Source organism: Arvicanthis niloticus, chromosome 4 (assembly GCF_011762505.2).
Source record: "Arvicanthis niloticus isolate mArvNil1 chromosome 4, mArvNil1.pat.X, whole genome shotgun sequence".
In the NCBI taxonomy this organism is placed as follows: domain Eukaryota; kingdom Metazoa; phylum Chordata; class Mammalia; order Rodentia; family Muridae; genus Arvicanthis; species Arvicanthis niloticus.
The window spans coordinates 99,072,987-99,217,165 of NC_047661.1; the positions used below are offsets into that span (position 1 = coordinate 99,072,987).

At 44.6% G+C, this 144,179-nt stretch overlaps 2 protein-coding genes and 1 long non-coding RNA gene across 4 annotated transcripts; 2 read left to right on the top strand and 1 right to left on the bottom strand.

Moving 5' to 3' along the window:
- The first annotated feature begins 1,088 nt into the window (after window positions 1-1,088).
- Cnn3 (calponin 3) lies at window positions 1,089-32,732 on the top strand. The gene is made up of 7 exons (XM_034500162.3): window positions 1,089-1,245; window positions 24,379-24,500; window positions 24,706-24,772; window positions 26,408-26,545; window positions 26,898-27,014; window positions 29,252-29,398; window positions 31,867-32,732. Exons 1-7 carry the CDS (start codon window positions 1,189-1,191, stop codon window positions 32,209-32,211), a joined length of 993 nt encoding a protein of 330 aa, XP_034356053.1. The 5' UTR covers window positions 1,089-1,188; the 3' UTR covers window positions 32,212-32,732.
- Window positions 32,733-34,555: 1,823 nt separating this feature from the next.
- On the bottom strand, window positions 34,556-109,042 carry Slc44a3 (solute carrier family 44 member 3). 2 transcript variants are annotated; one of them, XM_034499350.2, is made up of 15 exons: window positions 108,894-109,042; window positions 108,379-108,483; window positions 104,096-104,238; window positions 102,682-102,821; window positions 101,802-101,895; window positions 88,770-88,930; window positions 87,445-87,534; window positions 85,394-85,518; window positions 84,568-84,754; window positions 72,752-72,917; window positions 66,072-66,228; window positions 62,585-62,668; window positions 39,631-39,768; window positions 36,057-36,293; window positions 34,556-35,142 (listed from the first exon to the last, which is right to left on the bottom strand). In XM_034499350.2, exons 1-15 carry the CDS (start codon window positions 108,918-108,920, stop codon window positions 35,038-35,040), a joined length of 1,959 nt encoding a protein of 652 aa, XP_034355241.2. In that variant the 5' UTR covers window positions 108,921-109,042; the 3' UTR covers window positions 34,556-35,037. The 2 variants fall into 2 exon arrangements, with proteins under 2 accessions (XP_034355241.2, XP_034355239.2); XM_034499348.2 differs by having other exon boundaries at window positions 62,585-62,671; window positions 108,894-109,028.
- Window positions 54,859-58,688, top strand: LOC117706520 (uncharacterized). Its single transcript, XR_004606582.2, has 3 exons — window positions 54,859-55,089; window positions 57,394-57,569; window positions 58,429-58,688. It is a non-coding gene; the product is annotated as an uncharacterized LOC117706520 (long non-coding RNA).
- Window positions 109,043-144,179: the final 35,137 nt, after the last annotated feature.

Sequence of the window (144,179 nt, forward strand, 5' to 3'; positions counted from 1 at the left end):
TCCAACTAACCTTTCAAAGACATACAGTCCAGCGTAGTGCCAGGAACACCGGCAGGGGACAAGGCTCTGTTCTTACCTTTCCTCTATCAGTTTGCCTTTGAGATCAGAGGGAAAGGGACGGGCAAGAATACAAAGTGCTGATTCAAAGAGATTCCTGATTAAAAAACAAACAAAAGCAGGTAGACTTCTCAGTCAAGGCAGTCCTCTAATTAAAAACAAACGATTCACCTAGACTTTTGGGCTGGCTGAACCCCTGGTGAAGATGTTTGCAGAGGGCAACTGGTGTGAATCCAGAAAAAGACCTGAAAAGCTGCCGCCGCCCCAGGCTTTGCCACAGCACTTTCCCAATTTCTTTCGCTCGGCGTTCAAAGTTTAGACAGAACGAGCAGGATTTTTGGCAAAGAGCGGTGACCCAGGCAGAGGTCAGACCCACAGGTGCGGCAGCTGCGTGGGGAGGGAGACCTGGCAAGTGTCCATGCAGGCCTCCCCAGGCCTGGCACGTGGGCTCGGAGGCTGCTCCCGGGGTTTCTAGCGCAACATCTGGGTGCGCTGTAGCCCGGGAGGAGACGGATGGAGTGGCCGGTCAGCGGCGGGCCAGCTTGGGGAGCTTTCTGTCCCCTCCACCGTCGGAGCCCCATGGATGCCTGGGTGTTGATGAGAACCAAGACGGCTGGGAAGCCCCTAGGCGCCGGGGCGGGGCGGCCGCAGCCCTCTGACCAGCCGGGAGGAGGGGCGCCGAGGTCCTCGGTGGCGTGAGGGCGTGGCCGGGGGCCGGGACCCGCGGGAGGGAGCGCCGTGCCCGCCGCGCTGCCATTGGTCGGGAAGCCCCGGAGCAGGCGAGGGGGAGGAGGCGGCGCTTCATTGGTCGGGCTCGCCGGCCAATCCCTGGAGGCCCGGGGGTGGGGGGGAACCAGGCTGGGGGCAGAGCGTGCGGAGCGGTGGAGCGGGCAGCGAGCTGGGCAACCGGTCCCACTCCAGAGCGACCCGGAGCCTCCGCGGGACTCGAGTCCGAGCGAACCTCGGAGCATCATCCTCGTCCGTCTGCTGCGTTCCGGCTTCTCCGGCGCCGCGCAGAGGAGCGAGCTCGTGCATCACCCGCGCGGCGGTCGCTGGGACTAAGAGCAGGGACACCGAGGGTGACTGACCCCCAGAGTCTGAGCGCAACCCCTTCCCGTCGTCCGAACAGCCATGACCCACTTCAACAAGGGCCCTTCCTACGGGCTCTCCGCCGAAGTCAAGAACAAGGTACGCGCGCGGGCGGGCTGGGGGTCTGCGGCGGCGAGGGGGAGGGCTGCGAGCCGCCGCGGAGAGACGTCGAGGCTGCGGGAGAGATAGATGCTCCCTGGCTTGCGGATCCGGCTCGCATGCTCTGGTCCTGGCTTTGTTCCCGCGCCGCGGCCCCGGCGGGCGGTGGGTTCCCGGACGCCTGGAGTCCGGCAGCGCCGCGGGGCCCGCTCGAAGGCTGTAGGGTGCGCCCCTCCGGGAAGGGGGCGCTCCTGAGTGGCCTGTGGCCCTTAGGCGGGGCCCTGCCTCGCGGTCTGGTCTCCCGGAGTTGCCGCCCCCGCCATCCGCCTGGGCCGGGGTTGCCTTGGGACCCTGCGTCTCCTCTCCTCTCCTCTCCTCCCATCCCATCCTGGCCCCCTCCTCCCACAAGCGAAGTTGGGCGGTTACGTGGCCAAACCGGGCCCCTCATTGTTCCTTTCCTCCTCCATGGGAGGGGACGCTGAGTGTCCCGCCGACCCCTGGGACCCGCGGGCGGAAAGGAAGCCGGTCGGTGGTTCCTTGATGCAATCGCCGCTGGTGCGGGAAATCCAGACAAAGCCTGAACGCGCAGCCTGCGAGCCGGGTCAGCAGTAGATGGGAGATTTAGAAATGCAATCCTGAGAAGTTTGCAGCGCGTTGAATTGTCACGATACCTCGGCAGGGTCGCTTTTGTTCGGGGTTTATTTGCTGTGGCGGGTTGCAATTTTGGAGTGATTGGAGTCTGGTTACGCTGCTTTGCCGTGTGCGCATCTCAAGAATGCATCAGGGTTTATCTTTCAGAGTTTTGGCCTGGGAAAGAGATGAGAGGCGTCCCCCTCCCCAAATCCTCTCCTTCCTTCCTCCCTGCCTGCATTCCAAGTCCATGACATCAGGGGTTTCGGGGAGTGGGGGTGACCAGCCAATCGGCGTGGAACTGCGCACAGACCGCTCATTGTCTCCCTTTTGCTGTTCCGGCCAAAGCGCCACAAAGGAGGGCTGCTGTGGTTTAATTCCCATTAACTTCCCGGGAGCCGAAGCATGTCAGGATTGTCACCACGCTGTCCCACCTCCGGTAGAATACTTTGGCATCATCAGAGCAGAGAACACCCCTGGAGTTGGGGGTATCTGGGGTGTGAAGGGATTACATAGAAGTAATGAAGCGCACCGTTGTCAGACCCAAGCGAGAGTGGTTTATTCTTTCCCGCTGTTGTATCTAGCGCACCCCTTTGTAGTTCATCTAGAAGATTCTAAACAGTCTTTGAAGCAAGGGGCTAATTTTATTCTGTGTTCAAAAAATTGTAATCTTTGGGGAGTTTTAACCTTTTCAAATATTCTGTCCGTATAAAAGTTTTCCTAAAGAGGCAGAAAAGTTTGTTTGGACGACAGCACTCAACAACTGAAAACTTCGTTGAAAAATAGCGGTCCTTCCAAGTTTATAGCCCTAGCTTTAGGAAGTCGAGGGCGTTGGCGTTTGAGAACTGGGTGGTTAGTGCCCTGGTGCCGCTTGGCGCGTGATTTGCCATTCCCTCTGGGATTCTGGCGCCCACTGAGTCTCTTTACCTTTGCATTGTAGATGAGGGACTGGTGAGTTTGGCAGCCCTACAAGTGACTTGACTTTTCCTGGTTCTTGGTATCCAAGCTGGCTTCCTTTTTGCTGACTAGAGTAATAGCTTTCTCATCTTGGAGTTCTCATTGAGCCAACAACTCCAGGAAATGCAGACGCTCAGGCTGGATCATTGGTACTGTGAGAGTTGGAAACAGTAAATCCTCAGTTTTTAAAGAAACTTTGGAATGTTGTAAAGGCTGTAGGAATTAAACACCAAACCCATTTAAAAGAACAAAACACCCCCATTCATTTATGTAGGGCTGTCACCCAGGACCTTTTCATAAAAATCCTTTTGATCTCCCCAGAAGAGGTGCCCTATGAGGTGGGAGCACCACCGGGATTCCAGCACCCATTTCTGATCAGGGTGTGACTGACCCAAGGCCACAGAAGAAACTTGGAGTATTCTAAGAATTTCAACAAGTGTCTTAGTTAAGTACTTAGATATGTTCAACCCCAGGACCCGTTGTCTGCCCCTGCCCATCCTGTCATCCACCTGTTACTACTTGACATTGTAATTATTCCTGTAATGATATTTATCATCTGTTCTGGGCTCCGAAACCAAATCTGCATGCTTGAATGAGATGTTGGTTTTTGGCCAAGGGTGTTGGACAAGAAGAGCAGACATTTAGGAAACACGAGTTTAACAGTGCGTCTTTACAGTCACGCCTGCTTTTTTTCCATGTATAATTTATGACTTGACTACATCAGAATTTTGTTTTATCATTTTGTGTGTATGGGTGTTTTGTTTGCATGTGTGTATGTGTACCATGTGCTTACAGTGCATATGAAGGCCAGAAGAGGGCTTTGCATCCCCTGGAATGGGGTTGATGACTTGAGCCATCAGGTGGGTCCTGGGGGGTCTAACCCACCTTGTTGTCAATAAGATTAACCCATACTCTTAGGAATTTAACTGAAGCTCCAGTCCCCCTAATTGGAGGTAGTGTGGAGTGAAGACTTCAGCAGATGTAAATTCTAGATCCCCCTTGGCCAGTTCCTGCTTCCGATAATGTGAGCTGTCTGTTGGAGTCCGGATTAACAAAATGGAAGGAATATTATCATCCCCGAAATACTTTGTCTTGGAGGAGAGTCTGCTTGTATTGTTGGTCAGTGACTGTCTTGTGAGTGTCAGCTCTTAGTCAGAGGGGCTTGCAGGCTGTTTTCTTTCATGAGTCGTCTGTGTCTGTCCTGCCCTCTTAAGTAGTCACTTTGTATCACAAAGCCTTGAGCTTATACTTCATTGGTGAAAGCAGTCCACGGATGGGTTGAAGGAGTCCTTGATCCTAAATCCGTAAAATTCCTGGGCAACATCTTTGAAAATAACATTTATTTGGTGAGATGTCAATACATAGCAGAAACGTACAAACTTCTTTAAGGGGGGGAGGGGCAGCAAGAAAATACGGAAATCTGGATTAAAAAAAAAATCTCCAGTCTTCGTTGTGAACACACTGTTTCTGCTTTGCTTTTTTGAGACCGGGTGTCTGTGGAGTTAAGGCTGATCTTGAATTCGCTTGCCAAGAATGATCCTGAACTCCTTCCTGTTCCTGCCTCAGCCTCCCAGTTGAGAGCTGGGATTACAGACATGCGCACACCATATCTGGCCTGTCTTTAAATAACAGCAAAAGAAAGAAACAGTAAAAGGACCAGTGCCAGAAATCTACATGGAATCCAAATGGCCCCTGGAAGTAGAAGGACTCCTGAGAGAGGATGGATTCTTTCATAAGTGATACTGTCCTGGTTAAACAGGCTCTGTGGGGATTAGAAGGGAACCAAAAGAAACCGAAAACAAATAAAACCAACTGATCCTCTAAGGAAGGGCAACATTTACTGACGGTTGGGTCTAAACAAAGTGTACGAGCCAGGAAAGCTGTCCTGAGGCAGATGCCTTGGACCCTATAGCTCTCTGGGTAGTGGCTGAAACCAGCTGCTGGATTGGAAGGGCGTGGTGCCCCCAGTGGTTTTACCTCCTTGTGCTTTCTTGGTGGAGGCTGAGTGTTAAGAAAGAATGAGATTGGAACGTGAGATCGGAATGTGTGTTCTCCTCACTGCCTTCTGTTCCCACTGGAAAGCCTGGCTTCAGCAGACCAGCTACTTGAAGAATGAATCTTCATGATCACCCAGTGGTATTCCCAAACAGCTAAAAGCCACTTTGGAACACTCACTCCTAAATTTTTAAGTCACTTAAAAGTAAGCTGAACAGTCATACAGTAAAATGAGGACTGGGACCCATGACATCCTTGCTTGCAGCTGTCTGTCCTATGCCTTTTGAACAAACAACTGCTTTTCAGGGTGGTCTGGATCAGAGTAGCTCCCAGGTGTCTCTAGCATAAACTGTCACGTCTTTAATCCCAGCACCCAAGAGGCATCGAGAGGTGGGCTTCTGTGAGTTTGTGGGCAGCTATGGCTGTGTAGTTTGAGACCCTGTCTCAATAAATCAAAAACGGAAAAAAAATGATAATACAAGCCACTTACACTGGCACACCAGAATCACAGTAAAAAATGTGTAGCTGGGATTACCTTTTTTCCCTTAAAGTAATGAAATTAAAATTAATTTTTCATAAAAAAACTTGTTATCGTATGTTTCTTTCCGTCAGAGATTAAGATCTGGGTCTTATTCAGGGATGGATCTCAAGGTCTGTATTAGGTGTTTTTGAAGGATAATATTTAAAGTTGCTGTGAAACTAAATAAAAATCTCATAAATGAAAGCTGAGAGGTGGTGGCTCATGCCTTTGATCCCAGCACTCAGAAGGTAGAGACAGGAGGATCCCTGTGAGTTGGAGGCTGGTCTGTCTACCGAGCTAGTTCCAGACAGCCAAGGCTATACAGAGAAACCCTGACTTGAAAAAAACCAAACCAAACAAAAATTTAAAAAAAAATTGAAACATCTTGCAAGTTGTGGTAAATATTTATCAAATTAATGAATGTATCAGGAATAGATTTTGCTGTCCCTAACAGCTGGAAATCAGCCCCTCTGAGTCTCTCCTGTAAGAGAATGCTGTTGTGCAGGTCTGATGTTTTTGAAGGGCTTAGATGTTTTTGTTATGTTAGTTTGTTGACAGGGTCTGACTATATAGACCTAAAACTGCCTTTGTGTAGACTAGGTTGCCTGGAACTCACTGAGATCCACCTGCCTCTGCCTCTCGAGGGCTGGGACTTCATAAAGAAGTGTGTCCTCATCCTGGCCTTTCTTGTTTTGTAAAGCACATGTTCTGTGTATACACAGAAAACTTAACCATTAAAATAATTTTATCTTTGCTGCTGACTTGGGGATCATCTCCTATGGGAAACTCTTTCTTGAACTCTCACTTAGAGGGAAATGGTGGAGGGCCCCTCTGACAGGTCCCCACTGACAGGCCACCTCTAATGCTACCTCCAGTGCTACCAGAGATGGGACACACTGGCTATCCAGCCAGGGCAGGGTCTTTGCTGCTGGTTGGGGACTAATTGTTGCGGTTTGTCTGCGGTTTGTTTTTGTTTCTTCACTCCTATCCCTTTATCTTGACCAAAACATAAAGAAGATACACTTCTCAAGAAGAGGAGAGGTAGGTACCACACCTACTCTGAACACTTAATTATCATGCTTGCTATCCTGTGGCCTTTCACAGTCTGGGAAATATATTGTCAGCTGCTACCTGCAGTTTTAGGTTTCAAAAATAGGCTGAACAGTACGTGTGTGTGTGTGTGTGTGTGTGTATGTGTGTGTGTCTGTGTCTGTGTGATAATATTATTTGTAACTATATTTTTCTCTTTTAAAGCACAATTGGATGGTTTTGGGTTTTGTTTCTCCATCATTGTATCCATCTTAACTTCCTTTTCAGGGAGAGTTTGTGGCTTGTCCTCACTGCTGGGCAGGTCCCATGTTCTTGACTTTAGCCATATACTGTGTGAGTTGGTTCTCTCTGGCTCTAAGCTCAGCCATACGTGGGCTTTTAACTGTTAGTGCCTGTCTTCCTGTATCCTCAAATTTTTTGGGTAAGTATTTCTGGGAAGGGGGAGTACATCCAGGTTGTTTGTGGGGACTTACACTTATGGTAAAATATAAATATATTTTGCAAATTCAATAAATGAATTTCTGAGCACTGAAAGGCCTCCTGGTACTATCATCTCTGGTCCTGTCAGTGAGTGATGAAGCTATCAGTGAAGAAAGGGTGCCTGGGTTTGAGTCCCGTTCTTTAAGACTAGACCTGGACTTTGGGCAAGTGACTTAACCTGTTTATCTCTCACCCTTGCAGTGAAGATGTAACCCTGAGCATTACACGGTTGGTGGGAGAAATCTCTGATCAGGATCACTCATGTCAAGTGTTCAGAATAATGCCTTGGAGCCCAGAGCTCAGATGTTGGCCATTTTGCTGACTAGGCAAGCATTTTACTGGCCGCTTAGGTTCAGTTCTGGCTTCTGAGCTGTATTTGTCTCCAAAACCTGAGCTTTCATTTGTATATAAGGCTTCTGGTAGAAAGTGGGGGAGCAAACAAATATCCTCTGTTTCACCCTTTTCATCAGGAATGTGATGGGCCCTGGATCTTTGTCCAGAACTTCCTGTAGCATCCTGGTGATGCCTCACCCCACCCCACCCCCCAGGGCCAAAGACCTTTGGTCCTTTCTGGCCCAGTTTCCCTGTGAGGTAAGGGGAGAGCTTCTCTTATCTTCCTTCTGAGCAGGAACTGGGAAGCTGTAGGGAGTGGGCGTGCCTCTTGGGTGGAGCATCTACAGTGGGGAGGCCAGAGAACTGGGAGCAAGAATGCAGCAGGAAGAGACCATTTTTTTCTCTTCCTCTCAGATCTGTCTGTTTTTAATTCCCAGCCCTCCTTGCTCCTTACACCCAGGCTCAACCAGTGGGTAGCGTATGAGCCTCATTGCTGTACTTTTCTCCCTCTCTTGCTTCATGTGGGAGGAAATCCAAGAAAAAAAAAAATTAATACCATGTGTAGCAACTCTCTTACTGTTGGTTAGTTCAGACATATGATTCTACTTAAGAAGCAACAGCAAGCCAAAGGCCGAAGATCAGCTGGTAGGCTGCTTGCCTAGCTTACACAAAGCCCCGGGTTCAGTCATAGCACTGGGTAAACCCAGCATGGTCACACGAGGTGGTAATCCTAGCACTTGGGAGATGCAGGCAGGAAGATCAAGAGTTCAAAGCCACCCCTGGCTGTATGGTGAGTTTGAGGACAGCTTGAGCCACGTGAGAGACCTTGTCTTAAAAAGTGGGAATGGGGAGATAAATCAGTGCTTGCCTTGAGGACCCAAGTTTGATCCCAAAGACCCATGGGAAAAAGGAAACAACTGGGCATGTTAGCTTGTGCTTGTAATCCCAGCACTGAGGAAGCAGAGACAGGCAGACCTCTGGAGTTCACTAGCCAGGTAGCTTAGCTTACTTAGCAAGTCTCAGGGCAGTGAGAGACCCTCCTGGGGGTGGGGGTGGGGTAGATGATGCTTGATGAATGACACCCCAAGGTGTCTTTTGTCTTCCACACATATGCATGCTCCCCCCAAAGGAACAGCAACCGCAGTTACTATACGCGCCCTATCATGTATAGTTGTTTGTATACGGACCTCATAAGCTTGTTGGGGTCCATGGCTTTTAGCAGCAAAACTGCATCCCTCAGGATGTCCTGAGGTGGGCCTGGGCATTTACTGTGGGTTTTCCCTGTTTCCCTGGTGGCTGCTGTATTAGGAATGAGTCCTCATGCTGCCCGCTGGGCCAAATACATACACCCAGACAAGCATCTTGCTAGCTAGATTTTCATCTCTAGTTTTTTCTTCCTGTCCTGGCTTGATCCTGTTAGTCTTTTTCTTCTCAGTAGCCAGAGACTCTGTTTTAGACGTTTCTCTGTAGTTGATTTTCTAATACTATTCAAAACACCCATGGCAAGAGGCTACTTTACAGAGCAGCCAGTAGAATAGTTTTCAGTCTGAGATATCTTGGCGAAATATCTTTCTGTGAACTTTTGAACCGTGCTGGCACTGCCCCCTTGAGACTGCCGATTCCCCAGGCTGTTGGAAGCAGAGCTCTTAGCTGGCAGCAGGCTCTGGTGTGTCGGCGTGGTACGGTGGCACTGGGGGACAGGGAGGTGGATAGGTCTTCTGTATTCTCCAGATTAATCTCTTTAATTCCTAGGCCCAAGCAGTCTCCTTTCCTCCGATCTCCTCAGTGGCCTGGGAGTCCAGGTATACCCTACCTTCTTCTCTTGATGCTTTGAGATGAACTAGCTATGACCTGGTTAGGAAGGGAAGCAGAAAGGGCTTAGACCCTGGGGCAGACCTGTGGCTAGATTTCCTGCTTGGCACTCAGTCTTAGGATGCGTCCTCTGCGCTTTCTTCCTTGCCAATGAGAGCCTCTTTAATCTTTGTTCCATCAATGAAATAATTGTGAGGAATGGGAACGGTGCCAAGCTGTAAGCAAAGTAGTGAACGAATCCTGGATCCCTCACCCTCCTGTCCATGGCTCTTCACATCCGGTGTCACTCAGATGCTCCGGAGACTGACCTCTGGTCTGCTGCACGGAGACTGACCTCTGGTCTGCTGCACGGACTTCGTTCCCTGCTTCCATGCTGGGAAAGTTCATTTAAAGATGCTTCTGTGGGAAAGCATGTAGATCTGGACCCAGTACTCGTGTGTATATTGTATATTAACTAATACACAGTTTTCATTTTTTAAAAAAATCAGTTTATACTTCTATCCAATGGTGTGAAACCAGGAAAGGTCACTTTTTTATCAACTGAAAACCAGTATTTGGAAGGTAGAGAATGAAGGATTAGGAATTCAGGGCTATCTGTGGTACACAGATAAGTTTCAAGGCTGATCTGGGCTACATGAGATCCTGTCCTGAAAAGGCAGACAACAGAGGCTGGAGAGAGGCTCATTGGTAAAGTGCTTGCTGTACAGTCCTGAAGCCTGGAATTCTGGATCTTAGTCCCCACGTAACAATCCCTGACTACAACCCCAGCAGAAGGATCTCTGCAGCATGCTGGGGCCAGGTTCAGAGAGAGACCCTGTCTCGAAGGAATTGGTGGCAAGTGATTGGACACCAGATGCTCTTTCCTCTGGTCACTGTGTGTACACAGGTGCATACACACATACAGATATACCTACTCTTCGACCATCCATACCTAAATCTCAAAAGAAATACAGCCAGATAAGCAATAACCGACCACCCAAAGCTATGTGAGTGCCTTGCTAAGGTTCAGGGCACGTGCTTTAATTCTTCATTATCATATGGTGAGTCACCAACATCTGCAATCTCTGTTTCACTATTCATCCGTCTGGGCTTGGGGACCTAACAGTGAGCAGGGGTGAGGACACTTCTGTTACAAATTACTTGATAAGTAATAATTTCTTCTCAAAGTAATACTTAGGTGGCATCAGAATGATCCCATGTTAAATGACCATCAAATGGTATCAGCCAGTTCATTGTAATGATGTGCAGCCAGCCGTCTGTGGCTGTGAACTTCACATCCATGTTGTCAGACAACCTGGGATGGAAAGTAACCCCCAAAATGTTTGTGTCCATATTGAACATGTACACAGACTTTGCTGTCTGTTGTCTAAACAGTATAGGATAGCAACTATTTATAAAGCATTTGCATTTCTCTTAGGCAATTTAAGTGATCTAGAGATGATTTTAAATATATAGTAGGGGACTGGGAGTTTATTTAATGTGTTGGTAGAGTGCCTAATTATCAGGCAGGAGGCCCTGCGTGCCATCTCCAGTACTACACATTTTAAAAGTCACAGGAGGATGTGAGAGATTACTTGCATGTACTATTTTAAACGCCATTTTATGCATGGGGCCTGAGCATTGGTTATTTTGGTATTTGTGGTGGGGAAGGAATACCCTGTGGATACAAAGGGACAGCTGCTGAATGTGGAGAGTCTCCCAGTGGCTTGTTGCGAATGGCCAACAAAGTATAGGAGAAGAAGGGGGACGTTTAGGGAGCTTCTGCTGTGTTCATGAATGTTGTTGATTCTCAGCTGCTCTGGGATATGAGAGCCACTAAGGATCTCCTGTTTGCAGCAGAGGAAGGAAGTTTGGCAGAGAGAAGACTGCATATACCCCAGCAGTTTCCAGGCCTCTGCTTTAGTTTTAGTTAAGGGGCAAAGAAGAAAGGTGCTAGCCCGGAGAGGGCAGGCCAGGGTCCTTTGACAAGATACACAGGAGGAGAGGACCAGGAAGGCTGGTCTCGTGCAGGAGGAGGGCTGGAAACGGGCCTAGATTGGGCTGCTGAGCACTTATGCTAACCTTTGAGAGACTGAGCCAGGTGGAGCACAGAGAGGAAGCAAGAGGGCTGGCTGGACATAAAAGAGACACATCACAGTTCAGTGCTTGAGGCCGGCGGCAGGGTTGCTCAGTGGTTTGCTTGTTTCGGTTAACATGGGAGCCTGTGCTCATCCAAGGGCTTAGTGAGAGAGAGGCTGGAGACAGTGGGGTTCAGGGTTAGCAGAAGTGGGAAGAAGATGGAGGACCCTAAAACATAGAGGTGATGTGGACTCTCTTTAGCCAGTAGTGTTCTTCTTATGTGGAATGGGATGTCACCTTGGCCTGGCCTGGAGCTTCTGAACTGGCAACATTGGCCACAGAGTGAAGGTGGTCTGGCCCGTGTGTGGAATACACTGCACTCTGCTGCTTGGCTCAGCTTTGAGTCCTGCTGGGTCCCTTTGCTGTCTGGGGACATGTTCTCTCCTCCCATTCCTCTGGCCCTTGACCTGGAAGGGAGAGGAAGTCAGATTTCCTTTTTGGGTTCTGTGCCTATGTGTCTGTCACATCACCTCTGGGAGACCTTTGTCCTCGGGCAAGAACACTGACCAACACTCCGGTTCATGAGGACTGCTTTGTTCCTCTTGGGTATATTCAAACTGCGTGACAGTCACATACAATGTGAGTTGTCTTTACTGTTCATAGGGATGTTCTGGACTCTAATCAGATCCTAGCTGGAAAGGGGAGGCTGTGTTCAAGGCGTTCGTTTTGTTTTGTGAAGAAACTGCATCTTCCTTCTTTCTTTTCTGTGGTGAGTGAGAAGCTTGAACTTCGTTTAACCTGTCCACAGAAGCATTTGGGCAGGTCATGGTGGCATGCAGGTTTGTGGCCCCAACTCCCATATTTATTATTTTTTACATTATCATATTAAAGAAAAAGAGCCGGATGTGGTGGTATATGCCTTTAATCCCAGCATTTGGGAGGCAGAGGGGGCAGGTGGATGTCTGGGTTCAAGGCGAACCTGGGTCTACAAAGCAAGTCCAGGACAGCAAGGGCTTGGGGTCTCTAGCAAGTCCTTACACAGCTTGGATCTGGGAACCCATAGTCATATGACCATGACCTATGACATAGACATAGGGTCTATGTGAGAATGAAGAAAGGATAGACACACATGCAGAAAAGCTGGGATGGAGTGTACTAGGCTCTCTGAAGGAGAAACCTCAGGAGCCTGGAAGCTCAGTGTGTTTGGTATATATAGTTGAATAGAGAGGTGGGGTTATTGCATGCAGTCAAATGGGGAAACAGAGATATATGACAATAAAAAAAAAAAAAAGGCATGAGTTCTTTGTTTTGTTTTTACAATCCAGTCATTACATTATGCCCTCCCTGTCAGTGTCTGAGATCTCAGAGGTCCAGGTTAGTTGAGACTGCTGGTTTTCCTATGGGGTCACCTTCTTCCTTAGCTTCTTCCAGCGTTTCCTGAATTCAACCACAGGGGTCTCTGACTTCAGTCCATTGGTTGGGTGAAAGTATCTGCGTCTGTCTCAATCAGCTGCTTGTTAGGCCTCTCAAAGGGCAGCCATGGCTGTAAGCACAGCATAGCATCAGTAATAGTGTCAGGCCTTGGAGAGGAGGCATGGTTTTTAAAAACGGTTGAGTGGAGCCGCTCTGTTGGGAGCCTCCTCCGGCTGTAAACGTGGGGTTGGGAAGCTGTGCTGCGTATTTTCTACACACACACACACACACACACACACACACACACGGCTCATTTGCACTCCAGGAAGAGACTTTGCCTCTGACTTTCACCTGGCTATGTTCATGTCAACAGCACACTGCCACTCAGGGCTTGAGGCACTCCCTGAAGGTCACTTCCCATGCCATTTCATGAGGCACAGGGGAGCCTTTTTGACGCGCGGGGGGGGGGGGGGGGGCAGGAAATCCATCCTGTTATTTAGTGGAAACTTTATGTCCTCTAATTTTCATAGAGGAGAATGCAGTGCCTCTTGCACAAGCTTGTAACCTGCCTTTAAAGCTTAGTGGTCAAGATCTGTAGCTGGTTTTGTAATAAAGGCCCTCACAGTCTGAGATAACAGATCTGGGTCCCCAGGCGAGTCCCACAGTTAGAGCCGACTGAAGTGCTGGTATTTGCCTCCAACCTGTCCTAATCCAGCTCAGTAGCAGCTAGGGAACCATGTGACTAATGGGAACTCATGGGTGAGTTCACCTGGGAGGAGGGCTTCCGACGTCCCAGTCACCAAGGAGCACCCAGAGCTTTGCTTTTGGGGCTATGATGCAGCTTTTGCGACTTCCTCGAATCACAGTTGATCTCGAGATCCATCCTCTAAGGCACACTTGAAGTGAGTACACATCCCAATGCTGCAGAAGGTGCTGGAGCCAACACCCCTTCAGCGCTGCCCATGTGCAGGCTCAGAGGTTTGGGAGGTGACTACGGTCCTGAAGAGCTGACAGCATCAGGTGCTGTGAAGATGCAGGTGTGTTCCCACCCTGGGAACAGAGAAAGTGCAAATTTGAGAAGTAGCGTTGTTGACATCCAATGGGGCTTCAGCTGGAACCTTCTTTGAGCAAAATCTCTGTAGATCTCTCAAATTGACAAGGGAGCCCATTATCAGAGATGATCTTCTCCAGCTGGCTTTCCTGCAGGTAGACTTTCTGCTTATGCTTAATTGATACTAACAGGTGTTTTTCTGTTTGGCTTTTAGACCCATTTCCTTGGGTCTCCTGTGTATTTATCCTGAGACTAACCGCCATGTGCCTCAGAATAAACTGGCTTTCTCTCCTCTAAACTTAATGTTCAGATTATAGCTGACCTCTCATAAATTTCCAGGCCCCTCCTAGGGGGTGTATAGTCTCCTGGATGCCCAGTTTTTCACTATAGGCTGTGTATGATTGATTGAACACTCATTCATTCATTCATTGAGAAAGGCTAGGTTCCAACTTGTAATCCTCCTGCCTCTAAGTGCTGGGATATAAACATGGGCCACTGTGTTTGGCTGTATCTTATTTCTTTAATCTTTTTACCCCTCAGCTCTTTCTAGAGACTGACATCAGTTTGTTGTCCTCTGTTAGAATGCATCTGGATTACAGTATTTTGATAGATGTGGTCCAACCAGGGTACAGTGGAATGGTGACCCAATATTCTGTATTTGATTCTAAACTCTACCTCTAATTTCAGTCAGGATGATAACCTGGTGATAAGGAAAAGACATCTCTGTAGACAGGCATCTAGACCAGTGGTTCTCAGCCTGTGGGTCATGAGCTCTATGGGGGTCACATATCAGTTATTTACATTATGGTTCATAACAGTAGCAGAATTACAGTTGTGAAGTAGCAATGAGGTAATTTTATGTTTGGGGTTTTATCACACATGAGGAACTGTTAAAGGGTCACAGCATTGAGAACATTGAGAACCACTACTCTAGACAATACTTTGGCAAATGGATTTTTGGCTTCTGTTAAGTTAGCTGGTAACAGTGTAGACAGTTTAATAGTTCACGTCTACTTTCACACCTGTTACTTGTAAGTAATGCCCACCTTGGGTTTCACCTGAGGCTGTTGTGATTCAGACAAACAATAATTATATTGCTATACAAAGAGAACATTAGTTTAACTCAACTCATGGAGGAAGCACTGTTAGCACTAGACCTTTGGGGCAGGGTTTCAGATGTATCTTGAATAATTTGCTTATTGTACAAAGTGAGATCTTTCTGACTCTCCGTTTAAGTTTTATGGTTTCTGGATCACTCATTACCTGAGCAGAAGGGCACTGAGACTGTGTGACTGCTCCCGACCGACCTCCTTCCAGGCCTACCGCAGACAGCATCATGAGCCGGCCATCTAAGATTACTAGTTTGGCTGGTCAAGGAGAGGTGACGCACACCTGTGCGCACAGTAGCACTCAGGTGCAGGCGTCTCTCAGTCACAAGACAGACCTTTAAATGTGAGGCTGGAGGCTGTTGATGTGACCCAGAGATGAAGGTCGCTGTCTACATACTATTGTACCGTGTGTGTGAAGTTCTGAGCCACAAGTCAAGATGCAAGACCTTGACTTCCTTCAGTGCGTGCTACAAGGAAGGAGATCTGGGCAGCTAGCTGTTCTTGAATGTGATTCTGCCAGGTGCTTGCTCACTCTCACTGGAAGTCCCTCATCCCCTCCAGGACAGCCACCCTCTCTTACCAGTAATAGAGACTCTTGTTTTTGGAGTAGAAAGTGGGCCAACCCTGCCTCTAGGATTTCATTCATCATTATTCACTGAGTGAGATGTTTCTGTCCTTACTAACTGAAGTTTTTGAGTCTTATGTAGTGTGTTCTGGGAAGCCAGCCTCCATACTTGTGTGTGTTCTCTCTCTCTCTCTTTTTCCGGCCACACAATCAAAATCTATTTCTAAGTATGTGTGTTCTGCACCTGAGAATCTAAAGATCATTTTTTCTAGACAGAGGCTTGTGGGACCGTGAAAGAATAGCTTGGTTTCTGGTAGAGCACTGGCTAGAAGTGGCTGGAGACCCTGCGAGGGACAGCATACATTTCACCACACTCTCAGACAGACCCCAGGCTCCTGACACGCTGTCTAAGAACTTCATTGATCAGTGCCCTTTAGCCACTTAGGGCAACGCCCTACCAGCCCTTCCACAGGTGTGACTACAGGTATCCTCCACCTCAAGAGATTTCCATATTAATGAGTTACCTGAAGGCCAGAGGGCGTAGCCAATTAAGTATTCCTTCCCAGACCCTCCTCCCTTCCTATTTAATTCAGTTCTGCCCTGAGTTTTTTTTGGGGGGTGGGGTGGGGGGTGGGGGTGTAGCACAACCAGGTTCATCTATCATCTGCCATGACAATAAACCTGTTAAAACCATGGACTTCCTCATGTCTTTGGGGCCTGCCTCGGAGAACTGTGGAGGGGGCCTCTGAGTATCCAGATGCCACCTAATCTCCCGGGGAGGGTTTCTCTGTGGTCCAGCCACAGTGGCCGCAGATTCAAGCAAGCTAACCGAGCAGCCAAGCGAGTGCAGTAATCAAGAGTCTCCTTCCTTCTCGCGGAGCCCAGTCGGGGCTTCCTTCTCTCCCCTTGTTCCTCTCGAGTCTCTGTTCTTCTGCAGACCCCAGCGGCATCTGGGAGCCCAGGACAAAGACCACCGACCTCCGGGTCCACTCAGGAGCCCTGCCCCCTTGGAACTTTAGATTGAGATCTCCCCACGACTGGGCAGAGCCCTGAGCAGCTTCTTAATCAAGCCTCCACCAGGAGGGAACTCACTCAAATTTCCGCGCTTCTACTCCCCAGAGCCGTGGTTCCAGCCGCCTGGGGTGGCAGACACTCGGGAACCACAACTTGGCCCAACAGGACCCACCCCCGCACCAACTTGCAAGCTATCAGCCCCACAGAGGCTGAAGTGCTTTTCCTTCTGTCTGTTGTGCTGCTTGGATCAGGCACTGGATTGGTTCCTCTGGTATTTTTAAAGCTTTAGCTTCTTGCCATTTTCACAGTAGGTGTGCATCATCAAGTCTTAGGGTCCTTGTGTTTATCTGAATTTGAATCTGGCAAGGCTCTGTGGAGAGCTTGGTTGGCAGAATGTGGAGGAAACATTAGGAGGTGGGGCTTAGTGAAAGGAAGTGACCTCAGTGGGGGCTTCCCTTTACAGGTATTGAATTATAGCCCCTTCCTTTTGAGCAGTTTTCTCTGTCTCATGTTTCCCACCATGGTGTTCTGGTCCATCACAGGCCTAAAGGCAACGGGGCCAAGCAGCCGTGGACTGAAACTATGAACCAACATAAATTTGCCTTCAGGTATTTTCTCAACAGCAGGAAACTAACACAGTATCTATCTGGGGATACCTTGGCTTGAAGGTCTGGCTGTACCTGTGAGAGAAAGGCCTGCTTTGAGATGCCCTTAGATGTGATTGTCCTTGACTTTCAGATTTCCCCAGCAAGGCCAAACCATAGAATGACTCTTGGTTTCTGTACTACTGAAATAAGGTCTTTTAGGGCAGGGTCTGCCTTTGAACTGGGCCTCCTAGCCATTAGCACAGAACACAGAAAAGAAGACTGAAGAAGCTGAAAGAAGAATCTAGAAAGCATGTGGCAGATGCTGTTTTAGTTACTGTTCTATCATTGTGAAGAGAGACCATGTCCAAGGCGACTCATAAAATAAAGCAGTTGGGGTGGGGGGGGGGAGGTTACTCATATTTTTGAGAGCTGTTCATGATTATCATGGCAAACTGCCATGGTCCTGGAGCAGTGGGTGACTTTTATATCCTAATCCCCAGGCAGCAGGCAGAGACCAGAGAGAAGAGAGAGAGAGACAGGGTCTGACATGGGCTTTTGAAACCTCAAAGCCCACTCTCAGTGACATGCTCGCTTCTCCAGCAGCAAGGCCACACCCCCTAGTCTTTCTCTAATGGTTTCACTAACTGCAGACTAAGCATTCAAACATGAGCCTGTTGAGGGGGGGGGGGCTTCCTCATTTAAACCATCCCGATACTCACACAAGTGTGATTTTTAGGGAGATCATTTGGGATTATGCTGAGTCATCTGAGTGGCTCGAAAATAGCCCCAGGAGAATTCAAGCGTGGCTGAAAATTGGGAGACTGTTTCAGCACCAGAAACTATGACCTGGATTATTGCTTCTGGGTTTTAACAGTCTCTGTGATGATTTATTGTAAAAGGGGAAATGGTTGGTTCTCTATACTCATTGGCTAGGCACCTGCAGATTCAATCAGCCATGACAAAAATGTCAGGAGAGAAATTGTATGTTTGGCAGGCTTGTACTTTTTCATTGGCATTCCCTGAACTCTGTATACCAGCGTGTGTGTGTGTGTGTGCGCGCGCGCGCACACACACACACACACACACACACACACACGCCATTTGCATTGCACTGGGTTATGGTAGTAATCAACAGATGATTTAATAAGTGTACAGGATATGCACGGGCTGTGTGTAAATGCAGTTCCATTGTATGTAATGGTCTGTAGCAGCTAGGGAGTTTGGTGTCTTTGGGGTCCTAATGCAGTCCTATGATGGACTCAGGAATAAAGTACTCTTCACTTTTCGGTAGACTCTGTAGTGTGTCTGGAATGTGTGACCCTCAGGCAGCTCTTTTTCCATGAGGGCGAGCCCTCTTCTGCCTTTAGGTACCAGCAGCTTCTTGGTGAATGCTTGCTGCTTACCCCAAAACAACAGGGGGTTTGTTTCTAGTCCATTGCTGAGATGTCTTTTGTCTCCCTAGTTACTTTGTCTCCCTGTTGAAGACTTCCAGTGAAACTTCCCTAAACAATTCTGGGCTGCCTCTCAGCAACTAGAAGGCCTTTTATCTGATATAGTGTCTCTTTCTGCTATTAGGAAGCACAGGCCCTTAGGGCTTGTGGTTTTGATGAGAATCTTTTTCCTGTGTTTTATGTTTTATTTGACAGAGGGTAACACTTTGAGGAAGGGGGTGAGATTGGGAGGGGCGATGAAGAGAGATTTATATATTATAGTTCACCTGGCATTTCTTACCCTGTCTGTCACTGTCACTTTATCCTTGTAACCTTTCTCCGAATGTCTCCTATGTCTACCAGATTTAGCACAAAGAAATGAAGCTGTTTAGTGGGCTGAGTGAGCTTTGAAGAGTCCTCAGTTTGTCACCCACCTGACCCTCTCTCTGCCCTTTTCACCCCATGTGTGTGCTCTGCATAGCTACATAATCTAACTTTTGTGAACAGATACTGTTGTAAAGTCTGAAGTTAGGACTCACACAGGATTGGCCTCAGCTCCAAATGGACTCTCTGAGCTGCCCAGACCAGATGCTGGCCTGGGCAGATGTAGAGGCTCCACAGAGAGAGAAGAGGCACGGGCTGGTGACTCAACTTGTTGTCCTTGAGCTGGGTTCTCAGGACTGAAGGAGGGACGGACAGACAGTTGATGCTCAAGGAGAGTGAGAACAGACTGAGAATTGGTTGGTAGAGGAGGATGGTTCCCACTTAACCCCGAAGGCCTTTTCCCAGGCCTTCATCCTTAAACATGCTCGCAGGAAGATGCTGTCAGGCCTCTGTGAGGAGGCTCCATTGGCTATGCCCAGGCATGGTTCTCAGCGCTGTAGTCTTTGCTTCTTTTGTTCTGTTCTTTTGTGTTGAGACAGGGTTTTCTCTTAACTCTGGGTGTCCTAGAACTTACTCTGTAGACCAGGCTGGCCTGGAACTCAAGAGATCCACTTGCCTCTGCCTCCCTAGTGCTGGGATTAAAGGTGTGCATCGTTACGCCTGCTATTCACTCACTCTTTTCTTTTTTTCCCTTCCGTCCTTCCTCCCATCCTTTCTAATAGCTTATTTAGTATGTCTGTCTGAGGGTGTTGGATCTCCCGGAACAGGGGTTATATCAGTTGTGAGCTTCCATGTGGTTGCTGGGAACTGGACCCAGGTCTTCTGGAAGAGCAGCAGCCAGTGCTCTTAACCACTGGGTCATCTCCAGCTCTCGATTTCATTTGCTATGTGTGTTTGTACCACCTTTTTGTCCATTCATACACTAATTCCACTTTCGGGTTTTGAGGGGCCTCTATGCTGACTTTTTTCCTCTGCAGCTCCGGAGTCCACACTTCCTCACTAGTGTGTGTGAAGGTTCCTTTTCCCTATGTCTTGTCACATGTCCTCAGTTGTTTTCTGGATGGCAGCTATTCTCACTGGAGTGATGTGGAATTTCAAAGCAGTTTTAATTTGCATTTCCCAGATGCCTGAGGTTGTTGAGCCAAAAAGTACTTATTTGACTATTTGTATTTCTCTTGAGAACTGTATCCTAGACTTTTTATAGATTGGATGATGTTTGATGTTTCCTTTATATATTCTATTTATATAATCTAGATATTAATATCCTAGTGTCTCACTAGATAGCCCTGGCCTAGAACTCTCCAGTTTGGCCTTAAAATCAAAGGATCCACTTACCTCTACCTTTCAAGCTTTAGGATTAAAGGCATGTACCACCATACCTGACTTAGCAGTTTTTTTCCTCCTTTGTGTAGGCTGTATCTTTAGTTAGTTAGTTAGTTAGTATTTTGGTTTTTCAAGACAGGGTTTCTCTGTGCAGCCCTGGCTATCCTGGAACTCACTCTGTAGACCAGGCTGGCCTTGAACTCAGAAATCCGCCTGTCTCTGCCTCCCAAGTGCTGGGATTAAAGGCGTGCGCCACCACCGCCTGGCTAGCTGTATCTTTATTCTGACCATTAGGGTTATTGTTTTTTGGATTGTATTGGTTTCATTTTTTATTTTTGTTTTGTTATAAGGAAAAGAATGTCATTTAAGCCTAAGTTCAGAAGTTTATAAAGCTTTTAAGGTGAAAATAGTGAATAAATTGTATTAGCTAAAGGGTTTTTGTTTTTCTTATTTAGTTTTGAAAAATTCATAATGCATATGCTATGCTATGAGAAATCCATCACCCGTTCTGCCTACCGCTTTCCCTCCCAACCCCATGCACTTTATTTTTAAAGCCAAGAGTCCACTTGGTGCTGTCTGCATGGGCACCTGCAGGAGCATGTGTATTCTCTCCAGGATTCATCATCTGCCAGTGCCTAGGAGTGGGGCGCCATAAAGCCTTCTGTGCTGGGATTTTGGCTGCTTTGATCTTGGGCAAGTCTTGAGCATGTGGTGACATCTCTGAGTTAATGTGTGCAACAGCCCTGTGCTTTGCTGCAGGTGTCTCCTTACCTCTGCTTCTGTAAACTTATCTCTTATTCTGTGCGTGTTGACCAGTTGTGGGTCTCTGTACTAAGCGCAAAAAGAAGCATCTCTCAGGGTGGAGCTGTGCATTCATCCATGTTATTAGGAACAGAGGGTATTACCGTGTCCATTTAGCAGAATAAGAGTGGTTGGTTCTTATCTCTGGCTTAGGCAGCCGTGGGGTTTTGACCCGGTCAATAGTGCCAAGTCATGAGTAACAATGCGTGGAGTGAGCCTTAAGTCCAATCAGAGAGGGATTGGTTATTTTTACAAACCCCTGTTCTCTGTTTCACAGTGGCCATATCTTGCCAGGCCTGTTGGTTGGTAATGGCTTTCAAGGTTCACAGCTCTTGTTTGCTTTTCTCTCCCAGTAGGAGACTTGACTTCCAGTCAGTTCCAGCGCGATTCCTCCATGTTCTGTGACTCAAGTATATGTGGTGTCTTTAGGGCTTAGCATCAAATCCTGGGGGTTGCCAAGAAGACTGGCAATAATAGCCTATAATGTTTGGGGGTGGGGGTGGTTCTATACCACTAAAAAAAAAGGTATTCTATACCCGGTACTGGACTTTTTAAAATATTCTGTGGTATCTAGGTTAGACTGTCCCTCTGTTGTAGGGTGGCTCCATTTGACCTCTGTACTATCTGTAGAAACAAGAGAGACCCTGCCTCAAAGCCAAGGGGAAGGAGAGAACCAATTCTGAATTGTTCTCTGACTACCACCGCGTACATCATGCATGCACACACATAATAATAAAGGATTATTTTTAAAAGCCATCACAACCATTCTGCAAAGAACAGCCCCTGTAACAGTTTCATCTCTATATTTGAAAAAGCAAGGCAATATTTTCTACCTGCACCCCACCTTTCAGCTTTACATGGAGTAACTCTACTCGCCTCTTGTCCTCTTGTGCTGGAATCACAACTTTGCAACACTTTAACTTTTTTTTAGATTTTTTTTTTTTTAATGTGTATGGGTGTTTTACCTAAGTGTATGTCTGGGCAACCATGTATCTGCAGTTCTGTTCTCTCTCTTTTTTTTTTTTTTTAGATTTATTTACTTTATGCATGAGTACACTGTGGCTGTCTTCAGACACACCAGAAGAGGGCATCAAATCCCATTACAGATGGTTGTGAGCCACCATGTGGTTGCTGGGAATTAAACTTAAGACCTCCGGAAGAGCAGTCAGTGCTCTTAACCACTGAACCATCTCTCCAGCCCTGTGTCACCAGATCTTGATGATTCTAGTTGTGTAGACGACTAGAAGGAACTTGGTGAATGTGTTGAAGTCAGTCTTGCTGCTGTGGAGACAGGAACTGACTGGATTAGAAGCTCGGCTCCTAGTGAGGACAGCTAGAATGGAGAAGTGTCATACAAACATGGACCTGTTTGCTGTTTTGGAGGAGACAAATTATCCGTCAGTGATTATCTGGAGTAGGGGAGTAGTTGCGTCCCGCTAGTCTCTCACTGACAAGGTGAATCTCAGACAGAATCTTAACTGTCCATACTCCCTCCTTCCTGCTCCCCCCCACCCAACCCAGTGTTACTCAAGCTGGCAGGGAATCAAAGACCTTCTCAAGGACGGAGGGTACAAAGGCAAGAACCTTGCTGCACACAGGTATAACTTATACTGTGGTATGAACTAGCCTCCAGGCTGGATTTGATCCTTGAAACTCTGTAGTGCTGTCTTAACTGTGACAATAGAAACCTGTTGGGTTTCCTTTTGTAATCCTGGTTAAGCAAACACACAGTTGAAGTAAATTATCTATTATCCATTCCCGTTTCTTTAATTATGGGTAATGGAGTGTGAAGGGGACACAGCAATCCCTGAAATCTGTTTACTTCAGCGGAGCCTCCCATTGGTGATGGGGGAGGGGAGGCACCTGCCACAGCTAGCAGCTCTGACGCTGTTCCAGGCCTATCTTGAAAGCTTTCGTGAGCCTACAAGAGGAGGATGTGACTCTTTCATTTATTTGACGTGAGATATGACATCTTTGTTCACCTTGGGGGAAGAGATGAAAAGCTGCCATTGTCATGTCATGTCTGCTGAAGAGGAAGCACAGTCAGGTGTGGTCAGCTGAGCCCATTTCTTTTTAAGATTGCTGACCTTCTTTGTAAGACGTAACCCAGCCAGCGTCTTACCTGTCCACCCTGGCCCTGCTCACCCATGATTCTCTCTTAGAAAGAACACAAATGCAGCCTCAAGTCCTACATAGTTGTGCTTGTCTCCGGCCTGGCTAGTTAGGCCTGAACCCTAAGGACCTCCTCCTGAGCAGTGCAGTGATGTGCATTGCTCAGTAATTAAGCCTAATTATGTTTTATGGTCGGCAGACATCCCCGCTGTTGATTTCCATTTCTGACAGCTTGGTAATTGATGCCCAAGCTCCTATCTGGCCCCTGGGCTCTGCTGAAGTGTGTCTGCTTGGCATTTTTAGCTGTGCTGAATGAAAAGACCAGAGTATATGCTCTTGCCTTGTTTCCAGCTGTCACCACTGCACCCCCCCCCCCCCCCCCCCTTGAGACAGTCTGTTGTGTGGCCCTGGCTGTCCTAGAGCTTGTTCTGTAGACCAGATTGGACTCTGGACTCTGAGAGCTAGAATTATAAAGGTGTGCTGCATGCCTTTGCCTTTTTGTTTGTTTGTTTGTTTCACATTTTAAAAAGTTGAGAGTAGCTGGGCCAGTGGTGGCTCAGGCCTTTAATCTCAACACACATGAGATAAGTTAGAGGCAGGCAGATCTCTGTGAGTTTAAGGCCAGCCTGGTCTACAGAGTGAATTCCAGGAAAGCCAGGGCTACAGAAAGAAACTCTGTCTCAAAGACAAAACAAAATAGAATTTTGGGGTGCCACCCCCTTGATGGCCTTTATAAGTCCAATTCCAGGAAATCTGACTGATACTGTCTTCCGGTCTTCATGGGCACTGCATGGTGCACAGACACACATACAAGCAAAACATCCAGATACATACCCCCCCCAAAAAAAAAGAAAAGAAAGAAAAAGAAAAAGTTTAGGTTTATTCAAAGATAGTGGTTTTTAAGTCCTAAGAAGTGTTTTTAAAATGTATGTGTAAAAGTATACTTACTGTGTTTGTGTGCCCGCACACGTGCGTGCAGTGTAATGTGTAATTGCTTTAACAGAAGGCAGATCCCAGAACTTTGGGAAACTCCTGGAATGGTATGTTCTAGATAGTTGAGATACTGTGTTAAATAGTCCCATGTGTTGGAATTTCTCCCCGTCCTCCTTTGGAATGTGGTGATTCATGATTCAGTCTTTAAAAGTTTAAGGTCCAGCTGATGCCGTGTTGCAACACTCTGCTAAATCCTGTCCCTTGCGTCACGCATGACTGGGACTTCATCTTGTATTGTTGAATTTTCTCCTTGGTCCCAGCTTCTCATTTCATGTTCCTTAGTTAACACTGGCCTTCACTAACGTTTTGTGTGTAGTTATTGCAGCTGCAACAGCTGGTTAAGGTCGCCAGCAAACTCTCCTGCATGGGGCGAGGCGGGGCGGGGGTGGGGTGGGGGGAGGTACCCGTCAGAGCCCGGACTTAGTGAATAGTGAACAAAAGCGGATGACATTGTGAGCCGGTGGTGGGTGTCCCCCGTTACTGAGTCCCTCTGAAGTTTGGAAACTTGTATTTCAGATCGCATCCAAGTATGACCAGCAGGCCGAGGAGGACCTGCGCAACTGGATAGAGGAGGTGACAGGCATGGGCATTGGGACCAACTTCCAGCTGGGCCTGAAGGACGGCATCATCCTCTGCGAGTGAGTGGCCCGAGTGGCCTTCATCCTCTCCCGATCCTGTCTGTGGGCTTTTGCCTTGATTCTGTTCCCTGTCTAGAATGTCAGCCTTGATATTCTACCGCTGTGCGTGTAATGCTTCCCTCACTGACATCCAGGGAATCAGTTCTTGTTAATATTCCAGTCCTTGTTCTTGAGCCATAAAGCGTCATTGTAATTTTGCTTTTAGACTCATAAACAAGCTACAGCCAGGCTCTGTGAAGAAAGTCAACGAATCCTCACTAAACTGGCCACAGGTAATTGTCAAGTGGGCAACCTCCTGTCCATCCCTTTCCTCCCTCCCTCACCTCTGTTTCTTCCTTCCTCTCTCCCCTCCTCTCTGTTCCTTCTTCCCTCTTTCCCTTCTTTCTCCTCTTGCTCCCCTTCCCGCCCCCCCCCCTTATTTGAGATAAGGATTTCACGTTGTAGCCCAGGCTGCCCTCACATTCATTATACACTCCATGATGGACAGAACTTGGACTATTCCTGCCTCTCTAGGTCTAGAATTAACAAGCCGCACTATATATTATAAATTATAAGCTGCACTATTAAAAATGTTGCCATTGGGGCTGGAGAGATGGCTCAGTGGTTAAGAGCACTGACTGCTCTTCCAGAGGGCCTGAGTTCAATTCCCAGCAACCACATGGTGGTTCACAACCATCTGTAATGGGATCCGATGCCCTCTTCTGGTGTGTCTGAAGACAGTGACAGTGCACTCATACATAAAATAAAATAAAATAAAAATGTTGCCATTGTTGCTGATTGAACTAGTCCTGTGATCTCACGTTTAGTTTTAGATGATTTTACATTCAGTCAGTCTACTTTGAAAGATTTGATAAACTTACACAAATGCCATCTGGACCATAAAGATAAAGTGGGGGAGCGAGGCATTTAATGCACCGACTTAGTTATGATGCGCTAGTACATCCCAGCTTCTTTTTATCAGTGTATGAAGTACCATTGGCTAGTGATTTGTCTTAACTGTATTTGGGAGATGGTGGCCATTTAGCAATCAACCTACTTTGAAACTAAATTTAAAACCCATAGCGAACTATTAATGCATGCATGCAATTTTTGTCAAAAGAGAAGTCCGGGCCTGGATAGCTCTGACATAGAGTTCTTAAACACGTGCAAGGATGATGGGCCCAGGGAGTAGTGTACAAAGGGCTCGCCACCCACACCTGAGGACAGGAGTTAAGAACCCTGCAAAAGCCGAGTGAACTATAATCCCAGTTGCGTGGGAGGCAGACACAGGAATTGCCAGGGCAAGCCGGCTAGCTGGACTGGCTAAGTAGGTGAGTCCTGAGTGCATCAGAGTCTTTTCCTGCTTCAGTGGAGGATGATGGGGTGAAATACTAAATGTCAACCTTTAGCCTGCAAATGTACAGTATACACACTCACACACGCACACACACACTCACCCACGCACCTAAACACATTAAATGCATACTACACACAGATACACGTGGCTAGTTTTGCTCTTGTGGTCCCAGTTTGTAGAGTGCTTGGCTAACATACATGAAGTCCTGGATTTGATCCCCAGCACAGCATAAATAGAGTGGTAGTTAGTACTCATCTGTAGTTATAGCACCAGATCTGTGGGGTGGGAGTCTAGGCAAGAGGATCAGAAATCCAAGATTCTTGTTGGCTCTATGACCAGTTTTGTATAGGTTTGAGCTTCATGAGATTCTGTCTCAAAACATGAATAGCAAAAAAGAATTTTTAAAAACCCTTACTTTTAAAAGATCGTTCTGTAGGCCCTTTTAGAGAATAAGCTGTCTGTATACTATGTATCAGATAGAGAATCCTCGCCAAAAAGCCTCTGTCTGCTGTCTTGTAACCAGTCACCCAGACCGAAGAATCTCAAACCCTCTATGACTTTCTGTTTCTAGTTGGAGAATATCGGCAACTTCATTAAAGCTATCCAGGCATATGGTATGAAGCCCCACGATATATTCGAAGCAAACGACCTTTTTGAGAATGGCAACATGACCCAGGTTCAGACTACGTTGGTGGCTCTAGCAGGTCTGGTAAGTACATGTTCTTCACTCCATTAAAGAAACGTTCCTGAGCATGGGTGATGAATGACATCATTGTTCTCCCAGGGATGCAGAGACCAGGTGGGGAGGGGCCTGTGTCTTCTGTAATTGCTAGCTTTGTGAAAAGGCTGCTGACATCAGCTCGGGCTAGATAGGTTAATTAGAGCCCTCGAATTTCAGAGGGTACAGCGTTATCATTGAATAGGCCTACATGTGTTTCTACCTCTGGTATGACATGAGCTCACCGGGAAGCCTGTCTGTGGACATTCATTGTTCCCTCTTCAAAATGCTGGTGGCAGAATCTCTGTGCTCCAGCTCAGGTGGTGAATGTGTTTCTGTCTAGGCGAAGACAAAAGGATTCCACACAACCATTGACATTGGCGTTAAGTACGCAGAAAAACAAACAAGACGTTTTGATGAAGGCAAATTAAAGGCTGGCCAAAGTGTCATTGGTTTACAGGTAAGTGGTGTGATGTTCTTTCTTCATTCATCTACAGAGTGTCATTAACTATTGCCACACGAAATGTTATGCCTCTCATTAGTAAAATATGCATGAAAATTCCATAATTTATTTAGATTGCTTGGATATCTACATGGATTTCACAGGTTTTGTGTATATAAGACCTACAGGGCATGGCATAAGGCACCTGTAATCGCAGCACTTAGTAGGCTAAGGTAGGAGGATTGCTCTGAGTTTGAAGCCATCCTGGGCTACATATGAGTTCAAGGCCAGCCTGGTCTACAGAATGAGAATTTGTCTCAACAGATGAAATAAGAAAATGATGGGTTTTTTTGTTTTTTTGTTTTTTTTTTTTTTTTTATGTCACCCAGCTTGACCATTGTTTTTCTAGGAAATTAAATTGCTTATAAAGATAACCATATTATCATTAAAAAAGAAAGAAAATGCACTTTATAAATTTTTAGATGTTATCAACAAGGGATACAAAGGTATACAAAGACCAGCATGCCAAAGTCATTATACACTGGTAATGCGTGGTGCTGTATCAGCCTTGTTTACTGGGTCCTCTTAGTGCCTGGGAAACACTTGGTTATAGTGACTTTTACAGTCTCCCTGGAGGGTGTCACCAAAACACAACCATGCAGTGTTAGTGCTAAGGACCTCCTTGGTGTACTGACCTCTTGACTGAGTCTCTGCCGGTGGCTTTAATTTTTAAAAGTACACATTGTCTAAATGGTGGGAAATTGGAAAGAAGAGTCAGATACTGATCAGTTAGTAAGTTAGAACTCCTTGCAAATTTGAGCATGCAGCCTAAAAATTTACATCAGTGTTTGAAAAGATGGGTTAAGAGACAAAGTTATAAAATACTGTTAACTCCTAAAGAGGTGTGTGTGGTTTTGTAAAAGGTGGGCTTCTATGTGTGGGTGTGGTTCTAGACATTGTACACGTATGCAAACAAAACCCAAAGGTATTCACAGAGCTCTGTTGCAAACTGTGGTTGCAGCTGTACAAACCTTAATGTTGCAGTGACTTTCCCCCTCTCTTCTTTGGGGGGGGGGGGGCGGCTTATATATATTGTGTGAATCTTTTCTAGTGCCGGGGTTTTGCTTTTAGTAACAAAATTTTTCTAAGTGTCCCCTGGGCATGTACACTTGTGACCCCAGTACTCAGGAGTTTAAAATTATCCCTGGCTACCTAGGGAGTGCAAGGCCAGCCAGTGTTTATGTGAGATTGCCTCAAAAAATTGAAGGCAAAGACTATTTTTAAGGAGAAAGCCATCCATGGTGGGAAGAGCCCTCCTCCTTCCACAGGCTGCTCTGAGTACTCCTGGGTCCTGTAGTCCTCAGCAGGGGAGAGACGTTAATTACTCCTGGAATAAGTCTGCATTCTGCACTTCATACTCCTCTTACTGCCCTGTTCTGGTTCTGGCCGGAGAGTTGAGGAAATAAATGTATTTTCTCCCCCATGAAAATGTTGATGGTCCAAAGTGCCTGGCATTTGCTTTCCTGTTTTAACCCTGAGTCCACAGGCTGTACTTGCAGTTGAAGATAGCTATGGGTTCAGCCCAGCACAAAGTTGTAAACTTACTTGAAACAGTACAAGACTTTTTTGTAAACTGCTGCTGCTCCTCTTTCTACCACCCTCCCCTCCCCCAAGTATGCAGTTCTGGAGGATGAGCAAGAGCAAGGTTGGATGCAGCTGTAGCTGTAGTCGGAAGCCTTGTTGTCTGGTCTCCTCCACTTGCTGTGGTTTCTCTGAAGAGGATTCACTTTAATCTGATACCCATGCTGCAGAGAGCAAGAGAGTGTTAGGGAGGTTTAGTTCTCCATAGTTCTGCCAACACAGTGACTTCTTGTTCAACAATACATCTCCTTCTGCAAGTTTACACGCAGCTAACGGTGCTGAAGTGTTTGGAATTTCTCTTTTAAAGTCAGCCTTCACACAATTTCTCTTCCAAAGCACAGAGGAGAGTTCATACCTAGCTGCCTAAGCAAACCCCTTACCTCAGGAATTATAAGTTCCTGGCTTTCCCTTTTTTTTTTTTTTTTTTTTTGTCTTTTTTGGTGCTTGGGAGTTGAACCGAGATCTTTGTTTATTGTGTATGAGACAGGTGAGAACTCTGGCTCTGAGCTACAACCCGAGCTGTGCTTTCCCTCTCCTTTGAAACACAGAACATTTTCTTGTGCATATGTTGTTACTGACTTCTGATAATTAATGCTGACCTTTTAACTTAAAAGATGGGAACCAACAAATGTGCCAGCCAGGCGGGTATGACAGCCTATGGGACTCGGCGGCATCTTTATGATCCCAAAATGCAGACTGACAAACCCTTTGACCAGACCACGATTAGCCTGCAGATGGGCACCAACAAAGGAGCCAGCCAGGTAAGCTGTGTCTTTTTAATTCTTGAAGCAAAGGGCACAGAAGGAAGTGTATGCTAAGTCAGCACTGATCCTATAGTGAGTAGCTGGACTCTCAAATGGTATTTTTACCATACATAGTATTTTTAGTCTTCAGGAAAGTAGATTTTGCTGAGAGAGCAAAAGAATCAAAGGACCCTTTCTCCATCCTGAAAAGTGTAGCGTGACTAATGGTTTTGGTTGGCACTGAGAACAGCTGGCCTTTCTCCCTAACCAGAATTAAAAAGTGATGTGTATGTGTGTTTCGACTTCAAAAGCCAAGGAAAGAATAGTTTGTTCTCCCTGCCCCTTTTTGGTCTTGTTTTTAAAGGGGCCCATTTGAGTGGGTATATAAGATTATTTGGCATTTCTGGTAGGAGCTGTTTAGTCATAATTCTTACGAAATGTTAAGCTAACAGAAATGAATTTGTATGAAATGCTAGTTAAATAATTTTTAAAATAATGGGGAGGAAAGGGGTTATTCAAGGCTTACATTTCCATGCCATAGTTCATCATCCAGGGCAGCTGAGACAGGAACCTAGAGACCGTGGAGGAGTGTTACCTGTTGGCTTCCCTTGCTTGCTCAGCTACCTTTCTTAGACAGCCAGGCCTGCCTGCCCAGGGGCCTCCAGCATCCATTAGCTGTCACGAAAATGCCCTACGCACACGCACACGCACACGCACACACACACACACACGCCGAGCTGATAGAGCTAACTCCTTCATTGAGGTTTACAGTTCCCAGGTGTGTCTACCTGAAAGCCAAGCTTAGTCGACACAGGTTTTTAAATAGATTAGGATGTGGACAAGGTGACCCGGGGGGAGGGGGATAAAGTCGATTATATGGTGACTTGAGTTTGATCCCTGGAACCCATGAAGATGGAAGGAGAGAGCTAACCTACAGAGTTGTCTTTCAGCCTTCACATATGCAGGATGCATCCTGGCCTCAGCCGCTGGTTCCATGTCTTGTCTAGTGTCCTCTCCCCACCCCCACCCCAAATAGTAAAAACAATGAGATACCAATACCTATTTGAAAGCAGCAGGATTTTATATCTAAAAATAGTGGGACTGAGTTTTGGTAAGCCTTCCTGTTTTCACCGTGACATCTGCCCTTCCCTTTGTGGAGCACACCCTGTCACCTGCAGTTGATTCTCTTAGCTGTCACTTACGCTTGCCTTTTCACTCACTAAAAACCTAATCGTCTGAAATCAATTGTTGTTAAGCTGCAGTATGGTTTTAAAAGAAATGTCACAGTTTTTCTTCTTAAAGTCAACATGCCAGCTTTCCAAAACACGGTTTCTAAACTAGCCCATGTCCACAGCACTAAACCAGACTCTGCAATGCACTCTAGAGTTCACTAAAGGCAGGTGCATAAAATACACAGAAATGAGTGTTCTCACAAAAATAAGACCAACGTTTCTGGTGCTGCACTCTTACTACTGTGTGTGAATGAACTTCATCACCATTGAGGCAGACCTTAGAGCACATCAAACGGAAATAACCAGGGAGGTTATAAACTGAGGTAGTTACCCTGCCAGTTCTAGAAAGCTCATACCCACAGCCAATTCACAGGCCCTCTCTTTTGTGCATGTGTCTCAAAGTGTGTGCTTGACATCAGTGGACACTGAGGTGTGAGTTAGTACTGTGAAAGGGAGAAAGGACCTGGTCTGAAGGGGGTCTTTGAGACTCAGTCTCTGAGATCTGCTCAGTGTGGTTTTTGTTGAAGGCATGTATACTTTTTTAAAATTGGAGACCTGCATGGTCATTACTAGACTATGTTCATGTATAATGTTTAGGTGTGCAGGTGTGAGACATTTTCAGCAATATGTGTAAAACAAATGTAGAGTTACCTGATTTTTATCTGGATGGCTATTTTGCCTGTATGTATATGAAGCATGTATACCTGGTACCCTTGGAGGTCAGGAATGGCATGGGACACCCTGAAACTGAGTTACAGTATAGGTGCTGGGAACTGGCCCTGGGTCCTCTGCAAGAAGACAAGTGCTCTTAACCATAGAGCTGTTGTCTCCAGCCCTGGGCTTGGTTTTACTTTGTATCTGTCCTTTACTTAGGAGAATGTTGTATTGCTTCTGTATTACATATAGGAAGTTAAACTCAAGGTAAGTTAACTTGTCTGATACCATATAGTGATCTTACAGTGGGCAGAGATCTGAAGGAAGGCCTGACTCAGCTCAGCAGCTCAAGAGTCAGCCAATCCCATCATAAAAAATGAGTGGTGTAAGAATAATTTGGTAAACCCTGTCTCGAAAAAAAAACAAGAAAAAAAAAACCAAAAAAAAAAAAGAATAATTTGGTAAGTTAGGGCCACATCAGAACCAATTGAAAGTTGTTATGTCAATGCATTCTGTGTGAATTGAATAATTTAGACAATGTTAAGAAGTATAGATCTGAGCTGTTACCTTACCTTGTATGCTGTTCTGTTCTGATACCAGGCTGGGATGTTAGCACCGGGTACCAGAAGAGACATCTATGACCAGAAGCTAACATTACAGCCAGTGGACAACTCGACCATTTCTCTACAGATGGGCACCAACAAAGTTGCTTCCCAGAAAGGAATGAGTGTGTATGGGCTTGGGCGGCAAGTGTATGACCCCAAGTACTGTGCCGCGCCCACAGAGCCCGTCATTCACAATGGAAGCCAGGGCACGGGAACCAATGGGTCGGAAATCAGTGATAGCGATTATCAGGCAGAGTACCCCGATGAATACCATGGCGAGTACCCAGATGACTACCCTCGAGAATACCAATATGGCGATGACCAGGGCATTGATTATTAGTCACACACAGGAGCGCAGTATTTAGTCCATTGTTTTATCCAGTGAGACCCAAGCTAGCCTTGAATAATTCTTACCTTGTCTTCCTAAAACACTATTATGCTTATTGTACCTTTAAAGAATGCCTTACGTACATTCCTCGTCCCTTTTTCTGCCTCCTCCCTAAATAGCTGCCTTCTATAGTGCTGTAGCCAGGAAACCCTACAGCATAACCAGTAACTCTCGTCCGGACGAAGTGACAAGGAACACTTCACAAGGACAGCCAGCTCTGCCGTTGAAGATCTATGCATTTTTTTTTTTTACACTTACACGTAAACTGGTATTTTCAAACAATAGGAAACTATTTTTTCTTTTTTACATTTTAGTATGTATCTGGCTTGTACATGGAAGACTAAAAAAACGTTGATTCGCTAAATGTGGTCTTTGCCAACTAAAATCTAAGATGCAGCTTTAGAACCTGACTCATGGATGTTTTTCTGCAGCATTGTCTGCTGAGTTTTAAATAAAGTCATGATCAGTGTGCATTTGTGATGACATGTGTACTCATTCTTTTCCTAAGCTGACAAGGTCTCTCCCGAGTGGCGCTTCTAAAGGCGTGTATACAGAAATGGCCGCAGACGTGTAGGTTTGGGTGGTGTGCCAATGTATTACTGTAGAGTCGCTGTTTCCTTCAACTGTATTTATTGCTGCACTTCTCAGCATAAACTTATCCCATTGTATTTTTTATAAATAAATATTTTTTTTTGAACATTCATACGAACCGCAGGCTGGTTATTTTCTGGCTTTCTTCTACATAGGCAGAGTAAGGTCAGAAACCAGAGGCCTTGTTCCATGGGCATTAAGAGGTGTTCTAACATAATTTAATTCATACAACATGGCACTCATTGGAGACTGTGTGTGACAATTTAACACCAGTTAATCCCAGCAGTAGGGAGGTTGAAGCAGGAGGATTTCTGTGAGTTTGAGGTCAGCTTGGGCTACAGAGACCTTGTTTTTTGCTTGTTTGTTTGTTTTTAAAGATTTATTTATATGAGTACACTGTAGCTGTCTTCAGACACACCAGAAAAGTACATCAGACCCCATTACAGATGATTGTGAGCCATCCTTTGTATTGGGGCTGGGAATTGAACTCAGGACCTCTGGAAGAGCAGTCAAGTGCTCTTAATTGCTGAGCCATCTCTCCAGCCCCGAGACCTTGTTTTAAAGCTACAAAAACAAAACAATAACAACCATAAGAGGAAAAATGCCCATTGCATATTGTAAAGTGGCAACCAAGAATTACCTGTTCCTTGTTCTGTTATGACTTGGATGCCCTGGGTTTATCTGAAATTCAACTTGGAATTCTCTTAAAAGCAAGGAGCAATTATTACATATCCACTGAGTGTGTGGTGTGAATGATCCTGAAGCAGATGTGAGGTGTGCTGTTTGATTAGCTGCGGGTGGGGGAGGGGTGGGGGGTTCCTAAACCATCAGCCCCGCCTTAGTGTGGGAAAGAATAGTTCCGTCACTGAGTGAAGCCGTTGAGTCACACCCTCTGACCTTGTCTCAGCCTTGAGATTTTTTCTGATAGGGCTGACAGATGGCCTTGGGTGGTTTTTGTCAAGACAGATACGAGATGTTGAACCCAGAGACATGATGTATGCTTGCTTGTTCATCCTGTGACAGCTTGCTTCGATGCTTCTGGGAGTGCCTTGTAAATCATTGTGGGAGACTTGGGAGCTAAATGAATTCTGTGGTACTATTAAAGAAAAAAATTTGCATCTAAAGTGGTCCTGAGCTGTCAGGCTGTTTCTTGTCAAATGCAGAGGTCCCTCAGAAAGCGAAAGGAAGGAGCCTTGTATTACATCACATGCACTGGCCTGCCAAGTCAGTCATATTGCATCCTCCTGTTAGGATGCAAATACCACACAGCATCTGGGCCAATGAGGTGCCTGTTCTCATGTTCATTGTTTCGATTTGTAGGGCTTTACAAAGGAAAAGCTCTTCTGTTTGGGTGTGTTTAAAAAATAGTTTAAAAGACACTATCAGACAAGTCTCGTTTTGGGCAGGAGTTGAGCAACGCCTTTCTATGATGTTTGCTGACTTGTGAATCTCCCAACCGATTGCAGCCGGCTGCTGAGTCTCCTCTTGTTTAGCATCCTGTGTGTGCTTGCTCTGTACCTCAGTAAGTCTTAAGAGCTGTAACTGAAATGCAGATAGCCTCTCTTATGTGTCCAGGCTAGGAAGAATAAGAGAAACTCCTGTCCCGCATAAGAGCAGTGCCCTAGATTTGTTAGATTTCTGCTAACAAAATCCCCCTTAAGAAAAAAAACAAACTGATTAATGACCTCACAAACTCAGGTGAGGGTTACATTTTTTAAATATTTATTTTTGGTGCGCGCACACACACACACACACACACACACACACACACACACACACGGAGGTCTGAGGACAACTTGTAGGAATTGGTTCTTTGCTTTTACCATGTGGGTATAGGGGTATTAATTCAGTTCCTCAGATTGGCAACAGGCACCTTTATCCAGTGAGCCAACCTGATTGATTGACTGATTGATTGATTGATAAGATCTCTGTAGCATTCAGGCTAGCTTTTAACTCCTGAGTATGTAGCTCAGGCTATCCTTATTCTATGGTCTTTGTGTTTCAACCTCCTTCAGTTGTGAATTACAGATGTGTCCCCGTGCCCAGCCATAACATGCCTTCTAAAGCGATGCATATAAACATAGTTTTTACATTTTTTCTTGCTCTAGTTTATGTGAAAATAGATTTAGACTTGGTTTTGGTGTCACGGGTGGTCAAAGTTCTCCAAGTGCAAACGTCTCTTGGTCCCTATCTCACAATGGGCCGGAGTTCTGTCCCCTCTTCATTTGGTAATGAGTCCTTGGGTCCTTGAGACCTGGCATTGTTAAAGTTGTTGGTCCGTTTTATAAAGCTCTGAAAAACAAAAGAGTAAAGGACCCCAATGATGTGACTGCAGCAGAGGTGAGCTTTACTAGGAACTGTTGCCCTAGAGGTTTAGGGGATTGAATTTTAAGCTTTCCAAGTGTATTGAAAACGTTTGTGTGCATAGTAGGGTAGATTTCAAAGCAGGTTTTTAACTGGAAGTTTACAAGTCAAGGAGAGCAGACCAAGTTAGCTTTAGTGCAACCATCAGAGTACATAAGGATGTACATAAGGAAGTCATAGCTTACGTTTCTATAAATGGGGGGGGGGCACATTTATATTTATACACATTCATAGAAAGTGTTGAAATCCAGTACCTGCCCAAATGACAGTGCTTTGAATGTTTAAGGCCAAAAGAGCTTAACACTTAATTTTTATGGCAACAAAATGAAAGAAAATTACTAAAATATCACTTGACACTCCTCCCCTGCCAAGACAGCTGAAGAGGAGTGTTGAAATGTGTCCTGTCTGTGGAGAAGGCGAATGATGAGCAATTTATTGTGTGCTACAAAAAAAAGCTGTTGGAAACGACTGCCTGCTAGCTCCAGATACAAGCAGCTTTGCTGAGGGTGTGCCTGCTTAGCAAGGGGCCCACGGGCTGTAGATCTGTCAGTACTGGCACAAGAGGTGAGCTGTCAGCCCAGCAATGTGCTCTACCCAAAGCTTCGTGGATATGCTTGGAAATGGAAAATGTGTTACATAAATATCAACTGTCCCAGACGATCCAAGAGGCCAGGCTGTTGGTGTCAAAGACGTACCTGCTACTGCTGTGTCCACCCACGGTATGCTGCCACTGCAGCATAAGAGGCCACACGCCCCATTTTAATCTCACCTTTGGAGAGTGGGTTTCCGTAGGGAAGTGGGGAAGGAGGGGGATTACGACAGGAGATGAAATGTTTGCTTACCAAAAACCCTGGATCCATAAAGTACGGTTTCTCCGACGATCCATCATTTGTTCCCAGGTCCACAGCAAAGCACAGGAAAAGTGTATCCAGCACAGTTTCAAACACAGATAAGAAACTGTGAGCCACTATGTAGGCAAAAAAGGCAACCAGCAGCAGAGGGATGGCCCACACCTGGAGCGCACGGTTGTAGTTAAACGCCATCAGGCCTCCGAAAACGCTGAAGCACACCACCAGCACCTGCGGGAGGGGGATTGTTGAAAACCTTTATAAATAGGGTCCGCAGGCTCTTTTACCAAAGGGTTTGGAGTTTTTTCCCCCAGTTACAAACAATGGTTTTATGTGTGTGTGTCCTAAAGAGAATTTGACAGGATGAAATAAAAGAAAAAAAGGAAAACTGATGGAAGAAAAAAAAAATAACCCAGTTAGAGTCAGAGATAAGATAGACGAATACTTTTATCTGTAAAGTCCTAATGCCTCAAAGCTTTCATTGTGCTCCCCACCGCAGTGTGGTAAAGTCAGCGGGATCTTCACTTTAGAAGAATGTGCGCGTGCGTGCGTGCGTGCGTGCGTGCGTGCGTGCGTGCGTGCGATATACGTAATCCTGTGACTGTGTGCGCTGTGTGGAGGCTGATGTCAGATGCCATCCTTGATTGCTCTCCACCTATTTTGTGAAGCAGGGTCTCGTTGAACCTGAAACTCATCCACTGGCTGGTCAGTGACCTCCAGAGAGTCTCCCACCTCTAGCCACGCCCACCTCCCAGCACTAGAATTAGACTTGTAACATCACAGCCATCTTTTACAGCCATCTTTTAAGTGGTGCTAGTCGCCATGCACAAACACTGTACTAAGTCTCAGCGGCTTAAAAGCTCTCTCTCTCTCTCTCTCTCTCTCTCTCTCTCTCTCTCTCTCTCTCTCTCTCTCTCTCTCTCTCTCTCTCTTGCTTCTGTTTGTGTTTATTTTTGTTTTTTTGAGACAGGGTTTCTCTGTGTAGCTCTGGCTATTCTTGAACTCTGTAGACCCGGCTGGCCTCAAACTCAGACATCCATCTGCTTCTGCCTCCCGAATGTTGGATTTAAGGCGTGTGCCACTATGCTTGTCTTCTTCCTTTTTTTTAATCCCCATTTTTATACTACAAGCAATTGAATTAATTTGCTAAGTGACTAGTTTTACCCTCTGGGCACTAAAGTAGAAAGACTTCTGTGCTAGTGTGCAAGATAATTGGATTTTCCCAGGCTTTTGTGACATGTAATTACTATATTTTCAGGGACACACTTACAGGGCATGATATACCCAGTTTCTTAAAAGATGTGACAGAGTCCACCTGGGACCCCCATTACTCCCCGATGCCTGTGAAGATGAATATGGAATTTTGGATGCTATTTCCTTCAGAAGCCTAAAGTCGCTGATTATCCCAAACATTCTGAAAGGTCACTAGGCATGATATGCTTATGGGAAATCTAAGAAAATCCACATTTAAAGTGAAGTAGAAATATAAATATGTTAAGAATTATGAAACTGCATCCAAAAAATGTTTGAAATCACCTACAATTCTACTAAGGTAGAATTACCAAATTGCATACAGCCATACATTATTTGGCTGTTTTGAAAGGCATAATTATATTGTGCTTCTGTTACTGTTGTCGCATGAAGTATCTCTGGGGCCAGGTGAACCTTAAATGTACGTGTAATGAGCACACACACACCTGTGAGATCCAAGCTTGTCTTAACTTGCTTGAAGCCAACTATGACAGTCATGCACCAGACTGCGCCTGCAGAAGCACAGAATCCTCAATGGGACACAGACACCATATATGGTACTGCCCAGGTCAAAGCTGGTGACTAAGATCTCGTTCACTTGTGGGCATTACTGAAAACTGGTATTTATGTCAGAGAGGGAGGGATGGTTGAAAGAACTGAGTGAGAGTGTTTAGCTGTGAATACAGAAGACATGATGGGAAGAATCAGAGTCAAGAATCTAAACAGCAGCATCTGACTAGGAGGAGAAAAAGCCAACTCTGCAGTTCAGAATGTCTGCTGCGTTTGCAGACGACATAGGTTCTGACTCCTGCATCCAAATCACAACGGCCAGTTCCAGGGGCTTTGATACTTTCTTCTGGTATCAGTTCCATGCTCATGATGAACATAAACACAGACACGTACATAGGCTAGATAGATGATGGATACATAGATAAACAGACAGATAGATGATGAATGTTTGGATGGTTGGATGGATGGACAGATGATGGATAGATGGATGGGGGGAGAGGTTTGCTTTCCAATTCCTGAGATTTCCATCTTACTAATCTACCCATACTATAAATTATTTCTTTCTAAGGTAACACATATATGCCTCAAGGACTGGATGGTCTTAGCGTATAAGCATGGATCAGTGGAAGAAGGATCAGACAAACTAAGCCATGTAGAATAAGGTAGGCCCAGAAGATGAAAATATAGTGTGTAGTACAGCCTAGAGAATCTAATTTGAGCCATGACCAGTCAGGCCGGTGCATCACCTTCATCAACATTGTGTTTGTTAACCCTACAACCCGGGAGAGGCACAGGTTACATTCATTTTCTTTTAATTGTAGTACTGGAGTGTGACCCCAATGGCCTCACACAAGCAACACCCTGGAGGTCTCCATTGACCTACATAATAACCTAGCACATTTTTACTTTTTATTCTGGAGACAAGGTCGCACTAATTAGTCCAGGCTAGCCTTAAGCTCACTCTATAGCCGAGGCTAGCCTTGGCCTTGAGTGCTTCCTGGCTCAGCCTCAGGGTATAGCATATGACACAGCATAGAGAGGGTTACAGACCTGCATCACAAGACCCTGAAGTTCCAAGTTTCCAAGTTATGGGCTCTGTCCTTCATGCCACAAGAGACTGGAGCGTTAAGGAACCTCTTTACTGCACAAAGCATTTTAAAAAGATAGTCAAGTAGCCTCAGAAACACAACTAGCTCCATTCAGATTGCTCAAATTCCTTTTCTCTCTCTCTCTCTCTCTCTCTCTCTCCTTTCCTTTTGAGACAGGTTCTTGCTGTGTGGCTTCTGCCATCCTGGAACTCACTCTGTAAACCAGGCTGGCCTCAGACTCAGAGATCCACCTGTCTCTGCCTCCTGGGTGCTGGGATTATAGTCATATGACACCATGAGTGGCTTTCGGATTCCATTTTATAGATTCACTGCCCTTAAATAATATACAAATTAATCAAATAAATGCAACATCTATGCTTTAGGACCAAGACGCTAAGCTCCACAAAGCTTGCTCATTTCTGAGGCTAGTAGCCTTCTCATTTTAGACGAACAAAATCAGGGATTAAAATAATGGAGTTGGTCAGAAGCAAGATAGATAGACTGAGATTAAAATAGCCACTGTAGGGGCTGTGGGCCCTGGAAACATGAAACCTTAGTTTCATCTGTAAAACAGGAAGGCTGACAGGATCCGGGGACTGAATGAGGGGTGAAACATGATAGCTACTTCAGAGCAACAGGAATCTCTTTTCAAGTCAGCCTCCATATTGGCTAATTTGTTGACTTTCAGATTCCAGATTTATTTAGTCAATACATCTCACCTTTCCCAGGAAAATGACAAAGTTTCCAAAGCTGTTAGCAGACATGAGATGACTTGAATTCTTGGATATGATTGCGTGCGCGTCTTTTGCTGATGTACAAAAATCCGTCCCGTTAATGGCAACTGCGGTGTACGCATCCTAGAACAGAAGGCAGCGGTTACAAATGCGGTGGTTCATGTCCTTTTAAGGCAGTAGAATGACAGTACAGAGTCTATGACTGTAGACCTAGTGTCTCCACCCAAAACAAACAAGCTGGATCCGTTTCTGATCATAGTCAAATACATTTCCATATCGTTCGGAAAATGGAAAAGGACCTCACATCAATGCTGCACGTTAAATGTCCCACCGTGCACATGGAAAGAATGGATAGGTATGGGTTTTTTAAATTTTTTTAACACAGTAGAGTAAGAGGGCAGGAAAAAGAGTTCGGGTACCAAGAAGAGAGCAGACCCTAGTGACTTGTGAGCTGAACCCAAGGCTGCAGCCTGTATGGAGTTAGTGAGGGCTTCTGGGATGGGGATCCCCTGGGCCTGAGAGGTAGTTTTGATTGTTTCTAGAGAACTACATTTCCTGTACAAATTAGGACTCATAATTTGAGATCAGCCAACCACTTGGAAAAGCACTTAAAAAATAACCTACTATGTGCCCAAGATAGTTGAATATCTGGGGTCTGGGCAAGAACAAGACAAAAATCATTCTACCAGAGGATAGGGGATCCCCACAACAACTGTACTGACAGAAGCGGGCTCCCCAGAGCAAGACAGAGCCAGGAAGATGCATAACAACCAGAACTCTGCCCAGGACAGTGGGGAAGATGGCTAAGAGACATACTGAAGGCACTCAGAGGAAATGGGACACAGGCCAGAGGGAACAGCGGGGTGATGTGGAAAAAGAAGAGACAGATAGGGAAACTGAATAGAAATGAAAAAACAACATCAACAACAAAGCCCACACATTTTAAAGATTATATATTTGGCTTTTGCCTTTAAATAAGCATTTTATGTTGTTACATAGCTTCTAAAATTTTAATTTCTAGTAACTCAGTTTTATGGGGAATGTTTTTTACATATGCTCAAGAAGATATACTTTGTTTTTGTTTTTCGAGACAGGGTTTCTCTATGTAGCCCTGGCTGTCCTGGAACTCACTTTGTAGACCAGGCTGGCCTCGAACTTAGAAATCAGCCTGCCTCTGCCTCCCAAGTGCTGGGATTAAAGGTGCATGCCACCACCGCCCGGCTGGAACATGTACTTTGAATTTAGCCAAGAACTCAAGATGTAAAACACACCTACTGCCTATTTAAAATATTCTGATATAAATATGTATGGAATGTCTTAATCTCATGATTTTAGATACTTTTAAGATTAGATTTCCAAAAAAAATAATATTTCTAAGTCTCTCTCTCTCTCTCTCTCTCTCTCTCTCTCTCTCTCTCTCTCTCTCTGTGTATGTGTGTGTGTGTGTGTATGGTGTGTGTGTTTAGAATGACAGATTTGGTTTTTTGTTTTAGTTTGTTTAAGACAGGGGCTCACATAGTGCAGACTGGCCTCAGACTCTACGGTCAAACATGACCTGGACCTTCTGGTCCTCTTGCGTCTCCCTCTCAAATGCTCAGCTTTTAGGCCTGGGAGTCACACAGAGTTTCTGTGGTGTTGGGAACTGAATTCAGGCCTTCTAACATGCAAGGCCAGCACTCTACTGACTGGTTTCTATCCCCAGCTCAGACTCATTCTCTCAAAGACTGGAAAGTAAGATTAAGGGCACTTTCCCAAAGCCCCCTGATGAGTCAGTAAGACAAAGAATCTTTTCTGTAAACTCCAACTGTCTGGATTTCACATTTCATCGGTTTTCATTAGGCCAAAGCTCAATTTAAAAGCACAGTGGTTACGGGAAGCACAGGCCCTGGAGGCCAGCTGTCTTTGGGCTCAAATCCTGGCTCTTCCACTGAGGAGACACTGGGCATGTGTCAGTGACCAGCCTCTCAGCTCCTTTTCCTTATCCGAACGGGGACAGAGCACCTACTGATGGGAGGTTCAAGGACACGTGCCTGAGGAGCCCAGCATCTGGCAATAGTGCCTGAAGGGCTATCACTCTCACGTAGCTAGAGCTCTTCAAAGATGGCGTTATTCACCACTGGGAGCATGGGTCAGCTCCTTAAGCCTCTGGAGGCCACGGGAAAGACCTGTGTTGTCTTCATCCTCATAGGAATTCAGAAGTGGCCAGCTATGTGTCTCAGACCGGTGCCCAGTGATGGTTGCCATCTTCCTCTCTTTAATCAAGTCCTAACCCAAGCCCACAGGCCAAACTTTCCCTTTCTACTGATTTCTAGTGGACATCCTGATTCATATGGGGACAGGTAGGTTGGTTTTTGTTTTGTTTATGCTTTTTTTTTTTTTTGAGGGAGGGTTTTCTCCCTGAAACCTACTGCCTCACACTCCATCATCACTCATGAGCAACACAAATAGATTTTGTTTCTCTGCTAAGATGATTAAATGGTACGTTTTCATGCGTGTGTCAATTCCACAACTTCCCAGGATGCTCATAACCAATTTATCTTTTCTTTAACATCTCATAACCCACTGAAAGAGAACACTAAAACCACATCGACAGGGAAATTATATATGCCTTCCTGAAGTGACTACAGTAATAGCATTTTACTGTGAGATCCCACCCTCCCTGCTACATCGAGACCTAGATTAATGACTGGCTGAATGAGGGGTGGGGGCGGCATTGCCCGAGATGCAGGATACAGACTAAGCATCCTGCTGTTTCAGTATTAGTGGTCCACACTGATGCTGAGTAGAAGATGTTTCCTTGGCAGGCATCTGGAGGAAGGACTGCATCAGGCTGTCCATAGTATGCACACGTGTCTGACTGACTGCTTTGGCACCATGTGCTAAGGGAACTATAGAGGTTGACATTGTGTGGAAAGGGGTGGCTTGTGATGGAGGCCAGGGAGCAAGCACAATGTGTCACTCATTCAAACAATTAAGGGAGGAACCCTCCCTCGCCCAGCAAGGAAAAGAGGGTAGTGGTTAAACCACACTGAGTTGATGACCATGTAAAATTTACAGGGCGAAGCTGAAATAGGGTCTCATGTACCTGTTCTCAGATTTATCTACACCTACGATGACTTCGAGCTTCTGATCCTCTGTCTATATCCCGGGTGCTGGGATTACTAGCATGGTCTGGATGGGTAAGCACTCTACCAACCAAGCTACCTCTCTAGCCCAGGTCAAAGGATTTAAGATTTGACTTTCTATGCTGTGCTTTAGAAAGGAAAAGAAGAAGTGAAGCCTGTGAAATGAGAGCAGGAGAAGATCACAGAGAGAATTTGTTTTCTGGGGCCTAAAGCACCCAATTTTATTATAAGTTTTCTTTATCACTTAAGATATAACAAAGGTAGTAGTTCTCAATCTGTAGGTCGAAACCCCTTACTGTGAGGATGCGTCAAACGGCCCTTTCACAGGGGTCCTGTATCAGATATCCTGTATCAGATATCCTGCCCATCAGATATTTACATTACAATTCATAACAGTAGCATAATTACAGTTATGAAGTAGCAACAAAGATAATTTTATGGCTGGGGGGTCACCAGCACATGAAGAACTGTATTAAAAGGGTCACAGCATTAGGGAGGTTGAAAACCAGTGTTGTAGGAGGAATAAGCTAGGAATTATGGCTGAAAACCATCACATCAGAACTCTGCACGACATTCCCACACAAGCCATAATGCCCACAGGGCCCTGCTGCACTTAGGGTCAATGTGGTGTGACCACACGTCTACCCAGTGCACTGGCAAAGTGGCAGTGACAAACCAGAGTCTGGCCCAAAGTCAAGAAACTCTCCTCTGAGCACAAATGCCAGGACCAGGAACTGTAATTCTTCCCAAATGCTCTGGCTCCTGAACCCCACCCCCCCACCCCCCCACAGCAGATGTCCTGTGGTATGTCCCAAAACAGCTAGACACAAACCCAAAGGGAGCTTCCTATCTCATATCTGTGGCCTTTAAATGTTTTCTTCTGTAGGCAGGTGTGCAACTTCCAAGTGGAAGTAAATACTGACACAAATACTCACTCAGCACAGACTGTATTCCACATTCTAGACACTTCCTGAACGTGCTGATTCATTTAATCCTCTTAGTCCCCAGCCAGTAAAGTAGCTCAGAGCACCCAGGCACAAAAGCACTAGATGCCATGCAGAGTCACCCACGTGAAACTGAGGTTACATTACTCCTGGGCCTCTGACTCACCCAGATCCATTGGCAGAAAAATATTTACACTGATGTGTGTTTTGGGCATTTCCTTCAAACAGCAGTGTGGTGTGTTGTGAGATCTTTCTTTGTGACCTGGCAGGACAATTCTGTAGAACGATGCTGGGATTGCTGCTTACCTCTCAAAGCCTGCAGGATAACCTCTGCCAGGTCTTGCTCTTCACATGAACCCTGCTTTGGGTTTTGTAAAAAGACACCTGCTAGCTCTAAAGTTTTGCATTAAAGACTATCAAGTTTGCTTGGAGAGATGGTTCAGCAGCTAAGAGGGCTTGCTTGCTACAACAGCATGAGGACCTTGGTTCAAATTCTCAGAACCCACAAAAAACAGCAGAGTGAAGGGGCTGGACAGAGGGGCTCAGTGGTTAAGGAGCATTTACTGGCTGCAGTGAGAGAAGATGCACCTAACCCTCGAGAGACTTGAGGCCACAAGGAGTAGGGAGGTCTGGTGGGGTGGGGGTGGGGCTGGGGGTGGGGCCATCCTCTTGGAGACAGAGTGGGGGGGAGGGAAGGAATGGGATGAGGAACAGTCAGAGGGCAGACGGAGAGGGGGATAACAACTGTAAAAAGAAAATAATGATAATATAATAATAATAATGATGATGATAAGAATAATGATGATAATGATGATAATAATAATACTAAGGAGCATTTACTGTTCTTACAGAGGACCCGAGTGAGTTTGCTTCCTGGCACAAACATGCCATCCTACAACCCTCTGTATCTCCAGTTGCAGGGATCTGATGCTCTCTTCTGACCTCTGCAGGCCCCAGACATGCATGGGGTATATATATGCAGCCAAACATTCAGACACATAAACAAAATAAATACAGTTCTGCCACCCCACCGTGGGAGAAAGCGGCAGAGCCAGGAGGCTCACTGGATCTTGCTGGGTACCAGATTCAGTAAGTGACATTACCCTGTTGGGGGATGGTGGAGAGTGGTATAACAGGAAACCTGATGTCCTTCTCAGGCCTCTTTGAGTGTGTGTGTGTGTGTGTGTGTGTGTGTGTGTACCCATGCACACACATACCTATGTGCACACACACACATGCATGCACACATGTGCACATGGGTTTACGAAGTGATTCACAGTGGACCAGCACCTTCTTCTGATCACATAACTTGGCCTTAACCCAGTAAAATAATCACTGTAGGCACTATTATTCCCATTTAATAAAGAATTTTAATCATCATGCTATTAGGTAACAGAAAAAGTTAGATTAGCTCTTTATCTTGAGAGGGTTCTCCAAGAATATTAACACATAGAAATGTTCCCCCCACCCACCTCCTTAAGTCAAAACTGAAGCTTGCACAGCCTGGTCCTGAGTCCTCTGTCCCCTGAGAGCACCCATCTGTCCTCCCCACAAACTGAACCGGCAGCGTCTTTTGATGGCAGAGCTGTGAACTTGAGCTACTGTTGACTCTTCAAAAAAAGTAAATAGAGTTTTCCTCCATAGAGAAGGTAAGGGATTCGCTCCAAAGCCCTGCCATGAATAGCCGGCTTTATTTCTGGAATGACTTCTCTGAGCTCTGATTTTATTCATTCAAAATAAAGTAAGAACTCCTAAAACAAACTTGAGTAACTAATACACCCTCAGACCTCAGAGAAGCACAGGGGTAGCTGAGTCCACACACATCCAGAGGGCCTTTTAAGGCCCTAGAAAAACTTGCAGGAACTAGTCCAAGCCAGTTTCATCTCTGATTTTATCACAAACACATGGAGAGGAAGTTGAGGCACCCGACAAACATACCCAGGCCTTCCAGGGCCTGGCATTTACCAGCCCCTTCAAGAATTCACTGTTTACCAGGCTGCAAACCACCACCAAAGAGACTGTGAGAGGGGAAGCCTGCCAGCCCTGTCCTCCTCAGGGGTCCTGCCAGGAGGGAGGCCTCCGGTTGGGGATGGAGAGGGGAGGCTGAGCGTCACTCCTGCCAAGAAAGCCAGAAGCAGAGCAGTGCAAGTCTTGTTTGCTTTTCTGAAATTTATTTGCTCTCGGGCTTAATTTTTAGAATGGTCTGATTCTTTCCAAGCTCATCATTGGGGGGAAAAAAATAAGCATCACAGAGACAGAAGAAAGGAAACCACTGATCAGTCTCAAGTAGCCCCTGTGAAGGACACCACCTCCTTTGCCTCCCAGCATTCCTTGGCAAATCTGCACAGTTGAAAGGACAGGCAGTTACACAGAGGAGCCCAAAGGCAACGGAACTGATTTCTACAAGGTTTCTCTATGGAGGTACAAATTTGTGAAGTAAAGAAAGTGACGGTCAACCCCCACTGAAGGAATATTTGAATTTCTCACAAATACTTTCACACACAAGAATTAGCTTTCTAAAACCCCTTTTCTATTAACTTATTTAAATTTTATTTTATTTATTATTACTTTGTGTGTGTGTGTGTGCACGCACACACATGTGGGCGTGCGCATGCGTGCTCGTGCATTCACATGCATCTATACAAGTCCGTGGTACGCGTGTGGAGGTCCAAGGACAACACATGGTAGTCGGTTCTCTCTTCCCACTGTGAATTCCAGGAATGGAACTCAGGTCACCAGGCGTGTGTGTAGCAATCGGTGTTACCCAGCAAGATATCTCACTGGTCCTAAAACCCTTCTTAAATCAATCATAAAAACGGGGACTAGAAAGACTGCTCAGCTGGTCAGGTACTTGTCCTGGAGGCCTGAAGACCTAAGTCAGATCCATAGAACTCAAGTTAAAAATCAAACAAAATGAGCCTGACCTAGAAGCTCGTGCCTTGAACCCCAGCATCTAGAGGCAGAGGTAGGCAGATCTCTGTGAGTTCAAGGCTGCTTGGTCTACTGAGAGAATTCAGGGCCAGCCATGGCTACAGAATGAGACCTTGTTTCAAACAAACAAACAAACAACTTGTGGTGGCACATGAGCTTGGTAGTCCCAGCATTGGGAGGTGGAGCCACGTCGGTCCCTGTGGCTCACTGTCCAGCCAGCCTAGCCTACCCGGTGAGTTCCAGGCCACTGTGAGACCCTGTCTCAAACTAAGGTGGACAGTACCCGAGCGGTAACACAGAAGGTTGTCCTCTGGCCTCACATGCTGTGCACACATGTGTGCTCACACTTTCAACACACATGGATTAAACCGACATGAAAACTGTTGCTTTTAAGTAATATTTTTTTTTTTTAGGTGTATTAGTTTTAGGAGTTTGGGAGAGGGATCAGTTCCCTGGAACTGGAGCTACAGACTGTTGTGAACCACTGTGTGTTGGTGCTCCAACCTGGGTCCTCTGGAAGAACAGCCAGTGCTCTTAACCGCTGAGCCATCTGTCCAGCCCACGAAAACTGTTATGAGGGTTAAAAGACTTATTTTCCCTAGCATTGTGTTTTAACTTTAGGGCATGTTTATTGTGATAATTCTCTTTCTGTCTGGCCTCTCAATTTCATGGTTTTTGAAATTGTTTTGTCTCTGCCAAGGTCACGAACACCTAGAACCTCTTAGATGAGGGCCTCTACTTATGACCTGAACCAGCATGGCCCCAGGTCTGCCATCTCCAACACCCTGCTGCACCTCTCTCCCCCTTCTGTTGCACTGTTCTGCAGAACCCCACAGTTCCTCTGTCAAGATGCCTTTTCTGAGCCCCCCCCCCCTTATTCTGTCTGCAGGAATATTTGCTGAATAAATAAATAAAGATGGTTTGGGCAAAGATTACCTTCCAAATAATATTCCTTCATGCTAAACTTGAATTTGACTTTCGAATACTCCCCATGATGTCCTGCCTCACCCAGAAGGGACAGAGCCTACTTACCATGGACTGAAAATCCTGAAACCATGAGCCAAAATAAAACCTTCCTCCTCCTTAAAGTTGTTTCCCTCTGGTATTTTATCACAGTGCTGAAAAACTGACTCATTCAAATGAAATGATATGACAGTTGTCCTTTTGAAATGGATTATTTAACAGTATATATCTTCTCAAATTTATACTTTCTTTAGCAAATAACAGGATTTCTTTCCTTTTAAAGGCTTTATAATATTTCACACTATTTGTATAATTATTTACTCACCAACCTCATGGACATGAGTTTTAATTTTTATTAAAATAGTTTTAATTTTTATTTCCCTAGATGTAGAGTATGTTTTCATGTGTTTTATTGTCTATTTGTATGGATTCTTTGAACATATGTCTTTTCAAATCCTTTGCCCATTTAAAAAAAAAAATTAAGTTATATGGTTGTCGTTGAGCTGAAGATCTTCATACATTGGTGATATTAGTCTCTTATGACATGTGACTTGTGGCAATATTTTCCCAGTCCAAAAATGGGTCTTTGACTCTGTGGATCACTGCGGATTGTTTCTTAGGAGGCTTGGCCTGTAGCTGGTGATGCTTGGCCATGAAGACATACCTCATCAGGTCTTGAGTTTAAGGTGGACCCTTCCTTTCCTTTGTGTGTGTGTGTGTGTCAAATGAGCAATTGAGGCCAAATCCAATGCCTTCCATACCTTTCCTGTGTTTTCTTCCAGTTTTTTGTTTTGTTTATCACTTTTTAAAAAAATTAATCTACTTTAATTTATGGGTGCTTGGCCTGCATGTAAGAGTTCTACACATATGCACTGCCCAGTGAGGACTAAAGAGTCCAGATCTCTGGATCTGGAATGACAAGTAGTTATCAACTGCCATAAAGGTCCTGGGAATCAAACCTGAGTCCTCTGGAAGAGCAGCCAGTGCTCTTAACCTCTGAACTATCTCTTCAGCCCAGGGATTTATAGTTTTGGTTCTTACTTTCAGGTTTCAGTTCATTATGAGTTGGTGTTTGACTGCTACACAGTGTGTCTTCTACATGTAGATCCCAGATTTCTCAAGCATGTTTATTGGGAAGCCTGCCCTCTCTGTATGATATAATTTGATGTTGCTAGCCATATATGAGTCGATTTTTTTTCTAGCTTCTCTCTTCTGTTGCTAAAGTCTACATATCTAGCTAACATGTCCCTTTGTTTAGGCCAGTACTATAACATCTTAATTGTGATGCCTATTTGTTTTCTTTCTGAACTCCCAACACTTGGCTGCTGGGCTTCTCATTTCAATGTACCCTCTCCACTGGTACATCTACTCAGTAAGCTGTTCTCCTGTCATTCGGTCCTAGATAAGGGCAGCTCTTTTGAGGTAGTACTTTTTTTTTTTTTTTTGCTTGCTTTACAAATTCCCAGCCACTCTTTGTAAATGAAATTGCTGTACAAAGGCAGCATAAACTCAGAGCTGGTGTTGAGACCATATGCACTTCATGGTCATCCTTCAGGCAGAAGACATGTCTGAAGGTCTGGTTGGGTCAAGCTCCCAGATACAGACTAGAATAGGGCACTCTGCAAGACTAGCCGCCTCTTGTTCCTTGGACGTCCCCACCTTTCTTTGCTGTTCCTTTTATGGTGAAAAGCGTGGTGTGGCAAACACCCCAAGAGAACCCTTCTCCACGTTCACACTGGGATGCACCCTGATGAAGTCATTGAGTGCAGCTGTCTCATTCCTCAGCAATCTCACTAAGTCTCTCTTTACCCCACCCCTATGCCAACTGAAGCGTTCTTCTGTAAAAGGCAAAAGAAAGGAGCAGATAAAACCACAACGGCTGTCAAAGGCCGGATCCAACTGCCAAAGCCTTGAGAGACTTCCTAGCCCCACCTACTTAAGACATCTAATGGAACTAAATTTATCCACACCACTCCCTTGTCTACTTTTCAGAGAACTTGTTTCCCAATGTCTAGAGCAGAAGTTCTCAACCTGTGGCTCTCAACCGTCAAATGGGAAGTTGAGCAACCCTTTCACAGTAGGTCGCCTAAGACTCACTAAGAACACTCAGATATTTGTACTGCTACTCACAAGAGTAGCAACATTATAGTTATGAAAATAATTTTGTGGTTGGGGGTCCCCGCAACATGAACTGTATTAAAGGGTCACAGCATTGGGAAGGTTGAGATTCATTGCTCTAGAGAGATGATTCTCTGAGCGGAAGGGCTGCCTGCTGTCTCTGCCAGGTGCATGTGTGTGCCAGTCTCTTTCGCACGCACATTCTCCCTTCTCTCCTCCCTACAGGACTCAGGCTCTACCCGTCTCCCTAAGGAGCTAAGTGTGGGTGTAGAATAACCAATTCAAGATTACCCTCAGCTTGCCTACAAAGAAATGAGATTCAACTATGGTTATTTTATCTGGCTTTGACAATTACTAGGGGGTAACCCCTAATCTACTCTTCTAACTGCTGGCCTGGCTACTTCTCCTCATGGCGGCTTCCTCCTCTCACCTCTCCTTCTCCCTATCCTGTGGACCATAGCTGCAAAAGGGGAGGAAGAAGCCATCATGAGAGGAGATGGACCATGAACACGTAGCCAGGGGAAACAGCAAGTATCTGGGGTACACAGTTGGGGTGGTAGCCAGACCAGCAGTTAGAAGAGTAGATTATGGGTTACCCCTCAGTAATTGTCAAACCCAAATAAAATAACCATGGTCTGAGTCTCATTCCTTTGTAAGCTAATCGGGGACAAGTTTAAATTGGCTGTATGTATCACATGAGGGCAAAGAGAGAATCCATCTACCGCTTTTACTAGCTTTCCCCCTTCTCTCAGCTTTTAACCCTGCAATGTGGAAAGAGCAGGGAAGAGCTTCCCAACAGGGTCTGAGTGCCTTGGAGCAGAAGGTGTGTGGTCAGGTCTTTCTCCACCTGCAGAAGAAAACCCCACTGTGCTATGGGACAAAGGACCAGAGGTTGGTGGGATCTGACCAGTGGTTTAGGTTTCCTTTGTCTTAACAAAACAAACCAACCAACCAAACAAACAAGCGTAAGAGCATTTCATGACTACCTCTAGGGCTTTCATTTATCTAGGAAGGAGGAAGCTGCAGAGATGTGTTCTTTTGGAAGAGCTGGTAACCTACTGTTCACAAATCTGGGCACATCAGACCATATGCCACGGCTTTGTAAAAGAATTCCATTTCCTAGAGAGGGCCCAAGGATTCCTGAAGACAGATTTTTTTTCCCCAAGGGCAACCTGTGCTAACTGATGCCTGGGAATACCTGAAACCTTGGATAAAAACCCTCTGTTAGCGTTCTAAGCTCTGCCCCACAGTTACCTGGCAATAGCCAGGTAGGCCTGACCCACCATAAAAGGGGTTGCTTGCCCCCTCCTTGCTCTCTTACTCCTCTCTTGCTCTTGCTCCTCCCTTCCTGCTCCTGCCCTCCCCCTCCCCCCACCCCCCCCCTTGGGAGCCGACTTTAGTAGAAAGCGGCTTTCTACACAACTTTGCAGCCATCTGGAACCATATACCCTGATGAAAGACTTGGTTGTCAAAAGCCTATAACAGCTGAAGCACACCCTGATAAATATATTGTTTATCCCACATAGCTTGTTTTGCTGTTTAGTGACCTCAGCTGTATGGTGCACGTGGTAAAGTGTTTTCACCTGTGTTCTCCTGCTTGTGTATATAAATACCTCAGAATTCCCTTCAGTAGAAGAGACTTGAGAAAATAGAAGAGAGACTTGGTAGGAGAGAGAGACTCAATAAAGGAGACTTGGAAAGAGACTTGATCACACCCTGACTTGTCTCCATTCTTCGTGTCTCTTGCCCCAAGAGCCCCACTCTCTCTCTTGACCAGAGCACTTAGCCCCAAACCGTTGAGACAGAGTAAAAGCCGCAACATTTGTGGCGTCCAACGTCGGGCTCCAGTAAGCGGGATACAGTGGAAGACACCCTGCGCTGGAGAACCAGTCGACTGACGGAGCTGGCTGAATTCGGAAGTGAAACAAAGGTGATTGCATAGCAACAAAAACGGGGCAAGAAATAAGTAAGCAGAAACAGATGAAAAAGGTTTTAAAGATGCAAGGAGTAAATTGCAGGCTGCTCTGAGTCAAGAGAGCCAAACAGATAAATAGATAAAGGTTATAGTAACGAAAATGGGGCAAGAAATAAGTGAGTAAAAACAGATGAAAAAGGCTTTAAAGACGTGAGGAATAAATAGAAGGCTGCTCTAGACAGAGAGCTAAGCAGAATGATAATGTTAATTGATTTAACTTTCAAAATGGGTGTGATTTTGAGTTATATAGTTATAGTTTTCTGGATAAAAACTCAATGTAAAGGTTTTTCTGGTTACTGGCTTAAGGAAAGGCTAATTTGGAAAAAAAAGGTTTTTCTATGAGTTTTCTGATGAGGTCATTATGGTAGTAGTTATGTCTTCCAGAATTATATGGATCAGACATGACAGAGGTAGGCCTCCAGAACACTAGATTCCAGAGAATCAAACAAAATATCCTGATACTAAAATTTGTTTTGAGATTTGTATATTGCAGAATACACAGCTTTGGAGAATGAATCTTATCACCTGCATGTTCACTGATGCCCTGGACTTCCAGCTGGATGCAGTTAAGACAGACTTCAGATGCTTATCAATTTACCCTTCCCCTCATTCCTCTTCTAAAAGTCAACGCCCATGTTCAGCTTGAAAAAGTTAATGAAGAGGCGGCACCCCAATTCCCTGGACTTGGGGACTGAGGTGGTTAATATTAGGCTGTCTTTATATGTATAATTGTTACTAAGCTGATGCAAAATTCAAGGATTTCATTGGTATAAATTTGTGGGTACAAGGCTTAGACCTTCTACTTCTCCAACAGGGGAAGTTGTGTGTTGCCTTAAAGAGTGTTGCTTTTATATCAACGGTTTAGATATTAAGTCTCTTGTCTCTCGGGTTCATGCTGTTCAACAAACTGATGGCTTTGGTACGGCAACAGATAACAAATGAAACCCATACAGGTCCGCTATTACAGGCTGGAAGTAGGGGACTCTGAAACCTCTGTCATCAAGATTGACAGGGATTAACCCCTAATTTACGTGCTAAGCCGGATAGCCAATGACGGTTAAGAGAGCATATCGAGACCCTTGCCCCTAAAATAAGGGAGGCCTCACCATCTTAAGTGAGGCTGGGGTCCTTTGTTCCAACCTAGGACAGGCACGGTTTCCATAAGTTTTCCCAGCCTTCCCTTTTGAAAAAAAATTTAAAAAGGGGGACCTGTTGGGAGCCGACTTTAGTAGAAAGCGGCTAGATCAACTTTGCAGCCATCTGGAACCATATACCCTGATGAAAGACTTGGTTGTCAAAAGCCTATAACAGCTGAAGCACACTCTGATAAATATATTGTTTATCCCACAGAGCTTGTTTTGCTGTTTAGTGACCTGAGCTGTATGGTGCACGTGGTAAAGTGTTTTCACCTGTGTTCTCCTGCTTGTGTATATAAATACCTCAGAATTCCCTTCAATAGAAGAGACTTGAGAAAATAGAAGAGAGACTTGGTAGGAGAGAGAGACTCAATAAGAGAGACTTGATGAGAGAGACTTGCCCCAAAGCATTGAGGCAGAGTACGGGCTGCAACACCCCCCCATTCCCCTACCCCCCATGTGCTCATGGCTGGCCTCTACTACCCTACTCCTCTTACCCTACTCTACTTCTTCCCCCCCCGCCCCCCGCCTTTCTCTGCCTCTACTAACCTCTTAACTCTCCTCCACATGCCCTTAATAAACTCTGTTCTATACTATTATGTGTGGCTGGTCTCTGGGGGCTGGGGGGGGGGGAAGGGATGCCTCAGCATGGGCCCATGGAGGCACCCCCTCCATCCATACCTGACTATACCTCCATAGAACACATGCCTCCACTCCTTATCTTTTTATAAACACATCACCCCCAAATGGTGATTCACCTTCCTGCACAACCAGAACTCAAAGTCAGACCTGATACACCGCTGAGTTTTGGTCTTTGATTCACAGTCCTGTTCAAAGATGAAACTCAGGTGGTGGGATTCTAGCACAGATTACTGACAGCCAGATCACAACTTTTATTTCTTAATCACTATGACTCACTCCCTCTCTCATTCATTCATTCTTAGAAGTGTGTTCTCTAGCTGTGGGCAAACCACTTTTTTCTCAATGTCTAGGACAGAAATAACTGAGGAGAGAGAGTCAAGAAATGTACCCACAGTGGGTGCCTTGCTTGTAAGGACTTTGGAGGAGTCTCAAGGAGACTCTGACAGTAGCTTTTTTTTTCCCCCCCAAGAAAAAGACCCAACGTGGAGATAGTATGGAGAAATCTTCTTCCTATGAAAAAGATTAGACTTGTGGTAGGAGCTACTTAATTGTTTAATTCCGTTTCTCAAGCTAAATGGATTTGGGAGACAACAACGGTAATCTCTTCTTTGCATTTGTTTAGTATTGTTGGAATGTAGGCCATTCCTCTTGCATTCTGAGCATCTTCCCCCCCACCTATGAACACAGAGGATGCTCTGTTCACAAAGCTGCTGGGGGGGGGGGGTGCGGCAAGCATGTAGGAGATCGGTATGGTATATAGCTGTAAGATCTTCCATATCCAGCAGTGTCACAGCGTGTCCTTATTCCATGAGGAAATTGGTAACTTCAGTGGTAATCTTCACAGATCATCGATTAAACCCAAGGATTCCCATCTGCTACTCCCAGCATTTCTAAGGCATGCTCTGACGGGAAGGTAAGAACATAAGTTGTCGGCTTTGTGTTTTACATGAAGCTCAGAACTGTGAAGTGCATCTCACGATTAAGAAATGATAGGGTGATGGTTTTTAGACTTGTGTTTCTAGAAGCAATCCTAGTTACATTTGCTAGGCCATGTCACCAGCGTTCCTGATGAAAAATGGAGGACATGAAGGCTTGATGGAGAAGAGACGGGGTCAGACAAGCCTGTCTCCTAGAACTGATGGGCTGGCTGGGCTTATTTTCTCAATTGACTGATGTAGTCGTACTCTGTGTCCTGATTTCAGTCTACTTTGGGTTGTGAGAAGCAAAAGCGCTACTCTGAACAATCTGCTCTCCCTAGGAGTGAAGAATACAGGTGGTAGTGCCTGGGGCTGGGGCTGAGAAAAACAGCTTAGGTGACTCTTCCCCCCCCCCCCCCATGGGTACTGATATCCCTCAACTGAGAGGATTAGATGAATAATCTCATGAACTCAGCAGTCTTCCAAGTACCAAGAGCTCACAATCAGGAGCTCACACAGTCAGCCATGCGCTGGCGATGGATGGTAACGTTAATGTCTTCTGTTTTATCTCTATGCCAGCCATAGAGCTAAGAGGATGACAAAAGGGCTTTCATCATCCTTCATAACCCTGGGAAACAGGCACTTCAACTATCAACTTCTCTGGCACACCGACTTCCTGTATTTGGTGACTTGGTGAGTAACTAAATCCTCTCTCTCCTCCACTGAACAGCAAAACCAGGTAAATCTGGGACTTGTATTTTCACTAGTCCTCTGAGGGCATTCCTTCCACAGGCTGTGTCCTCAGACTCCTGGCCCCTTAGCCATCAGGAGATACCTTCTCTTTGTTATAGCAAAGAACATTTATGAAACATGTAAGGAGAGGCAGTTGGCACACTTAAGTATTGGTGTTATTAGCTTACTTAATCATCCTTCCTGACCATGAGGTAGTCATTGAGGCTTTTGTTTTATATTTGAGGAAACAGAAGCTAACGAGGTGAAGGGTCCCATAGTATATGACTCAGATCCAGATCCTCAAACAGAATTCTTATTCTAGTCCATTGCTGGGGAAATGGAAATGTGGATTTAGATCCCAAGAGGGTTAGGGCTCTAGGAAGAGAGAAAGCTGGTAGACAAGGACAATTGTCTTCTAGAGGGATGGAGGGGAGTGGGTAGGAGAGCCTTGGAGCAGGAAGCTGGGAGTCTCATCCTATCATTATGGGGAGATCCTGGCCCTCCGAGGGCCCAAACATTCCTACCCTTCTGCCCAGCAGCGCATGTTGTCCATGTGAAGAGTCAGTCTGCATATAGTTTGGCTCAACTCACACTGGATAATGGGACACACTTACCTTCCTCTTAGTGAAGTACAGAAAGCAGAAGACACAGGATAGAGATGATAGTACTCTGCTCACCTTGTACCTTTGGATGAGGCACCAAGCCCTCTGGCCTACAGGTTTTGCTACATTCAGGTGTTTCCTGATGTCTGAAGGGCTGGGGCTTGGAGGACCTAGCCTGTGGAAGGAATTTCCCAGGACAAGTTTAATCCTGTATTTGAATCATGAAGCCAATATCACCCAGATTCTCCTGTTGTTTTTTGTTTGTTTGTCTGTTTTTTGTTTGTTTGTTTGTTTGTTTGATGGATGGTCAAGAATCTCCTTTCAGAGAATATATCATTTCTCCTTGGGGAAGAGGCAGACTTCAAGAGTCAGTGTGTGGGGGATGGGGGGAATGGGGATATGGGGAGCAGAGCACAGGCTTGCTCAGCCCTTTCCTGACTCTCTTGGAGGTGCGTGTCCTGCTGTTACAGAAACTGCACCCTCATCTCCAGCTTCCACTCTCTGGGTAAGACCTGTGAGAGAGTGGCTTGGTCCCTCTAATGAAGGGTGAACCATTGACAAGCAGCTTATGGGATGCATTTTCCCATAAACCAACTGATCTGGTGTTTGAGTCAATATTTTCAGGCTCCACTCTTGTGTCTCTCACCAGTTTTGAACTTTGACAAGGAAGGCCTATTGTGGTTTTCCGAAGCTCAAGAGGCAACTCTCACTTTCCTTTTGTCTAAGGCCTTAGAGTTTAAATGTTATCATCTGTTCAGAAGAGAATAACAGTGCACCCCCTCAAGGGCTGACGGCTGAGGAGGCCCACTGTAGTTAATACAGGTGATGTTAAGAGTGCTCAGCCTAGCATCTGTGAGGACCCAATACACCGCAGGCAGCCTTGTCTCTGGGGGTAGCACAGTGGGGAGGAAATCAGAGTCATCTATGCTGAATACAGTCACTTCCCAGCAGAGGTACCTGCTTTACCAGGTACCCCTGTATCACCCTTCCCCACTTGATAGTGATGTAATCCTTCATTTAATAAACTCCAATTATTTTTTCCTCAAAGTAGAATCTCAAGTCAGGAAGGACCTCAGAGTCTTGTTCAAAGGGGCAGCTGCTCCCTGAGCCTTTCCCCCCAGGACTGAGGGTGAACCAAGGTCCATTTAGAGAAGAGCACCCTAGGGCCTCACCCTCTCATGCCCTGACAGTTGCAGTGTGCTCACAGCAGGTGGGAGCTGAGCCTGGGATGGGAACACAAAGTCGTCCCCGCCCCCAGCTCCTGAGGTGCACACCGGGAAAGGGCAAGGATTCAGCTCCTTTTCTTCCAGACAGTCTGGGGCCTCTGACAAAGAGGAGCCTTAATTCCTTTCTATCTAAAGCAGGAGTAATAGCATTTGCCACGAGACAGCTGCAAGCAGGGGATTATCAGTCTATCTACAAACCTTCATGTGAACTGTCAATATGGTCACACATGTGCATTCCCCTCTAGATCGAGCACACAGGAGGCTCTCACAACAGCTGGCTGCCCAGGGATAGCTCTGAGCCAGCCAGCAGGGCAAGCAGGAGGCCTGAGCCACCTCCACCTTAGAAAGAAAGGCCGCCAGGATGCTCTATGACCAGAGTTAGGGCCACATTGGTGGCTAAAAAACCTTTCTCTTAGGTGTCTTTCCATCCTTCACAGAATCTAGCTAGAGCTGTTTCCCACTGTTCATGGCATCCTTCCCCTAAGATGTGCAGGCTGCTCTGGAAAAGGGGGAGAAGTGTCAATGGAGATCTGCCACCCCTGGCTTGTGATGAACCAAAACCCGCCATGGAGAAGTCACGGAATAGTGCTGCCCTTCATGGATGGAGAGAAAGGTGGGCAATGAGGAAGAACTACTGCACGGCCGGCCGGGGACAGAGGCCTTAGAGTTTACAAAGTCAAGTTGACTACAAAAGCTTGGACATGACTGGCAGGCAGGGGGGGAGGGAGGAGTGCATAGGAGGAGGGAGGGGAGATGAACCTATTTCCCAGGAGCAGCAAGCTCTACTCTGCACTCAAATGAATGGTACTGTCTGAACCTTTCTGACAAACCTGCTTGTTGCTCAGGAAAGGCAGAGCCGCCCGGGCTTTCATGCAAATGCCGGGGAAGCAACAATCTCTGCACTGGCTTAGCTCGCATCCAGATGGCAAAGGGAAGGAGGCTGCACGCCCGTATGTCAGTGCACCTGTCCCCTCCTCAGGGAGACACACCTGTCTTCGTGTGTAAATGAGATAGGTGTAGTGCCGGGCACAATAGTACTTGTCCAATTCTAAGGCTGCCCACAATGGCCATTGTCTGTCCAGAGTCCCACTGTCCGTCACATATGCTGTTGTTCATAGCCGAGCAGCACTCCTGGCAGAAACCCTCTAAGTGGATGCAGAGAGATGGCTCTGTTTTGTTCTCAAATATGCTAGAAAGCCCAACCCCCAAGATTCCAAATGGCCAGCACAAAGATCTTCATGAATCCAGGGTCAGCCTTGCCATGGATTAAGAAGCATTTGGGGAGGTGGGGGGGGGGGGAAAGACCGTGTCGGTTTGGAACACAGGAAAACAGTTCCTAATTCTGGTTCACAGGCACATGACAGAGTCGGGTGGTATCTGCATGCCTCTGTGCTGAGCTAGGTACCCCACCAAGGGTCAGGAGGCTCTCTATGGATGTAGGAGTTACTTAAACCAACTCTTTCAACCCACAGAATCTCCTGAGGTTGCGTGGCCAGCTCAAGTTACACAAAGCAAGAAGGGGCAGAGGCAGACAGCTGCAAGACAGAGCAAGCCTAGGAGGCTGCCATTTGTTGGGAGATTCCCCCAGGAGACTGGTTGTTTCTAAATGGTTTTGGCATCACCCGGAAACTCACTTCCTACACCCACTCCCACTTCTTCGGGAAGGAAAAAAATAGAAGAGGAAAACTGCTTAAAACGACAACAAGTAAAAATAAAAAATAAGAGAACCAAACACTCAACAAAGTCTGTCCGGAATGATGTCTTTCCCAATTTGTACCATTCCCAACTCTCTGCCAACCTAGGGTCCCAGACTTAGATAGTTGCCAGGCACCACCTGGATAGTTAGATACAATACAAGACTAGAGAATACAAAGTCTAAGGAAACAAAGTAACACACTAGTTGTAGTTCATAAAAAAACAAAAACCAACAACAGAAAACTTCACATATTTTAGCAATCGTGGGATTTACTTTACTGATTGGTTGAAAAAAACCTTCCTTGTATACGAGAATAAAAATCTAATGGAATTTTGTAATTTTCCTCTAAAATTTGAAAAAAAAATTCTAACATGTTTTCAAATCAATATAGGCACATCTGTGGGGGTGCTGCCCCCCCCACAGGATATTTGTACTTAAAGGGGCACTGATCCAAATAAAGCCACCATCAGGAGGGGGGGCAGATGCTCCCCATGTGAGCGGGAAGGCGTTCTCATGACATCGGGGGAGGACAGTAAGAAACACAGAAGACAGGCTTTCTGGCTCAGTAGATAGCAGCCTGGGTCCCTGGGGAAGACTTCAGCTGGGTTCCTGAAAGGTGTTGGTAAGGAGCAGGGAGCCTCTGGGTTTTGCTGCCATCTAGACTGAGATGACCCAGCCTCTGGGATCAGAAGCCTGAACCACACTGACTTACCCGAGAAGGACAGGAGGGGAAGCGGACCACCCAGGGAAGGCTTCCCTGGCCTAAAACTGCTGGATACATAGTCGAAGTTTCTGGTGGCCCTATACACCTTTTGTCCTCTCCTAGTCTGCAACCCTACCCCAACCCCAACCCCCAGTAAGCTAGCCTGTCTGGATTGGAAAGCAGCTGGGAATCGTTCCAGTGCTGGTTCTGAGACTGTGGCTACAAAAGCCTCCCAGCAGTAAATCTTGGATGTAGAGGCCAAGTGACTCCTACTTCTGACATTGACCATGGGCCTTATTCAAGCCTCAGTCTCCTGGCCTGTAAGTTGGAGATACTACTACATCAATTACACCAATCGGGATCAGTGGGCAGTCGGTGCCAATAGCCCTCAGCCAACGTTACCGGTGATATCCACAGAATTATCAAGCCACCCTTTTCTGAGCATCTACCTTTTTTTTTTTTTTTTTTTTTTTTTAAATTTCTTACTGTTACATACATGTCTCATGCATGTGTTTTTTTCTGCTACATACACAGCTCAGATCCCCATGTCCCCTTCCCCTATTATGCCCAGGCTCAAATGGTTGCACACAACATAAATGAATAAATAATCTTTGCACAAATGAATGTGTGGGGTGACACAATTGCCTTACACATGTTTGGTATTTAGGAAACAGAGAGATGTAAATAACAAATGATGAGGCTTGGCAATTTATTCCCCAACTATGAATGAAGCACCATGCAGCCTTAGGCTGGGTGTCTACAAAAGGCAGAAGCTGCTACCTGCCCCAAGCCTGGGTCTTAATGAAGATGGATGAGGCTTTTAGGGAGCAGTGATGAGTCACAGTGGCCTCAGAGCTGCAGGGAGAGAATCTGGGTGCTGACTAGGACAGACAGACGCATTTGATCCTCTTCCAGCTTCCCCAGCCTCCTTCCCATCAAGCAGAGTAAAGAAAACTGGCTTTGGCTGTTTCTATATCTGATTTCCAGGCATAGAGAAGCTCTCCCCACCCCCGCAATAACCTAGCCCAATGGGATTAGATTATTTCACAGTCTAATGTAAATTCATTTCTTCACTTTGAACTCACTTTCCTCTGTGATGGCCAGAGGAGACTGACAGCTGTGCTGACTATCACTTTATCACCATTATCTCCTGACTCCCCGCTCCCCCTCCTCCCTCTCTTCTCACTCTTGTGTGACTCAGACTAGCCTTGAACTTTCTAAGTAGCTGAGTCTAGTCTTGAATCCCCCAATCCTCCCACCTCTGTCTCTGAAGTGCTGGGATTACGGGGGCGTACACACTACCTGGTGTACGCTGTGCTGAGACTAGGATGTGTATGCTAGGTTAGCCCTTTACCAGCTCAGCCTCATCTGTGCCCATTCTTCTTCTTGGTAGATTAAGAGCTCTGTGTCATAGTGAAGAATCCCATATATATGTGTGTGTGTGTGTATATATATATATATATATATATATATATATATATATATCTTCTTTTTACTTTTTAATAAGAAAGACTGCCCTTTCCCATTAACTATGGCAGCGTCTGTATTACTCATCCACTGTTCTGGTTTTTCCCTCTACAGCTCTCTGTCTCCCTGTGCCATGACGGCTAGTCTTTATTATCAGTCTTCCTTCTTAAGCATTTACTTCACTTTCAGAAAGTCATTTAGATCAGGTCCTTCCAAACCCTCCTCTCCCATCAACACTGGCATCCGTGTCTTTCCTTTCGGTTCCATCCCTCCCCCTTCAATCTTCTTCCCCAGCCTCCTGCTCCCAGCAGGTCTGACGCAATGAGGCCACGGACAGTCAGTGGAGGCCTTGCTTAAGCCACAGACCCCTAGGTGAGAATCCGGAGCCACTCCCACTTGTCCCACTGACTCAGAGTTGGAGTGTGACCAGCTCACTCTTATTCCCCGGGGCAATCACTCCCACTGCAGGGCTGGCGCAAGGATGTCTTATCTTATTTCAATGCGCCAACGCATCTCCAAACCTTTAAGCCATCAGCTGGTGTCCAGACTCATCCACACAGCTTGGAGGAGAAACGCCTGGCATTTTAGTCCTTGAGTGTATCCACCAGGCATGGCTTGACTTGCTATTTGCCCCACCTCTTCAAAAACGCCACATTGTCTTATTGTGTTTTATATATAGTGGCTTGTGGTATTTAGATCCAAATGCGTTCTAAAATGTACACCCAGATTCAGACTTAAAAATAGAACAAGGCTTTTATAAAAGAATGCTACACTTTCCCTGTATAATGAAAGGCGTTCTAAAGACCACTTATAAGACATCAAACATAGATGGCCTAATTAGCCCCTTTACTTCTGGTGGAGCATCTGTTTAGGAAGATGGGCCATAATAAGAATGGCTTTTCTAAGTGAGATTTCTGTGTACACGTAAATTATAAAGCAGCCCTGCTGCCTTACAAAAGACACTGCTTTGTGTAAATGTGACTAAGGGTTATTAAACATTCCTGAATGAGCTACAGGAAAATAAAAACATCTATTTAAGTCTCCATCAATTTAAAAGATTTTTTTTTTTTAAAGAGAATATCTGAAGCTTGGAAGGGAAGGGCTGGTGAATGGCAGAGGAAACTGGGAAGCTGTTCTCCTCGTTCAGAAGAAACATGGCTCCCGAGACACTGACATTTGCTCTCACGTGACAGACATTCTTTATGCTCAAATGTCAAAAGAAAAAAAAAAAGAAGAAGAAAGTAATTTGTTCAGAATTTGATCAGCTGTTGTAATAGCCTACACTTCCAAGGTAAGGGGCTCCATAAACTACGGCCCCAGGAAGGGAGTGTAATCAGTCTAACAGATCCCACCCTGCTTTCCTCAGGCTGGAGTTAAGAATGGCATCTACAACATTAAAATGAGTGGTTGGGCTGGAGCGATGGCTCAGCCATTAAAAACTAGGCTCAAAACCCAAACTATAAAATGAGTAGAAAAGACAAAAGAGAAAATATTTCTTGACATGTGAAATTACACAATGTTTGGATTTCAGAGTCTATCAATAAAGTTTTATTGAAACACAGTCATGTACACTTCTTCACATTTTGTCTGTGACTAAATGATAGCAGCATTAAGTGGACTTGCACACTGCATGACTGAAAAGTTGAAATCATTACACAACCCACCCTGAAACATTAGCTGATCTAAGCAAAAGAAGCCATCTTCAGACCCCACCCCCACCCCCACACTCTCACATCCCCCCCCCCAAAGGAAAGGCACATACCTGGTTGAGATGGTACAGATATCTGGGGGGACACCAAAGCCCACAGTAGCTGCATCTGAATTCACCGCTTGACCAAGCACTGTGCTGCTGAGATCAGAAGGTCCAAGCCACAAAGACGCATAGAGAAATAACAAAGAGAGAGTAAGCAGCTTGACTCTGATGGGAGGGCCGTTTCCATGTGTGGGTCTATGTATGGGTGAATGCATGCATGTATGTATGTATGTATGTATGTGTGTGGTATGGGTGGTAGAGTGCAGGGTGGGGAGGTATGGGTGTGGGGTACAGGGTTGGGGGAATGGGTGTTGGGATGCAGGTGAGATGGGGTGGAGTAGGGGATTCCTGGAGCATTTCTCACTCTTAGGCAAGCAATTGGACTAATTGCTATCACTGCAGGTAAGCTAACCTTTATCCGTGGCCTTGGGTGTGGTTCAATCAACCTCCCCAGAAAGGGAAACAGATTAACTGGTATTTAACAACAAAAGAAATTCTTACTTATTCTTACTTTCTCTTTTCTCTTCATCTGCCTCTAAATGTTTCAAATGGCATACACAGTGTGTGTGTGTGTGTGAAGGATGGGGTTTCTGATAGCCTAAACTGGCCTTAAATTTACTATGTAGCTCAGGCTAGTCTTGAACTCCTCCTGTGTCTCCTGCTTCTGCCTCCCAAATGCAGGTATTTTAGGTGTGGACCACAATGCCTGGCTACATTATTTTATTTCTATTTTTGAGATAAAGCTGTTATATAGCCCAGACCAGTCCTGAGCTCTCAGTTCTTCTGCTTAGCCTCCAGAGGACTGAGGCCGAAAGCACATGCCTCTCCACGCCTTGAACACTTTGATTTTTGAATTCAAACTTTGCAAATTATTTGCCACCGACAAGAAATCCAAATCATATGCAGTAGATACTAGTCATGTGCCCACACAAATAATCATGTTTAATATTGGGAAGAAAACCCATTGTGAAATTTTTAGACTGCATTACAGATTCAATCAGTCTTCTGAAATCTAATTTGAGTGTGTAACTTGAGAGTGAATTAGTTAGGGAAGGGGTGGCTCACTAAGTTCTACCTACTACCTATTGTATAAAAAAATCTTAGGCTTGAGAGCTGGCTCAGGAGACAAAGGCGCTCAACACCATGCATCAGTTGAATTCCCAGGACCCACAGCTCCTTTCCCCAGATGATGGATAGATAGATAGATAGATAGATAGATAGATAGATAGATAGATAGATAGATAGATGATTGGATTTTTGAATATGTAAAAATTAAAACTGAATGAACTAGTTAGGCAAGGGTTGGTTGCCATGTCTCACCTACCACCCAGAGTTAAAACAAAATACCTGAAACAGATAACAATTCTCAACTAGCCTACTCAGTCTTATAGACATTTTTTTTTTATCCCAGTGTTAATACAATTGGATGAAACTTGAGGTGGACAGATTTTAGCTCGACAGCAACTGTGAATGAGACTATTTGACATAGGAGAGATCACAGGTGAGGCTGTGAGTGATGCTGATAGCTGATACTGTAGACAACAGGGCAGAGCCTGAAGGATGCTATGACGTCCTATGAGTGGTCATATTTTACCTCAGTGACTTTACTGCATGGGTGTTTGACTGCCTAGCACACTTTGGAGTCTGGGAAGTGATGAATAACCCTTTAGACCCTGGTCAGTGAGACCTCTGTCTCCCACAGATTTCTCTTTGGGTTTATGGAAGTTATTTTCCCAAAGGGCTTAAGAAGCCTTGCTTAGTAAGGGACAGCAAACTCTCAGCTGTTTATTTATTTATGATTACCAATTACTAATTCACATGTTAAATAAATGAACACATGCATTATTAAATATATGTATTAGTGGTCAATATATTAGTACATATACATGTTATAAATATATATTAATAAAATCTATATTTAGCTGTGTGCTACATCTGTACAAAATACTTACCTGACAATAAGTATATTTAAGATAAAAATAAAATGTGATTCTGTTTGCTGAGGCTGGAGAGATGGCTCAGTGGTTAAGAACACTGGGTGCTCTTGCAGAGGACCCAGGTTTGATTCCCAGCACCCACATGGTGGCTCAGAACCATCTGTAACTTCAGTTTCAGAGGATCTGATGCTGTTCTGGCACATATACTCAAGCAGGCTCACACACATAAGTAAAATAAATAAACCTTAGGAAAGAAGAGGGGGAGGGAGGAAGGAAGGAAGGAAGGAAGGAAGGAAGGAAGGAAGGAAGGAAGGGAGGGAGGGAGGGAGGGAGGGAGGGAGGAAGGGAGGGAGGGAGGGGGAAAAAGGGAGGGAGGAAGGAAGGAAAGAAGGAAGGAAGGAAGGAAGGAAGGAAGGAAGGAAGGAAGGAAGGAAGGAAGGAAGGACGGACCTCTCTTTTAGGTTTGCAAAGACTGCAGTACTTAGATTTGCACTGGGCCAGGCAGAGCTGTGTCTTTAAGTCTCCAAAATGCAGCCAGGCAAGGCTTGACTAGGATCCACAGGAAAACATTTCATAGTCAGCTGCTCAACACAGTAAGGTAAGGAAGCCACTGTGCAGTTCAACTCATTGTTCCTAATTGATAAGCTAGGCTGAAATCCTGATTGTGGACTTTAAGGTATTGTCAATTTAGATTTCTGTTTTTTTTTTTTAAACCAACACAATTAATTGTGAACAAGGTGACCCAGCACACAGCTTCCCCATTTATTAAGGTCCTGTAACTAAACCCAGAGGGCTGGAAACCAGGTAGGTTGGTGAAATTCAGAGCAGGTCACAAACCCCCAAGGTGGGAACAGAGGCGGAGAAGGATTAGCATTGTGTGAGTACAGGAAAGTTGGGGAAAGTCCAAGCCTCCCTTGTGTGGCAGCTTAGAGACGCCATGAGAACAGCTGTTTTCCTGGTGTTCTGGTTTCCCCTGGCTTTCATACCTAAATGCGCATGGAAACAAAACCCGAGGAGGAGAAAACGCAGAGCACAAAAGCTCCGCAGTTTTCTGTCCTTTGAGCCGAAATGTAGGTCAGCTTGTTCATTTCTCACTCTCAAGTGTGTGTGAGCGTGGACACACGCGCACAAGTGTGCACAAGACTGTGTGCTGCACTTGTGAGAACACACACACACACACACACACACACACACACACACACACTCTTCTCTCCTGGCTCACACCAATCATGTCCCATGGCACCCACTGGAAGCACAGCAGGCGGGGTGTATGTCGGCATCAAAACAGAGCAACTATTATTCCTACTTCATAAGGCATCTTACTTAAAAACAAGCACTCGAAAGAGACACAACCATTAGCTGAAATTGCTCAAACAGGATTCAAGCATTTGCTCAGCGTTTTCATTAGAAGGACTCCAGCTAACACACAACTACCCCTTCCTCAGCCAGGACAAAAAAAGCAGAGCAAGGGAAATGGGTTCTGAGTCCCTGATTGGGGCCAGTACCGGGGGCCTTAAATTTCCAATCCTTAACTCGTTCGTTTGAGGTTGTTGGCTTACCGGCTCTTTCAGAGTGCTATAAATGTACATGAAAACGACTCTTGGGACCCTTGTCACAGTGAGTAAGAATGACCCTTTCACCGCAGTTCCTTGGTGGTAGCAGAAAAGTATGAAGAGAGACGAAAGGATTGGACGGGCAGGAGGGTCATTTTGATTCCTGGGAACAGAGAAGAAGAACATTTAAAACTCACTTGTTTAAAAATAAGACGGTTCTCTCTGGTTCAGATCCTCATTGGCCTTAACAACCTGTAAAGTAGTGACACAGTTATCACTTTTATCCTCCTTGGTAGCCAGGGTTACCTTATATCTTGGGCTAGTTTACTTTTGTTGTTGTTGTTGTGATTCATATATTTAAAAAAATACAAAACAGAAAAAAAAATCAGTGAAAAAATATACGTGTTCTTTCTTATAGTTCTTGGTCCTTCCACATGTCCTTCTGGTTGTTTGTTGGCATTATTTTCCTTTGCATAGATTAAATCTGTCTCGTGTTCGCCATTGAAATGACAGAGGGACATGTGTAATTATTGCCAGTGTTAACTTGGTGATGATAGCCATCCTCCAGGTCACATGATCAGGACCCAGGCCAGCAGAAGTAACCAACAGCTTTGGTTTGAAGGGATGAGACAACGAAGTTGGGCCATGTAGTTTCTGCACAGCTTTGGGTTCCCTTAAATCAGCTGATTTCTTCTCTGTTCCTTAAAAGTCACTTAAGTGTGAATAATTTACTGGTCTTGTAATGACAGAGCTCCTAAGAACGAGGGGCAAGTGAGCTTCACAGAGCAAGAAAGGGGAAGAGAGAACAGAATGGCAGCAGCCCTCCCTCCTCCTCAAACCTGAAAGCGAAAAGAAAGGGGAGGGAGCTGATGTCACCCTTCTGCTGACCTTCTGCATGTGACCCTGGGTTCTCAGGGATACTATTCTAGAAAAAGAGACCGCGTTTCCCAGAAGCAACTACATGGGCTCCAAATGAAGCTTGCTTTCTTTAGAAAGATTCCTCTTCTGACCTGGCCTGCTAAGTCACTAATGAATTAGGGTTTTCACAATGGCCTGGGAATCTGAGGGCGGAGAAGGCCCATAGCCAGCAAGGTCTCAAGAGTTGGCATCCACTGCAGTTTGCTCTTAAGTCATCCAGGAAGAGAAAGGGAACATGGCAGCAAGACATGCAGGGGTAGAACTGCAACCTGGCTGCCTACCCAAATGCTATGTGTTTCAAGATGGTTCACTTGGTAGAGTACTTGCCTAGCATGCATAAATCCCTAGCCACAGATGACCCCTGAGTGGTGGTGTTATCTATAATTCCAGCACTCAGGAGAAGGTAGAGGCAGAAGCATCAAAAGTTCAATGTCATTCTTCCCGCTACAGTGAATTTGAAGCCAGCCTAGGCTACAGAAGATCCTGGGGGTGTCAATGGGAGTCTGGGGGCGGGGGTGAAAATCTATTTTGTCATTTTGATTTGATACTGGAAGACTAGGCCAGGAAACTCTGACACATTTTCCCCATCTCCTCTTTCTTTTTCCTAAGGTTTACTTTTCCATTGAGATTTATAAGCTTTAGAACTTACTGGCGATGCGTAAGAGAGCGAGGTGCAGAAGAGGACACCTGCTTCCCATCTGTGTAGGAAATAAGTGATTCACAGGCCATGATAAACGGGCCTTGAGGTCTGCTCCTCCAGGTACTGAAGTCTGGGTTTAGGTATCAGTTTTCTGAGGGGGTTTCACTGCAGTGGGATAAATCATTTGGGACAGAGGAACAGGGGACCCTGACTTCCCTCCTAAGTCACAATCCTAGGCTCTTCCGGGCTTGGCTGGAGAAGGACACAGAGGTTTGGAAGCTGGGTTAACACATGATGAGAGAGGAAACTTTTAAAAAAAAGATCCTTTTAACCCAAGCCAAGAGTCACTCAATACCTGCTTTCAATCTAGAAACAGTCCTGCAAAGGAACGGCTAGGTAGAGTGTCTTTGAAGTCACCACCCTTTTCTATAATCACCAGGGATACTAGCCTGCTATTTCTCCCCACTGTACAACTGGCTAGAGCTATCAGCTCCGTCTCCCCGATAGCCAGCAAAACCTGCCTTTAGGAAGAGGATCTGATTATTTTCCCCTGAAGCTGAAAATAATACTAATCTCTGGACCTGAGCATAGTTTGAGAACTGACACTGAGGTGCTAGATATTCTGGGTAACCAGTGATTACTTTGGTAGGAGTCTGGGGAAGACTGAGAGTACCTTTGTGTCAAGGCACACACAGTGTTTTATAACCACACCAGCCCCTTCAGAGCTCTGAGAGCAATAGTTTTAGATCAAGCCTAGCACTCTCAAGAGACTCTCCAACATTAGGCAAAAACAATTCTGTGCCTAGTCCCTGAATAACATCTGGGCTGCATAATGCAGCTGGCCTCCAACAAAGCTGATAGCCAGTAGAAAACAGTGTGGCCACAGCAAAGAGCACGTCACAGCCAACACCGTGTCACAGCAAAGACCGTGTCTCTTCCTTGTATTTCTCTGGCAAACCCTGCAAGATGGAATGAGGAGGCTGTGAGGTGGCTGTTAAGGTCATCTTTCCAATGCTACAAGAAATATAAACTGTCTTTATTATAGTGTGGACATTCGTGCCTCTCTCTCCCTCTCCTTCTCCCTCCCCCCCTACCCCCCTGTGAGGTGTGTGTGCCTCGAGTTCAGAGGTCAACCTGGAATAGCAGGGGTTGGATGTTGTTTCTTAGGTGCCATTCAAACTTTGTTTTTCAACTCAGGGTCTATCGCTGCCCAAGAATCTGCCTATGGGTACCTTCCTAACGCTGGGATTACAAATCTACACCACAGGGCTAGAGAGACAGCTCATTGGGAAAGGTGCTTACAGTAAAGTCTGATGACCTGAGTTTCATCCTCCCCTCTCCCACACCCTCCCCCATGACATTTCATAATAGATGTCCTATACAGAAGATTCAGGTCTCATTCCCTATCCTCCTCCCCGACATGACCTCGCCTTCTCACTACTCCTCAATGACACTAATTTTTTAGTTCATGTTTCACGCTCGTTATCATTAGTACATAAATAAAATGTACAGTGAGGAACAACCATTCCCAGCTGATCCAAGTAGCAATCTTCAATTGTGTTGTCTTTTCGGTACAACTGTGGGATTTTCCTGGAGTTCACACTTGTAACACGTTTTGTTGTTGTTGTGTTTTGTTTTTTTTGCTCTGCTTCCCTTGGGCTTCACTCAACACCAAGCTGAGTGTATTTAAGCACATCTGTTCCTTTCTCTGTGTCTGTCTATCTGTCTCTCTCTCTCTCTCTCTGTCTCTCTCTCTCTCTCTCTCTCTCTCTCTCACACACACACACACACACACACACACACACACACACACACTGTGTATGTGTCTGTCTCTGTGTCTGTGTCTTTGTCTCTGTCTCTCTCTCTCCTTTTCTGCTTTAGGCTTGACTTTTTGTTTTAGTGCCTGAAATGCTGCCACCTTCCCCGGAACTGGAACTCCCGCCTCTTCTCTACAAGCTGCTCACTCTCTGAAACCCTTTCCCTCCCTAGCTTACTCAGGACTCAGTGGAAACATCCTTCCTGGAAAGGATGTGCCAGGGAAACCTTGGGGATTTTGTGTGAGCGTGACTGTATTGATCCTTGATCAATGGTGGATGGGAATCAGTACAGAACTGGAGGTCAGGGACCTGGGAGCATGCATGTTTGGACAGTCTTTCCCTGCTGTTTTCTGGGTTCAGAGCTCCTGCTGACTGTCAGCAGGTCAGATTTCTGATGCTTGAGCCTCTGTCTGATCTTCTCTCTTTTCCTTTGAGAAACTTCTGGAAACTTTTAACTTACGTCCTCACCTCCCAAGGTTTCTTTGACAGTCTTTCACCACCACCACCACCACCACCACCACCACCATCATCATCAAAAGCTCTATTTGGTAGTGTATGCCTGAAATCTTGGACCTTCAGTGGAGGAGGCAAGAGGATCAGAGAGGTTCAAGGTGACTCTCAGCCACATAGCAAGTTTGATGGTTGTGCTAGATGAAACCCTGTCTCAAAAACAAACAAACACCAAAACCCACCCACCCAATCACCCAACCAACCCAACAACCAAACAACAACTTTTTTGTTCAGCTTTCAGGAAGAGCTCTTCAGCTTCATAGATGAAACATTCAACAGAAGGTTCTTGCTTGTGAAATGGTTCATGATTAAGGGGTATTTCTCATTCTCCCAATGCTCATTTTTGTGTGAGGGACTTTAGGCTATTTCTTTGCTCTCTATGATGACCGTTATTGGTGCGTCCCCTGCACCGTCGCCAGCTTCCTTGGCAGCTTTCATTTCATCTCTTTGCCCTGAATTGATTTTGTCTGGTTTCTAATCTCTTTCACATTTCTTTGTATACATAATAACCATTAGTAAACAATTCAAAGCACACTTGGGTGCTGCGGTGGTTTTGTATATGCCCAGGGAGTGGTACTATTTGGAGGTGTGGCCTTGTTGGAGTAGATGTGTCACTGTGAGCATGGGCTTTAAGACCCTTCTCCTAGCTGCCTGGAAGTCAGTCTTCTCCTGTCTGCCTTTGGATGAAGATGTAGAACTCTCAGCTCCACATCTGCCTGGATGCTGCCATTCTCTTGCCTTGATAATAGTGGACTGTAAGCCGAAGTTAAATGTTGTCCTTTATAAGAGTTGCCTTGGTCACGTTATCTGTTCACAATAGTAAAACCAAACTAAGACAGATGCTCTGTGGGAGGAGCTTGCTTGCTGTCTAGGGAGTGCCACTGCTGGTGTAGGAGTCTGGAGGTTCCTTGCTATGGGGGCTTGCTCACGTGGCACCTCACTTGAGTTAGAAAGCTCCTTGGGCCTTTAGAGGACCAACTTGGCTGCCATCACCCTGGGAACTGAGCTGTGGAATGTGGGGAGGTGTGGTTATGAGGGCCTCATTATTCAGGGCTTAGACATTCCCTTGCTCTTCCAGCTCTAGTACACAGCATTGCTCAGCCTCAGCTGTGCCTGTTACCCCACGATCAGACCCTATTCTAGGTTATAGTCCTGGAGAGCAAAGGCCTCTTCTCTTTCTATGGAAGAAGGATCTAGGGGTTGAAGATTTAACATCTTTGGAAGCCCATTTTGTTTCGTATTTATTTGTATTTTTAAATCTGTATTTATAAATTTGAATTGATTATTGTTGTGTGCCTGTGTGTATGTTGTGTGTGTGGAAACATGAGGGCGTGGGATGCACTGGTGGAAGTCAGAAGACAACTTCTGGAAGTCAGTCTTTTTCTAGCATGGGTTCTGGGGATCAAACTCAGGTCATTTGGTGTGGCAAGCACTTTTACCTGGCAAGCCATCCTGCTGACCTTAAAGCACATTTTATGCTTGAATCCCGCCGCTCTGGCTTCTGTGTTCATCTTATTTGCATGACTGCACACAGCCAGCACTCACAAGCAGACCTTCTAGCTTTTCCTATATGCTTAGTCTTGTTATCAGTTTTTATCATTGGGATGAATTTTATTTTATTTTTAAATTAGCATCCAAAGTCTGATGGTTCTCAGTAGCTGTCATTGCTTGTCCATTTCTCATGGCCTGTGTAATTCTTTAATGACGGAGTGTAGAAAGAAGGTTGGGATGCAATCAACACCCAGGAACCACTGGGCCTCCACTTCCAAGACCTTGCTGGCAATGCTTTGGTCTGGTTATACTAAGAGAACACAGACAGATGTTACCTGTGGGCCAATTTGGCTGGACAGATCTTTGTTCCCTACAGGAGATCAAGCAACTCCCATCTCCTGCTGCTGGGAGCCTCTCAGTGTCAACCAAGGGCAGCAGCCCCTTTGTGAGTCCTCCAGTTCCTAATGATGTGGTTCCCAAAGGGTACCACCATATTAAAAGCCCACACAGTGCTCTTTATCATCCGGAGGCAACTGCTCAATGGACATGAATCATGGCTGCTTGGCTTTTTTTTTTTTTTTTTTTTTTCTCCAGAAAGCTCATGTTTATCTACTCATTTGGTCTGAGAGATTAGAGGAGGGTCAGCACAGCCAGGAGTAAAGTGCCTGTTCCAGTGCAACCCTGTCATTGTCTTGGGCCAGCTCTTCTGGCTACAATCCGAAGAGAGTTATACTCAAGAGATGTACACGGCCCAGGTATAGGTGAGTGGGGGTGGGGTGAGAGTGGAGGAACAATAGTCCTCAAGTAAGTAATTAATTCACTAGTACTTAGCTCTAAGGACATGAATTGTAGTCTATAGTTCCTTAAGGGTGTAACATTATTTTCCAAGTAAATATTCTTCTGATTTTTACGAAGATAAAATCATTGATCTAGCTACTGAACTGTATTTAAAATAGATGCATAACATTTAAAGTCTGGTCAATAAGAGTTGCTATACACAGGAGAATACAAGCTTTTCTTTTAGGTATTTTTAAATTCTAGGCAGTATGATTACTTTGCTGTCTAATTTCCCTCTACATTTTGTAGTTTAAGCAAAAGAGCCTAGAAATGTGTGGAGTTTAAGATAGACTATTTCCTCTGACCAATAAGTGGGCCTATAGGACAAATTTTAGCATAGTCTTTTCCCCCCCCTTTCCTAATCCTCGTTACTCTCTTTTAAAGGCATTGAGTAAAAACTGCCAAATATCTTCAGAGATGCATATACAAGCCAACGCACCCAGACAACCTCAGGGATAAAAGGATCAACTCACCTGTTGAAATAACACGTAACCATTGCTCCTGCTACCGTCATCCGCTGGCAGGCAAGAATGAATTCGCTAGTCCAGATGAGGCCAATTAAGTGGTACCACCACATATACCGAATGCCCGAAAGAGGCTTATACTCCACTTGGCCACCTTCCATCACCTGGGCAGTACCTAAAGTTTATAATACAAACATGATTTACATCAGTAGTTCCCTTATCCCGGAAGATGGCTCAGTGAACCCTGTTTTTTCACGCTTGGTCTTTGGCAGTACACAAAATGCAGACGTCAAAGTTTAAGTTCATACGCCAAACACTAAGAATTTAAATAGTACAAACAACAATATTGACAGTGACTATAGGGAATTTGAAAGACAGTTGACATACACCCTAAAACTCATTCGCCTTTGAAGGTGTGAAAATGGGTGCCAAAGAGTCTAACTTTAGTGATGTTGTCTCATGAATGATAGAAAGACACCTTGCCATGTGCATTTTCTGTTACAACATCTTGTGTGATGTGGGCCAAATATGTTACACTGACAAAAACACACAAAATATTGAGACTGTATTATAGAACTCTTCGCCAAAACAAAACAAAACAAAACAAGCCTGTAACTCTATAAAAGAGACTCTTCACTCAAACAGGTTACATTTACGGTTTGTTCCAAGAGCAAACCCTCTTGGCACATGTAAAATGACCACTTTCCTTGGTTCAGATCTCAATGTTAACCTTCTTGTAAAAGCCTGGGACACATTATATGGCTTCTTAGAATCTTAGTCTTGCCTGTGTTCTAATTCCTTCTTGGTAGTTTGAGCATAACGTGATATAATCTGGATAATAGTTTCTGAGATGAAGCCTGGCCCACAAAAGTAGGCCTCCATAGGCGATAACAATTATAATTATCACTGTTCTTATATGATCATTATCCTGTATTCCAGGAGCACAATACTGCATTAATTTAAGGTCAGTAAGGGTGTTTTAATAATGTTCACTCTTGACATGCTTTACTTTCCTTTCTCCTCTGACCTAAAGGATCTTAGATATTGGTGGATATTACAACTATCTACCAATCCTGCAGACGTTGGTAAGCCAGCTCTGTGCCTCTGCTTAATTTCTAAGTGTTCTCCTATTAGCTTTTCAAGTAAACTATTGTAAGGAAGAAACGGGTGCTTTGGTCTTTGGTGACATCTACAACCTGCCTATGATTTAACTGTGGTTTTGTATTTCTTGTCGCAGCTACACATGGATGTTCAGTTCATCCATTCACTTGCCTTTAGACATTCACGATAGTGTTCACACAGCAAGGGAAAGGCTGAAGATAATAAGTCCACAGATGTAGGCTGGCCTCCATCCCTTCCTCTTTAAGTTCTGTCAAACAAGATGGCTGCCGTGGGAAGTAGTAGGGCAGCTTGCTTTACAGAGAGAAGCCAACAGTGCTCTACTGACTGTCGAGCTCATTTGGCTTGGAAGGAGATGTACTTCAGGGGAGGCCCAGAAATATGCCTATGTTTTTCCAAAGCTGGTATGTTTCAGAAAAGTGTACTCAGAGGCAAGGAAATGGCCCTGGTGATGACAAGGCCCCTTAGATACATCAGGCCAGCAGGCTTTGAGAACCACACTCTGAACTTTCTGAAGTATACAGGGCCTGGAAACAACCACATGGTTCCTTTTTTTTGGAAGGCTACAAGTGCCAGCAGCCAATTATGCGTTGGAGGTACAGAATATTTACATAGAATGGAGTGGCGCATCGTTTTTCTCAGACAGACAGAAGGCTGGTATGGATGCTAAGAGAGGCACTCTTTCCTCTTGGCTGCCCTGCATGGCCATGGCTACACATCTAGCTTGTCACACTGGTGATAACAGTCAGCAAGTGGATCGGCTGAAGTGATAAATCACGATGCATTTGACCCTCAAAGACTTGACATCTTCCAAAGAAGCAAAACCCATAGGCTATTTTGGATAAATTTCTGTGGGTTGAAGTGTCAAATCTCCCCTACATACCTGCTGTGTGCCAGCAATTGGGTGTACTTATGTGGGTCGGTGTGGACACATATGCCACATCTTGAATGTGGCAGTCAGAAGTCATCCTTCCATGTATTGGTCTTTGACTTTCCACCTTGTTTGAGATAGTCTCTTTACGGCTGCATAAGCCAGGGTAATTGGCACATAAGCTTCGGGAGCTTCGCCCATCTCCTCCTCCCCTTTCCTATGGCATGCTGGGATTATAGACACTTGCACTACCTTGCCCAGCTTTTATGTGAGCTCTGGGGATCCAAGCACAGGTTGCTAAGTTTGCACAGCAAGTGCTGGCACCCCAGCAAGTGCCATCTCTCCATCTCCTGAGGCTGTCTATTACCTGTGCCTCTGTATCAGTTTTACTGAGCACTTTATAGATGTTCATCGAGATAAGATGTTTAGCTTCTGAAGGCACTTGTTAGCATTTCGAAGCAGATATTCTTCTGTGTAGGATATAGTGGTTGTTTAATGCCTTTGTGAGTGTTTAGGAGTATGCTTTGTCTCTCCTCCCCGTTTCTAATAATTCAAAATATCTTCATATGATGCCAAATGCCACCTGGGAGGCACTGCAAGAGAGCCACTGCTTTACCCAGACCTCTTAAAGGATCGGGGACAGTGGCTTGAATGAAGAAACTTGGGAACAGACCGACCTTCACAGTCAGTGTTTCAGAGCCTGAGGGTGGGGCAGGCATGCTTATGCATGCAGGACTGCCCTCTCCTGGATGGGCTGTGTTGGTGCAGGCAAGATCCTCTCGAGGGCGGCTGACTGACCACAAACCATGGAACCTTCTAGAAATCTGTGTTTTCACTCCTCGCTTGAGGATTGTAACAGCAATTCCTCATTCTCTTGTGACTCCATCACATCATGGCTCTGAGGCTATATACGAGAGTGTAATCAATGGATAAGGGGCTAAGAACAGTGAATGCGATGCAGGGTTGGCTACAAATGAATCATAGGTAAAATGATCCCAATGCTGACATTAAACACTTACTGAATACAGTGCCCGGGCATTTGGATGGACATTAGCTGTTAGGAGGAAAAATGGAAGATGCAAAAGAGTCCCAGATGATACCTCCTCTGAGAGCCTGAGGGACTTACAGATGACCATGTTTGTTTGTTCATCTTATCCTTTAGACAACTACTTTCTAATCTTTCCTCCAACTTCAGAGCCAACACTTCACTTCCTGTTGCTCAAGAAAATAAATGAGGCAATCGGAAGACCTCTCCTCATGCCAACTCCCAAGCGCACTTATCAATATGTCCGGAATTTAACCCCAGTCCTTAAAATGATAAGCTGCCCTTGAGCCTGAGGCCAACCCTGCCACTAGATCCCCTCTCCCCCACCAAAATACTCCCTTTCCTGGGCCATTATTAACTGTCTCCATTAAAAGAAAATCTACTCTGGACTTAGACACTGAATACTCAGATGCCCTGCAAACTCTTTCCCAGAAAACCACCGTTGTCATCCAGCTCTGGCCTTCACTTCCAACCCACCTTGGTGTCCTTTCTCATCTCCAGAGCCCATTTATTTCCTTTTTCAAGAGCAAATCTAAGCAAGTGCTCTACCACTGAGCTACACCCTGGTCTTCCAGGGGCATTAACATGGAAACGTCACCATTATCCCTCCACTTCTCCCGTACCTTCATCAGACTCCTGAACCATACAGGTAAACTTCCCTTCCCCCTCACACCTTCCCTGCTTTCTAAGTCCTCTGGGCCAAGCCAAGCAGCTCGTCCACGGAGACCTCCATTCTCGTGCCACCTTTCTGTCCACCTTCATTGGACCTGAGGTTCCTGAACCATACAGACCCAAAGATTCAGAACCATACAGCTCAAGAATACCCATCAGAGACCTGCCACACCAGGACCATTGAGGTTTACTCTCTCCCAATAACTACTACAACAAGAACATTCAGAGACCAAAGTCACTCAGATGGCTAAAGGCCCTTGAAAGAACACAATCAACAAAAGTCAGGGTAATATGACCACCTCCAAAGCACAGCTACAGGACTACAGCTCAGGATATCCTAACACTACATTGAAATGTCTCAAAGCATAATCCTTTCTCAATCTACTCCCAGATACTGTTTATTTGTTCCTTCTGAACTTCAGACTCACAGATAATTGCTTATTAGAAATATTCATATAGTTATTTAAAATAACTCCCCAAATTGATATCTAGTCCTGAAATGACCCCACTCAACTTTCTGCTTCATCTCAGTTGGTGCCCATCACATCTTCCCGCTGCTAAAGTGATAGAACACGTAAACCAAACTCAAGCCACAGCCAACTCCCTTGCCTCCTTCCCTCACTCATCTACTACATCACTTACACACTCTAAAGAACCCAGGATGACACACTGTACTACAGAGACACAGTAGCCGTTCACCACCACATCCTTCCATCCTCCATTACTGGTATTAAAATGAACATTGGGTTATGTCCTGTTCTCCAAACATTCCATCTCGTGGCCCCAGGATTTGACACCATTGATTCTCTGTATACATTCATGAATCTGTATTTCTCTTAGTGACACCTTTCTGGCTAAATCTCCTATCTTCTTCGCCCCAGAACACTGTCTTCTTTATGGTCCTCTAATTGGGACATTCTTCCTTCCCCTAAGTATGCATTGTGGCCTGTAAACAGGTCTCAAATCTTTATTCAAGTATCTTTTGTTTAACCTTAACCCAAACCCAACCCTAACTCTAACCCAATCCTAACAAGTCTAACCCTAACCCAACTTTAACAATAAAACCACCCTAACCCTAACCCAAACCCAACCCTAACCCTAACCAAACACTAACCCTAAGCCAACACTAACCCTAATCCAACCCTAAGGCCAAATTTAAAATGAAGTTCCAGTCTCCTCAGGCATTTGACGACCCTGTCCTCTGCTTTACTTTGGTAAACTATTACTGTCATTTACCTACCTTACTTAATACATGTTTTTCTCTGTTTTCCAAATAAGGAAAGCTACGTTGCCCATGTATTTGTTTGTTTTTGTATTTTTTTTTAATACAGGGTTTCTCTGTGTAGCTCTGGCTGTTCTGGAACTCACTTTGCAATTAGACTGACCTCAGTCTCAGAGATCTGCCCGGCTTGCCTCCCAAGGGCTAGGACTGAAGGTGTGCACCACCATAACCCGCTGTGTCTACCTGTTTTAATAGGATTTTAACTTATAGCAAATGTTGACTGAGTGGATAAATGTAGAGGTGGATAGACATTCTTTACACGACATTCTAACTTTCAGTTTTAATTTTATGTGCCCGAGGGTTTTGTCTGCATTTATGTCTGTGTATCACATGCATGCCTGGTGCCCATGGGGCCCATAGAAAGTATTGCAAATCTCTTGAACTGGAATTACAGATGCTTACGGGTCACCATCTGGGCGCTCAGGAAGGAGCAGAGACATCGATCCAGTTCCCAGCATATTCTACTAAAGATCTTTGAGATAACCTAAGATTGCTCTGAGTCTCTGAATAAAATTTGTCAAGCTACATAGACTTGACGTTGTTGGCCAGTTTTAAAGCCTTTTTTAGTCTACAGTGTTAAACTGATCACTGTAAATGGCAGATTTTTAAGGAAGACAGACCAGCTGGGTAGGACAATTTCTGAAAGGGAGCAGACACAATCCCAAAAGACTCCATTTTCTAGCATGTTCTGTGTATTTTCTTGGAGCTTTCCCAGAAAACTGACCCACAGGTCCTACTGACTCTAGCCTTCTGACCCTCAACCTGGCTTCTGCCTCTGCTCTGGTTGCAGAACAGTTAGGGAGAATAAGAGGAAAATTCCATTGTCTCGAATGTCCAGCAGACAGTTACCCACTCAGATATGGCATATCCAGCCAAGGGACCGAGAAATTAAAAAAAAAAAATGTCCCTTCTCTCAGGGCTAGTTTTATGTCAGCTTCACAAGAGCTAGACTTTTTTTTTTCTTTTTTGTTTTTTCCAGACAGGGTTTCTCTGTGTAGCCCTGGCTGTCCTAGAACTCACTCTGTAGACCAGGCTGGCCTCGAACTCAGGAATCTGCCTGCCTCTGCCTCCCAAGTGCTAGGATCAAAGGTGTGTGCCATCACTGCCCACCGAGTTAGACTTATTTTAAAGGGAAAATCTCAACTGAGAAAATGTGCATTTTCTTGTGATTGATATGTGAGGGTCCACCTCACCACAGGAGCTACCACCCCTGACCTGGTGGCCCTGGGTGCTATGGGAAAGCAGGCTGAGTAAATCATGGAGAGCAGTCCAGTAAGCAGCACCTCTGCATCAGCTTCTGCCTCTCAGTTCTTGCCCTATTTGAGTTCCTGTCCTTGATTCCTTTAAAAAAAAAAAAAAAAAAAAAAAAAGACTGTAGCTTGGACGCATGAGCCAAATCCTTCCCACCCCAAGTTGCTTTTGGTCATGGTGCTTTATCATAACAGACATCTTAACTAAGACAACAACACATTTTTTTTTTCAATAGAACTGAGCCCTTGGGACATATATTCACCCCTCTTGCTGAAACAGACTATTGACTTATCACAATATTTCAAGTACCCAAAGCACACAGTAGGAACACATAATACATCTCCAGAGCTGAGCACATGATTGTCAGACAATGAGTACTTGTTGGAAGAAGGGAGAATATGAAAACAATGCACAAGAAATACTTAAGTATTCGTGCCCAAGGGATTTGTAGACAACTATCCAAGAAACAAGCAGACCTACGAGAAACAAGTTCTAAGAATGCCTAGCTTCTGGTTGGGCAGTGGTGGCACACACCTTTAAATCCTAGCACTTGGGAGGCTGAGGCAGGTGGATCTCTGTGAGTTTGAGGCTGGCCACTTTACAGAGCAAGTCCTAGGACAGCCAGGGCTATAGAGAAACTCTGACTCAAAACACACAACACACACACACACACACACACACACACACACACACACACACACACACACCTAGTTTCTGAGACAGTTTGTGGTGGAGAGCTGGGGTGAGAGTCAGAAATGGTCAGGGATTCTAGGTCAGATGGCACTGGAGCAGGGCCCACAGTGATGCCTAGGGACAGCTTTTCTCTGCAGCAGTGAAATAACCTGCACTTCTGAAAGGCAAGGGCTACTGCTGTCTTCCTTACTTCTCTAAGGTTGGCCACCCACAGTAAAATAACTTCAGTTATCTTCTAGATAGTGGATACATTTCTCTGATACTATGTTCTCAAGTACACCAAGCATAGCAGAGCGGGGAAACAAATGATGCACTTGGCTGAGGCTAGCCTGAGACATTCCTACTAGATGCTAATTTCTAACATCAACAACATATGGTCCCTCATTTGCAAGGCAAAGCTCTCCTCCAGCTAGGCCTCTCATCATTTTCCATTGCATGGATGACGGCGGGCAAGGGGGAAGTACAGAGAATTAATTCCCCAGGGAATCTGAAGAAGCCTGGATCCCAGATCCTTTGATGGGAAATTCAGTCTGAGCCTTCCAAGCACACCCATGTCTATGGTTGTGACTGCCCCTTTCAGCCAAGGCGTGGACCTGGAGGTACACCTCCATAGTGGGCCTTTTCTATTGTTCTCCACTCTGGGCTTCTAGACCACCTCAGTGATCACTGGTTACCCAGACCATCAGGCTTCTTTTCTATTCACCAACAGCGCCTGCTGGATAGCTACAATGTGCACTTTTTGTTTTATTTTGAGTTTTGGTTCTTAAAGACAGGGTCTCTCTTTGTAGCCCAGACCTTGAGTTCTGGTCCTCCAGCTTCAGCCTCCTGAATGTTGGAGTGACAGATGTGCACCACAGCAGGCATCTTTATTTCACTGGATAAGAATTAATAGGCAAGTCCCAACAGACCAATAGATGTCACGGCTGCTAGAGGTGTTCATAGGCTCTGCTGAAAAGACCCTCAAAAAAAAACCACATCTTGTGAACTAGTTAACAGATGAATGAAGTCACTGAAACAGCTTATGTGACAAAGCATGACCTGCCAAAGGTCACTACATTTTTTTTCACATTAAATTATATTTTTAGAGATTTATTTACTTTTTAAAAATGTATATGAGTACACTGTAGCTGTCTTCAGACACACCAGAAGAAGGCATCAGATCCCATTACAGATGGTTGTGGACCACCAGGTGGTTGCTGGGAATTGAACTCAGGACCTCTGGAGAAGCAGCTAGTGCTCTAGACCGCTGAGCCATCTCTCCACCCCCCCCCCACATTAAATTATTAACTTATTTAACCGTTAGCCCTAAAGAAAGCTCACAAATATTTACCTGCTGAGGATACCCCACCCCACCCCACCACACAAACAACTACAGGGTAGGTCACAGAAAAACCCTGCCTTTTTATATCACTGCCCAAGAGGTATTAGATGACACAAGGAGGCACTGTGCACTGTCCACCTGCATCCTCTGGCAAGCATCCTTTCCCAAAATGTGGAAGCGGCTCACTCTTCTCAAAGGCACAACAGGGCATCTTCCTAGAGGATGCAGTTGCTGGCCTGTTTGGCTTAGAGCCAAGCCACTGACACTGGATGAAGAGGCCTTGGGGAACAATGGAGGACTCTGTGTTCTTGAGCAGCCCATGATTATGTAGAAAGGAGGGCCAGGTGGCTGGGGGGAGTCCATGATCCTGGGATCTAGCAGGAGGATAGGTGGTAGCTCTTGTGTTACCTGCTCTACTGTGAAGCCACAGACCAGCTTACCTGGAGACCTACATTCCGTTCTGGGTGCTCAGTTTTCCTTTCTTTCCCTTAGGCTCCCCTCATCCACGCCAATTGAGTTTACACTAACAGAAAACTATCATGTTCTGACACTATTCGGTGGCTCTGGGGGAAAAAGGCTGCTTTCAACGGAAGAATGCCTTCCTGCCTTCCTGCCTTCCTGCCTTCCTGCCTTCCTGCCTTCCTGCCTTCCTGCCTTCCTGCCTTCCTGCCTTCCTGCCTTCCTGCCTTCCTGCCTTCCTGCCTTCACTCTGGGGCCTGCTGGCTGAGGCTGGTAGCTCTCTTGTTTGGGCCCACGCAGGAGAACGTCACAAGGTGCCAATCTAGGAACTCAATTCCAAGTTAGGGTTGGGGCTGTAACTCCATGATGTCACCCTCAACTCTCAGGATTGGGTCTTTTCCTTTTGCTCTGAGAACCAGGTCCTCTCCTCACCTGCACAGAGTCTGGTTTTGCTCCTTCTGCATGTTCTGATATCCTGACAATTTCCAGCCTATCCCCTTGCACAGTGGGGTGGGTACTTTGTTCAGGAAGTGAAGCAGGTAGTGGCAAGGGTATGTGTGCCATTCAGAAAGCTTTGCCGTCAAGAGAGCTTGGGTCATTCTTGCTGTATGACTAGCAACAGATGACTTATTAGATCTGTAATTCTCTGGCTTGAAATCTGAGAATGGCAGACAAGTTACAAGAGGGTTGTGGTGTTGGAGGAGGAGAACACAGGAAATTACTTGCTGTGGAGTTAACTGAGGGTCTTTCAGCACAGAGTATGTGTTATACCCTTTGTGTGCCATGGCTACTGCTCTGTCTTCTGACAGCACTGAGACTGTGCTGAGCTAGAGAAAGGCTCTTGAGTGCCCCTGTGATGAAGACTTCCCACTCTTCTGGGTTATCGACTCCGTAAGTTTTTAACTATGCATGGCAGGCCAAATAGAAACTACATTTCCCATCCTCCTTAGCAGTTAGGTGTTACCATGTCCCTTGGATATGGTCTTTGGGGGTAGGTAGTAGTGCAGCTTGTGACTTCTGAAGAAGGGTGCTCATCTTCCTTCCTGTTGCTTTCCTAAAGGCTGAAGTGAGACATGGTGGTTGGAGCCCATGTGGCTCTTCCAACTACGAAGTGGTGAGAAGGAGCAGAGGTTGTAGATCTTGGGTTCGTTACCTTACTTCTTTCAGCTTTCTCTCCTTTCTAGACAAAGCTCATTCTGATTATTAGTCTGTCTGCTTGACCAAGGTTCCTCTCTGAGTAGTTATTGAACATTCACTGGAGGCCTTCAGAGAGATCCCCAGCAGAAGAGGATGCTTCTACACATCCTGGAAGCTGGACAAGTGTGTCCCCAAGGACTGCGCTTCCAAGGAACCTGTGAGCATCTTAATTCCGAAGGACCACTCAACTTCGGAGGAGAGGGAAGGAAACCAAGTTCACTAAGAATCCACTAAAGGAAGTTGTTCTGTGACATGAGCTTGCAGCCTGTATTATCGAGTTACACGAGAGCATGTATTTTGCCTCACAGAATGGAGTAAATAAGAGAGAGGACATGCTTGATAATGCATTAGGGAATTGCACCAGCTATATTGACATGACGTCTACCCTTGCTCTTAGCTGTCTGATAACAGACTCATAAACGCAATCTGTTGCTTGTATTTTGCCACAGGGTGTGAATTGGACCATCGCCAAATCAAAGAGTGGAGTCAACTCATTTTCAGGATGGTCTCACCGGAGGTGTGGTTCACAGACCGACTGCTTGTCTTCACACCGATACTATTCTGCAAGGATGGATGGGCTTCAGCTAAAGCTAAGGAAAGGTCATCAGTGAGCAAGTTGTTTCTTCCAGCTGACGTGTGTGTGTGTGTGTGTGTGTGTGTGTGTGTGTGTGTGTGTGTTTATGCCGGTCCACATGTGTGCAAGTATATGTAGAGGCCAGAGGCCAGCCTCAGGTGTTACTCTTCAGGCACCATATTGTGACAGTGCCTCTCATTGGGCTGGAACTTGACCAGTAGGACTTGACCAGTAGGTCAGGCTATCCATTAGCTAGCAAGTCTCAGGTTGGACTATCTCTGTCTCCCCAGTCAGGTTCTGGTGATCAAACTCAGGTCCTTGTAATTACAAGGCAAACCCCTTAGAGACTGCACTAACTCCCAGCCCGATACATTTTCTCTTCATGGCTGGACTTCCTCAGCAAAGGCAACAGCAGAGTAATGTGCCTGGACATAAGCTCTCTGCTTGGTTTCAGATGGCACTTGACACTGACCTAGAATGTGAATACCCTATTGGGGAGCATGACAAAATGTCTACCTCTGTATCTATGTCCAATGTGTCTACCTGTCCATCCGTCCATCCACCCACCTACTTTGTCCTACCCCACATCAGGTCAAGTCAGACTCTCTGAACCACATGGTATAGTAAAGCACTGAAGCTGATTCTGAGAAAGACCCGGAGAAGCGGCCTTGAGATATGCCAGAAAATCGAGGCCACATTGTTGCCTTCTCAAAATCAAAGCAATTGGAACTTCCTTATGTACTTGTTTTAAATGTAAATTGGCCTTGCTGAAAAATAACTCACTTAGCAGAGTCTTCTCTGGATTCTGTCATCTGTGATGCTGGAGCTGGCAAATCATCTTGGGAAAGGTTTAAACCCAGAGACTTTGTTGTTTGTTCGTTTGTTTTGAGACAAGGTTTTATGTAGCCAAGGTTGGCTCAAACTTCCTAGGTAGCCAAGGATGACCTTGAACTTCTAATTTTCCTGCCCTCGATTTGGGAATGCTAGTATTATAAGCATGTTATATTTCACTCCGCTTATAAAGCGCTGGGATTGGTCCTGGGCTTTCATGCCTGCTAGAGAAGGTCTCTACCTGCTGAATTTATTTTCTAGCCTCAGACTTGAAGACATTTAATGGAAATCTTCCTATCAGCTTTGGTTCACATTATAGCTTTATCTAAGTGCTCAAGCCTGGCTGAATTTATTGACTCATAAAACCCAGCTTCTCCAAAGCAATACAAAAGATTTCCCCCAATGACAGATGCCCTGGCTCCATCACTGTCACCACCAGACACCTCTGGTCGCACGAGAGATTTGGTGCTCACAGGAATTGGCCGACAGTCCTAAAATGGTGACACTTACCGGCAGTCCCCAGGCTCAGCAGCACAGCCACCCAGAGGACCCAGAAGAGAATGAGGATGACAAATGTCCACAGTGGCTGGAACAGCAGGAAAGGACAGCTGCTGATGGCTTTGTTTGTGATGTGGAGAACCTCAACTGTCAATTTTATCCTCTTTCTGAGGGTAAAAATCAAGGCCAGGAGAACTACCTGGTGAGAAAGAGGTCAGAGTGAACCTCTGCAAAGCAGCGAGGAATGGGGCAGGGCTGGAAAGCAACCCTGGAACCCGTGTCTCATCAACCAGCTTTTTTTTGAGGATATTCACTGTTTCTATTATAACTGAACTGATAAATCCTCATCACGACCTGAGCCCCTACTGTATGTACTGTGAGATCCCACAGTCATCATAGTGAGTGAGGCCTGATACCATCCCAAAGGAGCCAGCAAGTGTGGGAGGAGGTGAGACTGAGGCTCTTTAAGGGTCAAAGAGAATTCTTCTATTTTTCCTCCTCCATGTTACACACGCAGAGATGGGTTACAAATAGGCAGGAGAATGCAACGTAAAAGGACGATGAGTCCATCTCAAATCTATTTGCTATGCTATCTTGACGGGGTTTCCCCTCTTTGCATAGAAACAGTTATAAGTCTCCAGGTTAAAGAAATCACTGCCCTTCACCCATGCATTGCTGAGCCGTCTCTCCCATTCACTTCATGGTCAAGCTTCTTGGTTTGCCTCTGTCACCTCAACCCTCCCTCTCAACCCCCAACTGTCTCCTTATCCACCACAAATCCTTTGACCTCAGCTCTCTCTGGAAACGGTCCTCCCCAAGGCTGCTTTGGAAGGCTTACTGTCACGACTGTGGTGATGATGGCAAAGGCCAGCATGCACTTCATATTCTCCTTCTCTGTGTCCAGTTCTGTACTGAGGTCGTTGGTGTAGTCATAATACAGCCACCATAAGACACCGCAGACAACTAGAAAACAAAGAGACAGCAGGTGGTGGTACATGTTCTGAGCTCTCTTCTACACACACACACACACACACACACACACACACACACACACGGGTACACAGATATAGCCACTCAAAGTCCAGCCACTTCTAGCTGACCCAGCGTTCTAACAGTAGATTCTAAATCCCCAAAAGCTTTGTAGCCTGTCACTTATCTCCAGGTGATCTATGCAAGGCCAGGTTAGCCTGCAGAGGACCTGCCCATCTTGATAGCTACTGGTCTTTGGCAAACACAAGGACCGAGCTAACACAATGAGTCTGAGTATGATCAGGAAGGGATGGTACCAAACACAATGACAGAACAGCATTTACTCTAAAATCTAAAGTGTTCACATGATGTCTGCTGGTGACAGCTCCTGGGGTAGGGGGCTGGAGGTTGGCTTCTTACTCACAGCCCGTGAGAACCAGGTTATCAGAGTCCCGCTGTGAAGATGCTGCAAATGCTTTGTATTTATGTGAAGCCACAACCTTAAACCATCACTGTTGTATCTCTAGGTTTCTATCATTCATGAAGGGGGAGATGGATGATAGAGTCATGATGGCCACTCTCCAGTGCAGGGCTTGTTACAATTTAGAATGAAATGCCCCCTGGAAGCTCATGGTAAAGGCTAGATCCGCAGCTGGTTGGCACTACTGGGAGGCAGAAGACACTTTAGGAAGCAGGATCTACTTGAAGAAAGTGGGTTACTGGAGAAGTGCTCTTGGGAGGCATACGGGGACCCTAACTTTCTGTTTCTTGGTGGCCATGAAGCAATCAGCTTTAGGCTTTCACATGCTTCCACCATGAGAATATTATTATAGACTCAGAAACAAGGGAGCCCAGGGACTATGGATTGAAGTCTCTAAACCTGTGAACCCAAACGAATTTTTATAAGTTAGTTTGCTCTCTTGTCACAGAGATGGAAAGGTCACTAATACGGGAACTCGGGGCTCTGTGTGGCTGCCTGAAAGCAGAATTTAATATTTGAAGGGACGAAACATTGTAATCATGGTCATTTTAAATCAAAATGCCCTATATCAGTTGAAAAATAGGGCTTCTACCTCTTAGACACCCTCTCCCCAAAACTCCTGGGGATAGTCACAGTCCATTGATTGGTGAGGAAAGAGGTGTACACAAAGGGTCCCCAGGTTTTTGCTCGTTCTCTGGCTTGCCCTGAAGACTGGTCAGAGCCTTTGTGTGAACCATGGGTTCTCACAGGTCCAAGGGGTAAGTGTAGCACAGAATAAATCCTTCGAAATGAACTTTTTTTTTTTTTAAAGGAAGTGAGTTTGAATTTCTTTATTCTGTCTTCCTAAGCTTTTTTTATTTGTTTATTTATTTGTTTGTTTGTTTTTGAGACAAGGTCTCTCTATATATCCCTGGCTGATTTTGGAATTTGCTAAGCAAACCAGGCTGGCCTTGAACTCACAGATATTCATCCACTTGCCTCTGCCTCCTAAGTGGTGGGACTAAACTGCATCTCCATGGCCAGCTGGAATTCTTCCTTACACTGTACATGAGTACCAGTAAAATACATTTTTGCTTTGTTGTTTGTTTGCAGCTCTGAGGATTGAGCATAGGGTCATGCTTGGCAAGACTAGCACTGGGTTGTATCTGTAGCCCAGAGTTATGGGCTCCAGGATCACTCAGTTATCAGGCTGGTCTCAGGAGCTACACAGTGGAATAGATCAAGGATAGACTGGGCATTAACTTTCTTCATGAGGCAGAATCGACTTCCACTGTCTTTCCTGGGCCTGGTTTTCCTCGTATGTGAAAGGATGGGTCTAGACTGTGTTCTAAGACTCTAGTTAGTTAAAAAACAAAACCAACCAACCAACCAACCATCCTTTAAATTCTATACTTAACAGAAAGATATTCCATTTATTTAGAAAGACTGGAAATACTTACACAGCAATCCCAAAATGACCAAGGAGATGATAATGTGGACCAGAAGGGTCGAGATGAATCGGAAGGTGAACAACATGGCCAGAGACAAGGCTGGAAAGTAAGCATAGCCCATGAAGCCCCATGACAGCCAGGGCAGAAGGGGAGCTGGGGAGGAAGGGTACTGAACATCAAATGGGACCAAGTCCAGAGAAGTGACAGTTGACAGGTTTACTCAATATTCAAGTATCCCAGGAAATCTACCAAACACTAGACACAAATGGCAAGCTATACCCAGGGTACTCGCCTAGGCCTGTGACACAAGTTTACTGTGCCATGGTAAGTAGGCCCTGAAAAGGCTAGCATTCTTTGAAAGTTTAAATAATTAAAGATAAATAAGTAAATGAATTATATTCTATAGTACCCAGAAGTTATATTTTTTCCTACAAGTCCAAATTAACTATTTAAAATAAAGTCGTTTGTCTTTTATGCTGGGCTGTGTATGGTTCTAACACTCAATGTTCTTATGAAATCTCAAAGAAGAATGCCTCAACAATGAAAAAAATCAAACTTATAAAAATATTTACTTTTTTTCTTGAGACGGGGGTTTCCCTGTGTAGCTCTGGATGTCCTGAAACTTGCACTGAAGACCAGGCTGATCTCAGACTCAGAGATCTGCCTGCTTCTGCCTTCCAAGTCCTGGGATTAAAGGCACACACTACCATCACCCAACACAACTGAACTTATAATTATTAAATAAACTGGATATGTAAGTTATTGCATTTTATTTTCTAAAAGTTGGGATTTTAGCATTGTGGTTTTTTCTGAATATCTGTGACTATGATGCTTCTGTCCAGTGGTCACTAACACAGGATTTGGAATCAGACCTGAGTTAGAGTCTCAGCTCTGTCAGAAGGTCTCTGCGAGGGCACCCTGGGCATTGCATGTGACACTATCAGGGGCACACCCTCCTACCTTCTCCTACTTATCAACCTTCAGGTCTAAGGGACAAGCCGACAGAACCAGTGTCTGGTCCCTGGATGCTCGTAATTTACACAGCCAATGAATAAAGTGACAGTGTTTTATTTGTCTCTCTTATGCAGTTAACAAAAGACAAGAACCAGGCCAAGGTATTAACTCAGTGCAGTTTCCTGGATGAGAATCAACTGGTCTTCCATTCTTCCAGCCCCCTCTATGTCTATACTTGAACCTTAGAACAGATCTAGAAAGGAAATCGATAAGCTCTATATTTAAGTCAAAGCTGTTCAATTTCATTACACTATGTACTTGAGTGCTAGGAAATTCACCATTCCACACACAGTTACTAAATAAAATTAACTGGGAGTTACCAAATGTGAAGACACACAGACCAAGGATGGTGTCTCTTCCCGCCATTATTCCACTTAGAATCCGATGGAGAGCGTCAGCATCATTTATCAAGACTGACGCAAATAAGGAGTAGCACTCGGGCGTCTGAGGGATGCACCGGTTAAATAGGGGAAAGGGCTTGCTGAGGAGAAAAGGCAGAATCCATGGGAAAGTCATTCATTATTTCTCTTAAAAATGTTTATATTCAAAATTCCAACATCCCCAAACCATAAGCTCAGTATTTATAAAAAGGACTTTATGACCAATGACATGGCTCAGCAGGTAAAGGCACTTACTTGGCTCTAAAGATGATCAGGATGTCATTCCCTGACCTCCACCTATGCGGTATGGCATCTGCCCCACTTATGCATGCTTGACTACAAACACACAGACACACACACCCACACACACACGCGTGCACATGCACAACACACATGCACACATGGTTTAAATAGTAAAAAAAGTTTAGCAGCCTTCTTGCAAAGCACATGTTGTAAAGATAGGCAGCTAAAACTCACTGTTTTGCTACAGTGATTGCCTGATACACACGATGAGAAACCAATTAAAGGAACCCACAGAAGCCTAAACAATCTCTGTCTCTGTCTTTCTCTCCCCCTCTCTCCCCTCCCTCTTTTCCTCTCTCTTCCTCTCTCTTTGTGTGTGTTGTATGCGCATGTTTGTGTATATGTTTACACATGTGCATGTGCTTCTATGTGCACACACACACGTGTGTGTGTGTGTGTGTGTGTGTGTGTGTGTGTAGGTCAGAGGACAATCTTAGTTGTCCCCCTCTCTCATTCCACCATCTTGAGACAGGGTCTTGTCATGAGATCCAGAGCTCACCAATTGTCTCAACTGGCTGGTCAGTGAGTGCTAGATCTTTGTCTCCCAGCTCAGGGTAATACATGCACACACACATCCCCCCGCCACCCCCCACCCCCCGTGGCTAGCCTTTATGTGGGTGCTGGGGATTTGAACTCATAACCTCATGCTGGAGCAGCAAGTACTTTACTCCCTGAATGCTCTCCTAATCCCAATAATGATATTCCTTTAAAGAATAGTTTGGGCGATGGACTGGGTTAACTAGAAACCACACTAATGACAGTGAAGACTCTCCTCTGTCCTCTTCAGAAAGTGAAGCAAAGCTTGTTTGACTTGGACTTTCAGTCTGTGTAAAAGCTAATCTTTTCTGGGCTCCTCTCTAAAATGTAAACACATGCAAGAATATCCGTTCTAAAGAGTCTTCATGAGCCACAGATACCTCATAGGGTCTCCCACCGCCCTGTGGGCCCCAAACAGTGGGATAAGACTCCTAGGCTATAAAGTGTTGGGTCATCTCATGGATGGTTGAAAACCAGACAGCCGCCATTTTGTGAAATGCATAAAGAGGGAGCAGGGAGAAGAAAGGAGATGGCTTCTGATGCTCCTACTGAAGTCCAACATGGACATGAGAAAGATCCTTCCTTGGGTGGTCACAATATTATAAGAAGAGTTCTTCAGTCACCAGGTAGTGATTTAACAGAGAGTAAATGTAAGGTAACAGGGAAATTAAATTGAAGTTTTGAAGAGGTAAAGTGTCACATGATTAATTCTAGAGGCCCATTGGACTAAATCTTTCTTGTGTGTAGCCACTGATCACATCTCTCCACAGGCAACCACTGTTTTTAGTTTCATGCACCTTGTTTTAGAGACATTTGAAAGCCTATGTAAATGTGATGGGAAATCCAAATGGAAGTTTGCAATTGATCTCAAGATAACAAAAATTATACTTAAAAAAAAAAAAGGCTAAGCTGAACTATGCTGAACTTGCTAAAACAAAGGAAGGCGGGGGATGATTTAGTTTTTTCTTAATGCCAACATCCACATCAAAGGCATGAAAGGGTTGGAAGTTGATGAGAAGAGAATTTTTAAAGATAAATGTTTAATTTTGGAATAATTTTAGAGCTTCAGAAAAGCCTTAAAGATGGAACAGAGAGTCCTGCGTACCCTTCGCCTGTGTTCCCCGATGTTAATGCTTTCCGTGCCCACAGGACAGTTGTGAGGGTTCAGCCTTAGCCTTGGCAGTATGCAGTTAAGGAAACTACAGCTTTTACTTAGACTCTGTCAGATTCCACCAATGTCCTTTCTCTGTTCCAGGATCTAACTCAGGACATCAAGTCACATCTGATTGTCATGATCCTCTTTGGTCCATAACAATTTCTTGTTTCTCATAACTTTGCAGTCTCTGGAGAGTCTCAATGGGTGGTTTGCTAACTCTCTCTCCCCTTGTAGAATCCTCCTGCTGTTCTCTCGTAACTAGAGTGCCGTTCGGGGTTTAGGGGAAGGCATCTCTGTAAGATGACATGTCCTTTTTGCAAAATCCCACCAGCGAACTTAGCTGACATGGCAATATCACTGTGAACTGCCCTTGATAACTTCATTAAGGTGGTTTGTTTTTCTTTTCATCCTCTAGTCTTTAACAATAATGGGTCCCTAAGACTTGCTTACTCTCAAGCGAAGGAAACTCAAGCCCTGCCTCCTACAGAGAGAAGTATTTACATCATCTATGATTATTTACTTGCCAATCACAATATCAGCCTATCCCCTTCTCTTCTTTCTCCTCCTCCCTGTCCTCCTTGTCCTCCCCCCTCCTTCCCGAATCATTTCTTTATATTCTGGCTCTATAAAATGATACCAGAATTACATGACATTTTCCTCACCCAATCAGCTGTTTTTCCAAGAATCCACTGGAAAACGGCAATTAGAAGCCAGGAGCCATTTCTTAGATTTGCTCCCTGCTGTTGGCATGTTGCTGATTTAGACTGTCAGCATCAAGCCTAGTGCAAAGCTTCAGAAGCTTGGCCAGCCAGGGCCCAAGCACTGGGGAGGCAAAGGCAGGTAATCTCTGAATTAGAGGCCAGCCTGGTCTATGTAGCAAGTTCCAGGACCCTGTCTCAAAAACCAAGCCAAACCAACCAATCAACCAAACCAAGTAATGCAAAACAAAACAAACAAAAGCCCACAATTGTTAGTTAATTTTAGTTCAAGTGGGTTACCCACCCCTAACCCCCAAAATGGCTGTGCTGGTGACAATGCTTTCAACAGCAGGACTTTGGTGGGGTGAACAGAAGGATTGTGACCGAGTAAACAGAGGACTAAGGGTGGGTTTCTGTTTATGAAGAACTTCCCTTATTTCTCCTGCCCTCAAAGATAAACTAAAAACCTTGGGCAACTGCATCTAGTCCTGGTCAATCCAAACAGCATGTATCAGATCAAAACCACCCCCAACCCCCGACCCCTGACTGCATATAAAATTGTCTTGCTTTTCTGGGATTTTTGATCCTCTCTTTGCCCCACTCCCAGACCCAGCGACAGCCTTGGCAGTTTGATGCACAAAAAGCCTTTTCTTCTACCCGTGTAGTGGTCTAGCTCAGAGTTTTCACTGTGCCCTTGCTTACTGTCAAGACTCCTGTGGTCGACTGAGTTCCCTAGTTCTAATGTGCTCTTTAGGTCCAACCATCCCCGCCTTTAGCCTACACCACCAGGGACAAATAGCCTTTGTCACCACCAGGGACAAAGCTGTTTCCCAAAGTTACTGAGGACAGAGCCTTTTCCTTCCACCCCTTTCAGTGGGGCTGCCATACATTTATTTATTTTCTTACACATAGACCTGGTCTCACCCTATAGCCCTCAATCTCATGGAACTCACTATATAGACCAGGCTGACCAGTGCTGGGATCAAAGGTGTGTGCCACTGTGCCCTATCATACATTTGTAACATCGTCAGAATCATTTTCCACAATCTATACATCCTGCCCTGGCATCTCTGATCCCCTTGGCTGATTTTATTTTTTTCATTGGATAAACATAATTTCTGTCCAGTTTAGGTATTGATAGGATATTTTTTTCATTGGATAAACATAATTTCTGTCCAGTTCAGGTATTGATAAGATCGGTCACTGACAGATCAGTGCTAGAGTTTGTTGTTTTTGAGAACTGTCCTGAGACTTCATCCCATCTCCAAGAGGAAGAAAATGAGAAGCACTTCTAATTCTCCTAAAGTGTCTGATAAAGAGGATTTCATGGACTGTAGTTTAGAGAACCTCATGGGCTAAGCTGTGAACTATCCTGTAATATCTGGAGGGCAGTGGCTTTGATTAGGAAGTCTATGCCACCATGGCATTTGTCAGGAATGAGGGATGTATGAGGGCTTTCTGAGGTCCAGATGTGGGGGCTCACATGCTGGGTCTGGGTCTACAGAGTTGGGTTGTGTTGACCATGTCAAAGGCAGCTACATGGAAGACAGTGGGGATCTCAGCAGAATGAGGCTGCATACTGCCCCACTCAGCACTGAAGAGGACCTCCCAAATGACTAGCCGGAGGAGCAGAGAACACATAACATTTAGTACCTAAGAGTAACCAGAGAAGACTCAGGAACTGCCTGTATTTATTTAGTTCAAGAGCAAGGACTGTGGAGGTTGGACTAGTTTCACTGAATAAATTTAAATACATGGAAATGAAGGGAAAAAAAATCCAAATTCTTTCTGGCTATGTCTTGTGTTTTGTATTTTGTTTGTAGAATGCAATGGCTATGAAATGACATATACACAAGTATAGATTTGTACGTTACCTATCTGTAAACATATAAAGCATACTACATTTCCCCCTTTGAAATGAAAGGCAGTACACTCTACACTGATCTATTGTTTACTTTTAATAATGTGCCTTGTAGCTTTATACAGAACAGAAAATGAGGACTTTCTATTTTTTTTTTAAAGAACTACTTTATTTTTTAATTATGTGTATGTGTGTGCAGGTGAGTACAGGTGCCTGGGAAGACCAGACATTGGATTCCCTGGAACTGGATTATAGTTGGTTGTGAGCCACTCAGTGTGGGTGCTGGGAATTGAACCAAGGACTTTTGCAAGAGCAATATTCACTTTTAAACCCTGAGCCATCTCTCTAGCCCCTGGGATTTTCTATTTTTGCTGTTTTAAAATTTGCAACATGCAATAAGACTTTTGGCAACTACATACAACCACTACTCCTTTCAAAACAATGAGAGGATCACCCAACCCCCCACTAACCTGCCACTCTATCTCACTATCTTATCAGGTAGCCACTGCTGGCCACTGCTGCAGGGGATTTGATCACACTGTGAACTCCCAGATTGTGTTATTTACTGGAAAAAAAAAACTGTTTTTAGTTGTGGTGTGGCTCAGCCTGGGCACACAGCTTTAACCCAAGAGCACTCTGTGTATTGTAAACAGGATTAAATAAAGTCAGCCACAATTCCAGAGGCAGAGCAAGGAATGAACCATAGAGAGTAAGAAGTCAGGAGGATGGATAGAGAGACACATAGGAAGTAGAAGGGAGGGGGATTTGGTTTGAGGGGATTCTGAGACAGTGTGGAGATGGAGAACTTTCTTTTGGGATATCTGTGGAGGAAGGTCAGCTGGGTGCTTTCTCTGCCTCTCTGTGCTTGGAGGCTTTCGCCCCAGCACCTGGCTCCTGAGTCTTCATTGGTAAAATCGAATGTTTGAGATTTTGTTAAAAACAACTGGCCATAAGCTTGGAATTTTCTGGCTGCACCTTCCATGTGCTGGGATTTCAGGCATGAACCACTGGGGCCTGATTAGGATTCGGAACATTTTGATAGCTGCGGTAAGTCACCTCATTCTCCTATGGGGCTGATTGTTCCTTTTGATTGTTTTCAGAGAAAGGCTGCTGTCACACTCATGTGGCCAAAGATGATCATGGGCTCCCGATTCTCAGCGAGGTCACTGTCTTGCACCATCGTGCCTGGTTTACACTGTGCTGGGGATCTGAGCCCAGCTTCATGCCTGCTAAGCAAGTACTCTACCAATCGAGCTGCATCCGGGATCTGCAGATGTGACTTCTACTAACACAGCTTGGATTTGATTCTGGCATCATCTGGTATTGTGGCACACATCCCGGTGTCAAGTTCCTTCCACTTGGGTGTTGCTCACATCAGCAAGCTTCCAATAACCGAGCACCACTCCCTCTGTGAATAGACAATGCCACCTCTTGTTTTGCTGATGAATGCCATTTGAGTTGTTTACAAACACCAAATATAAAGATGTTATAAACATTCACATATACATCTTACCATTTTTGGATGCGTAATTTTCATTCTTTTAGGTAAAAGTGGAGTGACTGGGTCATGTGCTGAGTATATGCTGAACTGTGTAAGAAGCTTCTCCCCCCCCCCCACTAGTCTCTCTATTCACAGTCTTCCTGGACACATACATACGGTTGTTCTGGTCCCATGTCCTCTCCAGTTCTTAGTTTTACTACTTTCTAAGCAATTAACTCTTGTACTAAGTGTGTAGAGCCCATCATGGGTCGTCATGTCTGCTCACATCTTTTGCCTGGTTCTACTGAGCTATTTGTCCTTGTGTTACTACTTGACAGTAGAGACCAGTCAAAATGTGGCTCACTGTGCTCTGCTCCCCCCTTTAAATACCTAAAGCTTTATTGAAAAATATCTTGGTCCTTTCGTTCAGTCATTTAAAAAACAATGTTTATACTTAAAACATTTAGCATATGTGTGTGCATTGTAGAGGCTAGGGGACAACCTCGGATCTTGTCTTAGACATGGTTTCTGTTGCACTCACCAAGCTAGCTGGCCATACACTTCTGGGAATTCTCTTGACTTTACTTCCCATCTCTCCATAGACGCACTGGGATTACAGATGGGTGCTCTTCTGCATCCAGCCATACATGGGTTCTTAAGAGTCAAGTTCACCTTTACGTTTATGCAGCAAGCCTTAATTCACTGAGCCATCTGCCAAGCCCTGTTCATGTGTCTTCTATGGCTGTGTCTACTCTGGCCCAATAGATTGAACAAACATAAATAACTCAAAGGCAGAAGAATTTATTTGAATCATGACCTCAGAGGTCTCAGTCCATGTTTTCTTGCCCCCATGTTCTTGAGGATATCATAGTTTTTGTGGTAGAGGATATTCTTCACCTTATAGTGGACAGGAAGTGGCAGGGAAAAGGAAAGCAGAGAACAGGAGGCAGGAAGGGGCCAAAGACAAGAGACTCTGCAAGATTCCACTTCTAGCAACCCACTTTCTCTAGCTAGGTCCAGCCTCTTGAGGTCTTCTTATCCTTCATAGCCTCCCAAAACAGTACCTTCACCTGAGGCCATGAGTTATGGAAGACAAGTTGCAATATGATTCCATAAATAATAACACCTATCTTTATTTTTTCCTATGGTTTTAGAATAAACTTGTCAAATTCTACAAAAGTTGTTGGGGTGTGCTGAACATATAGAGCAATGTGAAGAGAGATGACATCCTACTGATATTAAGTTAACTGTGTGAAGAGGTATGTTTATCCATATACACAGGTTCTTTCATTTCTTTTCAGCTAAGGTCATGGATTTTTGACTGTTAAGCTTCTTTCTAAGTTTCCTTTAAAAAATTTTGACAAAGATGGACTTCAAAATATTTTTATTTTGCTATGAGAATCCAAAAGGATATTTATTTGAGACAGGGTTTCTGTGTGTAGTCCTAACTGTTCTGGAATTTATGATGTGGACCAGGTTGGCCTCAAACACAGACATCCTCTTGGGTGCTGGGATTAAAGGTGTGCGCCACTATGCCTGGCTCAGAAAGACAATTGACCTGTGTTTTGTTTCTTTGCATGTTTTGCTTAATACTTTATAGTCCCTTTGGATATTTCTAGACCACTGTTACTCATTTTAAAATAAACATGTTTTTTCTTCTTCTCTCTTTTTCCTTACCTGTTACCTTTCCTAGGCCTTCTGTCTTAGAGCTGTGTTTGGAATAGACATCCTTACTTCTTTCTAATCTCAACTACAAAACATCAGTTGCTCACCATCAAGTATAATACCAACCAAATTTCTTAGATTGTTTTCAAATTAAAATTTTGTTTATTGTGTGCTAGTCTCAGGCTTATGGCAATCCTCCTGTCTCAGCCTTTTGAGTGCCAAGATCACAGACATGGGCTTCTACACATGGCATGTCTCTTTGTGGTTTTCAGTAGGAGTTGAAGCCTCCCCTACTTTCAGGCTGTGAAAGAATCCTTGTGAGTTCTAATATGTTCTGGTTTCATTTTCTATACAAAAATCATCAACTGGATGTCTCCCTGATTGATCTGACACTATTTATCAAATAGTTCATATTTCCCCATTGATTCACAATGCCACCTTTACCATGCAATCAATTCCCATATTTGGATCTCACCCTGTTGATCTGTCCATGGCCAGAACGATAAACTAACAGACCAACAGACAAAAATAAAGTCTTTTCGTATTGGATTGTGTGATTGACGTAGACCATTTTCCCGTTTGTTTTCGTTTTCAGCATACCTAAGATGGCATGAATGGTTTTTTCCTTCTCTGGTTCACTTATATTTCTTGTTAAATTGATTTCTAGGCACTTTCATGTCTTTCTATGTGATCTTTGTTCCTGCTGTAGTAAATTAGAATTTTTTAAAAAACCACTAATGTGTAGATTTCAGTACACTAGCTGATCCCACCCTACCCAAATGAGTTCTTTTGTTGCCCACAGGGGCTTTCCAGTTGGTTCTCTTAGTTTCATAGGTCTATAATCATTTCCTCTACAGACCAGTAATTACCTCCTGATTTCTGATTTCTAAACCTCTAATTTCTTTTGCTTTTCTGCCACTAAACGGCTTCACAACACCAATAAATTGGAAGCATTTTAAAAGCAAATGTATTCTTAAGTTTCATTAGGGTTTCTAGAAGCTAAGAACAAACACAGACTCAATGCTACTTTACTCCTTTGATGCAATTATTACTCTATACCAGACCTTAATTTTACACACATGACTTTGCTGACGTGTGTGTGTGTGTGTGTGTGTGTGTGCGTGTGTATGTGATTCTGTGATTCACTAATCTTGTGCTGATAAAGAATGACAAGAAGCCTCATCTTACCCTGAAGGGAGCACAGAGAAACATGTAAAATTTGGGTCTCTTATGTTGCGAGCCTACCTACCTGTCTACTGAAAATGCCCACCATTAACATAGCCAGAGATGCATTATCCCACAGCCTAAAGTTTCTATATTCATCACCACCAGCAAAACTACTCCAACTGGCAGGAAGTAGTCTGGAGGGCTGCCCAGATAGATGTGGGTACATTCATATATGGATTTTACTCAAGGAAACGACACGGTGTCCACCAGGAGGCTAGAACTAGAACTGAGTTGGGATCAGGAATGGGAGGAGCATCCAAAATCTTTTAGATTTCAAATGCATGGGAGACTCAAAATACGGTGCTATGCTAACACTACTCTGTAATCCGCCACCAAAGCAAAAAAGCATTGCTATCTTCTGTAGTACTTTTTCATTGCTCGTCAGAGTGCATGCACAGGTGCATTTGCCTTCTTGAAACTCACCACTGCTCTAGAAGGGCGTGTTCTACCTTCCACCATCGACACGGGCCGAAGGAACAATTGATGCAGTCAGAAGAAGTATTTAGAAAATGTTCTTTGGCCTTGTAGCCACGCTTCTCATGTTTTGTAGCTTTTAAGGCTTGGCACAGCTCCTCCACGATAAATATGATAATTTCCATCTTAAACAAATGAGTCCTTGTGTAGGAGAAGGAAACAGTGCCCCCAAGCTTATTTTCGTCTCTCTTGCTTTGGCCAAAAAGGGCTAGTCAATCACTTCTTCTGTCTGCGCTTGGAAAGTTAGTGTTGGCAAGGTCTGCACTGGAAGGTGAAAAGGTTGGGGCTGGCTTCAGAGGGAGAGAAGGGGGTGGCACCAGGACATGTGATATATTTCCCCCCTCCCAGCTTGGAGTGAGCTTAAGGAGGCCTCGGTTGTCCAAGCTGGCCTTGATTGCTTATGCTGGATTACAGAAACCAATGTGGGCACTGCTTGGTTTTGAATGCTAGCATTTCTGCTTGCTCATGGAATGAGCTCAACCTTTCCCTGATCAGTCTTCCCATCTATAAGACAATGCTTCCAGTGCAGACACTCTGTGAGGCCTCAGCAGACTAGTACATGTCTGGAAGTTACAAAAGGAAGCAACAAGGAGGGAGAGTGCCACAAATCAGCACCGTGTTCAGCACCTGTGCCACCCTGTAAGCTTCCCATGAAATCGTGGCTGTCATCCCAGTGACAGAGAGAGGACAGCTGATCCAACTCTGTTTAAATGGAAACTTTGGAAAAATTCCATTCTCGGGACTGTGGTATAGCTTAGTCCACAGTGAAGTGCTTGCCTTGTAAGAGTATTGAGTGCAAAGAACTTGTGCCAAAACGCTGGAGGTGTTGGCACACACTTGTCATCCCAACATCGGAGAAGCAGAGATGGTGCCTCACTGGTGAGCTCCAGGCCAACAAGACCCTGTCTCTTAGAAGTGGATGGTGTGTCTGAATATGATCCCCGAATTCCTCTAGTCTCTGGATGCTTACATTGGAGGGTATGTGCTCTCTCTCTCTCTCTCTCTCTCTCTCTCTCTCTCTCTCTCTCACACACACACACACACACACACACACGCACGCCACAAACACAATACACATCGTCCATCTGTCTGTCTCTTTTCTTTCAATTCTTTCTGCAGGCACACTTTACAGCATTGCTAAAAAACAATACCCTTGTGTCAAAGCACCATTACATAAGTTCCTCTAACTCACCAGAATACTCCAGTTTCCCCCCTGGCTCAGTTGTGTTTCATTAAGACAAGCAATGATAACCATATTTAAAAAAAAATAAAATACTGTGAAGGTGGCTTAAGCACTTTTCCCTGCAGGCAATTCCTTCCTGTCCAAATTACCTCACACTAGCATTCATTTTAGGAAGGAACGCTACAAGGTGGCTGATTACAGCTGGACTCCTATGGAGTTAAATCCTGCTTGTCATCTTTAGGGCTTGCAAGATTGGCATGTTTCAAGCTGTATTTACAACCAGTTAGAGGATTGTGATTATTTTTAATACAACATTTTTTTATTAATTCTTTGAGGATTTCATACAATGTATTTTGATTATACTTGCCCCATTCCCCAACTAGACACATAACCTTGTATGTCCTGGCTTTCTCTCTCTCTTTCTTCTTTCCTTCCTTCCTTCCTTCCTTCCTTCCTTCCTTCCTTCCTTCCTTTCTTCCTTCTTTCCTGTCTTTCTTTCTTTCCTTCTTAAGGTCCACTGAGTCAGGCCAGGCAGTGGTGGCACACGCCTTTAATCCCAGCACTTGGGAGGCAGAGGCAGGCGGATTTCTGAGTTCGAGGCCAGCCTGGTCTACAGAGTGAGTTCCAGGACGGCCAGGGCTACACAGAGAAACCCTGTCTGGAAAAACAAACAAAAAAGCCCAACAAACAAACAAACAAACAAACAAACAGGTCCACTGAGTCCAATTTGTGCTGACCATACACTTCTCTATGTGGGAGCACCCACTACCAGACACCACGCCCTTAAAGAGAACTGACCCTTCCCGAAGCTCTCAACTATCAACAACTCCACAGCTAGGAGTGGGGGCTTTTGAGCCCCGCCCCTCCCCTCTCCATTCTAGAATGTTGACTGCAACATTCCTACAAAGATATCTTTTAAAAACTTTATTGGAATAGGAACTATCACAGGAATCATATATAATACGAGGAAGTCTTTTCACGACGTTTCTATTTGTATACACCTACATAGGAAGATACGTGTGTGCTGGGTTGTGACAGAGTTGTCGCAGAATACTCTTTACTATCTAGGTCCCAAGGTAAGGTACTATCAACACTGTGCAAGCTGTCAAGGCAACGTCTTCTTCTACTCAAATTATTGTTTCTCATAAGATGTTTTTTAATAGAGTACTTATTCATTATAAACATATTTATATTTTCTAAAAAAAAAAAAAAAAATGGAAACTCAATGAACTGTAATCAGTACACCAGAGCATCCTGCCTGAAGCCCTAGCCCTGTCCACAGGGCAAATGTGAGGCCCTCACACCAGCACTGGTTTGTTATAGCTCAATAAGCACTTACAAGAAGCTTGCAGCATGCCAGCAGCAAGTAAGACCCTGGAAGTTCACCCAGGATGTTCATAAGGACCTGTGTTTATGTGTTCACTGAAAGAAAAATGACAAAGCCTGCTTGGCCTTGTTTTTCCAGGCCTATTTCTTGCTTTATATATTATACATTATATAGATTTATGTAATATCATTTATATATATTTAACATATATACACATGTATATATCTAAAACAGCTTTTTAAGTTGTGTAAAATTCTAATAAATTTAACTCGAATACACTAAACTGTTTTTAAAAATTATTTTTATAAATTTTTGCCTGCATGTATGTATGGGCATCCCATGCATGCCTGGTGCCAGCCCAGGTCAGAAAGGGATGTGGATCTCCTAGGACTGGAGTTACACGTGGTTAAGAGATGCCATGTGGATCCTGGGAATGGATCCAAAGTCCTCTGCAAGCGGAACAAGTGCTCAGAGATTAAGGAACCTCTAATCCACGTCCCTAGACCCCAGGCCCATTTCTCTGGCATGGTCTTGAACAACAAAGACTATCAACATTGTTACAGTGAAAAATGTGGATGTTGATGATTTCGCTTAAAAGTAATAAAGTCATTCATTTAATAAGTGTATATATTTGTTTTCATTGTCTTTAAAAAATTCTGTGTGTGTGTGTGTGTGTGTGTGTGTGTGCGTGTACATGTGCACCCTGGTGCACATATAGAGGAAGTAATTTTCATGAGTGGGTTCTCTCCTCACATCATGTGGGTCCCAGACATGAAACTCAGGTCACCAGGCTTTGTGGCAAGTGCCTTCTTCACTGGTTGAGCCATCTCACCAGCCCAGGACTGGTTTTGAAGATGACATGGACCTTTCCTGTTGCCTGAGTTTTCTCCTCATTTAGTCATTGCTTATCATGTGTGTTACGTACAGTAAATAGCCCCTCTTTGCTTGTCCCTGATTGGAAGCTGTGACCCGTATCTCCCTTTTATTTTTTTTACAGTGTACTGCAGAGGAACAGGCAGCATCCAGTACTGAGTGCCTCTGGTCCATTAGCTCTTTCTTACCTTGGAGGAACCGGGAGCCTGGGACACAGGGTATCTGCACTTGAACTCTGAGTATAGTTGAAGGAATTCAAATTATACACACACAGGAAAGAACCTGGAAGCAGAAGACACGCAAACACAGGATGCTTTCATGCCTTGCACTCATCTTCCTTGGAAAGCCAGTAAAGAAATCATAGCCATTTTACCATATCAAGAAGGAATTTGAATCTATAACCCAAACTCATGGAAAGAACAGGTGTGCCATCTAGGGTAGACTCGGGTTCTCTTTCTTTCTTTGTAGGATTGGCACTAAAATAATTTGAAGGTTATTTGAAGATGATTTATTGTAGGAGCTTGTGATTTTTTAATCCAGCTTTGAAAATATTTTTTAAGATCTCACACTCCATTTTCCAAACAGATAAAATTCACAAGTTGCCTTGTTTTGTTTTTTGTTTTGTTTTGTTTTGTTTTGTTACTTTCACTTTTTAATTTATGTAGGTCTGAACTGTCTGGACCAAGTGGGTTCAGTACAACTTCTGACTCTCTTTCTGGTCATGGAAAGTGCCTGCTGACTCTCACAACCCCAAAACCCTCCATATGGGTGATTTGACTGTGAACCTTGGACCGTATGTCTCCTGCCCCCTTTTTAGTCTCTAAGGGAGACTGCAGGGATAGAGAAGCACACTCAGAGCAACCAGGGGCTCAAATATGTCCAGAAAGACTCAAATGACTTTGAACAAGCTCATGAGAAAACACTCCTGTCCCTTTCCACATAAGGGGTGCCGCAGAGGCATATACTTTGTATCTTTTCAGAGAAAGCAGTTTCTGGATAAGTTACATTATCTGGGACTCTACAGGTTGCCACCCTATGTGATGTGGGCAAAGAAAGGGTCCTTAGCACCTACCATTATGTTGGCAAAAAGCTGGACCTCTTCCAGGGTGTCCAGCTGCTTCTCAGGACAACTGGATACACAGAGGGCTGTGGGGCCACGCCCTCCATCTTTGACTTCCAGATTGCAGGCATTCATAAAGAACACATGTCTAAAGACAGAGGAAAGAAAAGCACGCCTGAGGGCACTGATTCTCATTGGTTTAACTGTAGGGCTTTGAAAATGTAGCACATACCACCACATGGGGGAATGACTAAGGCAAGCTTTGTAGCCAAATGCTTCTAAAGAACTGAACATTTAATAAACCAACTGGGGACCTCTTATAAACCACATTCAAACGAGAGCAAACATATCCTCTTCTAGGTTCTGCATCTGAGAAGTGGGGGAATATAACAGGCGTTACTGGAAGAGTCGCCCAGGAGGAGAATGGTTGATTAAACTCCCCATAGTGTGCTTTAATGGACACTGCTCCAAAGTGTTCAAATGTGTTTCAGAGAACGGCAGAGCTCAGGGAAGTGACCACTGGGAAAGAAGAGAGCTGAGATTGGGAATTTAAGGCAGAATAAGAGCCGGGACAGCCTGGAGACCTTGCCTGCGGCTACTCAGCCACAGAGCTGGCTGTTGTCATCAGTGGCAGCTTGGCTCCCCAATCCAAGGCTGTGTAAGTCACAGGACCATAGGAGAAGAGCCCTGGGGGCGGACTGAGAGAGGAGCACGTAGTGAAGGGGTCCAGAGGCTGTTCTCCTTCCACTGGGGATGGGAGGAAGGAAGTCTGTACAAGAGAAATGGTGGGACAGATTTCCTAAGTGAATGACGCCCACAGACTCTATTTTGTTTAAAAATTTAAAGTTATGTTAAAATATACATCCAGTTTGCATCCTTAATCACTTCCAGCACACAGTTCTGGGCACTAAATGCACAGATGGTTCTGTGCAACGGTCCCCGTCCCCAGTCTCCTGAAACTGTTCCAATAGACAAGAGCTACTCACTGCCCCTCCTCCCCGCTACCCAGGAAACCACCAGTTCTTTTTTTTTTTTTTTTTTTTTTTTTTTTTTTCCCTCCAAAGCATAATGCACACTACCTGTCTGAGTCTGAGACACTGTCAGGGAAACAGTGAACATCTGCTAAGCCTTGGTTCATGCACAGGCTCACTGGATCCTTAGAACAGCCTGGAAAGATAGGCGCAATTACCAGTTTAAAAGAGAAAAACTGGTCTCTGAGAGCCTAGGGACTCCGACCCAGATCACAGCACTGGTGAAGTAGCAGGAGGGTGAATGTGAACCCAGGACTGACTGGTTCTACAGCTGCTTGCTTCCCCCATTTTAAGATGGGCTGACCGGAGTCTCAGATAATCGTTGCCAAGTTCTTAAATGAATGCGAAGTTCTGAAATAAAGCTCCTTTCTAAAAGCCCCCAAAGACTTACTTTTTTAGAGTCATGTCCTGCCCGGAGAGGGGGGCCCCTTCCACTGGGGAATTCCTCTTGCCACATACGTTGCCAAAGCTGTCATATCCAAAGAGGAGTCTTCCTGCTGCCCCGGCCACCACTGAATAACCCATGATGAACACCTGGCAAAACCCAAGGACATGTGACTGCCTGGCCACAGAGAAAACCATTGCCCTTCACATCCCTAGAGATACTAGAGTGAAACACAAGCAGACAAATATGAGGAGACTGCAGCTCCCCAGCCCTCTCATCCCCAGCAATCCCACCCACTCAGGTTGGGTCCAGCTTTGTGAAGGCTGGAGTAGCCGGTGTGGCAGTTTGTCGGGTGAGCAGGGAGGACGTCCTAGCACATCCTAGATTCCCCTCTTCTTTGCCTTCTTCCAGAGGCTGTCACCCTTTTATTTTTCTGGCAAACTTGACTGAGATAACTTCATCTTATCCCTTCAGCGTGTTTGGGTTATCAGCGTCGAGGCTGTGCTAAAATTTTCCTGTGTGCTTACGTGTGTGGTGGGTATGTTTGCATGTGTGGGTGCACACATGTTCATGCATGCATATGTGCGGATAACAGAGGATAACTTTGACTGTTGATCTGCAGACAATATCCACTTTGTTTTTTGTCTTTGCTTTTGTAATTTTTTTTTTTTTTGAGTCATGGTCTCTTCTGCCTTAAAACTCACCATATAGGCTAGGGTGGGTAGCCAGTGAGCCCCAAAGATCCGTCTGCCTTCACCTGTTCCCACCTCTCATCAAATTCACATCTTCTTACCCCAAATACCAATACTTAGTGCCTGAACTACCAAGCATCTGGTCTTTCTTTATAAGATGTTCTCTTCATCTTAATTTTTAGAAAACTCTTAGTGAGGCTACACAGTTGATACAGATCAACACACTGCTTACAGTCCGAAGGAGTATCTGAGTTGCTTGCTTAAATTTCACAAAATAAAAAACTTATTAGAAAAAAAAAAGAATTTCAGGATTCAGTTTGGCAATGGGCAGATTGCAATCAACAGGTGGTTTTTGTTTTGTTTTGTTATTTTGTTGGTAGTGGTGTTATTGTTGTTTTGTAAATCCACTTTTATAGGGAATATGGAATATTTGAAATCTCATTCCAATCAACTATACCATTCATACGCATCTCTGCCAAGATTTCTTCTCTTAACACAAGCTTAGTTATGAGCGTGGTGGTAAGTTTACCAGTCTTTTACATACAGAATGCCACCTAAAAGTATATGGTACTGGCAGGCTTATTCAGGGACAGGGGCTGTGGGACACTCCACCTACATGAGGCATGGTCATATACTCCAAAGTTATACTGCCTTAAAACCAATGTGTTTCAGAGGCTCTGCATTCCCTGTCAATTTTGAAATAAAAATAATCAACAAACTAAGCAGGCAGAGCACTCCTGAAAGTCCAGTTCTCAGGAGGCAGAGGAAGGAGTTAAAGATAAGTTCAAGGCCAGCCCAGGCTACTTGAAATCCTGTCTCAAAAACAAAAACAAAAAACAAAACAAAACAAAACAAAAAAAACCCAAGAATATTAAATAATCTTCAAGTGCTCAGTGCATGCCAGAGACTGTTACTAGGGAACACAAAGATAAACAAATCCTACTGCCTACCCTCCTACACTCAAAATTCAGCCCCAGGATTATTATTATTATTGGTGTCTCTGTCCTCAGTCAAGGTTGGACAAAGAGGCTCAGGGGAGGATACCAGACTTTCTGGCCCCCCAAAGGAACAGGGCTTATCAACTGTAGACCATATAGGCGAGGAGACCCTGTTCCTTCCTACTTCTCCAGTTCCTCCTCAGTTTCATTAATGAGGTTTTTAGGATAACAGGTCACCCTTGCTAAGGTACAGGGTCACTCTTTTTGTATTTCAAGGCAGTGGACGGAAGTGTGGTTCAGTATGCCCACATGGCCTGCTTGATGAGTTGAGCCAGCCTTGGCATATCTTCTCTCCTTCTAGGCTAGAGTAGGAGTCTTGATGTCATCTGGACTTGGGAGTGGTATGTGTGAGTGTGTGTATGTGTTGGGGTGTGTGTGTGTGTGTGTAAGTGAGTGAGTGTGTGTGCATGCATGTGATTTTTGCGTACCTCACCAGAGGTTTATCTAATAACATTATATTTTCTATGCATCATGGTTTCACATGTGATATCTCCTTTGGGAAGTTTGAGGAAGGTAAAGACTAGGGTTTATTTGAGTTCCCTACGCACTACTGTGAACCATGGATGTGGTTTTAATTCCACATGGAAGGGAGTGAGCAGTGTAACAGGACCCTTGAAAATGGACCTCAAAGAATTAAAGCTTTTCTAGGGGACCCCAGGTCCTCCCTGCCGCTACAGGAGGAGTCCATGTCTACCAGGTGGAGCCTTCACAACACACTGACATTTATTTCACTGCCCAATCCACATAGGAATACTTCCTGGCTCTGTTTTCATGGCTTGTGAGACTCCAGCAGAAAAGGTGGAAAGAAACTAACAACGTTCTGCCCTCCAGTTCTGCCCAAAGCTGTAAATGAACATACTTTTCTTCACCAGTTCCTGTACCCTGGATTTCTTTTGTTAAGCTAAGGCTGGCTGACTTCTGGACTCCAGTATCAGAGCTATAGGAAGTGTGTGTGTGTTAGAGTGTTGTGGTCTCAAATGCAGTCCCTCCAAGCTGGGTCTGGGTAAACAGAAGTATTGAAATATAACTGGGAAAGGGTGAGGTGGGAGAGGACCCTGGAGGGTAAGTAGAAGCAGGGGTCATTCAGAGTTTCAGGCTTGCTGTCTGTTTATGTATTTCATACAAGCAGAAATATAAATGCAGGCTGCTGTTCTTTCTATTTGCAGGGACCAGCTCTGGTTGTGAATCTGACATCCTCTGCTAAGCCTCCTTATCCAGCTGCAGCCAGGGCAGAACCATCAGTAATAATCCGTTGGTATATCCATCTCAAGACCCAGAAGTGGAGCAGTGGACACATGTGCACATGAACCTGCACAAACACACACACACACACACACACACACACACACACACACACACCCCTTGTCCTGCCCTAAATAGGTATCTGAAGATAAAATTTTTGCAGAGCTCTTATGCTTAACACAGTAAAGAGAATATGGGCATATGGAAACCTTTAGATTTATCTTACAAAGTGTGCTTTCTCTGCAGTTTCCAGCTCAGGGTATGCAATGTCTCAGCCAGCTCGTAATTCTTTGGGCTGGGAAGGGCCATCTATAATCTTCCCCCTAGGCAGCTGCTAGCCTGAGAGTTTGATCGGCAGAGGGGCAAGGAAGGATCATTAAATAACATTAACAGCCCAAGGTCAAAGCTGCAGACACAGGAGGGACAGCTGCTCCTACATGTTCATAGCAGCAGAACTGGAGAAAAACAGCAACCGTCCATAGGGAAGGCAACAAGACTTGGTAGCTACACAGCCTTCTCCAAGCTCCTCAAGGAGAACTTGGAGGGCCTCAGTATGAGTGGTTCTAACCATGTCTAAAAAAAAAAAAAATTTACAAAGTTAAAAATTAAATAAATGCATTCTTTACATGGAAAGAATGGATGTGGTCTTTACAGTCAATTCAAACTAAAGTCGTCTTAACAAAGGTAATTACTGTTAGGTAGACATTATAGAACAATGTGAGTTAATCATTTCCTATGCAGCACACAGAATGCCCCAATCTCGCCTGGGCGGCTTCATCAGCACAGTCTTTGAACAAGGTAAAGGAAGCTCTAAGAGTAAGAGTGTCAAGATTCAGCTCCAAGAGACTCTCGGATTGACATGGCAGGGTCTGCTGGGGTCTACCAGTGATCATGTATACAACTGTGCTATGAGAGGACTTGCATCAAGTTGCTAAACACAGATCAAGAATGTGCACGTGTATGTGTGCGTACTGGCGCGTTTGTCTGTATGTAGACAGTTAAAAAAAAAAAAAAAAACAATCTCTTTCTAGGCCTTTCTTGACCTTTTTCCTTTTTGGAAAGCAAAACAATTTGCAGCACCCCCACTAAGGAAAGGCACTGCTGTGAACTGTGATTCTCCATTTCCTAATGGCATTACCCACTAAATCTTGGTCTCCGGCAGGAAGACAGTCTTCTCAGAGAGTTTAGGAGATTTCGAAATCCCAGAATAAGAAATTCTTAACTCATGGCCATTCTAAACCAATCGCAGAAGTTTGTCCTTGCAGCATAAACTTTAAGCCATTAACGTTTAAGACACACTTGGATCTGGACTCACGCGCACACCCGGGATTTAGGCCTGCCAAGCAGCCATACTTACCAAACCAGTCCAAAAGAGAAAGAACAGGACTAGCCATGCTGTATCTGTGCATTTTCTATAAATTTGGGGTCGCCACTCTCTCTGCCTTGTTTTCTCTGCAGAAACCTTTCAAGAAAATGAAGAGTTGAGAAAAGTAAGAGAAATAGTCAGGTGAAATCAACAGGACCCAAACCTATCCAAAGGCTGCTTAAAGCAACTCAACTTTGTCACCAGACCGGACCCGACCGGACGCTTTCTCTAGGGGAGACCTGCTCTCTGCAGGATGGAAGTAAAATTCCCTAGGTGCCAAGTTCTTACTGGAGGTAAGACACCCTCCACCCCTAGTCCCTTGCGCCTTTCTGGTCTCAGCTCAACATTTGTGTCAGGTACTGGGTCCTCAGGGCCAGGTGTCCTTAAAGGAGCGGTGTCGCTGAGAAAGTAGCTGATCTCCCAAGGGACAGAGGAGCCGGAAGCGTCCTGTCTGTGCAGGTGCCCGCAGAGGCCTCTTCCCTCAGGGGCCAGGTTGTCGCCCTTACCAGGTACTCCGCGCCCAGGCACTGCATGGTACTAGGCAGTTGGGATTGGCAGCGGTGGTGGTCGCGGTACACGAGGGACAAAGGTGGGGAGACCGGGCCAGGTGGCCCAGGAGGAGTGGGCAGAGCGAGCAGGGCTCAGCGCCACCTAGCGGTCCCGGACTCTGGTCCTCTAGACCCGCCCTTTCCGTGGTGGCTTTAGGCTGGGAGGACCTGCTGGGAGCTGGGGTGGCACCTGCGCAGCCCCGGTTCCCAGGAAGTGCACCTAACCACTGTGCGCAGCCTGGGCAGGTTGCCAATGCCTGGAGTTAGAAGTAAGGCCTCAGGGATCATTCCTGAGGGCGGGGAGCTTGCAGGGGTGTGTCACACACAGGTGAGTGGGGCTTTGTGTGTGCAGAATCCTGCCCTGAAAGCTTCGCCAGTTTTCTGCGAGGCGCATCAAGTTGCGATCTGTTGTCATCCTTGAGCTAAGATCGGGGAGACTGAGGCACTGGACAATAATGGCGCTCAGAGAGACACTCTGTCAAGGGGCTCAGTGTCTACCGTTCCAGCTGCTATTTCTACAAGGCTGAATCTTCTCCAGCGTGTACCCTGCAGAAGCTTGAGTTCCAGAAACACAAAGTCCTCAGAGGACTGGTTGAATCTCTTAAAATCAATTCATTCTCGCTCTCTCTCTCTCTCTCTCTCTCTCTCTCTCTCTCTCTCTCTCTCTCTCTCGACCTCCCTCCCTCCTCCTCTCTGTCTCTGTCTGTCTGTCTGTCTGTCTGTCTGTCTGTCTCCCCCTTGTGTGTGTGGCTCTCACTTCCCTCCTCTTTGCACCATCATCTGACTTTCCAGTGGGTATCCTTTGAAGCACACCCGGTGTGTATGTCCCTGGCGACAACAGTTTTCAACATTCAGTTGGGTACCAAAGTGCTGCTGAGGTGAGGAATTAATAAAAAACCACCGCAGAGAACCTTCCTTCTCAGTCCCCTCTCGCTGCCCCAACTCATTTACCTGCCTCCCCCACTCAGGCTGCTAGCCCACGGCTTCTCCCCAAGGGTAGACTGGATTACAGCAACAATCAGTAAAGCATTAGAAATGGGGGAGTGAGTCCAGTTTGTGCAGCTCATGTGCTTATGGGGCCACCCACTCTTTTAAAGAAAACGGGCTCTCTCTCCTGCCCAGAAGCCATCAATTGTCAATAGTCCCTCAGCTAAGGGTGAGGGGTAGCGAGTCTCTCTTCACTCCACATGGCAGCATTGACTGGTTTGATCTTGGGCAGGGTTTGATCAGGCAACCAGAACATTCTGCATTCCTAAGTGCAGTGGCCTCATCACGTTTCAGAAGATATTATTTTGCTCTGGTCCTCCCTGACCTTTGGCTCTTTCAATCTCACTGTTTCCTCTTTTGGGATGTTTTTGGGGCCTTGTGGAGTAATTGGGTGGAAGAGTTGGAGGTGAATAGCATCAAAATATATTGCATGTATGTATAAAAATATAAAAAGAGAACCGGCGGTGGAGCAGTTCGTGTAAGGCAGCCGCGGGGCCCTCTGCGAGTTTGAATCCCGCCATGTCCCATTTGTCTCCTCCCGCGTCTCATGGGGTGGGGGTGGAGGGGGAAATATATACATAGATAACACAAATAGTATGTCAAAAATAACCAGGGGGTGGGTAGAGGGTAATGATACTTAATAGATCTCTGGTGTATGGGGTGGAATTCTTTCTAGGCTAATTATCTTCCTCCCACTCCTAGCTCTCAGGACTTTCCTGAATGCATGCTTCTCAGAATGAGTAGCTGGGACCCTGAATTCACCCCCCCCCCCGAATCCCCCACAAGTAGACATTGCACAACTACAGAAAGAGCAGTTGAGTCACAGCATCTCAAACAAATTAGTACTAGAACCGAAGGATGGATGGAGAGGTTTAAAATCGCAAGGTATTTATATTTATGTTTACTGTGATGATTACGATAGTATCGATGAAGCATGAAAAATAAAGATGAAACAGAACAAAAAAAGCTTTGTTAGGCACGGAGAATTTAACAATCGGAATGAAAGCTTATTGACGCCATTTAGTAGCCGTGTGGACTAAGCCCAGCTGAGTGAGTGATTGCAGGAGCTGCAGTGTTTGTGTGACAATCACACTTCTTGTGCCTCACGTTTGGATGGCCTTTGGATGTGTGAATGACCTGGTGAAACTCCCTCCTTTCATCCACCACGTGTTTGCACCTGTCACTTAGATGTCTCTTACTCAAGTCTTTTATGGTATACACCACTTTCTTCTTTCAGAGTATGAAGGCAATTCTTTGTGCTTCCCTGAGACCTAGTCCTCCGGGGTGTCACCTAGAGATGCTCACTGGAGAAAATGCCGTGTGGTAGGTGTGTTTTGTCATATGTAACACAGGTCATAACACTGAGAAGTCCCACTAAAGGACATGCTCCGTGCCCTTTCTTATGGAATAGTAAGACGTCAGAGTGGGAGAAATACTTTCTAAGGCACTTGGAAACCCCTCCTTCCCTGTGTCTTCCTTACTGACAATGTCTTAAATAGACAAACCAAAATAAAAATTTGAGTATATATAGAAGGACAACTTAAAATACCCTGAGAGAGGACTCGTGACTAATAACTCCGTCATTAGCTCTGAATGCCCACCACTGGATCATATTTGAATCAAAGGCTTTAGAGAGAGAAAGAACTGAAACAGGGCGTTTAAAGACTGGGAAACGGCACAGGACAAATGTCAGTCTCTTGGTGACCCCAGACTGGTCCTTCCATTGCCCAGGTGGGTAAATGTCACGGTTGGCAGGGCTCCTTCATCTCCTCTGAAATGTGAGAGTACATTTGCATTTCGTGATTAATGAAAACCAAGAATATCATCTGCTTTTGGTTTTTACCAGGTATCTCATATAAATCTCAGTAGTAATTAATATACATTGATGTTTCTAGAAAAACAACTTATGTTTTATTTCCTAAAGCCTTGCTGCATCTGACTATGTTTCAGCGAGCCTTTCATGGCTGTGATAAATACCCACACCAATGTCAACTTAGGGAAGGAAGGATTTATTTTGACTCAGTGGCTCTAAGGCTTCAGTCTACCATGGCTGGAGGGTTTAGGGGACAGAAGAGTGGAAGGCAAAGAGAAAGAACCAGGGGCTCTCTCCTTCCTGCTTGTCTCATTTGAACCCCCTGTCTTTGGCTGGAGAAGTCTACATTCAAAGTGGGTGCTGCTTCATAGTTAATCCTTTCTGCAGACAGATAAACCCAGAGGGCTTTCCTGCTGTCAGCAACCTCTGCATTCTATCACAGTGGTAAGGTTAACGATGACAGACTACGGTGGCAAGGTTAACTAGGACAAGTTACCTGTGCCTTCTATTTCGCCCAACAGTTAACTTGTCTGTTTGGAGAAGATGTGTACAGTCTTAAAGTCAGGGAAAACACTAACCATGCTCACCACTTGCCTCTGATTTAATCATTCTTACGAGGAGATCTTCTCAGGAGAATTATCTTGAAGCTTGCAATCCAACAACTTTTTTTTCCTGTTCTCTGTGAAGTGAAGCCAAAAAGAAAACAGAGAAAGAAGGAGACAGGCAGCACGTTGGTGTGCACAGTGGAAGAATAACTAATTGCCATGAAAGTGAAAACCTAGGCTGGAGGGCTTCTCCCAGCTCTGAAAACCTATGATTTAAAAAACGTTTTTGTATGAAAACTAAATGACCAAGGCAAGAAAATTTACAGAGAAAGAGAAAAAAGTGGGAGAGAGATGTTGAATTAAAGCTAACACCCCTTCTTTGAAGAAAAAGAAAACTAGAAAAGAAAAAACAGTAGGACTCTGGTAAGGTCGACAGAGTGGGGATAAACTACACATAATCTCTTATTGGGAAGATTCTAAGCGGCTTCTAACCAAGGGCAGCAGTGCCATTTCTGTACTTTGCTTTTTCCTCTACAGTGTTATTTTCCTTTAGTTCTATAATACTAATTTTCCCCTTAATCCATATCCATGTTTTACATGAGCTGTTGCATGAGTTAGATTCTTTCATAGGCCAGCCTTGAAAAACCCCGCCAGGGAGGGCAGATGCAGTTACCACTTTCTAGCAGCAGATGGCACTGTAAGCCAGTAGATTTTTTTCATTGATTCTGCACTAGATATTCTCTTGTATCTACATTTTTGTTATGCACATATTAAATATTATTATTTCAAAAAGTTTAAGGCAGATTATATTCCATATATATGTTTATTTCAATGCTGTATACACCGACAAAACCTATTAAGTTGACATAGCTTCTCATAAGTTTTTAAAGCTGTCTAGCATATTTAATTTATTACGAAACTCAGCTCTATTTGGGATTAGTTAACTGACGCCTTACCTTATTGGTCAGGAAGATATGTGGTTATGCAAACTCAGTTTAGAGGCCAGACTCTAAACATGCCAGCTGCCTGAGTTGGGCCAAATTTAACATATCCGTTATCAGCTTCAGTTTTCTTGTCTTTTAAAATGGCCAACGTAGATGAGTCTTCTTTTTCTACAATGTAAGTGGGATTCAAACAAATTCTGTGATTTCTGGCTGGTGTGACATACTTTTTGGAACATTTAGTTAACACGATACCAAACAGACCATTTTAGTTTGTAATTAATGGGAGAGTTCGTCTAGAGTATTTAGTGAATTAGCTTTGGAAGGAGCCTGTGTTTATATAACCAGGGTCGGGTATATAGACCCCGAAGGGTCTGCTCATCATCTCCAGGGCTGTGGCTTCAGGGCGGAACTTTCTGGAAGGGCTTTGAATTGGCATATTCCAGGGCCACCCAGACTTATCAATGTGAAAATACGACCCCGATAAACGGCTGTTGGGGTCATGTTAATTGGCTCAATTCCTGCACTGCTTGTTTATATGGTGATTTACGTTACTGGGTAGTGGAAAAAAAAAAAAACCTGTAGAGAAGTCCTTGGTCCACTTTGCTTTCCAGCCCGTCCTACATCTTCCCTCTGAGGTAGTTTCCACTTCCGTGGCAGCTTCCTCCTCATTGTCAGGGAGGAGATACCATCTGCACGGTGTGGAATAGCCAAGGCGAGAGCTCTAGACTGGCGAGCGAGCGTTCCAGATAACTGAAGTTTACTGAACGGTTAACTGAATTAAGTCCCTTTCTGAAATTCACACATAGACACTCCAGTACCAGCACCTCAGCATTGGGAGATGGGGTTTTTAATTTAGCCCTTTTAATTTCAGGGTTAAATTGAAGTGAGGTACTTATGGAGGGCTTCCGCCCCATCTACTGTAGGGCTGCACAAATACCTCAGTCAAAGGGGTACTTGCTGGCTTGCAGTAAGCCCCAGCTTTGATTTTCAACACTGCATACACCTGTAATCCCAGCACTTAGGAGGCAAGGGGGATAGAAGTCCAAGAACAGTCTTGGCTATAAGGTAAATTGGAGTCCAGGGTGGCACAAGTGAGACTCAGTCTCAGTTTGTCTTTGTTTGTTTGTTTGTTTTGTTTTGTTTTGTTTTTTATAGAAAAAGGTTTTCAGATATAGCACATACAGAACGAAGGCCTTGTGAAGTCACAGGGAGAAGGCACTGCATCCAACTCAAGGGCCTGGGAAACAAGCAAGCGTCTTGTGCTTCAAGGCTCCAGTGCTGTGAAGACGTACCTTGCTGTTGTTGAAGCTACCCAGCCTGTGGGGTTTCATCACGGAAGCCCTAGAAAGTGCACCACGCACTATTTGCAATTTATTCATTCAACAAAAGCATTTGACGGTGTTCTGTGTTCTGGCGCAGACTCAGTGAGTGCGTAGAGAGCGCTGTGAGAGGTCTATGTATGTGGGCGTGTACCTGAGCAGCTCACGAGGCTGGAGAAGCAGGCTGAGGGGTCCTTCCCACACCAATGCATCGAAGATCAGCACCCAGGGATGCCCCATTCCCTCAGCCCTGACCTGCATATGGGTGCACATCACTCCACCTGCAACTCACCAGTTTCTGGTCACACTGTCATGGCTTCAGTGACATTTATGATGCCTCTCCAAATGTCAAATTGCTTGATGACTTAACTTTTTTCTTTTTCAAACATTTATCTTGAAGGCAACTTAGGGTGCCAAAAAACTTGAATCTATCTATCTATCTATCTATCTATCTATCTATCTATCTATCTTTCTTCTGTGTACTTATTTGTGTCTATATGTGGACATCTATCTAACCATACAAGTAAGTATACATGGGATTATATATGCATATTTGTTGGCAGGCCTAATGTTACCACTTCTGTAGGCTTGATCTCCCACTCTGAGCCTAGGTTATTTTTCTGGACACGTGTTAAATGTCAGGAGACACAGCCATAGTGAAGTCAAGCACAAACTGCGGTGAGTATCAGCTCAGGACGGAGCAGGAAAGGGTTCAGAAGTGAGCCTGTTGTGCCCAAATTGCAAAAACCCCAAAGAGACCACCAGGAACCACAACTCCAATGAAAGCACAAGAGAGTCTTTATTCAGGTTCGAGTCTGGGCCACAAATTGTCCTGATGCAATAGAATAGGAGAACGCCCCGGGGTCTAGGTGAAGGGGTTTATAAAGGAAAAAAACCGCAAGCAGGGGTTTCTAAGCCTTGGCATTACATGAGAGGGTAAAGGAATGCTGGTTTTGGGGCCAATTGTTTTAAAGCACCTGGTTAAATCACAAGGCGGGCGCATACATCACAAAAAGGAGCATCTTGACCTGGGAAACACGTTTTCTTAGCCCACTCTGTTGTTATCAGCCAGCTGCAGCTGCTGTCTATTTTGATACTGCTAGAGACATTTTGTGATCTTTCTCAGACCTCAAGGGAGGGGCCATGCCTCTCTAAGGGCAAGTTAACTTAGAATACAATCTAAAGAACAAAATGGAGTTTATTCTGCTACCTCAGTCCCTTCAAGGCCACCTGCAGGTGTGACTTAAAGCTGCTGGTGAGCACAACTAGGTCCCAGAGCTTAAGAGAGTCCTCAGAGCATATCGATAAAGACTGAGGCCTCCTGAAAGGGGGTTATGTCTATTTACTGATATAGCATGATATTTCAGAAACAAATAGCATTTTGATGAAACAGCAGTGTGGCCTCTTTGCACAGGACATATATGTGCCTCTTCTTTCATAATGGCTTCACCATTGTTAGAAGCATGCGTGACTGCTGGGAGATCATTTTGAGGATTTCTGTGAGCCACGTTATGGGAACTGGTAATGGACTCCATGCTTACAGGTCACTGTAAGGTGCCCAAGCTTTGCACTGAAGCATGTAGCTTCTCCTGCCGACTCTATCCCATCCTAGGGTTATCTTGTTCTTGTGTGTACGTTGCTGCACACACTCTTTGGTATTTTCTCCTATTATTAATTAATTAATTAATTAGAGACAGGGTCTCATGAATCTCAGGCTGGCCTTGAATTCACCAAGTAGCAGGGAATAACCTTGAACTCCTGATCCTTCCGGCTCTAGCTCCTGAGTGCTGAGATTGCAGAGTGGGCTAAGAAAACATACAGCTATCACGCCCATGTATGCAGCACTGGGGAGAGAGCCCTGGCTTTGGGGATGGAGATGAGCGCTCTACCAACTGAGGGACGGCTCTGCCCCTCTTTCCTCTCTACTTGTTCCAACACCATTGTTTCTGTTTTCTCCCATCTCTCATTTGGAACTGTCTACTCTTACATGTTTTTAAAATTTAGAGCCATTTCTTTTGGGGGAGGGTACTAATTTTATCTCATGTGTATGTATCTATACCATGTGAATGCCTGGTGCCCTTGAAGGTTAGAAGAGAGGGTCAGATCCTCTGGAGCTGGAGTTACAGATGGTTGTGAGCCACCATGTAGGTGCTGATACATGAGTCTGGGTCCTCTGGAAGAATAGAAAGTGCTTTAATCATTCCTCAGCCTCTTTGGAGCCATTTCTAAACAAGGACCCTCTCTCCCACAAGGACCACTTTGTTAACCAAGACAATTAGTGAATGATTCCTCATCCCACCCTTTCTTCATAGTGTGATGATTTACTATTTGTTTTTAAAAGCTTGATGCTATATATTTTAAAAAGATTAAGATACTGAAGTATCTGCTGAATATAAACAGCACAGAATAGCTTTTCTGCCTTAGTATTGCATACAAAGATGTTAGAATAAGGTCTCACACACCTTCAGCCTTTCCGGGTGAATGATTTATAATTTTTACTGCAGTTGCTTTCGTCTGTTTGCTTTCAGCTCATCTTGGCTGTTACAATGGCCCTTGTCTGAGGCTTTGGTGGGTACCTCTGAACTGATGGCAGACAGTGGACTGCAAGTCTGGACAGTGAACAATAGGAGATACTAGAGGGCAGATCATGACCCTACTGATAAAACATCAGATTGGCAGCAGCTGGCCCAGCCAGTCTCCTGAGGTGGGCTGGATTTCACTCCCTGAAGTCCCAGCCCTGCTCTGTGGACGTTCACCCATTTCTTCCTCCAAATACTTACAGTTTAACCCAGAAGATGGAGCCAGATGGCTTCAAGCAGAGCACGCGGGCCTCCAATTCTAAGTAATTATTTACAAGACAAAGTGAGCTGGGGAACTCTACCCTGCTAGGCAGAACCCAGGCCTCTTAGGCAAAGCTCTTGCTAATCCGTTGGCTAATGAGAGCCGAGCCACGATTTCTCTTCTACACTAAATATACAAGTCATCTTGTGTTCTGTTTGAGTGTCTTTCCCCCCCCCCCGCCCCCATGGGACAAAGGGATCCAAAGATAAACCGAGGTGGAAGCGAAGGACGCGAGAGAGCGCGTGCGGAGGCGCGCGGAGGTGATCGCAGAAATCTTGGGCAGAGAAGCCCCGCTGGGGCCCGGAAAAGATGAGCCTGCCTGAAGTGTGACTTCTTTCAGATATAACTAGTCAGCTTCAAGCTGAATCTAATGGAGCATTTTGCAGGGTGGAAGCCTTGGCAAAAGCATCTTCAACTGTCTCTTAAGTGTACGTTTAAGGCAAAACCGCATCATCTTCCTTCTTGTTTTAGTGCTGGGGACAGAACCCACGGCTTTATACATACGTCCTAAGCATTTGTTCTGCCTCTGAGCTCAACCTGTTGTAAAATGACCAAACGTGAAAGGGATATTGTTAGCAAATATAAGAGCAATAGTGAGGACAAGGTACAGGGCTGGGGAGCAAATTCAGAGGCCTCAAGATACGGTGTATCACACGGGCAAGAGTTCAGAATGTGTTGTAAAGTGAACGAGTGTAAAAAAAATTAAACAAAAACTACTCTACTGGAAAAGAATAGGTAAATAAGAAACAGTTAATTATTGTTAGAGCAAGTTTTCACATAGAGACAGAAATAGAATACATTTACAGCAAACGGTAAATTTTAAAAATTGCAAATAATATAAATAAATATAAATAAAATAACTATAAACAAAGAGAGTTACTACTTGTTTCCAGCTCAAGATGTAGCCCCAAACATGTTTTCATTCCATCACAGAAGAGCTTCATGGATATAAATGGTAATGTCTTTTAAGTTACTACAAGAGCCTGCATGGGTTGAACTTCCCAATGATCCAAAGACTCATGTGACTGTGGGACATAAATCCACAGAGCTATCTGAATTCAAAATTAAATAAGATATCATTGTATTTTTGTAAATATTTTCAAAATTTATTCTTAAGTATAATTATAAAAGCTGTGGGGAAAACATAAATAAATAAATAAATAAATAAATAAATAAATAAATAAATAAATGTATGTTAAGGAAAAAACCCCCACAATCATTTCATGATTTTGGATACAGTTTCTTTTCTTTTCTCTTTTATTCTGTATATGGAAAAACTGAAGACATTTTATATGCACAAAAACTCTGGGCTGAGAGACAGGCTGGGGAGATTGCTTAGTCAGTAATGCACTGACCTGTGTCTGGTTTACAGAGCCGTGTAAAAGAGCAGGCCCGAAGCACAGGCTTGTAATCCAACTCTGGGGAGGAGGAGACAGAAGGGTCTCTGGGCTTGTTGGCCTTGTTGGCCTTGTTGGCCTTGTTGGCCAGTCCGTCTAGCCTGCTTAGAACACTGGATGGTGCTTGAGGGACAACGCTGTCCCTCTGTCCCCCACATGCATGCACACATATCCACTTGTGTATATACATCAACACCTCCACACACAGAAGTTTTATGTATAAAATGTTTGGAATTCTAAATGTTTATTCATGGTAACTAAAACTTGAAAACCCTGCGAATGTCTTAAAAAAGTGTAAACTGCTCATAAAGACTTTAGTTACTCACATGTTTTTGAAAATACGACAACACACACTCCAGTCCCAGGGAAAGGACAATTTGCTCATTTGTGTCTGTAACATGACTACCACTACCTAAAATAACACTACAAGAAAAAATCTGGAAGGAAACTTACTAACATGTTAATAATGGATTCTGAATGGGGAAAACAATAGAAAACCTAACCATCCTCTTCCCATTCATTTCTGTAATTCCCCATTGTCTTTCATAATGACTCTCCCCTGCCCACACACAATGCCGGCTGAGGGCCCTGTTTGCAACTCATGGATAAACAGAACAGCTCAGTTTGAACTGTTTTCTTTGGACAGAATTCCATTATCATTTCATGAGACTCACAACCGCAAGGTGTCATACAAGGACACAGAGTGGCTCTGAGCTTTTGCACAGTTGAAGGTAGATGGTCCTCGGTGCTGTCATAGCTGATCAACTAGTAACAAACAGGACAGTCTGGAGAAGGACATGGGGTCTTTGCGGGAGTCACAAAAGGTACAGAAATTCCAGAATCAGGGCAACAGATTCCAGAGCCGAGGTCACTATTTAACTGGGCAAAAATCCCATAACTTTATCTCTTGAAAGACGTAAGCAAAATCTGGCTAGAAAAGGTTGCGACTGTTAGTTAATCTTGCTTTTGTATTATTTATCTTAGACCGATGCCATTAAATTAAAACACCATTGGAACACTAAAATAGAATTCTAAACTTTCAAATTTCACACTGAGTTATAGCCATTACTTTTGTACTATATAAGGGAGGGAGGGCATGAGGTTCACAGAGTGCCCGTGCCTGCCTTTTGTGATGGGAACTCTCCCATCTCTGGTGTTGATGGAGCTGCAATTTCCCCCAGTGGAAGATGTTATACTTGATAACTTGGCTTGCTTCAGGAAAGTCTTCCGAGGTAGATATAACTGTTTTCTGGAGAAATGTTTCTTGACCAAAGTTGCACAGCTGGGAAGCGGTAGAGTCAGGACCTGACTCTACCCAAAGGGGTAGGGTTTAAACTCTCTTTTCTACAGTGTCAAACCATTCACAAATAAGGATTCACTGAAGCAAGATTACACTGCACTATTATCAGTGACTTCTCTTCAAATGACCCGAAAGCCACTCCAAGGCAATAGCTGTAAATCTATCTCACTTTTAAAATGACTGCATTGTATTTTGTTACATGGATATTTTATAAGCCTTTTTCCTTTCATTTATTTTTATTTTTTATGGCATGAGTGTTTTGTCTGCATGTATGTATGCATGTGCACCTCATGTGTTCCACATGTGTACAGAGACAGAAGATGATGTCAGACCCCCTGAGACTGTAGAGTTTACAGTTGAGAACAGACATGTGGGTGCCTGGAACTGAAGCCAGGTCCTCTGCTAAACAAACAAGTGCTCTTAACTGATGAGCCACCTCTCCAGGCCCCTCACACTTTTTATTTTATGTATATTTTTTAATAGTTTCTTCTCCACCCCCTTTTTCTGAGACAAGGTCTTACTATGTAGCTCACTATGTAGAACAGACTGACCTTGAACTCAGTGATCCTCCTGCTTCTTCCTCCTGAGCGCAGTGATTAAAGGAGTGTGTCACCACCCCTGGATTCCCTCCTCCCCTTTAAAGCCTGCTTTAAATGCCCTGCTGCAAAGCCCAGGCTGGCTTTCCACTCACTATGTAGCTCAGATTAAACATGTGGGATCTCTTGCCTCAGTCTCTCAACGTTCTTGGGCCACAGTCATGAGTCACATGTGCAGTTAAAGATTTAAAATCTTGTAAATTAGAGATGTGTATAATGCTACAAAATGTTACAAAAGAAATCTGATTTGGTATTCCTTAAAACTTGACATTTATTTTAAAATTCACTTGAAAGGCATCTAAATAAAAAAAGTGAATGTTCTAGAACAGTTTGTGTAATTGTCATAGTTCTGATTATTAAGGGTCATTCTATTCAAATTTAAGTCCTTTTGTGTGTTTTTTTCAGAAGCCCTACAGTGTGAAAGTGCAACCTTGACCTGAGGGATTAGAGAGGGAGCCAGCGATTCATCCTGCAGTAGGCATCCTAGTTCATGTCTATAAATAGTCGTGTATCAGGAACACTGTGGTCAGTCAGCTCATGACCATATGACTTAGGGCGGAGTCCGTGTTAATGCCGTTGTTTCTGGGTTCTCCATTACGTGGCTCATCCATGACAATTTATTGTTTGTTGTGAACATTCATTGTTTATGTCAAAAAATAGCAAAGGAGTTTAGAAATGCTTAACCTGATTTGAATAGATTGGTTAAGCACCATGCTGTAAAAGATCACAGTGATCTGAAGGTAAAGTAACAAATTAGAGGAAGAGTCTGTAAACTGTTAGCTGCACAAATTCAAGCTCCTGGGGTCCATTGCTTGTTTCTGTCCGTCTTCGTAATAAGATGGAGACCTCTATCTATCACTGATGCTGTTTCCTCTCAGAAATCCATCACTTGCAGTCCCAAACCACTCTGGAGAAAGCTCTGGAATATTGGTGGGGTGGTCTTCTGGCCTAAGGGCTGAGCAGTAAGACTTCTGTCCCCAAACCTCAAGAGGACAAAGCTGAGATAGGCTGCTCTTTCTTTCCTGTCTGCGCTTCTGCTTCTCTGTTGTATGTGTGTAGGAGGGACAGTCACCAGAGGCTCTCAGAGCACTGGTTTCTGTCACAGGCCTGTCCTGGAGAACAAGACTAGTAGATTAATCAGCCTGCATCCAGTGGTTATCCCAAGCGCCAGGAGAGCAGACAGGAGGAAATGGGTTCCGGAAGGATTCAGAAAATTGATACATGATGAATGGTCCCAGTGTTGAAGAGAAGGCAGGGAGTCTTAACCTTTCCATTGCATTTGTCTTTACTCAGCTATTGGCCATACCTGGCAATGCCCTGGGTTCCTCTGCTGCTGTTCCTCATGATATGTGATGTGGAAGAAAAATCTTTGACCTCAAGCCAGTGAACTAGACTTTGACAACTCTGTCTGCTCATAGCAAAACTACAACATTATTGTAGATGTGAAGTGCCAGCATACAACAGGATCCTGACACAGCGTTACAAACATGATAGAGTTATTAGAAAGAGACACTCTCATACACCCATGTGGACCAACACCAAAGATCTTAGAAGACCCAGCAGGAAGGTTGGCAGGGCACTGGCCTGTGGTCCTTACCACCTTATGCACTAAAACCATCCTCAGTTGCCAAAAAAGCACAGCCTTGACAGAGATGTATGACATACCCGTCACTAGGCTCCACCCCTCCGTAAACAAACCTATCCAAGCGAAGGACACCACCACTTGCAGGACACCACCACTCGCGTAAGCAGAAACAGGAAATCTAGCAGTCCGTCATCGAGGCTTGTGGGCTCAAGTCATTGGATTTCCCTCTTGTCATCTGCGCTCGCCAGACAGAGGTCTGTGATCAAGTCATCAAGTACAGACATCAGTCTTTCAGAGCAGAAAACAAGGGAATTTTATATCCTGTTGGGTCACATCCTGTTCACAGTGGCAGGAAGAGGGGTGGGGGGCCGAGTTCAAGACAGTTGGGAAAACATGACGTTTGGAGGAGTTTGCATGAAACGTGTGTGTGAGCTTTGGTGTACAGTTCTGAACCACACTGTAAATGAAAGCACATAAATCATGGTTTGGGGAGCCTTTAAATGCTTGTCAGATGACGCTGGCTCAAAGTCACATCTTTATTTGTCTGTGTTGGACCTAACATTATGCAAATCTAAAAAAAAAAAAAAAAACCATCTTATTGGTCATCTAGAAATACATCACATAAGCCATGAGTGTTGTCCCTAAGAATAGAGCTGTAATGTTGGGAATTTCTTAGTGACAGTTCCTTAGAGCACAGGATCACAGACCTTATTCAGAAGTGGGGATGTTGTTGTTTTTCTTGATGGGAAGGGATGTGTGTCAAAAGTCATGGACATCCCAAAGAACATTGCCTGGGGTGGGGGTGGGGTGGACAGCAGGCTTGTGCAGAATTGTGACCACACCATGGTCCCTGGTCATGGTACAACATGCCTTTCCTTTGTTTGGTAGCAGTCCCCTCTGACAAAAGAGCTGCTTCAAGAGCAGCAGACATCTCCCTCCTTCACCTTCAACACTTCATCTGCTTCACCACATCTCGTTCTCCATTTTCCTGTGACTGGGGCAGGATGAGAATTCTGGAAAGCTCCCACGCTGCTTCTCAGGGTGTGACTGAAGGAGAGAGTGGCTACTGTTTCTTGGGATTCGGTGGATAAATAACATCCACCGGAAGCTACCTGAGTGGTCCCTCTATTCCTGGGCTATCTGGTAACTCAGAACTACTCTGCCTCCGAGTCTAGCCAGTGGGACTCAGGGTTTGGATTGCTGGTCCCAGGCATCACTCTTTACGGTTTAAGAACTATGAGCTGAGAAAATTTCACCCCCCTCCCCAGCTTCTCTTCATCTCTGTGAAGTATATGTGCTGGGAGAGTTGGTGGGAATTTCTCTCCTAGGATCACCCACATGTTATGAAACCCACATGTGAAGAAACCGCAAAGGGATCTCAAGTTATGATTATTAGGAAAAAGAGACAGGAGAGATCTGAGATTGATATAGAAATAAGTTTTAAATTAGAAATACTTTATTATTACAACTCTGTGGCATTTCAGCTTGTAATATGAAAAAAAGAAAAAAAGAAACTTCTAGATTGCTGCCTAAAGAGAATACCTTGGGTAGAAAATTAATTGATACATGAGTTTAGAATCACTCAGATTTATTATCAAATGCTGTCATATGTCCTGATATCCCCTCAGGTCAGCAGCCAAAACTATGTGCTGCTCTTTATGCATGCAACTTACTTAGTTCCTTTTTTTTTTTTTTTTTTTTTTTTTTTTTTTTTTTTTTTTTTTTTTTTTTTGTCTCACTGTTTTCATTCGTTGGGAAGTGTGGGAGGGAAGATTCCCTGTGCCAGTCTCCACAGTGTTGGTTGTAGGGAAGACAATGCATTAGACTCTGGGGTCCCAGCTCACTGAATCCTGCTACCTGGAAGCAGGGGCTGTCACTGGGGTGCATCATCTTGTTCCAGGTCACAGTGTCAGGAAGTGATGCAGCTCAAGTTCCTTTGTTATGCTTCGTGGTCTTCCAACACAGATCCCGGGGCAGAGACGAGTGAGAGAAATGTATTCTAACTGGATCGTGAATCCTTCAGTATGATCTCTGCCTTCCTTTATCTGTAGTCTGGCTTGGGAGCTTCCGTTGATGCTCACTAGTTTCTGTGACAAGCTGGCACAGTCACTGCTGGACACCCTTGGTTACAGAATATAGCTTTATGTAATAGGAAAAGGTCTTTCAAATGTAATCCGGAGGAAGAGAAACGTCATGAGTTTCCGGATGTTTGGGTTCCCCCATTTTCACCCCCAATGAAATGTTTGGTTTCAAGTGGGATAAAAAAAAAATTCTGCCTAGGGACAAAAATAGTTTCCTTTGTAGCTTTACCTCATAAAGCAACGACACATTGTGTTTTTTCATGGAAAGATCTATTTCTAGAAAGAATGTGGAGCACCCCCAGCCTCATGAGTAATAAGTGTTTGGCAAGATGATGCTTTCCACAGACAATCATTCTGAGCCCTTCTATGGAAGCTTTACATGCTTCCCCCGATAATTTGTACATGCTAGTCTGTGGTACACAAAACCATATTTATTTAAAAACCCAAAAGATAAGCGAACTGAGCTGTGGAAACTGTTTAATTTTTGCATAATGACTTGGTAATTTAGATGCCCCAAGTGGTGCAGAGGGAGCATCTCTCCAGGCTTTACAGAAACTAAACCATAAGAAACTACAAGCTTGACGGGCAGTGGTGGCTCATGCCTTTAATCCCAGCACTTGGGAGGCAGAGGCAGGCAGATTTCTGAGTTCGAGGCCAGCCTGATCTACAGAGTGAGTTCCAGGACAGCCAGGGCTACACAGAGAAGCCCTGTCTTGAAAAACAAACAAACAAACAAACAAACAAACAAAAGAAACTACATGCTCACCTGTCTTTGCCCAGGGGGGTGATGGACTCCGTGGATTGCATGTGGAGTTTGTGAAAGCAGACACTCGGGGATAATGCATGGGACGGTCATGGGAAGAAAGTGTGCACTACTTTACCCTGGGGCTTCAGCTCACAATCATTCACCTTTTTGTTGTGGTACAGTTTTCTCTGAATCCAGATGCTTAATCAGCTGACTGTAAATGCAACTGGAATTGGTGCCCTACCCTCTTTCTGGGGTATTCAAATGAATACCAGCACATGAAGATCGACCAAGATGTAGATGCTAGACTTAGAGAGGTGGCCCTCAACCATTCTGATGGTGCCACCCTTTAATACAGTCCCTGATGCTGTGGCCACCTCCCCTTCATAAAATTCATATTTGTTGTTACCTCATAACTGTATTTTTGCTACTGTTATGTATTGTAATGTATCCTGATATGCAGAATATCTAACCCTTGTGAAAGGGTCATTCGAACCCCAAGGGGTTGGGACCCCCAGGCTGAGAACCTCTCACTGTTGAGACTCATTGGTTTTTTTTTTTTTCCTCTAGAGTTTTACAGATGAACATGGATGCTATAGAAATGATTCCTGAGTCAGGAGAATGGTCTCCTACTCTGCTTTTTACATCATTCTATGGCTGTCTTGGGTCTTATAACTTCTTGCTGGAAGATAATATCTCATCTAGCCAGAATCTCACAGATGTTTTGACCAAATAATTTGGAACTTGGTGTCAGATATTCACTGGGGAAAAACCAGGTAACTTCTAACTTGGAAAAAAACCAAAAACAAATGAAGGTGAGAAGAAAGGATGGACAACCAATCCTAAAATGCATTAATAATTATTGATATCAGAGAAATAACAAGTAGCTTGACAGAAAGTTAGATCTCAATTGTCAGCTCCACTGTAGGTAAACTCACACAGATGCTGATGCTGAATCGGGTACCTGGTGCTTTTCAGGTCTGTGCATGTTCTGCTCTGAATTTCTTTATACAAACAGAACATAGCTTGGCTGAGATTTCATCCATTTTCCTTGAAGTGATAATTTAGTTGATAACTCAAGTAAGTTGAGATTTACAGATTTAGAAAGCAATCAAGACCAGGCCTTCATTTGGGTTATATGTTATGAAAATAAATGAGAACTCTTTTGAACTATGTATAACTTCCTCGAAGGAAGAGAGAAAAAAATGTGTGCTGTGTTCAAATGGGCCATACACACGTGGACCTGAGATCCCACAGCTCTGCTCTGCGTATGAAGGGATTACAGAACAGGTCCCAGGTGAGGCTTGCTGCAAGCTTCATTTAACTCAGGGGAATGAGATGCAGCTAGAAACGAGAAGACCTGGACACAAAACTGCAGTGATCTTACATCCAAGTCATCATGGCTACAGGCTTAGAAGAAAGAGAGGCCTCAGGACTGGATGGTCTCAGTGCCTGAGGTTCTACTTGCTGTTGACTCTTATGTCTGAGCCAAATAGAGTAATCACAAAACAGCAGTTTTAAAGGCAAGGAACTCAAAGGCACATCACAGAGGCTTCTGTGCTTTTTCCTAGTTGCTTCCCCACTCAGTTCTCACAATAGAAAGAATAATTTATTCTTTGGAAAGCTAAAGCTGATAGAAGAGGGCTGTATATAACGCTAAAAACTCAAGCCCCCAAGGATAAGCTCAGTTTTTTTAAAAAAAGATCTGGTATAATTTATTCTTTACCAATTTCTTATTAATTTTTGAGACATTTAAGCATGTTTTGATCAGATTTGTGCCTCCCTTAATTTTATTCTCTAAATTTAGTTTAATTTTTAAAGATCATTAATATTTTTATTTGTATGTGCACCACATACATGCAGTGCCCTTGGTGGCCAAAAGAGGGCACCAGATCCCCTGTAACTGGAGTTTTCAGACATTTGTGAACCACCCTACATAGATGTTGGGAATCAAACTTAGGACCTCTACAAATGTACTGTTTTCCTTTTCTCTTTCTTCTTCTTCTTCTTCTTCTTCTTCTTCTTCTTCTTCTTCTTCTTCTTCTTCTTCTTCTTCTTCTTCTTCTTCTTCTTCTTCTTCTTCTTCTTCTTCTTCTCTCTCTCTCCCTTTCTTCCTTCCTCCCTCCCTCATTTCTTCCTCCCTCCCTTCCTCATTTCTTCCTCCCTTCCTTCCTCCCTCCCTTTTTCTCTTCTTCCTTCCTTCCTTTCTGTCTTTCTTGATAGGGTTTCTATCCTAGAACTCTCAATGTAGACCAGGCTGGCTTTGAGCTCACAGAGATCAACCTGCCTCTGTCTCCCCAGTGTAGAGATCTGCAGTGTGAGTCACTATGCTTATCGCAGTGAATGCTCTTGCCTGCTGACTCATCTCTCTAGTCCATTTGTTCCTTTCTGTTGGGTTATTCTTTTTATGCTGTAAAAATTCTGATGAGTCCTTTACAGAATATATGCTTTGCAAATACCTTCCCTTAGGTTGTGGCTTGTATTTTATTTTTTTTCTCAGAGTTTACATGATTCATCAAACATAAAACTTATACATGTCAATGGGGGAATCTTGTATTTGTTTTGATACATATATGTGTTGTGTAATGTTTAAATCTAGTTAACCATATTTGTCCCCCCCCCAAACATTTAACATTTATTTAAAGTGAAGACTTTTTTTTTTTGAAATGTGGAATACATCTTTAATTTTCTTACTGGCTCCTTCGATAGAGGCTAGTGTTATTCTCTAAACTTTATAGGTCATGATTTTGGTGTCATGTCAACAAATGAGTACATAACCCAAGGTGGTAGCATCTTTTTCTTCTAGAAGTTTTATAGTCTTACAATTTAAATTTTGATTACCATCCATCTTGAATTGTGGAGCTGGAGAAGTAGCCTAGTGGTTAAGAGTACTGGCTGCTCTTAAGAAAGACCCAGGTTTAGCTCCCTGTAATTCTAGTTCCAAAAGATCCAGTATTCTTTTCTGGCTTCCATGGGCACCAGTTATTCATATGGTATACAATGTATACATGTAAGCAAAACACTTATATGCATGAAATAAGAATAAACAAATCTCCCCCCCTCCCATCTTGAATTGTATGTGGGGTGGGATGAGGGCCTCCTTCCTCCTCCCTCTCTCATATGAATGGATAATTATTTCATTCATTGAGTGGTTGAGAAAAAAAGCCATTGCTGGATCAACAGTCGCGTACCACAATGGCATCGGGCACCTGCTGCCTTGCAACGAAGCCACATCTTGAAGGTCAGCTACTTTGGAGTCATAACCTGGCTAAGGTTATTATAATCCACTGTTGTTCTCTAAGATCTGTCTGTTCTCTGCATCAGCTAAATAAGCATGCTGTAGATGTAGCAGGAATCACAGACCTGTTGAAGTACTTATTTAAAAAGTGGCTGGAGAGATGGCTAAGCCGTTAAAGGCTAGGCTCACAACCAAAAATATAAAAAGTGGCCACCAGTTAAGCTGACTGTCTAGGCTGCAGCGTCTCTGCCTAGCTCAGCCACCATGTTGCATGGCCAGAGGCCACATCCGAGCCGCAGCTAGAAATGGCCAGCCAGAAACACCAGCCCTGCCACCTGAGAGACATCAGTGTGGGAGATGGCTGCCAATCTTCCACGCTGTCTCTGTAAGGCTGGGCATTGCCCAGATCATCCCACCAACCATGCGGGCCCAGTAAGAAAAATGAGACTCTAATGCTTAAAGATTAATCAAAGGTTTATATATTTGGTAATGATCAATAACAAGATGCCCTTACAATCAGAGGTGTAACCCAATACCCAACCTAGATATACCAACTATCTTTGACTGCTACAGACAAGCGAACATTAACTTCCATGTCTCTCTCTCTCATTCTCCATCTCCCCTTAGCTCCTCCTCTTCCTTTTCCTCCTCCCTTACTCCTCCTCTTCCTCTCCTTACTCCTCCCACCTTAGCTCCTCCTTCACAGACCCACATCCTTCTGATCTTCCACAGTGGTGCTACTCTTTGCAGCACCCCTATGGATGTGGCATTGCCTCTTCCTGTAGGGAGGTTACAAGTTCAAGGCTTGCCTGGGCTACATAGAGAATTCGAGGTCATCCTGGATAACGCAATGAGACCCTTGTTCATTCCCAAATAAAAGGTTTAAAAAGGGCTGGAGTGTAGGGGTACAAAGGTCACCTCGCATGCAGGAGGCCAGAGGTACAATCCCAGCATTGAAACAAAGGAAGGGAAAACAGAGTTCCGACATCAAAACTACCTTCCCCCCATGGTGCATGACTTTGCAAACTGTCTAGCTAGAACCTTTCCCATCTCACCAAGCCACAGCATGAAACCCAGAGACTCTGCTATGCAGACCATGGCAACGAGTTAAGCCTCATCAAACTCCATCCTATAGTCTTTCTTCTTCAATTTTAATATTTTTAATTTATTGTTTCATATATTATCCAAATCTCAGTTCCTTCTCCTCCCATCTCCCCCCATTTCATTTTCTTTTTTTCTTTTTTTTCCCCCAGGCTGGCCTCGAACTCGTGATCCTCCTGCCTCTGCCTTCCTTCAGCAAATCCTACCAGCGTGCGCCACCACAACCGGCCCATTTCATATTCTTAATGTCCATTCCCAAGCATAGTCTCTAGAATTCTGTCTGTATCGATTGGAAAAATCATGTATCTTTTCTTGGAATGTAAGTACACTTTCATATGGACTTGAACTTGGGAGTTTAGAAGCAATGAGGGCACGGAGGTGGGTCCTGAGAATCACAAGTGTCTGGCTAGGTAAATACCTCAGGAGGGTCATTACAGTTTCCTCAGGCAAGTGCAGTCACAGGCTCTCCACGTGGGAGTGAGGAAGGGCTGCTTTTACTGGCAAAGACCGCTCATTTAGTCCCTGTTTTATTTGTCTAGGAGGAAATTCCAGCTCAGTCATTTGAAGGACTCTGTCTTGACCGGGAGTTGCCTGTACTAAGTCATTCAGAGTCTCGTTGGGTTCCGAGTTGTCTAGTTACCCGCTGGCCTAGGCAGCTGGCAGGGCGTTCTGTATTCCCTTCAGGTCTAATGCTGGTGTGAGCAATCCTTGGTGAGCATGGCGCCAGTCTCTGGAAGCCCATTTCTAGCTCACTGCTCCTTCAAGCCGTTTTTCCTGCCCCATGCCTGTGGTCTCTATTGCTCTGGTATGACGTGTGCACTCCACTTTACCAAAGCTCCCGATGAGAAACACGAAGCTTGTTTTTTTTTTCTTTGGTTTTTTTTTTGTTTGTTTGTTTGTTTTTTTGGTTTTTTTTGTTTGTTTGTTTGTTTTTTTTTGGGTTTTTTTGTTTTGGTTTTTTTTTTGTTTTTTTGAAATAAGAGGTTGGAGAAAATACAATGAACATTAGCACAGTTAAACGTTTCAGCCCCAAATTGCACCAGCGACGAGACGATTACAACGCTGGAATGTCCTTTCCCCAAATGTGTAAATATGTACACACATCTACAATTTCCCCAGAGCCAGGCATTAATCCTCTTTCCGCATCCTCCTTGCCAGCCATGGAGGCGAAGGCTTATGCTTAGAAGTTCGTAAGTGTTACAGTCTGCAACTCTCTGCTTCTGGTACTAAATCTTGTGTGTGACTTGTGGAGATGGCTGGCATCCAAAAGAAACAGGGACTTGGTGGCAAAAAGCTGCACGGGCAGCTTGCTGGCTCTGCCTCAGCTGCTGGGCCACCTCCTCAGCCACGCTGCCAGGCGACTGCGGGTTCTCCTGAGGTTTTTGAGAAGGTTGGCGTAGGTTTCTAAGAATTCTTTCCCACCATTTCCCTTGCTGGGCTCTTAGCATATCTGCCCTTCCAATCAGCAACCAGACGTGTTAGATGACTGAAGGGTGTGCACTCTGCCTGGTGTCCTCACATCAGAGAGACAGCAGTGAGTCTGTGAGGGTCCCACACTTTCCATCCTCGGAAGGATCTTCCTACCAGCCCCTTACCCCGGGCTGTGTTTGTTGAGCCCAGAAGAAAGAAGGAAGCGATTCTCTGCAAGCTACTAGAAAAAGAAGCCTAGGGCCACAGCCCAAGCTCACCCTGCTCGGCACGCCTATCTTTTCTTTGATGTGAGAAATGGAATGCCTGCCTGGAAAGTCTGACCTATTCTGTCCGGATGAAATCCCATTTAATCCCTGAAGCTCAAAGAAGAGATCACATCTTCTAGGAATTGACTTGCCCTTGTTCCTATAGCTTTGTGGTCCTATCTTATCACAACATATCAAAGTGAGTTGTTTATCTGCTTTAGAGCAGAGGTTAAAAAATTCAAGACAAAATCCTTTAGCCTTGACGAATAGGGTGGTGCTCGCCATGTCGGGTGGTGCTCTGAACACAGGAATAGCAGGGACATCTTGATATACTATTACTGATTATCAGACAGTCCCGGGAATCCTTGTTTGCGACACTGCTGAATCCCCATGACACTTTTACAGGAAACTACTGGTCTCATGTTACTTGTCGGGTGACATGTATTGAGCTTTTATAACCTGCTTGAAGTTCCATGGAGCTAAGATTCGAACCCGCATTGTACAACCTTTAAAAGAACACCTCTTTAACCAAATAGGTATAGCATTTTAAGAAAAGGTTTGAACACAAGGCTGAATTATTCTGCTGATGCACGGGTATGCTTTCCCTTCCCACTGAGCCAGGCAGGGCTGCTCCACTTTGATGAAGCCTGGTTTCCCCAGGGCTGCGCTAGTTTGTGCTCCACCAGCAGTAGAGTGGGTTCGTCCCCACCCCCAAGCCTCACTAATATTTTTGCTTGTATTAATTATTCATTATTAATAATTAATTAATTAAATGTTACCCATCCTGAAATATAGTTTTGACTCGCATTTCCCTCATGGCTAAGGATGCAGAGAACATTTTTCTCCATCTATTTAATTCCTAAATTACTTCCAACCAACACACCTTTATCGAGTAGCTACTATGGCAAGACACAGAGGATAGCAAAGCATGACTCCTGTCACACTGAAATTTATTCTTGCATAAAAGCAGAAGCAGACTCATATCCCTGGGACCATGAGAGATAAGAGTTTCGAAGCTTCAAGGGAAGCCTCAGAGAAACGAGATTTTGATGGTCATAGCAGTGGCGGCTGTGAAGCTAATATATGAATGTGTTGTCATTATTTTTAGAAATCCCCTGGGTGAAAAGCATGATCTTAAATATATATATTTAATATTTAATTTATAAATATATACTTATATACATTAATTACATATAGTATATATAATGTAGTACATACCAAATATATAATAAATAATATTTATATAAATCATATAATGCATATAATATGATATTTATAATATATAATAATTGTTATACATTATATATAAACATATAAATATTATATTTATATTTTAATATATGATATGCATGTATATATTATATAACACAATGAATAAATATAAAATATAAAACATAAGGCATAAAACATAAAATATAAAATACAAAATATGGAATAAAATATATAATATACAATATAATACACAATATTATAACATAATAAGTATATGTTATATGTAATTTTTATATACATATACACACACATAGGTATATATGAAGATGAACAAATGAACTGTATCCACACTGTAGAAGTTCCTGGATGGACTAAGACATGGTGTATTTGATGGGCTGTAAGGGGTTCAGCAGAGGCTGGGGAGGAAGGAGGTAGGAGCTGAAGAAGAGAAGCCTGTGGGAGACTATGAGAAAGACCCACGTGTGGCTCTTCATGCATCACACACCTTCTGACTTCCTGCTTGAGGGTGTGACTTCATGCTCAGAACTAAAGGCTCAGTCAGGGCCGGGCCTGTGTGTACTGCAATCATGCAAACAGACAATACAGAGGTATGATTGCCATTGTACATGTATGTACCCTGCTCAGCTGCTGCACAAAGAAAGGGAGAGGGTTGCAGGGCCCCAGGGACAGCAGGAGAGCTTTCTAGTGGAGTTGGCACTCTAGCTGAGAGTCTTATTTGCTCAGAAAGAAAAAGGCAGGGTGAGGAGGTTTGCCAGGGGGAACCAAGTGCTAAGGCCCACGTAGCAGAACTTTCAGCAGGACTGGGTCTGTTCTGCTTGCTTTGTTTTTCTGTTTTGCCTAAAGTAGTACTTTTCACTTACAAGAAAAGGATAATGAAATATAGACAAACAAAAGAGAAAAGAATCTACAATCCATCACCTAGACATAGTACTTCTGAAAGTGAGACAGGTGTTGGGGATGGCTCGTCCTCCTCCTCAACTTGACTGGGATTAGAATCATCCAGACACCCAGAAGTGTGTAGCATTAACCAAGGGGAGAAGTCTCACCTGGAACAAGGCTGGAACCATCATGGGGGCCCAGACTGAGGAAAAAGGAAAAATAGGAAGCCAGGTGAGTGCTGGCATTCTCTGTCTGCAGCTGCCTGTTCCTGCACCATCCTGTTCTAAGATGTGAAAAGGGAAGACGTCTCAGCCTCCTGTGCACACTACCCCCCACCCTCCTAAGCTACGACAGAACTGCATCCCACAAACCACAAGCCAGGATAAATCTTTTCTCCCTTAAACTGCTGCTGGCTAGGCATTCACTCAACAATGAGAAAAGCAATGGATACAGTATCTTTCCACCTTTATGTTACGGTATCGTGTGTGCTTAAATAACAGATGAGTGTGCACATGTGCACAGTACACTGTGTATGTGTATACATGTTTTGCATGCATACAGCATAAGCAGACATTTATAAAAATCTGCTGGGACATGCCCATTTTATCTCTATTTGCATGGTCTATTCTCCTCCCCCAGCATTAGGGATGACGTAAGGTTACATTTCTTCAATGTCCAAACAGTGCTGACCTAGGACACCCACCAGCACAGTCTCCTATAATTTCTAGAGATCTACAACTAATCCCTACATACTCTTGGGTCTGAGCTGATGTTGGCTGCTTCCCATCTGCTTACTGACAGTATGTTTAACTAGGAGGGAAAAACGAGTAGAAGATTCATCCCAACTAGACAGTAAACACTTCCTAGGCTGGTAACCTTATCTCTCAGTCACCACTCTGTGCCAGTGCACACAGTAGGTGTCCAAAACTGCCAATGACAGGTAGAACTTCCATGTCTTCAAAGAAAAATTTTGAACATTTTTTTGATACGCTCAGTAGCAATGCACATATAACAAAAGGAAACCGTCGTTTGTGATGGATTTAATAGACTTTTAAACAAGGTTGAAACAAACAAGGTTTCCATGGAAGTGAGTGAGGCACCCAGCATCTGAGGACTTCAAACAGATACCAGAAGGATACTGGCTAAAGCTTGCAAGGGATTCCAGATCTGGGAGGGATCTTAGACTAAGGGACCACTCCCAATTCTTCCAGTGTAAAATTCTGCCACGTAATAATTGGCACTTGTCTTTTCTAATGTGTTAGTAACGTTTTACTAAGCAGAACTCAGACGACTCCAAAGGAGACACAGTGACAAATGAAAACCATATTCCGATGGGATCCTGATATCTGTGGATAAGAAATGAGATTTCCTGAGAAGCCTGCAGGATGTTACTCGTGATAAGAAGCAGATAACTTTCAAATAATGGAATTTTGAGAAGCATTAAATGTCAGAATGTGTTTAAATATTTGTTCTTTAATTTCATCTATCATATCTAAAGTTCACATCAATAACAAAATAGCTAAGAACTGAGTAAGACAAATAAAACAAACTTACTTTTCTATTTTCCTCCTTTTTCTTTATCTTTTTTATTACTTTTTTTTTTTACTGAGTCTCATTGTGTAACCCAAGTTGATCTTCAAAATTTAGCCCTCATAGGTATATGCCTGTGAGTATCTGCTGTAGATCTTTTTCAGACGCTCCAAACAGGTGAAGAGACAGCTCAATAGTTAAAAGAACCTGGGCCGTTCTTCCAGAGGACCCTGGTTCAATTCCCAGCACCCACATGGCAGCTCACAACCCTGCATGTGGTGCACAGACATATATATAGTCAAAATACACAGATGAATAAAATAAAACAATTAAAAAATCTTTTAAAATAAAAAAATCTTAAACAAAGAAAGCCCAAATGTTTTTATGGTAATATTTGATTGGGAAATCTGAGCCCAATACAACACATTTCATTGGTTAGTCTTATTATAGTTAAACATTTCTGTCTATTCCTTCATTCAAATATATGTAAGGAGAGAAAATGAGGCCACAATGAAGATCCACAATGAATAAGACTGTAGGCCTGAATAATACCTCAAAGAAAGTAAGATTATCATATATTTGAACATATGTTTTAAAATGTTTATTGCAAATTAATAGGCATCTACTGAATAAAATTCTAAACGTGGAAACTGTTAAAAAAAACATCAACTGTAATTGTCATATAAATAACTATGGCAATATTTTAATGTTTTCCTTCTAGAGTTCTTATGCATATACATTTATATTTTTAAATAAATTTTTATTTGTGTGTGTGTGTGTGTGCATGCCTGTGAATGTGTGTGAGCATGCCTGTGCATGGGTGTGCACACTACTGCACAAATGAGGACATTACAGGCAAAGAGTGGAGGTAAGTAATTTCCTTCTGCCTTGTGGGTTGCAGGGATTGAACTCATGTCACCAGGTTTAGCAGCAAGCACCCCTTACTCACTAAGCCATCTCACCAGCCCCATGTAAATTTTATGTAATTTTCATATTTCTGTAGGAGCTGTTTTAAACTTTCAATCATTCATCCTTAGCTAGACTGGTAGGAATATCTTACTTTGTTGGGATAGAAACTTTGTTCCCTAAAGCCTTTGATACCTGAGTCTTGGCTTTTCTTTGTATATGTTAAATGTAACTCCTGAATTGTAAATAAGTTTTAATATATATGCTGTGGTTAAAAACAACACCAAAGTCCATTTTTAAAATTTGAATTTGGTCAGCATAATGTCTAGATTATAAAATTAGACTATAGCTTGCCAGCTGGGTACCCAAGCTGTCACCAGGCACCCTACTGTTGGGGCCATTGGCTGTACTACCACATCTAACTTAACAATAACTACTTACTTGGCTACTGTTTCTTTGATGACCCATTGCCCTGTTAGTCTCGGTTTTGGTCACAGTTTGTTGTCTGGTACAGCCTTGGTTCTTGTGAATGCAACTTAAGTATCAATGACTTAGTACTTTGTTAGTGCATCTGTTAGACTCAGAGCCTGGCCCTCGAGAGCCCTAACAACCTGGGTTCGCCACCCATCCTCAGCAGGTCAGTTAATAGACAGCATGATATAAAAAGCAGAAAGAGATTTATTCAATGTGGCCACAAAGTATGTGGTTGTTGATCTTTGCATCAAGTTGAGAAGCCTCCAGTACTGGAAGAGGGGGGCTCCAAGTGGCCATCACTATCTCTGTGCCTTTGAGACTCAAATAAAGGACCAAATGATTCATAAGGTACGAGTTGAGAAAGCCAAGATGGCCTTAGAGTGACTGAAAGCATGATTCACTCGGCAGGCAGGAGCTGAAGCAAGCCTAAGGCCCAAGAATCCCAGCTTCCACTCCAAAGGGAAGGGAGGAATTCTCTGAAGGGCTTGGCCCTTTCTTTGTAAGTGATTGATTTTCTTTGCTGGAGGGGGTTTGTACAATCATCTCTGCAGTCCAAAAGACAACTTTTCTTGGTTGCTGGGTCCCAGAGTTGACTTCCTTGTGACTCACAGTCACAAGCATCTTGTCACATCTCCCTGCCTCATCTGCACTTCTGACAATGGGTAAAGGAGGGCTTCCTTTGGTGGAGCTACCCCCAACCCTCCACCCTGAGGACTAGGAGAGGAAAGCCAAGTCTGAGCATGCGCAGTTCTCCAGCCTCTCCTGGCAGAGACAATCCTCTCGGTGCTGTTGTGTACTTTTCCTTCAGGGTCCCAATCACAGCTTCTTCTCAAACACTTACAGGACTCACACCAGTTTCTCCCACACCCACGTCATGACCACAGGAACCAAATCTGTTTTGTTCACCTCTCTGTGAAGCTCACAAAGTGCCTGGAGCCCTGAGGCACTTTCCCAGTGAGGAGCTGGTTTTATTGCAGCAGTGCCCGCACACTAAGTGACATGTGTGTCTCATTGATCAAATGGAAAACAATTACAAACTTTTTTTTTTTTTTTTTTTTTTTTTAAATCAAGGATGGTTACTGTCTCCAGTGGAGAAATACTCTTTAGAGGGAAATACTCTCTTTCCCAAGGGTGTGGCGCACTCTCCGGGCTGCTCCCTCAGCCCAGGCAGTTCGTGCCCTTTCCTCACCTGTGATTAATGGAAGGAGGATTCTACCTTTCCAACGCAGAGCAAAGTTATTTTTCTGTCACTCTTTAACTGCCTTGAAAACTTCTGTCAACCTCTTCCTTTGCCACACTGAGTCAGGCTCTTGGGACACCCCTGGAGACTGATTGGATGTGTCCGCAGACACGCCTGAGTAAGAAGAACCCAGTGTGTATCTACACTAGAGGGAGGTCAGGTCCCCCAAAGACCTGTTCTGATCCCCAGTGACTCTCAAGGACAAGAACAAAGAACAAATTAAGCAGCAAAAGTAGGTGTGTGTCTGGGAGAACCAAGACAATGGGAACCGTGGACACCTGAGAGCCTACAGTAGCGTGTTTGTTTAGGGCGGGGCCCTGCTTCCAGGTTATGGGTTGTTCTTAATCACCGGCCAGAGTGTGTGAAGACATTTGTTCCAGGCGAAATTACACTTTCTATGCCCCAGTGTGAGCTTTCTCACCTTGGAGTATCTGCAAGGGCAGTTACTCAGGATGTCTGTGAGAAACCCCACTCCTGACCAGTTAATGCTAGGAAGTCACTGGAGGCATTCAGCCACTTCCTGGAGAGGTCTCTACAAGAGCTTTGTAACTTCCCTTTGCAATTCAACTCACCTTTGTTTTTGTTTTGTTTTGCTTTTAGAAATGAAAAGACTACTTGCCACATCCCGGGGAAGAGGGGTGAGGCCAGAATGGAATGCCTGCCGGAAGAGGTGAGGGCTAGAAAGATGGATAGTTCCAACACCTCACAGTGGGGAGAATCTCAAATGGGCAGTTTGGCTAGTCTCCCCAAGACACAGATGTCTAAAACCACCCATGAAAATACCTGCTGGGGCTACAACTTTATCCCTACAGCTGTTTGTGGAGAAAGAGATCTTTATTGACTTTGGATAGTTTTTCTTTAGAGTGGACTGGGCAGCAGGACTGAGACAGACACACCCAAGTTCATCCTGTTCCTCAACACATCAGGGCGCCTTGTCGCCTTGGCACAAGGCTGGTCTGCCTTTGTGGATATCGACTCTTCTTATAAAGTAAAGGCTGGGCTTCGTTTCATTCATAGGTGCAAAACAATTAGGCCTGGATTCTGTAATTAGAACATTAGTCAACAAGGCAAAGCCAGCGTGGCCCTCCCCAACACCTCGTGTTCATTCCCCAGTGTACCGATGCACTCATTGCTAAAAGAGGTCAAAGATTTAAAACATTTAGGGGCTGGGGAGATAGCAAGCATGGGGTCCTGAGTTCAGCCCCCAGCATCCATGTAGAAAGCTGTGAGTGACAGCACATGTTATAATCCCGTTGTTGGCTATATGGAGAATAATGGACCCATGGGGCTCACTGGCCAGCCAGTCCAAATTAATCAGTGAACCCCAGGTCCAGGGAGGGACTCTGTCTCATAACACAAGGTGAACAGCTCCTAAGGACACTTGAGTTTGACCTTCAGCTGCCACAGCACCCTGCCCATTACATGTGTAGCTGCACAAACATGAACAAGCATATTCACTTACATACATATACACAAATGATTTACACCATTTAAATAATCTTAACAGGTAAAGTTGCTATTTCAGCCTTCTGTGTGATGACCCACTTGACCTAGCTTTGACAGCTCAGGATCCAGGATGCAGAAAAAATTGCTTTGTTATTTCTTTCCCATCTTTTTAACTCCTTAAGGGAAAAACATGGTCTGAAGGGACTTCCTGATTAACTTGGCCTGCCCCCTGCATTGCTCATTGCAGCACATGGACCCAGAAATGTCTCCTGCATGATATCCCACTACCAGTAAGATTAGGAGCTGTACTCACAACCCAAGGGCCCTTCTGAGGTCTAGCTCAGCCCTCAGTCTGCTACCCCCAGTTGCTTCCTTCTCATATCTAGCTGGATTTTGTTACATTCTGTCCCACCACGCCTTCGTGAGCTTGTCACCAATGCAGTGTTCTCTGTGTAAAGGGTACTTAAGAAAAGTGTTGCCCAACTTTTTGTTTGCTTTGAGGTGTGATGTCGGCTTCTAGCAATGTCTTGGAAATTAGTGGGTGACTCTGCAAGGCACCCCTTGTGCCTTTCTTGGTTTTCAAGGACTGAGGCGGTGATGTCACTCATTCCTGAACAGAAAAAAAAGCAAGCAAAGCTTGTTTCTAGTGTACAGCATCACATGCAGAGGCCATTGTATAGTGACCAGTAAAGGGTCAGATCTCTGGATCCTTTTGGAAAATCATTTTCTCTACTCTGGGAAAGAAAGTAGGTTTATGGGGTTGGAAAGATGGCTCAGCAGTTAAGAGCATTGGCTGTTCTTCCCAAGGACCTGGGTTCAGTTCCCAGCACCCATGTAGCAGCTGACCATTGTCTGTAACTCCAGCTCCAGGAGATCTGACATCCTCACACATTCATACATGGAAGCAAAATACCAATGCATGTAAAATAAATAGAAATATATAAATAAAAAAATAAAAATAAATAAATCATTATAAAAAAGAAAGTATGAGGTTTGTAACTCATATGAGGGAAATGAGTGTTTCTGTTATTTTTCTAGTGCTGTGACATGTTGAAGTAATTATTTAAAATGGTTGCTAGTCAAGCCCACTATCTAAGCTGCAGCAGCTCTGCGTAGCTCAGCCACCATGTTCCACGGCCAGAGGCCACGTGCACGCTGCAGCTAGAAACAGCCAGCCAAAAACACCAGCCCTGCCACCCACAAGATGCCAGCATGGGAGATGGTGCTGCCAATCTTCCACGCTGTTTCCACAAGGCTGGGCATCCACATGGGCCTGGTAGGAAAATGGGACTCTAATGCTTAAATATTAATCAAAGGCTTTATATGTTTGGTAATGATCAATAACACTATGCCCATACAATTAGAGGTATTTACCAATTTGCTAACCTAAATATATATAAGTTGTTATTTGGGACTGCTCTCCATACCTGTATGGCTCTTCATCCTCCTACATCACTGCCCTCTCTAGCTCCTCTTCTTCCTTTTCCTCTTCTTCTCCTTACTCCTCCCACCTTAGCTCCTCCTACATATCACCCTTCCTGTTTAAAAAAAAACCCTTTTTCTCAAAATACATTTAGAGCATAACTATACCAATTTGCATCAGTAAGGTATAAGATAGGCCTAAACACCCTGACCAAGGCAACAAGAGAGTTTATTGGGGCTTACAGTCTCAGAGGGTGAGTCCATGACCATGGTGGCAGGAAGCAAGGCGGCAGTTAGAGGTAGTCATGGAACTGGAACAGTTGCAGTGAGTGCACATCTGATCTACAAGCAGGAGGCAGAGGGCTAACTGGGAATGGCATGGGCTTCTGGGAACCTCATAGCCTATGCCCAGTAACACACTTCCTCTAACAAAGCTATGCCTCCTAACCCTTGCCAAACAGTTCCAACAACTGGAGACCAACCATTCACATATGTGAGCCTATGGGACACCAGCTACTGCTGTGCCATGCGCACTTCACTATGCTCTAGACATAGTGTCTCTGTTGTGCATCCAGTATCTCAGAGAGATGAGACTCAACTTCTCATCCAAAGTCACACAGCCAGGAAGTCGCAGGGTCAGGTGGTAAGCTGGCTTACCTATGCTTCCAGCTCTTCAAAAGGTGAAGCTTGCTTTTGAAGATATGACTGAAGAGTTGAGGCCATTATTTCAAAAAGGGATGGGGGATACGTGTTTATGTCTCCCGGTGACTGTTGGTCTGGATTGTCATTGTGATGGAATTCAGAGTCATCAAGGAGATACAGTGTTTCCAGAGATTTAACTAAAGAGGGAAGCCTGCCCTGCAAGTCAGTGGTACCCTCCCCTGGGCTGAATAAAAAGATGAGAGGAGGAAGTGAGCTCAGCATGAACATTCATCTCTCTCTGCTTCCCGGTTGTCCATGAAAGTGAGTGGCTGCCTTGGCTGTCTGTCACCACATCTTCCCTCCTCAACAGGCAGTGTCTCCTGTCTCCTTGGGCCCCTCCCTTCTTTAAAGTCCTTTTGCCAGGCATTTCCTAATAGCCGTGAAAAAGGTACCTGACACATCCCATTTCTGGTTTCACTTCCATGCCATGGGGAGGAAGGAGAAGGCAAGCAGGTCCACCCACCTCCATTCACTCCTCTCCATGTGTGTACCAGGGACCACAGTGATGGAAGGCACTGGACTAAGGTGCAGTGGGATGGAATATCGCCAGAAGGTTTTGATACTGAGTTTTGGCACATAGTTGTGCCTATTTCAGAGAAGAGGGATGTTGCTTACAGATGTCCTTTACAGCCATCGAGCATGAGAGTAATACATTGTTGTGGAACACAGCACGTCATTATCCTTTCCCAAGATCTTAAACAAATATATTCCATAAATATTTTCTATGTCTTTGAAAGATTTTCTTTCCCTCCTCCCCCAGTATTAGGATAATAAGAAAATGTGACAACCCTGTAAAGAAAGCTGAATTTTGTACAGTATTGACATGTGGCTTTTAAAAAAGGATTTATTCATTTAATTTTATGTGCATGGGTGTTTTGCCTCCCTGTATGTCTGTGCATCTCATGTGTGGCTGCTGTGCAGACTAGAAGACAATATCAGACCCCCTGGAACTGGGGTTAGAGAGGGTTGTAAGCCACCATGTTAGTGCTAGGAATTGAACCTGGGTCCTTTGCAGGAGCAGCCAATGCTCGTAGCTGCTGGACCATCTCTCCAGTCCCCACTCATGTTAATTATTTTTAACCATAGCAACAGGAATTAAAAACACTCCTGGTTGTCAGAAAGCTCATAATGGAAGATGTGGCAGGGAAGCCATTGGCTTTTATTGTGAATTCATTGTAGGGGGCGATTCTGATGCTAAGGTCCTGTTTCCCAATTGGTTCTTGATCTGTCAATAAAGAAAGCCATGGGCCAATTGCTGGGTGGAAGGTACAGGTGGGGCTCCCTGGAGGCAGAGAGGGATATGCAAGGAAGGAGAATGGAGTTCACCATGCTTTGGAGAGAGAAGAACTAAGAGCCATGTGAGATCTCAAAATGGAGTAGTCTGAGTGACCACAGGTGAGTGGTCAGAGGAGTTTAGCAACTGAAGTTTAGGGCAGGTGGGAGAGGTGGAGATAAAAAATTGATAAGGGCACACCTTTCCAGGCAGGAGATAGTAGCACCCAGCAGTTGTGCCAAGAAGGCAACATGGAAAGGAACAACTATGTGTGTATGTGTGTTATCTGTGGATTCAAGGGAAGCTGGGTGTGGGCTGGTAGCACAGCCCAGATCCTGGAACAAAGACAGGTAGCACAAAACTACACACAACACACCCTTTATAAAGGAAGCAGCAAAAACAAATAAAAATGTCCAAGGTTTATATTTGCTTACCTCCTCCTCCTTTTTTATGCCCTGGTGCCAAGGATTGAACCCTGATGTGTACATTAGACAATTACTCTGCCCCTGAGCTGTGCTCCAGTTCTTAAAACAAGTTATCTTTTCTTCCTTTCTTCATAGAAAGGGAAGCCCAGAGTAAAATCCTGCCTAGAACATCAGGAGTTGGAGCCAGCAAAGAATGAAGAACTCCAGAGTTGAGCTCAGTGGCCCCAGCACTGTCATCTTCTGACCAGTCAAGTAGCTTTCAGTGTCTAGCCTCTATCTTGTTCCTGAGTGTGTAGCACAGGACACATGCAATCCACAAGGGAGGCATATGTTTTACCATCTGTCCACAGTTACTCTGTAGCTTGTGCTTTCAGAATGGTGGATCTTATATTTGAACAAACTCAAGATCAGTGGCCTCTCTTGGGTCATCATGTCTGGACATCTTGAGTCCAGACATACTTCTGGACTTCTTCTTCTCAGACAAGGGTGCATGTTCCACCCAGTGGCCACATTCTGTTTTACTTATGCTCACCTTGCTTTGGAGTTTGTGAAAGGGTACGACTTGAAAATGAACCTTAGATGCTTCTGAAAATGCTTGTGACTGCAGGAGTTACGTGCATGCACTTCACTTTTACTCTAACACAATGTTTAGTACAGATCACCCAGCTAAGGAGGAAAAGGAGGAGACCCACAGTGCAGCCAGATGTGACAGTCATGGCCAGTCTCATCCAAACCACTCCTGGGTCCAGTGCTTTCTGTACAAGCATGAGGACCTGTGTTTTGCTCCCCAGTGCTCATGAAAAAGCAGGTATAGCTAGTCACACCTGTAATCATAGCACTTGGGGCAGATGGGGAGAGTTAGACAGATCCTGGGAGCTTGCTGGCTAGCCTGTCTGTCTGAACAGTAAGTGCAGTGAGAGACCCATTGTCAGGGTAACAGGACAAAGTGTGTCAGGTCAAGACACTTGCCATCGTCCTTTGGCTCCTGTGCACTCACTCATGGTGTATGCATCCCCTGACACTGAACATGCTCACACACCATACACTCTCAATAAGCATTTATGGGAATGAGAGAAGAGTTTTCTCACACTAGCTTGGCAAAGATGGCGGCGTAGAAATGTGTTCCCAGAGCCTCCTGTTAGAGACTGACCTCCAGCCTGAGCTTTCCTGCAGGAGCCAGGGCTTAAACTCAGGTTGTGGCAAACACTCTGACCTGCTAGGACATCTCATCAACCTGGGACAAATACTTTTTTATACCAAACTCCAATTACAGAATTAACATGTAAAGGTTTTTGTTTGTGTATTTTTCTTTCCTCTGCATTTTCTAAGTAAAATACTTTTGATAATTTGAGGTTATTTAAATGGAAACTTTTGTTATTTGGGAAAGATCTCTTGAAATGTAATTCTTGGGGTCTTTGTAAGATCAGGAAAGGATTTGCAAAAGAGCCCTTTAAAGTCACAAAAATTCCTCCTAAGCCCTACAAGGAACAAACATTTTATTTATATTTTAATAATCAGTGGAAAAGTAAGCTTAGATAGTTATTAT

What these genes read in the sequence shown, in the direction of transcription:
- Slc44a3 (XM_034499348.2), bottom strand. Translation starts at nt 108,920, where the DNA reads ATGCAGTGCCTGGGCGCGGAGTACCTG. An exon ending in CAGGACATGACTCTAAAAAA is followed by an intron (nt 102,822 to 104,095) that starts GTAAGTCTTTGG and finishes CTCTGTCTTTAG; the next exon opens with ACATGTGTTCTTTATGAATG. An exon ending in AGGCTCCCGGTTCCTCCAAG is followed by an intron (nt 88,931 to 101,801) that starts GTAAGAAAGAGC and finishes TTTTCTCCTCAG; the next exon opens with CAAGCCCTTTCCCCTATTTA.
- Cnn3 (XM_034500162.3), top strand. Translation starts at nt 1,189, where the DNA reads ATGACCCACTTCAACAAGGGCCCTTCCTACGGGCTCTCCGCCGAAGTC. An exon ending in GACGGCATCATCCTCTGCGA is followed by an intron (nt 24,501 to 24,705) that starts GTGAGTGGCCCG and finishes TTTTGCTTTTAG; the next exon opens with ACTCATAAACAAGCTACAGC. An exon ending in AAAGTGTCATTGGTTTACAG is followed by an intron (nt 27,015 to 29,251) that starts GTAAGTGGTGTG and finishes TTAACTTAAAAG; the next exon opens with ATGGGAACCAACAAATGTGC.